The sequence below is a fragment of the Amblyraja radiata genome, chromosome X (genome assembly GCF_010909765.2).
Source record: "Amblyraja radiata isolate CabotCenter1 chromosome X, sAmbRad1.1.pri, whole genome shotgun sequence".
Classification (NCBI taxonomy): domain Eukaryota; kingdom Metazoa; phylum Chordata; class Chondrichthyes; order Rajiformes; family Rajidae; genus Amblyraja; species Amblyraja radiata.
Genome location: NC_045999.1, coordinates 10746232 through 10890410, shown reverse-complemented (window position 1 = coordinate 10890410; position 144179 = coordinate 10746232). Strand labels below are relative to the sequence as shown.

At 41.1% G+C, this 144179-nt stretch overlaps 2 protein-coding genes and 2 long non-coding RNA genes across 6 annotated transcripts in view; 1 reads left to right on the top strand and 3 right to left on the bottom strand.

Annotated features, from left to right (window-relative positions):
* The window catches only part of LOC116968157, a 16036-nt gene extending 4919 nt beyond the window's left edge, over positions 1 to 11117 (bottom strand). Inside the window, exon 1 of the long non-coding RNA XR_004410419.1 lies at positions 10585 to 11117. This is a non-coding gene — a long non-coding RNA (uncharacterized LOC116968157). The remainder of the gene's footprint in view (positions 1 to 10584) is intronic.
* Positions 11118 to 11707: 590 nt separating this feature from the next.
* Positions 11708 to 55412, bottom strand: dut (deoxyuridine triphosphatase). The gene is made up of 7 exons (XM_033014727.1): positions 55078 to 55412; positions 46618 to 46798; positions 38876 to 38967; positions 35532 to 35576; positions 13473 to 13547; positions 12087 to 12157; positions 11708 to 12002 (listed from the first exon to the last, which is right to left on the bottom strand). The coding sequence occupies exons 1-7, from the start codon at positions 55184 to 55186 to the stop codon at positions 11946 to 11948; spliced, it is 630 nt and encodes a 209-aa protein (XP_032870618.1). The 5' UTR covers positions 55187 to 55412; the 3' UTR covers positions 11708 to 11945.
* A 4070-nt stretch (positions 55413 to 59482) lies between these two features.
* Positions 59483 to 132112, bottom strand: slc12a1 (solute carrier family 12 member 1). Of its 3 annotated transcripts, none has more exons than XM_033014869.1 (26): positions 131717 to 132112; positions 119068 to 119193; positions 117853 to 117928; positions 114161 to 114256; positions 109096 to 109235; positions 108852 to 108962; positions 108582 to 108693; positions 108353 to 108480; positions 108172 to 108256; positions 105328 to 105479; positions 98332 to 98439; positions 97302 to 97425; positions 94555 to 94656; positions 94181 to 94336; positions 92676 to 92775; positions 90130 to 90241; positions 82372 to 82512; positions 79850 to 79956; positions 78599 to 78681; positions 73633 to 73788; positions 70916 to 71038; positions 69656 to 69767; positions 63494 to 63580; positions 60937 to 61072; positions 60746 to 60813; positions 59483 to 60450 (listed from the first exon to the last, which is right to left on the bottom strand). In XM_033014869.1, the coding sequence occupies exons 1-26, from the start codon at positions 132110 to 132112 to the stop codon at positions 60315 to 60317; spliced, it is 3273 nt and encodes a 1090-aa protein (XP_032870760.1). In that variant the 3' UTR covers positions 59483 to 60314. The 3 variants fall into 3 exon arrangements, with proteins under 3 accessions (XP_032870760.1, XP_032870761.1, XP_032870762.1); XM_033014870.1 differs by having other exon boundaries at positions 70916 to 71084; positions 73667 to 73788; positions 131717 to 131863; XM_033014871.1 differs by lacking the exon at positions 114161 to 114256 and adding an exon at positions 113578 to 113673 and having other exon boundaries at positions 70916 to 71084; positions 73667 to 73788; positions 131717 to 131863.
* On the top strand, positions 109075 to 128813 carry LOC116968208. The gene is made up of 3 exons (XR_004410423.1): positions 109075 to 109085; positions 123021 to 123024; positions 128719 to 128813. It is a non-coding gene; the product is annotated as an uncharacterized LOC116968208 (long non-coding RNA).
* Positions 132113 to 144179: the final 12067 nt, after the last annotated feature.

The following is a 144179-nucleotide window of genomic DNA, read 5'->3' as shown; positions in this document are numbered from 1 at the left end:
TGGTCATCCTTTTCTGTCAATTTACCAGCCTTCTGCTCATGTCAATGTGTTATCTTCAATCCCATGAGTTCATCACATGTGCAGTAACCTTTCACATGGCACCTTACAATTGCCTTTCAAAAATCCAAACATACTATCTTCATTTCTTTCCCTTACCTTATCTCCCTTACCTTTCTTACCACTGACCCCACAAGAGACCTCTAGTAAATTTACTACACAAGAGACCTCTAGTAAATTTACTACACAAGATCCATTTTCATAAAATCATGTTGACTCTGGCTAATCATTTTATGTTTGTCTTAGTTCTTTGTTATCACTTCTTTAAAAAGACCTCCGGCCTTTTCCAGACAAATGACATTAGGTTAACTGGCCTGTGGTTTCTCTCTCACTCCTTTCTTGAAGACGGGTGATAAATTTGTTCTTGATCCACTGGAACATTTCCAGAATCTAGTGAAATTGTTGTCTACAAATTGGCGGCTGTGTTTCATACAACAATAAATAAACTTTCAAATAACATTCGCTATAAAATGCTTTCATATTTTGCAAGATCATCAAAAAGCTTATAAGAGAGTTCCATAAAAGATTTGGCCCAAACCCCTCTTATCCAAATATATCTGCCCAAAAAATAACACAAAGTGCTGGAATAACTCAGCAGGTCAGGCAGCATTTCTGGAGGATATGGATAGGTGACATTTCGGGTCAGGACCCATCTATCCGTTCCAAATGGCTTTTAAAAGCCTTTGTTATATCTGCTTCTATAGCTCTGACGCTTCAAATGCTTTATCCTGGAACAAGATTGAGTGTTGCATTTAACAGATCTGAGCTACTGCTACATCTACCCTGACCTCAGGATTTTGAAGTTGGTATTGTAGATCCAGTATAGAGGACATGGTCAAAAGAGGAAAGAGACCAATTCTAAGGACATAGTATAGTGTTGACCTCAGCTGCATGCATTTTGTTTCAATAATTCATTTACTCCACACGGAAATAAAAAGCCAATTTCAAGCCATAGCCATGTTGCTGCTTCGTTTCAATTGTCAATCGCACCAAACGAAACTTGATAGACCCATCTATGTGGTCACCTGAGATTAATTCAGCAGACGAGAATCTAATTTTTCTGTCTTTTCACTTTTGTGAGTGAATTTCCAAGGAAATCTAAGCTTTCAAATAAACTGCTACTGACTTGGTTTCCATGAACTCTGACCCTGTGATATTACTTATCCAACCTACTAATCTTCTGAGAACCTACTTTCATTCAGTTGAGAAAATGTTGCTGAATCAACTGCTTTAAAAACATCTTCTCGATCCTCCAGAAAATATTTTGTGGTGGCAGAATCTGGAGTAGGTGTGCCAGCTTCAAGACCCTGAAGTTGAGGATTGAAAATGGCTGCATGCAGTGCAGGGAAAGGGGATTCACTCATGCTGACAGTAAACCAGTATTTAGTAGGAGCCAACAAACTGATCTAATTCTGAAACATTAACTCTATTTCTCTCTCTGATTTATCTGATGAACATCTCAGCAGTTCCTGCTCTTCTTTTAGATGGTGCAATTTGGAGGATTTTTTTAGAGACATCATTTGTGGTACCTTTTATTAGTAGCACATATCTCCAAAGGATATAGGGAGGTCGGGAACACTGCTGCTCAGTAGACCAAGAATTTTGTGCTGGATTTGAGGTCTTGATCTTCAAACCCTTCTGTTCCTCAAAGACTATTGATGATAGGGAAGGCAATGCAAGCAAGTTCATTAGACAGGTTAGGCAGGTAGCAAGAGGACTGTTGGATTAAATTGCTTTTATTTCAATGCAGGAGGCCTGACAGGTAAGGCGGATGAACTCAGGGCATGGGTTGGCATGTGCAACTGGAATGTTATCGCCTTTCCAGAAACCTGGCTAAAGGAGGACAGGACATTCCTGGATATAGGTGCTCCAGGCGAATAGGAGGTGGGGGTAAAAGTGATGAGAATGTTGCTTTACTGTCCAAAGAGAACGGCACAGCAGTAGTGTAGATGACATTACTGATGGTTCATCCAGTGAAGCTACAAGGGAGCTGAGAAATAAAAAGTGGATAATCAGGTTGGGAGTGTAGTATAGGCCCACACACAGTCAACAAGAATTAGAACAGATATGCTAGGGGGAAAAAAAAGACACAAAGTGCTGGAGTAACAGCAGGTCAGGCAGCATCTCTGGAGAGATACTCCAAAGATTTTTCCTAATATACTGCGTGGCCCACTGAGTTATTCCAGCAGTTTATGTCTTTTTTGCAAACCAACATCTGCAGTTCCTTGTTTCTAAATATGTCAGGAGATTGCAGGCAGCTGCAAGACTAATAGGATTATCATAGTATGAGATATTAACGTTCCCAATATAGACTGGGACTGCCATGGTGCCAAGAGCTTAGACGAGGTGAAATTTGTCAAATGTGTTCAGGAAAGTTTTCTAAGGCAATATGTGGAGGGGCCCTACAAGGGAAAGGCAAATTCTGACCTCCTCTTAGGTAATTGGTGTAGATTAATCGTTATTAATTCATGCCAGCTAAACAATTGGGAAGGGCAAGTGATGAAGCATAGTGGGTGAACCTTTTGGGACCAGTGACCACAGTTCTATAGCTTTACAATAGTTATGTATAAGGACAGGGCGGGCCCACAAGTTAAATTTCTGAATTTGGGCAAGGGGAACTTGATGCTATCATACAGGAACTTGCTAAAGTAGATTGGAGCAGATAGTTCGCGGGCAAAGGGGCAACTGGAAAGTGGGATGCTTTTAAGTGATGTTGACAGTTCAAAGCATGCTTGTACCTGTTAGAGTGAAAAGCAAGGCAGCTATACGGAGGTTTAGATGACAAGAGAAATTGAGGCTCTGAAAAAGGAGGCATGAGCCAGGTAAAGGCAGCTGGGATCAAGTGCATCCCTGGAGGAGTTTATGTGACTGAAAACCATACTGAAGAAATAAATGATGAGAACAAAAAAGGGGCAGGAGATAACTGGTTAAATGAAAATCCAAAGATATTTGTACTGATCCCTTAAGTACATTAAGGGAAAGAAGGTAAATAGAGAGAGAATCTGAAACTAAAACTGTCGTCGACGTGTGGTCACAGTGGATGTGGAGGTCTTCAATGAGTATCTCTCTTATGTTTTAGCTGCGGAAAAAGACATGAACTTGAGGGAATTTAGGACTGATAATGGCGATGTCTTGAGGACAGTCCACATTACTGTCGAAGAGGTGCTGGATGTCCAAAGGCGTATGATGATACATAAATCTCCTGGGACTGATCAGATATATAGGATGCTGTGGGAAGCTTGTGAATAAATTGCAGGAGCCTGGCTGAGATCTATGGATCATTATTAGACACAGGTGAGGGGCCGGAAGACTGGAGGGTGGATGATGTTGTGCCTATATTTAAAAAGGGCGGCAAGGAAAAGCCTGTAAATTATAGATCCGTGAGCCTAATATCTGTGGTAGGTAAATGGAAATGATTCTGGGGGATAAGATATATATGCAGTTGGATAGACAGGCTCATAAGGGATAGTCAGCATGGTAATGTACATAGATCATGTCTTATGAAGTTGAGTAAGTTTTTTGAAGAAGTAATGAAGGTTGATGAAGACGTAAACATCCATATGGGTTTCTATTGGGACTGTACACTAGCAGGTCGATTGCAGTTAATCAATAAAATGTGATTATTGCATGTTCAAGATGGCGGCACCTCGCGGCAGCGGCCTCTGCAGCCCGTCTGTCTTTTTTAAATTTTTGTCCTGTTGAGTGGTTTGGTTGTAGTTTATATATTGTTTTTAGTTGTGTATATGTGGGGGGCACTGGGGGTGGGGGAAACTTTTGAATCTCTTCCCTGTACGGGGGACCCGACCGTTTCCCTGTCGGGTCTCCGTTGTTGTTGTTGTTGGGGCCTAGCACCGTGGAGCACCCTCCAACCGGAACGATCTGGGGGCTAAGTCACGGAGCCTACGGACTCACCATCGTGGAGCTGGCCGGCTTCGGAGCATGGAGCTGTGGTGGCGCGCAGCTGCAACCCAACTTTGGAGTTTCGGCGGCTCCAGCCGCAGGCCCGGTGACATCGGGAGCTTGCGGGTCCCTGGTGGGAGACCGCTTTTCAGAGCTCCTGCAACGGTAACTTCTCCCGCCCGAATTGCGTGGTTGAGACCGACCCGGAGCAGGGCCTTACATCGCAAGGCACGGCTTTAACAGCCACAGGACTTGCCATCGCCCTGTGGGAGCTCCATAATCGCCCGGCGCAGCCTTAACTGCTGCGGGACTTGCCATCACCCGCCGGGGGCTTTAACATCGGGAGAAGAATGGAAAACAGGGGAGAGACAATTGTCTTCCATCACAGCGAGGAGATTCACTGTGATGGATGTTTGTGTTGATTGTGTGTCTTGTTTTTTTTTCTTGTTGTATGACTGCAGAAACCAAATTTTGTTTGAACTTCATTTGAGGTTCAAATGACAATAAACGGTATTGTGTTGTATGACAAAAGGGGGAGTAGATGGACCTGGGTCTTTGTACAGCTGCTAGTATTTACTTTAATGTCATTTTAACCGAGTACTTACATACACAGATGAAACGAAAAAATACTTTCTCAATCAGTTCCCATCAGTGCGGTTAATAAAAACAGAATAAATACACATAGCTTTAAAAATTAAAATTACCATATCTAAAATAGGCCCAAAAATTGAAATAAAAACAGACATTCAGACCGAACAGTGGCTTTGCTTTGACAGGTGCCTAGCTGTCAAAGTATGGGCGAGGTTAGATGTGTTGGTGTATGATATATGGGGAGGGGACACAGTCCGTTAACCAGTCTTATTGCCTGTGCAAAGAAGCTGTGTAGCATCCTGCTGGTTTTGCAGCTGATGCTCCTATACCTCTTCCCAGATGGCAGAATGGAGAAGATGTGGTGTGATGGATGATAGGGGTCCTTGATAATGGAGATGGCTCTGCTGATGCTCCGCTTCTTATAGATCTCCAACAGGAAAGGGAGTGGGGCACCAATGATCCTGCTGGCTGTCTTCACTATCCTGTTGAGTTGGTTTTGCTCATAAGACTTGCAGCTCCCAAACCAGGAAGTGATGCCGTAGGTCAATATACTCTCGATGGTGCCCCTGTAGAAGGTCCTTAGATGAACAGTAGGGAGACCTGTTTTCCTTAGTCTCCGGAGAGGATGGAGCCGCTGCTGAGCTCTTTTGATCTCTGCTGTGGTGTTGGTCGTAGAGGTCAGGTCATCCGCCAGGTGAAGTCCCAAGAACTTCACACTGCTGACCCTCTCCACAGCAGTTCCATCAATATGCAGCGGAATGTGATGTTGTTTTCCAGCCCTCCTGAAATCGATCACCATTTCCTTAGTCTTTTCCACATTGAGGGTGAGATTGTGAGATCTGCACCACTCCATAAGCAGCTCCACCTCCATCCTGTATGCCAACTCATTGTTGTCGCTGATGAGACCCACCACTGTTGTGTCATCAGCGAACCTATTGATATAATTCTTGCTGAGTCTGGCAGTACAGTCATGAGTAAGCAGACTGAACAGCAGGGGGCTTAGGACACAGCCTTGGGGCGAGCCAGTGCTCACAGCGATGGTTCTTGATGTCCGACTGCCCACCCTGACTGTCTGCTGCCGTTGTGTCAAAAAGTTAAGGACCCAGTTGCAAGTGCTAGTGTCCACCTAGTTATCAGTGACCCAGAAATTAATTGGTGCAAAAAGAATAATTCTATTAAGGTTGTATTTGGTGGCAAACAATTTAAACATAACTAAATTAATATTACATTTCTTGGCTGCTTTTCCAAAGATTTCTTAACACTAAGTTGCTCAGGAGACTTTAGGGTACCAGTAATATAGAAGATCAGAATTAATTGGGCAATGGAAGAACCACACAGCTGTAATTCTAGTCAGGATATCACAGAAAGACGTGCGCTCACCAAATAGTACTTACATTTATTTTTACCTGGACTATTCAGGAAGCATCATTTTGGGTCAAGACCCTTCTTCAGACTGATGGGAGAAAGCTGGTGGAGGAATGTGAGGGAAGGGGTGGGCAAGTAATAGCAAGTGATAGATGGATTCAGGTGATTGGCAGATGTGTCAGGTGAGGAGAGATGGTTGCAGATAGTAACCAAGGCTGTAGCTGATGTGGAATAAACAAAGTTGCAGATGTGAAATCTGAAGATGAACGAAAATGGGAGTGAAATATAGAACCAGAGAGAGAGATAGCAAATGGAAGGCAGAGTATGAGGTGCTTTGCTTCCATTTTGTGTGTGGACTCACTCTAGCAGTGGGGAAGGCTAGTACAAAAAGGTCTGTATGGGAATGGAAATTCAAATGGTTAATAACCGAGACCCGAGCCAGGCCTTGGCGAACAGAGCACAAGTATTCAATTAAACTATCACTTGGTCTTGCTGATGTAGAGGCCACATTGAGACCTGAATGAAATAGGCAAGGTTGAAGCAGGTGCCAGTAAATTACTCTCACCTGGAAAATGAATCCTCAATGTGGCACTACTTCATTACTTAGCCAGACTTGGTTTCCTGTGTCTCTAATTGTTTTGCCATTTTACCCAAAGAGCCTTCACAAAGCTGCGGGTGTATATATTAGAAAATATTAGAAATCTGTGTAATAGCAACCAATATATTTATCACCACAAGGAACTACCTAAAAGCATCTGTAACCTTTTAATCAAATCTTGCACTCCCAATATATAACTGCATACACTACAATCCCAACCTCAAGAGTCTGGGGACCTGCAAGATAGGTGAAGCTAACCAAGGAGGTGCTAATAAAGCTTCACTCAATTAATGTCCAGTTGGGAAATACAGAGGTGTCTCTGCTGTGGCCACAATAAACATTACCAAGTTTCATAAGGTGGGGGAAATTCCATTTGATTTTAAGGTCTTTCCTATCCACGATTTTTTGCTCAAGTATTCAGAGCCTCATTCCCAAGATTATAAAGAACAGCAGTGAAGACACAAAGTGGGGCAGGCAGCATTTCTGGAAACCAATGATAGGTAACATTTTGGGTCGAGACCATTTTACAGACTCTTATAAAGTATGCACCCAATGTAGTCATCAAATCAGAATGTGCCACGTTTCTGTTCCCTGAATCTAGTTTCAGTTACACTACACCATAACTAATTGATGAGTTTTGGATGTTTATCAGGCATGTACAATGTGTAACTCAGTGTCATTGTACAGTACAAGTACTAAATCAGTGTTTGAGTATTGCTAATTATCATGCACTAAAATCCATCGCTATTCTGAGCTTCTTCCTTCTGAATTTTGTAGTCGGCAGGGTAGTACTCTGCATATCGCCAACTTGGACAATTTTTACATTTACCAAGCCAATTAACTTTGGAGTGTGGGATGAAACCGAAGATCTTGGAGAAAACCCACGCAGGTCACGGGGAGAACGTACAAAACTCCGTACAGACAGCACCCGTAGTCGGGATCGAACCCGGGACTCTGACACTGCATTTTGCTGTAAGGCAGCAACTCTACCGCTGTGCCACCGTGACTGCCCTTCATTTTGTACTAATCAGACATTAGGCTTGTGGACTGTTTGGAGTTTCTGCTGCAAGCCGTTTGTTTTTACTTTGAAGACTCCTGCATCAATATTCACTTTTTGCCTTGAGGATATTCTAGAAATACTTTATCTGCCCAACTCCTGGGCTTGTGATGTGACCAAACTCAGAGAAGACATGGCTGGGTAGTGAAGCTTATGCTGGTCCTTCATTGCTTCGAGGCTTGTTGTTTGAGGCAAACAGATTGGCTAAAGACTGCTGCAAGGTTCCCAGAACTTGAAACCATAAAATTGTGAAAGTTAATGGAAAAACAGAACTGGCAGAGAGAAGTTACTGAAAACAACACAAGATCAACAATCCAGACTCATCTATCCCTCTCCGAAATGTATGTTCTAACAACTTTCTACATTCTTTGCCAAATAGTCTGATCAATGTCAAAGACAGAGTCTTACTATTTATTCTGTCTAATATAATTCCTGTCTGATAACGCAGAACTCTTTATTTGTGGATATACCCCATGTTATCTAAATATTCCCAGCTGCAAAAAAAAGCATCCAACATTACTTCCCGATTTGTTCCAATCCACATTATTAACAAGTGTGTGTGTGTGTTTAAGCCCAATTGATTCAGTATTTCCACTTTTGATCTACAGGTGCCTCTAGCTGTTCATCATGATATGACTGTTCACACAGCAGCACCTACATACCAAATCCAGGGGTAGATATTATCTGCTTAGTGACAGGCAGAATAGGGGCGGGTTTTCAGATTGTTGAGCAATTTTTTTGATTACGCTAGAATGACTGACAATGAGCAGGTTTTTAAATCACAAGCATCATGCTGCACAGCTTCCAGGTCATTTTTTTTACCTTGTGAACAGGGTAAACGAAAGGAAGAATGAGTTTGGTTCTGCATTAAAACGTATGCTGCAATTATTTATGTATCAATGGTTCCTCAGAAAGGAGCAAATCACAAGAACATCTGACAATACTGGACATAATGGCTGATCTTTCTCAACATAATCTTCCTGCACTTTCCCTTATTTCTCAATTCCCTTCATATCCAAAACATTGGCAAACATTTTTGAATGAACCCAACAACTGAGGCTTCACAGCCTTTCAAGTTCTGATTTTCCTGTGAATAACTCAAGCGATAACCCATTATACTCCGCTAATCAGTTTTTTGTGCATTACACAATTCTTCATGTGCTCTGATCCCATTAACCAAAGTGCTGGGAGAGACCTTATCAAAGGGCTTCAGAACATCTAAATACAGCACATTTAATGTCTCCCCATTATCTGATCTTCAGGACAGATCCTGTAAGAACTCCCAATAGTTTACTCAAACACTACTTGCCTGTCATAAATCAACAGACAGAATCATTACTTGTCATTACCTCAAGAACTGGAGAATGCCAAACATTGTTCACTAGTTCTTTAGCGAGATGGTCCAAAATTTAACGCCCATGCTGCATACAGCTGCTGAATCTTGGAATAGGGAAGATCAGACCATGGCACACAAGTAAGGCCATCTGTGCAATATGGACCCAGTCAATGCAAATTTACTAAACTGTCATCAGCGCCACACCTTGCTCAAACACTTTGACTGGTATTCTAGTGACAGCTTTAAAGTTGCCCATACAAATCACTCGGTCGTTGCTTGTAACAAACTAATCACATTTTGATCATAGCTCCTTTACTGAATTTAAAAAAAAAAAATTTAAATGTTATTGCAGCACATGGTAGAGTCGTGCATGGGAGATATATTACGGACTGGTCGGGCTGTGACATTAGAATGCAAGAACACTCAGCTTTTTCCTATACTCCCTATATCTGCATGACTGCTTTTTTTCCCCTTCAATTTACAACTTTGTAGATGACACAACCAATGTCAAACAATGAAACCGAGTAGAGGAGGAAGAGAGATCCGAATGGCACCTTGTCAAGACAACCTCAATCTTAGCAAAACAAAGAAGCTGGTCACCAACTTCAGGAAACAGGGTGGATAGAGTACATTCCCGGTCAGCCTCACTGGTTGAAATAGCACCAACAGTCTGTCCTACTCAACCTTAGATACTACAGCAAGAAAGCATATTAATGCCTCTACTTCAGCAGAAGGATAAGGAAATTCAACACATCTCCCGCACTCCAAAGACACACAGGTTTGTAGGATAACTAGCTTGGTAAAATTGTAAATTGTCCCTAGTGGGTGTTAGTGTGCGGGGATTGCTGGTCAATGTGTGGGCCGAAGGGCCTGTTACAGTGCTGTATCTCTAAACTACACACTTGCTAGCATTGTCAGTGGAAAGGTAGTGTTCACTTAAGATGCTTCTATCTAGATTGGATTGTCAACATGAAAATTTACCTCTTCTCTTTGGAGCAAATATTCAGAATAGGTACAAGCAGTTTAGTGAAAAGTTGATAACAATAACAATGAAAAATCACAATAGCCACACAAAAGGTCATTGTTTTCTGGAAACGGGTCATATATGGAATAAACATTTCTAAAACCCTGCATTTCCTTTTGGATTTTGTTTGGTGGAAGAGACAACAAGCCTTTATTGTCAATTTACAAAATGCCATCGTGTGTTTCCAGTGGATCCAACAGGAACTCTTCTCTCGGGATTATAGTAAGCAGGCTTCAGAGTACACCATCAATAAAATCAAGTATTTTTAAGTAAGCCTAGGAGCACAAAGTTTAACTTCATCAGAGACTCTTTGGTATGGGTCCAGTTGAAAATATTTGGAAGTGGTCTGAATATTTATTTTGCCGTCCCCCCCACCCCATGCCCCTCTATGTTTAAACCAATTTGGATACAGTTGGTCATTATTTGATTTTGAATCAAACTTGTAGAAATATTATGTTAATATTACCCCAGATTGGGGCCGAGTATATTTTACCACAGTGCTTGCACTGTAGTAATCAATGAACTATTCTGTAATGACATCCACCATAGAAAACACTCACGTAGATTGATGTTTGAAAGTATCAGCTGAAAAGCTGCAAGATTGCACGTGCGGTGTGGTGGCATACTTTGAGTACTAAGAAAACTTCAGACAACACAGGATTAATCTGAAATCCTGACCATTTCAACATTATTACTGCAGAGACCAGATAGAGCTCTTAGCTTGAAGGTAGAAACAATGAGCACTGCTGCATTAAAATATCTATGCATCTTCCTCAACTTGTGAGCATCTCTCCTGCTGTGGCAGATTCAGATTAACTGGTTAGCACTTGAAGAGAATGTCTGATTGCAAGATGAAGGATTGCGTGCAAAGATCATCTGGCCCATCTTCTCAGGATTCCTGACATCAGATGAGGATCAGCTATATTCAACTTGAAAACATACTATTACAGTGTTCAATGATAAAATCCTGAAATGCTTTACCTAACATCTCTGTAGGAATATCTTCAATGCCTACATTCTAGCAGTTTCATAAAGAGATTTGGTGCCACTGTTCAAGGCCAATTATATGAATCCTCTAGAATAAAGACCAATCCCATTGATTCTTATAAAATTGTTAAAAGTGCTTTAGACTTTAGAGATACAGCAAGGAAACAGGTACTTCAGCCCACCGAGTCCTCACTAACCGGCGATCACCACTGTACAATAACACTATCCTACACACTAGGGACAATTAATAATTTTTACCAAAGCCAATCAGTACCCATAGTTAGGATTGAACCTGGATCTCTGGCGCCATAGGGCAGCAACTACCGCTGTGTCACTGTGCCTCAGCAATTTAGAACCAGGTCAGTCTCTGAATGAGGGGTAGGCAGCTTCGAACTGAGATACAAGGACATTTCTGCAGAGGGAGATGATATGTTGGAATTGTCTAGTCCAGAGAAATATGCAGGTTCAGAGTTAATTCAAGAGTTTGAAAGATTCCTAGATAAAGACAACCAAGGGACATGGAGATAGTGCAGGTAAAAGCTCAGCAATATGATGAAAGATAGAACACATTAATAGGATCAAATGGCCAACTCCTGCTCATATCTATTTTTGCCAAAATAAACTTTAAGAATAGTAGTAAACATTCTATTTTCAGAAACTATGGATTGTTCCCCACCATTTGCCTTTAATGGCAAAGTAGCAAGTAGAATTCCATGCTTTACTGCCATATAAATTTTTCCACCAAGATGAACACATGAAAAAATTCCGTATATAGATTGACAAAGGCACTAGTCCATAAAAAAGTTTACATTTATTCCCGAAATAACCCAAAATGTCCCCAATTGTTCCGGCTATGATTTACATGGTCACCATAGAGACCACTATCTCTTAACCAGCCTGAAATACATACATGATGTCAGCTCATTTTTGCACTTTGGAAACATCCTGACAACTGGACCATCGATCACAGCTTTAAACATCTTTGAAGAGAATTAGGCAATGTCTGACATGCTTTGGCAGAACATCACGTTCAATTTGTACCAGAGGAGCCAAAGCCACCTGCACCTCGCTCTGTCTCATCCAGGCTCTGCAGAGAAATACAATGGGTAAGTAAAATGAAAGGGTTCTTTATCAGAGAATAAAATCAAAGTAGCATTTTAAAATTACTCACCTTTAACTCCTCAAGCTCTGGATAGCAGATGCGTTCACATATCAATTGAGCTATTCGATCACCCTTTTTAACTGTCAAAATATAAAAATGCTTTCTTCAAACCATTTAATACAGATATTTACCTCTCCTCTATTAGATCATGGACGACTGAACTCTATCTACAGCTCAAAAATAAACATATATCAAAGTTCAGGAAAACTTAAGCTACTCGAGTTCTCAATAATGTTAACATCGCTTTTGCAACTAAACCTAAACATTTTGCCACAAGTGAAAAAAGATGACCACCATTTCAAAACGTTAATGCAATTAAATTAAGCAGAAGACCAGTCACAAAACTATCTAATAGTCTTTTTCCCCTTTTGATTAAACTTAAATGCTTGACAATGGTCTCAGTGTATAATGAAAATTATTCTATGCTTTATTATTTTATCTTGTCTGGTAACCATAACAACAAATAAATGGAGCCTAATCTGACACGTTTCTGGTAATCATCAAAGCAATTGGACAAATCTGCTCTCGTTCCATTTGGTAAGACATTGAACATCAATCTCCTCTCCTGTTACAATGTGGCAGTTTATACTATCATCAGTTTCAGATGCAGCAGTTGCTTTGGTACCAGGTGGCCATTTGTCATGTGTCAGCCTAGATCTCTTCACATTTGGCAGGCAATTCAACCATGAAGCAAAGCCCAATTCTTTCTCTAACACCATTCTAACAGCTGTCACGAAAGATTCCAATAACGATTCCACTCCCCCTCCACCCTAAACAGGATGATTGCGGCCAAATCATAGAAAGATCTACAACTTAACCCAGAATATCAAATTAGCTGGTGTCGCTGGGCCCTCTTGCAAAATAATTTTTTTGAAAAGCAGGTAGTGTCACATGTTACCATCAAATACAAAATCATAGTATCCTTCAACAATAAATACTAGCTCTTCCACTAGTTTAATTACACGATAACTCACAGAAACTTACCAAATAGTGATTGACAGATTCTTGATTAGTATGGGTGTCAGGGGTTATGGGGAGAAGGCAGGAGAATGGGGTTAAGATCAGCCATGATTGAAGTGCGGAGTAGACTTGATGGGCCGAATGGCCTAATTTTGCTCCTTTCACATAAAAATAAAACATTGAAGCATGTGCCATACATATATTGGTAGGGTTTTCAATAGGTCATTTTGCCTGCCTATCAAATTTTATTCTGTAAAATAGGCATTTTGTGACAAGAATATGAACCCAAATTGGCAATTTTATGGATTTTCTTAAATTCAAAATATCTTCTATGCCAGATCTAAATAATTGATTCACATCATAGTTAACTCCCACCCCAACATTCTTTCAGTTTTTGCACCAACAGTGGATATTTACTGCCAATTCATCCCTTACCTTCAAAACTTTCTTTTCCAAAATTGAACAGAACTACACCAACATTTCCTCTGTAATCCTCATCAATAACCCCAGCTAAGACAAAATAAGAAAAGACAAATTATTTTGGAGAAACTTAAAAAGCTCAAATACAACATTCATTATCGAGTCCCTTAGAAAATACAAGCAGAGTGATATCATTCACATCCACACCCGGCAATTCTTTGCTGTTCGTCTTTTGGAAAGTTTAATGAATGGCTGTACTTTAGACAAACAAAGCTGATCAAGAATTTGAAAAGCATGAACAACATTTATTTGTCTCTTTCAGAAGTAACCACAGGGACAGATACTCTAGTCTCTGATGGATTCCATAGACTGCCAAATGGCATTCCATTCTGTTTCACACAAGAAACTGAAAAATAAGAACCCGTGGGACTGTATTTGTTACTATTTTGCGGTAGGATGTAGAAATGGGATAATGGGATGTGACTATGTCTCAGTGCCACATTTAGAAGTGATCTGGGCAAGGAAATAGAAAGTCATGAAGTTGTTGACAACTCTAAGCAGATGATGCAGAGGGTAGAGGTTACAAAGGGACAATCAGCATGCAATATACAAGGACAACCATGTCAATATTTTGTCAAGAGCAAGATCTGAGAAATTGAGGATGTGCGCAGCAATTTTGGACCCAAATGCCAAAAACCCTACAGATTTGTTTTTAAAACCCTTAAAGATTCAGGCTTATCTGGCAAGAATGTGTTGTTCAATAACAGAGGCCGAATTAAACTTCTAAACTTCTGAACTGAAAGCACAGATGGAAGCTCAAGGTCGCAAGCTCGTCAACAAACCCCTCAGCACGGAGAACTATGAGACCGTCTCCTTTTGAAATGGCCATTATGAGGCATCTGTTCCACACTATATGATATATGACCTATTATTTATATATATAATTAACTAACTAACTAACCACTTAGCGCAATAAACTCAACTAACGTTAAAGGCGCAATGTACTATACTAACACGACTAACTATATAGCAGGAAGGATGGGGGAGGTTAGACATATATTTTAAATACTAAATACTAATTATGAATTACTTAACATACAGGTAAATGAAAAGTTTTACTTTAATTTTAATCCAAATCTTCTACCTTCCCTTTTATTTTATTCTATTTTAAGCTGTTCAGCTGTTGACCTGATATGATAATTTTGGTAACAATTAGAGGGAACCGACTAACGTTGGGTCAAATTCTAATAGGGGGACAAGGCCCAGTGCATAATTTCATCGACGGAGGTCAATTTAAAAATAAATCTAGCTACCTTAGGTGGCTTTTTTGTAATTTATCGCTTTTTTGATAAATTACATTCACTTTTTTTGTTTATTCACAATTATTTGTTGTGTGACTTAACAATTTTTATGTACACTTTATTTTATGTTTTTCTTTTTCCCTTATTTATATTTAAAAGTGTCAGGAGATGTAGAACTACTGTAGAAATTATGAAGGACAACTCTGGATTCGGGATTCCGAGGTACTTGGCTGCATCACATGAATCATACAGTCTGGTAATAATAGCCAATGCAAGATAATAGTCGAATAAATATCGGAGGTCTCACCTTCTGTAGTTGGAACATCAGAGGTGCGAATGAGCCAATTAAGAGGGGTAAAATTCTGGCACAATTAAAATCATTAAATATGGATATTGCTTTCCTACAAGAGACACATCTGAAACAACAAACTCAGATCAGATTAAGGGCAAATTGGATAGGTCAAACCTATTACTCCTCATTCACCTCTAAAGCAAGAGGCACGGCTATTATAATTCGGAAGGGTATACCTTTTAAATTAAAGAAATCTATATCTGATAAAGAGGGAAGATATGTTATAGTCACGGGAGAAATTTACAATTCCCCATTAACTATGATAAATATTTACGCGCCTAATTTTGATAACCCACAATTTTTTAGGAAAATAATAGATTTAATCGCAGAGCATAATTATCAAAATATAATAATGGGGGGAGATTTCAACTGTGTTATAGATCCATACTTAGATAAATCAATAAAGCTAGGGAAGCGTCTTGTTAAAACTAAGACCTGTGAATTTTTAAATACTTATATAAAAAATAATAACATAGCTGATATTTGGAGAATAGCAAATCCAAGCGGTAGGGAATACTCATTTTATTCATCAGTTCACAAAACTTATTCGCGAATTGATTATTTTTAATTGGACACAAAATTATTCCCGTATACGAATAAACCATCATATCATAATAGTATTATTTCTGATCATTCACCATTGACTTTTATACTTAAAATTGAGGGAATGCCGAGTATAAAACCTTTTTGGAGATTCAATGTACATATATTAAATAACCCGCAGGGTTATGAGTATATAAAAGAACAAATAAAACTTTTTTTCGAAATAAATGACACGCCAGGTATTTCTGCACCGCTATTATGGGAAACCTTTAAGGCATATATTCGCGGCGTCATAATTTCTTACCAAAGTTTTCAAAATAAGGAAAATAAAAGAGAACTTCAGCGGATAGAACAGAAAATAAAACTACTAGAACTGGACAATGCAACTGACCCAACCATAAATAAACATAATAAGATAACTTTATTGAAATATAAAGTCAATAGAATACTATCGGCTAGAGTAATAAAATTATTCCAAATTACAAAACAAGCACACTTCGAATTTGGGGATAAGCCACATAAACTACTTGCGAGGCAACTGAAGCAACGAGAAAAGGAAAAAACTATTACTAAAATTAAATCGGATAAGGGTGAGTTTTTAACACTGCCTAAGGATATTAACAAGAGGTTTGCCCAATTTTATCACAATTTATATACATCTAAAATAAATACAGATGTAAGTAAAATCACAAATTTTTTAGATAATTGCAAGCTCCCAAAATTGGATAGTTTAGAACAAGAGCAATTAGGAGCACGGATTACTAGTGAAGAAATAAAACAAATAATAAACTCACTGAAAAATGGGAAGACCCCAGGACCAGACGGTTTTAGTAATGAATTTTATAAAAGATTTCAGGAGTCAATTATACCAAGATTATTCAATTTATACATGCAGGCTTATACCGAAAATAAACTACCAGAAACCCTAGCAGAAGCAACAATAACACTTATACCAAAAAAAGATAAAGATTTAGATGAACCGGGTTCTTATAGAGCTATTTCACTACTAAATACGGATCAGAAAATTTTAGCAAAGATTCTAGCTAGAAGGCTAAATATTTATATTAACAATTTAATAAATACGGATCAAACGGGATTTATACCCAAAAGACAATCATTTAATAATTTGAGAAGGCTTTTCAATATAATGTACTCTCATAATGAGGACAATGAAGATATTTCAGTTATCACGCTGGATGCAGAGAAGGCATTTGATCAAGTAGAATGGCAGTATTTATACAAGGTACTCCAAAAATTCAATATGGGAGAGAATTTTATTAGATGGGTTAAACTACTTTACGATAGACCTACGGCAAGAATATTAACTAACAATACGCTATCTCCAAAATTTTACTTATCAAGGAGTAATAGGCAAGGGTGTGCCTTATCACCATTGCTATTTGCCCTTATGATAGAACCGTTGGCCGAAAGGATTAGAAATCACCCGAATATTCACGGATATAACACTAAGGATTCAAAGAATAAAATTTCACTATATGCTGATGATATTCTTTATATATTACTAATACACAAACGAGTATACCCACCTTATTAACACTAATTGAGGAATTCGGCTCTTTTTCAGGATATAGAATAAATTGGGATAAAAGCGAAATTATGTCTTTAAAACCACAGGATTCGAGACACTTACTAAAATTCCCCTTCAAAATTGCAACAGAAAAATTCAAGTATCTGGGTATTCAAATTACAAGAAGACACAAATCATTATTTAGTGCCAATTTTATACCACTATTAAATAAACTGAATGATATGATTAAATTTTGGAAAACACTTCCGCTCTCATTGATAGGTAGAATCAACGCTATAAAAATGACTTTCTTACCACAATTAATATATTTGTTCCAAGCGATCCCAATATATATTCCAAAATATTTTTTCAAAAAACTAGATTCCACTGTTACTAATTTTATATGGGATTACAGAACACATAGAATTCAACGAAAGCATTTGTGCAAATCTAAAGAAGTTGGGGGTTTATCATTACCTAACTTTATGTATTACTACTGGGCAGTGCATATTAAGAACATAATGTACTGGCTGGATAGTTCCACTCAGCAGTTGGAGTGGATAAGAATGGAGAAAGAGGAGTGCTATCCGCACGATATAGGAACGATCCTGCTCTCACCGATAAAATTGAATAGTATAATATACAAGAAGAACCCAATTATTCACAATATAATAAGAATTTGGAAACAAATAAAAGTATCCTTGAAATTAAATAATTTATCAGTACTAACCCCACTATTGAACAACCCCGCATTCAAACCTTCTCTCATCGACAACACATATCAACAATGGGATAGACTGGGGATTAGGAAAGTAGGGGATATGTATGAATTGGGTAAACTGTTATCATTTCAACAATTAAAATTAAAATTTAAATTGAAGGATAATCAATATTTTAAATATATACAGGTATGTGACTTTATGAAGAAATATATACATAGATTTCAAACTATATTTTTAGACCCTTTAGAAGAAGCAATGAATATTAAGGCTGATTCACAAAAATTAATTTCATACTTTTATAATAATATATTAGATAGAGAATCACCCTCAACAGAAGCACTAAGGGAAGATTGGGAACATGAGCTAATGATAAAGATCTCGAAGGATAGATGGGAAAAGTATTTGATGAATACACATAACTGTTCTATTAATACAAGACATAATTTAATTCAATTCAAATTATTACATAGACTATATTATTCAAAAACGAGGTTGAATAAATTTTATCCAAACGTCTCTCCCAGATGCGATAAATGTTTGTTTCAAAACGCTAATTTAACACATTCATTTGTAGGATGTACAAAGTTGAATAAATTTTGGTGTGATATATTTGATATATTTACAAAGCTCTTCAAGTCAAGAATAGAACCCAAAATGGAATGGATTATATTTGGAATAATAGGAGAAGATACCAATTTAAATAAAGACCAAAATGTTTTTTTTAATTATGGGTTAATAATTGGAAAGAAATTGATAATTAAATTTTGGAAAAATACAACCATACCAACTGTTAAAATGTGGATTAGGAATATGATGGACATAGCACGCCTTGAGGAAATGAGACTCCGACTAATAGATAAATATGACCAATTTTTAAGGAGTTGGTCTCCTTTCATCGACTTTTTGGAATCATGTGATGCAGCGGTACCATAAGGATTGCTGATTTCAGTTCATGACGTGGATAGATCTACATCTCCGAATATAGATTTGAAAAATTCTCTTTTAAGGGGCCTTTTCTTCTATTTCTACTTTCCACCTTTTCTTTTTTATTTTATTTTTTTATTTTTATTTTTTATATCCACACTTCACATTTTTCTACTCTCTACCATCTATTTTTCCACTCTTTCCCCTTTCTATTGTTTTCTTTTTCTTGTCTTGCCTACTCATAACATAAAACTAGAGGTTGTACATAGAATGGATTACGGTATGACATAGTTGGCACCTAAAATTAGGTGCCACTGTATTGTTTTGTATTGTATTAACTTCTAATAAAATAAACAAAAACAAAAACAAAAAAAAAAATTCAGTCATTCTGCTCCTAGTCAAGGAGCTAAACAGTGAGTGCTCCTCCTCCTCTCCCCCCCCCCCCCCCCCCCCCCCCATATCTGTAAATGGTGGTGAGAATTGTTGGGGACATGCCAAACTTCCTAAGCCTTCTAAGGTAGTAGAGGCGTTTCTAGCTCCTCATCCCCTTCATGGTCTGAATAAAGGACCCACCAGAAACATCACCTACACATTTTTTCCAGGAATGATGCTGACCCACTGAGTTACTCCAGCAATTTGTCTCCTTTTTTGGGGGTGAACCAGCATCTACAGTTCCTTGATTCTACATTCTTCCTTAGTGAAATATTGAATTCAAACTGCAAGAATAAGAACTATGAGAAAAGGCGACTGACATTACACCAAACTGTTCTCTCGAGAAGTTGCAGTGAGATGCCACCGGATACTTTTGCAGCAAACATTCCATTAAACTCAGCACTTTTTTTCTGCAGCAGCCTGCTGGTCTCTCTTACAGAACCACCTCAGCACTTGTTATCAATGAAAACAGAAAACCACTGACCTTGACATTCACGTGCATTTAAAACAATCTGCACATCTGGCTAAACATGAAGCTCAACGCAAGCATCGTGTTTTAATTTCAACAAAAAGATTTAATCACATTATTTTTTTAACGCAGTGTTACCAGGATTCATGCATGAAATTTGAAAATATTGGGCTTTAACCTGGTAGAAGAGTGATCAGAGAAGGTTGAAAACCCTTTGTCACGGGCAACTCACCTATGTTTATGCATCCACTGCTGATGCCCAACAGCTTTATCAGTTTGGAATAAGAATTCTGATTAAATCAACCCAAAAATCTTCAATTTTATTCCTCACTAAGTAGATGGCCTGCTAAATAATTCAGCGGTTTGTTTTTGTTTGCAAGTTTAGTTTATTGAGTGTCCGATTTCCCTCGCTTCCCATGTCTTTTTTTTCCCCAACTCTGAATGGAGCCCTGTGGGATCTGCAACACAGCAGCCAACACTTGGCGAGGAGCTTGTTGTAGGGCCAGGATAACTGGGAAATTTACACCAAATTAAGATGTGGATGTATGGCAGAGAAGAGTTAGGAGGGTTAAGGTTCTCCCGACCTCACTTCTTGGTCACCAATGAGCATGTTCTGCAGATGTTGTATGGGAAATGGGTGAAGCGATTTCAACAACTCCTTAGTGGATGACAGGAGCAAAGCTACTAGAGGAGCAAGATAGACCACTCCTCCGAAATCCAATGGACTGACGTGTAGTACGTAACGAAACATCACGGCCACCATTTTTTAATGCAAAACGCGATTACGTATGTAATCCTCCCACTGTGCACTCCGCTCTATCATCCTTGGTGTAATCAGTGTTGTAGGGAACAGTGTTTGATATAGCATCTATCACATCACATATTTTAGTTAATTTTATTGTAAATGTTTTCCCCCGTTCCCCCATTTCCCTCCCCAGCCTCCACCTTTGCAGTTTCCCTTCTATTACTTTAACACACACTGTGCACAAAATTAAATTTAACATATATATATATATTTATATGTTTGTGTGTGCCTGTGTGTGAGAGGCAAGTTAGGGATAAATACATTTCCTTCTAATGGATCAGAAGCAACTTTTGATTTAAAGCATCACTATTACTCTCTATCTTATTTGTCAGATGATGTACATAAACCATAAAGGCAATTAAATATATAATTATACACATATAAATATATGCGCGTATATGTATATATATATGTATATATATATGTATATATATGTATATATATGTATATATATGTATATGTATATATATGTATATATATGTATATATATGTATATGTATATATATGTATATATATGTATATATATATATATATATGTATATATATGTATGTATGTATGTATGTATATATCTCTCTGTATATTGTATATCTAATATATATCTCTCTATGTGTCTGTGTCTGTGTATATATCTCTATATCTCTCTCTATCTCTCTATATCTCTATCTATCTATCTCTCTATCTATCTCTGTTTGTTCTCTCTATCTCTCTATCTATCTCTCTCTCTATGTGTATCTCTCTCTCTCTGTGTCTCTCTCTCTCTCTATCTCTCTATTATCTATATCTCTATCTATCTCTATATATATATCATGACTACATAGTATCAACAACAAATATAAGAAAAGATAGCACATTGATGACAAGTTTCCGAAAATGGCATCAGAATACACAAATACATTTTGTGTAACGGTTGTCACATGGTGTCTACCAGAGACCTGGCTGGCACAGTAAGTGCACGTATTTCTTATTCTTTTCTATGATGATGAATACCACATGGAACAATAAAATTGCAAACACCATTTCGACTTCATTCACCTGATCATGTAGTAGAATACTGCATCCATCTGAGCGGACGCCGCATGTGATCTAAATGGTACATTACCTTGTGGATCTGAGTGACATAGATGGCCGATGAGACAGTGTGTTGCCAAATTGAAGATTGGCTCAGTTTTAGTTTTGATAACCAATTCATGTAAAAAAATGTGTGATATAGATGTATACACATATATGTGAATGTGTATACTTTATGTCTACAAAGTCCTTTATGTCGGCAAAGCTCTCAATGGGCTTGCCCCCACCTACATTAAATGTCTGCTCACCCACACCACCTCCAGGTCCCTCAGATCGGCCGACTTGGGGTTGCTGAATATCCCGCGGTCTAGGCATAAGCTCAGGGGTGACCGCGCCTTTGCGGTTGCAGCTCCTAGACTGTGGAACAGCATCCCTCTTCCCATCAGGACTGCCCCCTCCATCGACTCCTTTAAGTCGAGACTAAAACCTCATCTCTACTCCCAAGCCTTTCTTGACGTCTTCAGAGCGAGGGCTATATGTATGTAGTGATGTTTGTATTTAATCTATGAACCGCTGTTGTTTGTTATACTATTCTTATACCAAGCAATTTGGCCAACAAGAATTGTTTTTTAAATGTGCTATATAAATAAAAGTGACTTGGCTTGACATATTTCTCTAGTTTCTTTCTTCTGATTTCCTCTAATTTGTTTAGCAACCTTTTTCTTTCAATCTCTGTATATTGAATATATATATATATTACAACATGTGTATATACATATATATACACACACATACATATTTGTATGTATACATAGATATACACACACACATATATATATATACTAGACTAAGTGGGACCCGTTGGGTCCCATGTTCACATGGGAGGGCCGGTCCCCTGACGCAATATTCCACCTCTCCACCAATTCCAATATTGGTGGCTAGTGGGGGGGGGGGGGGGGGGGCTTTCTGGAGCGCTGGTGTGGGTGTTGTTGGCTGCAGGGACTACTGGTTTCCAGAGGGCTAGTATGGTCATTGTGGGCCAAATGGATTTTTGGGGTGGCAAATCAGTCTCTCAAGCCTGATGTGCTGGCAGCTCACTCACGGCTGGTGGGCTGGCAGTTGACTCACGGTTGGCAGTTGATTCCTTGAAATTCCATTTCAAGCAGAGTGCAAGGCCACCAAATTCAAATCCATTTTCCTACCATTTCAAGCAGGGTGCAAGACCACCAAATTCAAGTGCAGTTTCTTACCTCTTCGAGCAGGGTGCAAGGTCACAAAATTCAGGTTGAGTTTCCTAGCACTTTAAGCAGGGTGCAAGGCCACCAAATTCAAGTGCCGTTTCCAACCACTTCAAGCAGGGTACAAGGCCACCAAATTCAAGTGCAGTTTCATATCACTTCAAGCAGGGTGCAAGGCCACCACATTCAAATACAGTTTCATACCATTTCAAGCAGGGTGAAACCACAATACAGTAGACATTCAGTGTGTTCAGTTGATTCACAGCTCAGAGTCGTGACCTCTCCCTCCCCCATCATGCAGAGACTTGAGCCACACCCACACTTCCGGGTTTTATAATTCCTCCCCTTCCCACCGGAAAAGGTATGGCCTTCATGGCGTGATTGACAGGTGTAAAGCCATCATTTGCAGTAAGTAGTGCCTTTCAACTTCAAGCCAAAGCACCCAAGCCACCATTTGCAGTAAGTAGTGCCTTTCAACTTCAAGCAAAGCACCCAAGCCACCATTTGCAGTAAGTAGTGCCTTTCAACTTCAAGCCAAAGTACCCAAGCCACCATTTGCAGTAAGTAGTGCCTTTCAACTTCATGCCAAAGCAACCAAGCCACCATTTGCAGTAAGTAGTGCCTTTCAACTTCAAGCCAAAGCTCTCAAGCCACCATTTGCAGTAAGTAGTGCCTTTCAACTTTAAACCAAAGCTCCCAAGCCACCATTTGCAGTAAGTAGTGCCTTTCAACTTCAAGCCAAAGCACCCAAACAACCATTTGTAGGCATTGCCTTTTTACTTCAAACAAACCATATTTTCATTTTCAAACCACATTAAGGGTACTCAGTTGTGTAGACATTTGTTCAGTGTTATTCAGAGCTCAGAGAGACGTGACCCATGGCTTCATCCATCTTGCAGATACTGAGTGAGGCACACCACTTCCTGGTTTTATAGTCCCTCCAGCAGGTGCAGCAGAGAGAATGGTGATTTTTTATAACTTCAAGCCAAAGCTCCCAAGTCACCATTTGCAGTAAGTAGTGCCTTTCAACCTCATGCCACCATTTGCAGTAAGTAGTGCCTTTCAACTTCAAGCCAAAGCACCCAAGCCACCATTTGCAGTAAAAAGTGCCTTTCAACTTCAAGCCAAATCACCCGCCACCATTTGCAGTAAGTAGTGCCTTTCAACTTGAAGCCAAAGCACCCAAGCCACCATTTGCAGTAAGTAGTGACTTTCAACTTCAAGCCAAAGCACCCAAGCCACCATTTGCAGTAAGTAGTGCCTTTCAACTTCAAGCCAAAGCACCCAAGCCACCATTTGCAGTAAGTAGTGCCTTTCAACTTCAAGCCAAAGCACCCAAGCCACCATCTGCAGTAAATAGTGCCTTTCAACTTCAAGCAAAACACCCAAGCCACCATTTGCAGTAAGTAGTGCCTTTCAACTTCCAGCCAAAGCACCAAAGCCACAATTAGCAGTAAGTAGTGACTTTCAACTTCAAGCCAAAGCACCCAAGCCACCATTTGCAGTAAGTAGTGCCTTTCAACTTCATGCTACCATTTGCAGTAAGTAGTGCCTTTCAACTTCAAGCCAAAGCATCCAAGCCATAATTTGCAGTAAAAAGTGCCTTTCAACTTCAAGCCAAAGCACCCGCCACCATTTGCAGTAAGTAGTGCCTTTCAACCTCAAGCCAAAGCACCCAAGCCACCATTTGCAGTAAATAGTGTGTTTCAACTTCAAGCCAAAGCACCCAAGCCACCATTTGCAGTAAGTAGTGCCTTTCAACTTCAAGCCAAAGCACCCAAACAACCATTTGCAGGCAATGCCTTTTTACTTCAAACAAACCATATTTTCATTTTCAAACCACATTAAGGGTACTCACAGTTGTTCAGTGTTATTCAGAGCTCAGAGAGACGTGACCCTTGGCTTCATCCATTTTGCAGAGACTGAGGCACACCACTTCCTGGTTTTATAGTCCCTCCCCCTCCCTCCAGCAGGTGCAGCAGAGAGAATGGTGATTTTTTTAAACTTCAAGCCAAAGCTCCCAAGCCACCATTTGCAGTAAGTAGTGCCTTTCAACCTCAAGCCAAAGCACCCAAGCCACCATTTGCAGTAAGTAGTGCCTTTCAACTTCAATCAAAGCACCCAAGCCACCATTTGCAGTAAGCAGTGACTTTCAACTTTAAACCAAAGCTCCCAAGCCACCATTTGCAGTAAGTTGTGCCTTTCAACCTCAAGCCAAAGCACCCAAGCCACCATTTGCAGTAAGTAGTGCCTTTCAACTTCAATCAAAGCACCCAAGCCACCATTTGCAGTAAGTAGTGACTTTCAACTTTAAGCCAAAGCACCCAAGCCACCATTTGCAGTACGTAGTGCCTTTCAACTTCAAGCCAAAGCACCCAAGCCACCAGTTGCAGTAAATAGTGCCTTTCAACTTCAAGCAAAACACCCAAGCCACCATTTGCAGTAAGTAGTGCCTTTCAACTTCAAGCCAAAGCACCAAAGCCACAATTAGCAGTAAGTAGTGACTTTCAACCTCAAGCCAAAGCACCCAAGCCACCATTTGCAGTAAGTAGTGCCTTTCAACTTCAAGCCAAAGCACCCAAACAACCATTTGGAGGCAGTGCCTTTTTACTTCAAACAACCCATATTTTCATTTTCAAACCACATTAAAGGTACTCAGTTGTGTAGACATTTGTTCAGTGTTATTCAGAGCTCAGAGAGATGTGACCCTTGGCTTCATCCATCTTGCAGAGACTGAGTGAGGCACACCACTTCCTGGTTTTATAGTCCCTCCCCCTCCCTCCAGCAGGTGCAGCAGAGAGAATGGTGATATTTTTTAACTTCAAGCCAAATCTCCCAAGTCAGCATTTGCAGAAAGTAGTGCCTTTTAAATTTAAATCAAAGCTCCCAAGCTACCATTTGCAGTAAATAGTGCATTTCAACTTCAAGCCAAAGCAGCCAAGTTACCATTTGCAGTAAGTAGTGCCTTTCAACTACATGCCACCATTTGCAGTAAGTAGTGCTTTACAACTTCAAGCCAAAGCACCCAAGCCACCATTTGCAGTAAAAAGTGCCTTTCAACTTCAAGCCCAATCATCCGTCACCATTTGCAGTAAGTAGTGCCTTTCAACTTCAAGCCAAAGCACCCAAGCCACCATTTGCAGTAAGTAGTGCCTTTCAACCTCAAGCCAAAGCACCCAAGCCACCATTTGCAGTAAGTAGTGCCTATCAACTTCAAGCCAAAGCACTCAAGCCGCCATTTGCAGTAAGTAGTGCCTTTCAACTTTAAACCAAAGCTCCCAAGCCACCATTTGCAGTAAATCGTGCATTTCAACTTCAAGCCAAAGCAGCCAAGCCACCATTTGCAGTAAGTAGTGCCTTTCAACTCCATGCCACCATTTGCAATAAGTAGTGCTTTACAACTTCAAGCCAAAGCATCCAAGCCACCATTTGCAGTAAAAAGTGCCTTTCAACTTCAAGCCAAAACACCCGCCACCATTTGCAGTAAGTAGTGCTTTACAACTTCAAGCCAAAGCACCCAAGCCACCATTTGCAGTAAAAAGTGCCTTTCAACTTCAAGCCAAAGCACCCAAGCCACCATTTGCAGTATGTAGTGCCTTTCAACCTCAAGCCAAAGCACCCAAGCCACCATTTGCAGTAAGTAGTGCCTTTCAACTTCAAGCCAAAGCTCCCAAGCCACCATTTGCAGGAAGTAGTGCCTTTCAACTTCAAGTCAAAGCTCCCAAGCCACCATTTACAGTAAGTAGTGCCTTTCAACTTCAAGCCAAAGCTCCCAAGCCACCATTTGCACTAAGTAGTGCCTTTCAACTTTAAACCAAAGCTCCCAAGCCATCATTTGCAGTAAGTAGTGCCTTTCAACATCAAGCCAAAGCACCCAAACAACCATTTGCATGCAGTGCCTTTTTACTTCAAACAAACCATATTTTCATTTTCAAACCACATTAAGGGTACTCACGTGACCCTTGGCTTCATCCATCTTGCAGAGACTGGGTGAGGCACACCACTTCATGCTTTTATAGTCCCTCTTCCTCCCTCCAGCAGGTACAGCAGAGAGAATGGTGATGTTTTTAAAACTTCAAGCCAAAGCTCCCAAGCCACCATTTGCAGTAAGTAGTGCCTTTCAACATTAAACCAAAGCTCCCAATCCACCATTTGCAGTAAATAGTGCCTTTCAACTTCATGCCACCATTTGCAGTAAGTAGTGCTTTACAACTTCAAGCCAAAGCACCCAAGCCACCATTTGCAGTAAAAAGTGCCTTGCAACTTCAAGCCAAATCACCCGCCACCATTTGCAGTAAGTAGTGCTTTACAACTTCATGCCAAAGCACCCAAGCCACCATTTGCAGTAAAAAGTGCCTTTCAACTTCAAGCCAAATCACCCGCCACCATTTGCAGTAAGTAGTGCCTTTCAACTTCTAGCCAAAGCACCCAACCACTATTTGCAGTAAGTAGTGCCTTTCAACTTCAAGCCAAAGAACCCAAGCCACAATTAGCAGTAAGTAGTGACTTTCAACTTCAAGCCAAAGCACCAAAGCCACAATTAGCAGTAAGTAGTGCCTTTCAACTTCAAGCCAAAGCACCCAACCACTATTTGCAGTAAGTAGTGCCTTTCAACTTCAAGCCAAAGAACCCAAGCCACAATTAGCAGTAAGTAGTGACTTTCAACTTCAAGCCAAAGCACCCAAGCCACCATTTGCAGTAAGTAGTGCCTTTCAACTTCAAGGCAAAGCACCCAAGCCACAATTTGCAGTAAGTAGTGCCTTTCAACTTCAAGCCAAAGCACCCAAGCCACCATTTGCAGTAAGTAGTGCCTTTCAACTTCAAGCCAAAGATCCCAAGCCACCTTTTGCAGTAAGTAGTGCCTTTCAACTTAATGCCACCATTTGCAGTAAGTAGTGCCTTTCAACTTCAAGCCAAAGCACCCAAGCCACCATTTGCAGTAAGTAGTGCCTTTCAACTTCAAGCCAAAGCACCCAAGCCACCATGTGCAGTGAGTAGTGCCTTTCAACTTCAAGCAAAACACCCAAGGCACCATTTGCAGTAAGTAGTGCCTTTCAACTTCAAGCCAAAGCTCCCAAGCCACCACTTTCCATAAGATGGAGGAAGCGAGAGGGTCAAGTCTCTGAGCTCTGAATAACACTGAACACTGAGTGCCCTTAATGTGGTTTGAAAATGAAAATATGGATGGTTTGAAGTAAAATGGCACTGCAAATGGTTGTTTGAGGGGGGTGTTGGGTTGAAGTGAAAAGGCACTGCAAATGGTTGTTTGGGGGGGGGGGGTTTGGGTTGAAGTTCAAAGGCACTGCAAATGGTTGGGTTTTGGGTTGAAGTGAAAAGGCACTGCAAATGGTTGTTTGGGGGGTTTCGGGTTGAAGTGAAATGGTACTGCAAATGGTTGTTTGGAGGGTTTTGGGTTGAAGTGAAAGGGCACTGCAAATGGTTGTTTGTCTAAAATTGACAACTTCCTGTTTGCACTATATTGATTTTAGGTAAAACGCTACCACTTACGGCTGTGATGTTTGGCCATCTTACTCAGTCCCCCTCCGCTCATCAGGTGCAGAGGATTCTTCCCATCAATGAAAAATAAAAGTGTTATTAGTGTTTAAAAAATGTTGAGAATCTCTCTCCTGTCAATCACGCCATGAAGGCCATACCTTTTCCGGTGGGAAGGGGAGGAATTATAAAACCCGGAAGTGTGGGTGTGGCTCAAGTCTCTGCATGATGGGGGAGGGAGAGGTCACGACTCTGAGCTGTGAATCAACTGAACACACTGAATGTCTACTGTATTGTGGTTTCACCCTGCTTGAAATGGTATGAAACTGTATTTGAATGTGGTGGCCTTGCACCCTGCTTGAAGTGATATGAAACTGCACTTGAATTTGGTGGCCTTGTACCCTGCTTGAAGTGGTTGGAAACGGCACTTGAATTTGGTGGCCTTGCACCCTGCTTGAAATGGTAGGAAAATGGATTTGAATTTGGTGGCCTTGCACTCTGCTTGAAATGGAATTTCAAGGAATCAACTGCCAACCGTGAGTCAACTGCCAGCCCACCAGCCGTGAGTGAGCTGCCAGCACATCAGGCTTGAGAGACTGATCTGCCACCCCAAAAATCCATTTGGCCCACAATTACCATACTAGCCCTTTGGAAACCAGTAGTCCCTGCAGCCAACAATACCCACACCAGCGCTCCAGAAAGCCCCCCCCCCCCCCCACTAGCCACCAATATTGGAATTGGTGGAGGTGGAATATTGCGTCAGGGGACCGGCCCTCCCATGTGAACATGGGACCCAACGGGTCCCACTTAGTCTAGTATATATATATATGTGTGTGTGTATATCTGTGTATACATACAAATATGTATGTGTGTGTATATATATGTATATACACATGTTGTAATATATATATATATATATATATATATAGTGATTTATGTGTGTGTGGGGAGAGAGAGATATATATATATTGTGATATATATATATATATATATATTGTGATATACATACACACACAAATATATATACAGAGATTGAAAGAAAAAGGTTGCTAAACAAATTAGAGGAAATCAGAAGAAAGAAACTAGAGAAATATGTCAAGTCAAGTCACTTTTATTTATATAGCACATTTAAAAAACAATTCTTGTTGGCCAAATTGCTTGGTATAAGAATAGTATAACAAACAACAGCGGTTCATAGATTAAATACAAACATCACTACATACATATAGCCCTCGCTCAGAAGACGTCAAGAAAGGCTTGGGAGTAGAGATGAGGTTTTAGTCTCGACTTAAAGGAGTCGATGAAGGGGGCAATCCTGATGGGAAGAGGGATGCTGTTCCACAGTCTAGGAGCTGCAACCGCAAAGGCGCGGTCGCCCCTGAGCTTATGCCTAGACCGCGGGATTCTTCCCATCAATGAAAAATAAGTGTTATTAGTGTTTTAAAAATGTTGAGAATCTCTCTCCTGTCAATCACACCCTGAAAGCCACACCTTTTCCGATGGGAGTGGTTATAAAACCCAGAAGTGTGGGTGTGGCTCAGTCTCTGCATGATGGGGAGGGAGAGGTCATGACTGTCTGAGCTGTGAATCAACTGAACACACTGAATGTCTACTGAACTGTGGGTTTGGTGTTTTGTGTGGTTTTATGGTGGTTTCACCCTACATGAAATGGTATGAAACTGCACTTGAATTTGGTGGCCTTGCACCCTGCTTGAAGTGGAATGAAACTGCACTTGAATTTGGCGGCCTTGCATCCTGCTTGAAGTGGTATGAAACTGCACTGGATTTGGCCTTGCACCCTGCTGAAAGTGGTATGAAACTGCACTTGAATTTGGTGGCCTTGGATCCAGCATGAAGTGGTATGAAACTGCACTTGAATTTGGTGGCCTTGCACCCTGCTTGAAGTGGTTGGAAACTGCACTTGAATTCGGTGGCCTTGCACCCTGCTCATAGTGGTGAGAAACTGCACTTGAATTTGGTGGCCTTGCACCCTGCTTAAAATGGTAGGAACATGGAATTGAATTTGGTGGCCTTGCATCCTGCTTGAAATGGAATTTCAAGGAATAGTCATGAGTCAACTGCCAGCACACCAGCCGTGAGTGAGCTGCCAGCAGATCAGGCTTGAGGGACTGAGCTGCCACCCCAAGAACCCATACCAGCACTCCAGAAAGCCCCTCCACTGGCCACCAATATTGGAATTGGTGGAGAGGTGGAATATTGCGTCGGGGGACCAGCCCTCCCGTGTGAACATGGGACCCAACGGGTCCCACTTAATCTAGTATACATGTATATATGAAATCCTAATATTGTGAATAAAATATCCATAAACACAACGTTGAAATATTTTTCCATTCTTTCATTCTATATTAGCGTAACACAATGTAGTGCATACATACCTACATATATAAATTCAGTCGAGAAGTTGGTCAAATAATATGGGGACCTTCTTGCTTTTTTTTTGGGACATGGATTTTTTAAATGTGAATGTCTCATAACGACACATTTGTGGGTCAGCCGTATATTGGACCAACCCCCACAATTTCAAATAACTCTAAATTGAACTTTATAAACAAGAAAAACTTTTTATTTCCGTCATTTATGGTAATATTTACATAATTCACATCATTTTGTGCACATCATTTTGCAGTGTTTTGAAAGTGATGTAAAATTCAACATATTTCAGACAATGATAGCCCCACCCCTTGCTTACCCCAAAGAACAAAATTTCCAATTTATATACAATAATAAATCGTCATTTGCACGATTTTGTGTGGGTAACGGGAGGTTCTCTTTGTAACCTGCGTTGGGAAAACACACGTTTCGGCGTGTTCGGGATGTCAAATAGCGTTGGAACTGCATTGCAATATACCCTGTTGGAAAACTGGTCAAGTTCAGTGTTCAGAACAAAGACAGCAGGTGGTTAACAAGTACACCAGAGTTTGGTGGAGGAGATCTTGTCGACAAGTATTCTGGACCCGCTGTCGACATCTGAAATTACAGAAAATCTCATATAGGATTTAACTAAGAAGGAAAAAAATGTAGTTATAATCACATATCTGTAGAATGGATGATATATCATTTAAGTACAATTGTTCAGTTGTGGGGAGAGACCTGTATATTGAAGATGCATTTTGCCACTAATATGTCAATTGACCTTCAATGTAGAAGAGCTTATTTAAAACTTCTTACGTAGGCCATTTAAAGTATTTTCTTTCTATCCTCTTTTGGACCTAAGACACTAGCAGGGCTGCCAACTCTCAGGCAGGAGGGAGGGGGAGAGAGGGGGAGAGAGAGGGAGGGGGAGGGGCTGGAGCGGGAGAGAGGGAGGGGGGAGAGAGGGAGGGGGAGAGGGAGATGGGGAGAGAGGGGGAGGGGAGGGGGAGAGGGAGAGGGGGAGCGGGAGAGAGGGAGGGGGAGAGGGAGAGGGAGGAGGGAGTGAGGGAGGGTGAGAGAGGGAGGGGGAGTGAGGGAGGGGGAGTGAGGGAGAGAGGGAGGGGGAGAGAGGGGGAAGGGGGAGGAGAGATAAGAGAGGGGGAGAGAGAGAGAGAGAGGGGCAGAGAGAGATAGAGAGGCAGAGAGAGACAGAGGCATAGAGAGGCAGAGAGAGATAGAGAGGCAGAGAGGCAGAGAGGCGGAGAGGGAGAGGGAGAGGGAGAGGGAGAGGGAGAGGGAGAGGCAGAGGCAGAGGCAGAGGGAGAGGGAGAGGGAGAGGGAGAGGGAGAGGGAGAGGGAGAGGGCGTGGGAGAGGGAGAGGGAGAGGGAGAGGGAGAGGGAGAGGGAGAGGGAGAGAGAGAGAGACAGAGAAGAGAGATAGAGAGGCAAAGAGAGAGAGGCGGAGAGAGAGAGACGGCGAGAGAGGGAGAGGCGGTGAGAGAGAGGCGGCGAGAGAGATGGGGCAGAGAGAGACAGGGAGAGAGAAAGAAGGGGCAGAGAGATGAGGAGAGAGAGGAACTATGGCACGTTATAACGCACAGCCGTCCCATTCTGACCGCCGCCGAACCCCGCACCGCACCATTCTTCACGGCAGCCCAGTGATATCTCGGCTCTGACAATTCGAGGGATCTAATCGGTAACAACACTGAGAGCAGTCTCGGGCCGCTGCGCTCCCCGACTCGAATCTGAGCTTAAAATCTCGTGATGGGCCTGATGTGTCCTACGGACCATATTTTGGAGACTCCTGCCTTACAGGAACAAAAACCAAAATGTACAGAAGAACAAAAATTGCTGACTTTATTATTGTGGTAAGTATAGATCTATTAAAAAAAATCTAGTAACTTTCTAATGTACCAACAAACCTAGCTTCCCAATGAGTGTTGATAGGGGAACATTTGTTGTTGAGGAACCTGAAGAGACAGGTTGAGTCGTCCACATCGGTGATTAGAACAATAGTAGCATCTGCAGCAGTGAGCTGTAGATGTGGACGCCATGACAGTGTGGGGGCGGCCCGATAAAATGGCGCACACACGTCATACTACGCTTTTTTCGCTGAGTGGTGCATCTTGCTCTGCTCTATAATCTTTGGACAGGAGGGAGATTTGGATAATTTGGTTGCAGACACATCTGAAGAGTTATGATATTACGATCAAACAGCATTTGATCAATTCCTTCTACATACATGCTTATTCAATTCAATTCAACTCAACTTTAATGTCATTGCACAAATACTAAGTATGGGTACAACGAAATGCAGTTTTGCGTCAGTCCGTAGTAGTGCATATAGAAATTTTAAAAAAAAGATACAGAATAATCAAAAATACAGAATAATTGAACAATGGGGACGGAGGGACCGGAGAAATCTATCGACGGGACTCCGAGTTCAGCAATGTGATGGTATAATTGTAGAAGCTGTTCCTCATCCTACTGGTGCGAGACCTGAGGCTCCTGTACCGCCTCCCTGATGGGAGGAGGGCAAACAGTCCATGGTTGGGGTGGGAGGGGTCTTTAATGATCTTCCCAGCCCGTCTCAGACACCGTTTTCGGTGGAGGGCATCCATGGCAGGGAGCGGGGCACCGATGATGTGCTGCGCGGTTTTCACCACCCGTTGTAGTGCCTTCCTGTCCGCAACAGTGCAGCTGCTGTACCATACCGTGAAGCAGGTGGTCAGGATGCTCTCGATGGTACAGCGGTAGAAGTTGGTCAGGATCTGGGGGGCCAGGTGGGCTTTCTTGAGCCTCCTCAGGAAGTAAAGGCGCTGCTGTGCCTTTTTGATCAGCTTGGAGGTGTTGAGGGACCAGGACAAATCCTCCGAGATATGTACCCCGAGGAATTTGTAGCTGGAGACGCGCTCCACCTCAGTCCCGTTTATATGGATGGGGGTATGACTGCCTCCTCTGACCTTCCTGAAGACGACAATAATTTCCTTCGTCTTCTTGGAGTTGAGGACGAGGTTATTGTTGGCACACCAGGTTGTCAGGTGCTGGACCTCCTCTCTGTAGGCTGACTCATCGTTGTCACTGATCAGTCCTACCACCGTGGTGTCGTCAGCAAACATAATGATGGCGTTGGATCCGTACTTAGGGATGCAGTCGTGGGCGAAGAGGGAGTAGAGGAGAGGGCTGAGCACACAGCCCTGTGGCACGCGCAGTGTTATAGTGGAGGAGGTGTGGTTGTTGACCCTGACAGACTGTGGTCTGTTGGTGAGGAAATCCAGTGTCCAGTTGCAGAGGGAGGTGGAGGTGGAGATGCCAAGTCCACTGAGTTTGGTGATCAAGCTGGTAATTCATACTATGGGATTCTGCAGTTGACAATTTTTATTTGTGGATTATAATTTGTGTGAGAGAAGTTACAAAAACACAAGAAGCCACGCAAGACCAGACAAAAAACATTTGCTGTTTGACATCCTTCATCCCTGCATTTCGACTCCCTTGAATCATCATTCCAAAGTCTTCTCCCTTGTTACCAGCATCCATCTGCCTGAAGAAGAGTCTTGACACGAAAAGTCACCCATTCCTTTTCTCCAGAGATGCTGCCTGTCCCGCTGAGTACCTTCAGCTTTTTGTGTCTATCTCGGTTTAAACCAGCATTTGCAGTTCCTTCCTTCACACACCATCTGCCCACTGTTTTCACCATGGTAATTCCACAACACTAGGTTCCCTATTCCACCCCGTAACCAAATTTTTAAGCAGTAAGATCCAATTTTAGGGACTGAACTTTTCACCCAGCATTTAAATCCTTGCAGGTTACCCAGTTCATAGCTTATTGGTTTCCTTTTACTACGATGCACATCACATAGGATGACCACTTACACTGATGTGGCACAATGCATTGAAGTACACAAAAGTTAACAAGGCTATTATGAAACCAAGCAATTGATTCCAAGGTACACCAAGGGAAAAGGTCAGACAACAAAATGCTATATTTTACCACAATGGTGAAGCAAGAGCGATGCTTAGGCAAAGATTTCAAGAGCATAGTATAATCAATATGATTAGGAATGATCAAAATCAGTAATGTGCAAGTCAGACTTGGAAGAGCATATTTTAGGCTTCTGAAGCTAGAGAAGGCTGCAAATATTGGATGGGATATGCAGATAGGAAAGGATGATAGTGTCAAGGGACAGAAAAATTAGGATCTTAAAATTGAGTTAGGTTAGAAAACCAACATTTGGAGTAAATTATGAAGTGGGAAGCACCCTTAGCTTAGAAGGCAGGAAACTGGCTGAAAGAATATTGGAAAAGGTAATCTATAGGAAATAAATGCAAAATGGCAATTTTAACCAAGCAGACTTAGTGATGGATCAAATATTTAGCCGAAACCTTAGCTATCAAATTGATCACATTCAAAGGAGAGAATCAATCTTTGCGCAAAATTAAAAATGACAGATCGTGGCGCCGAAGCCACCTTTGTATTACTGAATAAAATTAGAGACAAATCACTTTAGGAGAGAGGAACAGAATCACATTTAAAGTGATCAAGCTCAATCTGGGAACATCAACCAGTGCTCATTTGTCAGGTTTCACTGTATTTCAGTTTCGATCCATGCTCTGTCAGGTAATATATTTAATTATGAACATGATACATAAAGTTATCTATTTGTTTTAACTTCATGATTAGCCTCCCTCCAAATCTTTCTTGTTGGTCACTTCAGATATTTGTTCAGCAAGACTGCATGTAAACCCATGTGATAACCATCAATGCCACCTTGTTCATTCCTCTGGCCACAACAGTACTTATAACAACAAATTCAAAATAAATCTTAGCATAAAGTTGATGTTCACAGGTATATCTTGTTTCAATACTTCAGAGCAAATACATCACCTCCAACATCAATGAAGTGTTTCGCTGCCAGTCCAGATCTCGGAGCTAGGAAAAATTGTTGAAATGGAGAAGTTATTTACATTCCCATTTGTATTGTTTGTTATATTATTCTTATACCAATGTAAAGCACTTTGGCCAACGAGAGTTGTTTTTTTTTTTTTAAAGTGCTATATAAATAAAAGTGACTTGAGTGACTTGTATTGTACAATCATAGATATAAATTGTGTACTAATTCTATTTTTCCAACCTAAAATATTACATGTAGAGTTTAGGATTCTTAGTTTCTGATGGTGTGGCAAACATTTAAGGGGCTCTTTCAGAATAAGAGAAAGAAAATTTGGAGTAAATTATGAAATGGGGAAGACTCACCATCCATGATAGCTAAAAAAGTTAAATATCAAACAAAGCGCTAGTGAAACTCAATGGGTCAAGCCGCATTTGTTAAGGGAATTGACAGATGAGGTTTTGGGTTGGGATAGGTGGATACAGGTGAAATGGTTTATGATTGGCAAATAGGCGGAAAAAGTGACAAACATTAGAGGTATTAAAAAAAACAACAAATTGTGTCACATAAGGAGGGGGGGGGGGGTGAACTGTAAAGCTGGAGGAAGCTATGTGGGTGGAAGGGGACAATGGAAAGGGGAATAATGGGGAAATGGGTGACTGAGGGATGGGAGGAAAATGTGCCAAGGAGGGGATAGGAGCATGATGTTTGGGGAATGATGGAGTTGGGAGACTGGGAGCACACCAGATTGGGGGGTGGGTTAGGTTTAATTTGATTTGAATTTGATTTGATTCCTTTATTGTCATTCAGACCTTTCGGTCTGAACGAAATTACGTTGCCTGACTATGACTATACACAGTAACGATAAATAACAAAACATACAATAAACACAAATTAACATCCACCACAGTGTGTTCACCAAGCACCTCCTCACTGTGATGGAGGCAAAAGTCTTAGTCTCTGTCTCTTCCCTCCTTGTTCTCCCTCTGTGCTGAGGCGATCGATCCAGGCCGAAGATGCCGGTCTCCAGTCCAGCGGACCTCCGTGGTGATGTCGCCGCTGCCGAAAGCCTGAACGCCTTCTCCGCTCCGAGTCGGCCCGCCACAGCCTCAGCTCCGAGTCCCGCTGCATCAGCTCCGAGTCCAGCAGCCTCAGCTCCAAGTCCCGCTGCATCAGCTCCGAGTCCCGCAGCCCCAGCCCCGGGCCGCTGCATCAGCTCCGAGTCCCGCTGTAACAGCTCCGGGCCGCTGCCTCAGCTCCAAGTCCCGCAGCCCCAGCCCCGAGCCGCTGCATCAGCTCCGAGTCCCGTTGCAACAGCTCCGGGCCGCTGCCTCAGCTCCAAGTCCCGTTGCATCAGCTCCAAGTCCCGCAGCCCCAGCCCCGGGCCGCTGCATCAGCTCCGAGTCCCGCAGTCTCAGCTCCGGGCCGCTGCCGAAAGCTGGAACGCCGCATCAGCAAGTCGGGCCACCGCTGCCTCGGCCCCGAAGACGGCCAGCCTCGCGTTGGTAAGTCCTGGCTGGCTCTGCCTCCGGAGCCTCGAGGTCGGTCGCAGATTGGAAACCGCAAGCTCCGCCATTAGGCCTCAGTGCAGACGGAGGCAGAGAAGGGGGATACGACAAGAAAAAGGTCGCATTCTCCTGAAGAGACAAAAAAACATGTTTCACCCCCCCCCCCATAACACAACCCAACAAACTAAAACGTAGCCAAAACAAGACAAAAAAAACAACAACAAAAAGTAGACAGACGGACTGCAGGCGAGCCGCAGCTGTTAACAGCGCCGCCACTTCCGGAATGTGAACTGTAAAGCTGGAGGAAGCTATGTGGGTGGAAGGGGACAATGGAAAGGGGAATAATGGGGAAATGGGTGACTGAGGGATGGGAGGAAAATGTGCCAAGGAGGGGATAGGAGCATGATGTTTGGGGAATGATGGAGTTGGGAGACTGGGAGCACACCAGATTGGGGGGTGGGTTAGGTTTAATGAAGGGGAAGGTGAGATATTACTTGAAGTTGGATGACGAAACATTCATAGCACCTGGTTGTAAGCTAACCAAGCAGAATACGAAGTATTGTTCCTCCAGTTTGCCTGTGGCTTCACTCTGACAATACAGGAAGCCAAGGACAGAAAGGTTGGTATGGGAATGAAAGTTAAAATGGTTAGCAACCAGGAGATCCTGCAGGCCCAAGTCAGACTGAGCTCAAGTCAATGTAAATGAGGGCACATTGCAAGCACCAAATGGAGTAGATGAGGTTTGAAGAAGAGTATGTGAACTTCTCTCTCACCTGGAAGTCCCTGGATGGAAATGAAAGAGGAGGAGTAGGTACACGTGTTGACATATCTTGTGTTTGCAGGGGTAAGTAACTTGTGGGGGGGGGAAGAAAAGGTGTGTTTAAACCAAGGAATTACAGAGGAAGTGGTCTCTACAGAAAGGCAAAAGCGACCAGGATGGGAACAAGCGGTATAGTTCACCACCGATTTTCCAGCAACTGGTGGTCCGTCGCCTCTTTAAATTATGAGTGCATTTGAGATCTCCTTCAGAAGTCCCCCCCAAAAATGTGACACCTCGGCCGGTCGATCTCAACCTAATTGAGACTTCCTCGCCAATCGGCAGGTCAAATTCGTCTCCCACTGCTGGGGCTCTGGAATACTGGCCCAGCCGACAGATCCGTTCCCGTAGCCGACCTGCGGCAAATCGAGTTTAGACAATAGATGCAGGAGTAGACCATTCGGCTCTTCGAGCCAGCACCGCCATTCAATGTGATCATGGCTGAATTTGTCGGCTGCAGCGACTTAGGAAGTCTAATTAATGGAATCATTCATGCCACCTGTACACAATGGAGCACAGTTGGCCTGGAGGAGTAATTCTGAACACTGTTAGGTCAATTTAGCTTAATTTAGTTTAGACATGCAACATGGAAACAGGCCCTTTGGCCCACCAAGTCCACACTGACCATCGATCACCTATTCACACTAGCTCTATGTCATCCTACTTTCTCACCCACTCCCTACACACTGTGGGGCAATTTAGAGGTCAATTAACTGCACATCTGCACATCTTTGGGAAGTGGTTGGACACTGCAGCACCAGGAGGAAAACCCTGCAGTCACAGGGAGACATAAAAATCCATGCAGAAAGCAACCATGGTGAGAATCGAACCCGGGTCTGTGGCACTGTGAGGCAGTAGTTCTATCAGCTGCGCAATTGAGCTGACCTTTTCAACAATATAAAAGTAAACCTTTGCACAATCTCAGTTTTGGATTAATGAATACATTGGAGGACTCAAGAGTTAAAAGGTCAGAAAAACTTGAGAAAAAAAATAGCAGTTTATTCAAAACACTTACCCACTCTGCCATAGAATCCAGAAGGAAGTGCAATTTGAATATCAGTCTTCGCAATAACTTTATCCTGAGGAAGGATCACGTAATCATAGGCACTGCAAAACATCAATAGAACTAAACAGAATCTCAAAGGTGTGCATTAATAGGTCACAGGGAAATGGGATAACCAGTTTGTTTTATGGGCCAGCATAGAATGAATGGGCAGAATGGTCTCCTATATTGTGTAATGACTAAACTACAATTATAACAGTATGATAAACTGCTATCACAACGTGTACAAAACATTTGAACAGGTACATGGATAGGACAGGTTTAGAGAGTTTAAGATGGAACTGCAGATGCTGGAAAATCGAAGGTACACAAAAATGCTGGAGATACTCAGCGGGTGCAGCAGCATCTATGGAGCGAAGGAGATAGGCAACGTTTCGGGCCGAAACCCTTCTTCAGTCTGAAGAAGGGTTTCGGCCTGAAACTTTGCCCATCTCCATCGCTCCATAGATGCTGCTGCACCCGGTGAGTTTCTCCAGCATTTTTGTGTACCTCAGGTTTAGTAGGCTGTGGGCCGAGGAGCTTTATTCTACAGTTTTGTGACCCAAGTCACCAAACTACATGCAATTTTCACATATTGTGTAAAAAAATTATATAAATCACCCCTGAAACTCGTCATGATCAAGACTTGCACATTTTAAAATTAAATTAGAGAAAAAACCGGAAACATTTCGGGTAATTTTTAGTCCAATCAAAGCACGTTTAACATTGAGTTGTCTGCCAGTGGGCCAATCACGCGCTGTGCTTCAGGCTAGCACACAAAATGGCTGAGGGTGCCTCTACAGATGCCTGTTTTACTGGAGATTCCGATTTGTTGTTCTGTGGAATACATGTCGTGGAAACTTGCAGCAGGGTAATTGAATTTAGTGAGAAAAGCATTAAAAAGGCTGAAGAATGTGCTGCTAAGTGGAAGAAAGCCTTGAAAGCAAAGTCGCTGCTGAGGTGCTGGAACACAAATAAGACAGCCAGGAATCAACTCTAACTGAAAGGTAAGATCTAAAGTATGAATTTATGAAAATCTATCTGTATGGACTTTAATTAATTTAATTGCACCCTTTTATAATGTGAATAAATTAATTAACTAATTCATTCACTCATTCATTCATAAAGTTGAGGGCCTAAACTATATGTATCCATAACACAGTCACTAATGCCATCTTTAACAGCTAATCTCGGAGCTGCCTGCGATAACTTACCGGGAAAAAGTGCTCCGACAGCGGGGCCTAGGTACCCGCGGTATAGTGAAGCCGCGGTCTCAATTAAGAAGCGGCCGATTCGCGAACGCGGAGCAGCGGATCATCTCCGCGGGCGGGCAGGGGGTCTGTACATAGTGCCATCTGTAGCGGCCTTTTTCAGGCCCCGACCACGGGAGAAAAACGGAGGGATATCGATCGCAATTTATAGGCTTCCATTGCAGTGAGAAATGGTCAGAAATGGTTGATGTTTCTGTAGAAATGAATTGGTGATATGTGAACTTGAACTAGTTTTTCTATGGTAGTAACCTATTGTTATTCTCATTAACAGATTACTTAGATCCTTTATTTGGCATTCAGACCTTTCGGTCTGAATGAAATGTCATTGCCTGTAGCCAAACATGTAATAATAAACAACAAAACACACAATAAACAAAAATTACATCCACCACAGTGAGATCACCAGGCACCTCCTCACTGTGATGGAGGCAAAAATCTTAGGGTTGCTGTCTCTTACAATACAATACAATACCTTTTATTTGTCATTTGAACCTCACATGAGGTTCAAACGAAATTTGGTTTCTGCAGCCATACAAAAAAAGAACCAAGACACACACCAACACAATTCAATTCACATAAACATCCATCACAGTGAGTCTCCTCCTCACTGTGATGGAAGGCAAAGACTTGTCTCTCCCCTGCTCTCCATTCCTCTCCCGAAGTCGAGGTCAAAGCCCCCAGCGGGCGCTAGCAAGTCCGCGGCCACTCAAAGCCACGCCGGGCGATGTAAGGCCCTGCCCCGGGTCTTGATGTTGGAGCCCCCGGCGGGCTCTAGTAAGTCCGCGGCAATTTACAGCCGCGCCGGACGTTGTAAGGCCCCCCTCCAGGTCACTCTCAACCCCGCAATTCGGGCGGGAGAAGTCGCTGTTGCCGGTGCCCCGCAAAGCTGTCTCCCACCGAGGTCCCGCGATCTCCCGGTGTCACCATCCACCGGAGTCGGGTCGCAGCAGCTCGCCCCCGCAGCTCTCCACACTCCGAAGCTGGCTAGCTCCACGGAGGTAGGTCCGTAGGTCCACAGGCTCCACAGCTCCACGGAGGTAGGTCCACAGCTCCACAGGCTCCGTGACTTGAGCCCCCAGGTCGCTCCGGTTGGAGGCCACTCCACGGCGCTAGGCCCCAACGGCAACGGAGACCCGACAGGGAAAAGGTCGGGTCTCCATGCAGGGAAGGGATTTAAAAGTTTCCCCCACCCACCGCCCACATTTAAAAACCCATTACAAACTAAACCCTCAACAGGACAAAAAAATAAAAAATACACAGACAGACTGCAGAGGCCGCTGTGACATCGGTCGCGCCGCCCACCATCTTGCTAAGATTACTCTTCCCTCCTCTTCTCCCTCTGCGCTGAGGCGATACCCCACCGAGTGATGGTAATCAGTCCCGCGGCTCACCGAGCTCCGCGAACGGGCCGGTTCAAGCTCCGCGGCCCGGGGTGGTCGAAGCTGCCGCCCTCCAGTCCAGCGGACGGAGCTGTTGCCGCGGGAGCTCCGGAAAACAGGCACCAGCCTGTGACCTGCAAGCTCCCGACGATGTCGTCCACTGGCCCGCGGCACGAGCCCCGGATTCAGGTCGCCACCGCCAGAACGCCACCTCAGCCACTGGAGCACCGTCTCAGCACCGCGCCGGGCCGCCCTCACGGGAGCGCCGAGTCGTGCCGCTGCCACCGGAGCATCCCAGCCCCGTGCCGGGCCGCCCTCATCGGAGTGCCAAGTCGTGACGCTGCCACCGGAGCGTCTCAGCCAGCACCGTCCCAGCCCCGCGCCGGGCCGCCCTCACGGGAGCGCCGTCCCAGCCCCTAGTCGTGCCGCTGCCACCGGAGCGTCTCAGCCCCGCGCCGGGCCGCCCTCACCGGAGCGCCGAGTCGTGCCGCTGCCACTGGAGCGCTCGAACGCCGCCACAGCTCGAAGACGGCCAGCCTCGCGTTGGTGAGTCCTGGCTGGCTCTGCCTCCGGAGCCTCGAGGTCGGTTAGAGGCCGCCAGCTCCGCCATTAGGCCTCAGCGCAGACGGAGGCAGAGAAGGGGAATACGACAAGAAAAAGTCGCATTCCCCCGAAAGGATAGACAGAAAGCCCTGTTTCAGCCCCCCCCCCCCACACATAACACAGCCTAATAACTAAAAATTTAACTAAACAAGACAAAAAAAAAAACACAACAAAAAGTAAAAACAGACGGACTGCAGGCGAGCTGCAGCCGTTCAACAGCACCGCCACTTCCGGAATCTTAGGAAATTTTATGAATTGAAGTCCATGCAGACTTAATGACTAAGAGATTTTTTTTTTCTGTAGCCTCTACTTAAACTTGAAATAACTTATCAATTGTAGTAAATTACAGTGTAAGTCTCATTGACATTAAATAGAGGTTGACACTTTATGAATGGAAGTCCATGCAGTCCTAGGTACTATGAGATGTTTCTTTCTCTAACTATTCTGCACCCTCTGCTCCTGCACTTGAACTTGAAGTCTTATATATGGCAGTAAATTACAGTGCAAGTCTCATTGACATTAAGAAGAGATTGACATTTTATGAATTGAAATCCATGCAGACCTAAGTAATATGAGATTTTTTTTTCTGCAGCTTCTGCCCCTCCACTCTTCAGAGCCTGTCCACACAAAAGTGTTTTGTGTGGACATGCACTGTGCTTAATGAACACTAATTTGATAATTTGCAGACTTGCCATCCCATCTACCTGGACATGCATACATGTTTAATTTCCTCATTGATATGTCGATATTGTCTTACATAATATAAAACATGAAAAGATGTAAAATACACCCTGACGCTTATTATCTAATATTATTAGGAGGCAGCAGTGTATCCCGGGTTATCATGCAGAGTGCTTCTGCAACATAACAACAATAAATCGAGCGATAGCAAAGTCTAGAAGGAAGAAAGGTAATGATAGGACTCAAACAACAAATCTTTTTACTTATGGTCATATGATGTTACTTTGAAAAATGAAAAGATATATTTGAGGATGTTGATTTCTTTTACTTTTCTTTCCTTTTCTGTTTTCATTTGCCTCGTTCAATTGAGTTCAAGATGCTGAAAAGCCTGAAGCAGGTGAATCACCTCAAGAGGCAGTTCCTGATGGTGAAGCTCATGAGCCGGCCCCAAAGAGACTGCTTCGATCCATGACAAGTCATAGTCAACAAACAGCAACTGTCGAGCACACTGACCGCAGGCATGTCCTACCAGCGCATTGCATCATTTGTAAATGTTCAAAGTACACAAAAGAAATAAATTGTGGAAAAAAATGGTTATATAAAGTTTTATTTTAATGTGGATCGTTTCACTGTTTATTTGGTCAAATTATTTAAACAATGAGTGAATTACTTATGATAATGGCGTGCTGGTGAATGACTGCGACAATCCACCCACCGATCCACACATACATATATACGCACATCCACACACACACACTTCCATGCATGCAAACACACACATACATGCACACATAAATCCGCACACACACACATCCATTCACACGCAGACATACATGTACACATCCAAACATACATGCACACATCCATCCACACGTACATACACACTTGCATCCACAGATACACGTTTGAAAGGCATACACAGACACACACACAAACTAGAGATAAACAATGCAACACTTTTAGGGTTCTTTTAGGTCAAAGGTAATAGCCCTCATTTGCAAAGGCACCATCGGGGGGGAGGGGGCTATAACATAAATATAAGCTCATTGTAGCTTAAAATGAATATTCATCGAGTAGGCATCAGAGCATTCGATTCTTGGCCAGGATGTGACATTTACATCAGAAATAAGACAGGTCTCTTACAGGTCTGGCACTGCCCCAGTCCCACTATGGCCGTTAGCCCCACTCTCCCCACTTTGGCAGTCAGTGGGGTTCAGTAAAGGGAAGAACCCACAAGAACTGCCCTAACCCATTAATTAGGCTGGTTCAGGAGCAGGACCTCTGCGAAAGTGTCATTAAAAAAACCTCACAATTATATTCATCATATTATTTTTATATAATATAATTATACATAATTATATATGATAACATTCATAATAACAGGTTATATATATATATATTGGTATAATAATATAGTTTAAATGGACTGCAACACGGAAATAGGCTGCTCATGCGGGCATTGGCCACTAGATGGCGCTTGTTTTCCCGATCTCATTTTCTAATTAGTTTAATTAATTAATGTGCAACTTTTGGCAATGACGAGTTATGACATCCTTCTCAATTATATTTCATCTAAATCTGCGGAAATTTTCATGTAGTTTGGTGACTTGGGTCACAAAAAACTATTTCTAGACACATTTTTGATGCTCGGCCCACAGCATATATAGGACTAGTGTAGCTGGGACATGTTGGTCAAGAGTGTTTTATTGTCATATATAGAACAATGAAATTCTTATTTGCAGCAGCACAACAGAATATGTAAACATAGTACACTGTGAACAATAGAATAAACGAGGAAAAAAAAAGTTCAGTGTGTATAAATAACACGCACAGGATCTATCATGCAGATAGGACCTGTTTCCACGACATTGTGATTCTAATTGATCAATGATGGGCAGGGGTTAGTCTGTTCCTCCGGCGCCAGGGGACATGAGGATACGCTCCTCAGACCGGGCACCAAGGGTTGGACCATGGACTGGACATCAGGGTGAGCTGAGCCCAAGCAAGAACTTTTGATGGTAAAAATGAATGGAAAGTAAAACAGCGTCTGAAGGCCCCGTAAATCCTGTAAATTGTCTTGCCTTCAGTAGCGATGTTACAAAAGTTACCTTCAGCGGCGCTGCAGTTCTGCCACTGGCCGTGTGCGCGACTTTAGCGCCTTTGAAGGGGGGGGGGGGGGGAGGGCGGGATTAAAATGCCGTTTTCCCTGCCTGTCTGAGGCGGACTTCCTCGGGCTGCTAGCTGATGAAGAAAAATCGATCCGGCCTCCGTTCACAATTTTTTTTTTGTTAATCGCGAGACAATTTAATGATTTGATTAATATAAAAATGCGACTTCTAACGCCCTCAACGCCTACAACATGACAGATCGCATGAACGGGACAAAACAACGGGTAAGTCGTTTATTTTACATATAAACTTGCTTCTTGGGATGGCAAATCAAATTTTATGTTGTGAAAATGTGATTTGGGCCCCATACGAACCGGCAGTGTTTTTCCTGCCGATATGGGGTTCAAGTTCACCTCAAAAGATGTCATAAGAGCATCTAAATCGTCCATATTTTGTGTCATTGTCTACCCATAGTCAATATTTTTATACTAAATATCAGTTTTAGTTCCATGTATTGTGCAAAAAATTTTTTTTTTAATTATATTGAGTGGATGTTTCTAGATTAATTTATGGGAATTAAACATCAAATTCCTTCCATCTGGCATATGAATTCATGACAGTGAGATTTTAAAATCATGTTATATTGTGAATTCTTGTGTGAATGGGATTAGTTTGTTATTTGGATACTTAGGCTACTTAAAAAAAAACATTTTCCTAAGAAATGGAATCTACAGGACATTCTCAATGGGGAAGTAGTGGGCAGAAAGACATGTCATGCGTGGTTTGAGGAGCAAAAACTTGTAGTTTACAATGCCAAAATTGAAAAGTTGAGGAAAAACAAGGTGTACAGAGTTGCTTATTGGTTACAATCTGAGGAGTATAATGATGCTACTGATTATTATATGCCAATGTACCAGCTAGCAACTAATCTTCCCCATAAAGATTTGGTCTATTGTTAGAAATGTAATTCATGTACCTATCTGTTACGGACTTACAGCATATAATACAATAATATTAAAGTTCTGATATCATTTTTTAATTTTCAAGGCAGTCTGAGTGTTTATTACTATTTCCATCACAACGGTCAATTTTGTAATTAACTACAATTAGGTAATTAACTAATTATATGCTTTAATTTCAGATCATCCAAGTAAGATGGTTTATATTTGTTTCAGAATACTTCAATCTATAATAACTGAAAATTTCATTCAGCTCTTAATTTTTAAGAAAGTTAAACTGTCCTCGATCACAGCTTTTGTGTTAAGTCAATGCAAAAGCCTTGAATAGGGAACAAGATGCTAATTTCCGAGTATGAAAATGGCCATAACTGTTTTAATACTGAAGATATGAAAGTGAATTAGGTGTCAAGTTAAACTTCTTTTTATGCTTTATCTGATGGGATAAATTGCTTTTTAAAATCTCAACATTTTATAGCATTACTACCTTCAGTATACGTCTATTTTTTTTTAAAGAGTGGGGTAAAAAAGGTTAATGCGGTAAAATGGGAACAATTGAGGCAAAAAACTGAAGTAAGAGCATGAAGAGGAAATAGAAGAAAACATAAATACACCAAGACAAACCCCCGGGGAGAGGGTCAGCAGCGTGACTGGAGGGGAGTGTGTGGGGGATCGGGGCCTTCCTTCCCTCCCGCCCGCCCGCAGCCCCGGCCTCACCTGTACAGGTCGTAACCCGCCGCCCGCTCCGAGCCCCGGGTCGGCCGCTGCGCGTTCTCGCTGAGTTTGGCGAACTTGAGCACGTCCGCCTTCAGCGGGGACGCGGCGCTCTTCACCGAGGACGCGGCGCTCTTCACCGGGGAGGTGGTGGTGGTGGCGGCGGTTTCCGAGGTCGGCATGGCTGCGGGAGAGACTCAGTCAGTCACGGGGAAAACGCGCGCAAACTGCCCGCCAAAACCCAGGCGCGCCAATCAGCGCCCGAGGGTCCTGTGAAGCCGCTTCCTCTCCCTCAATTCAATCTTCCCCCCAAAGATCCTATAGCTTCCCCCCTCCCCCTCTTCCCCTCCCTCCTCCTCCCCTCCCTCTCCCTCTCCCTCTCCCTTCCCCTTCCCCTTCCCTCTTCCCCCCCCCCTCTTCCCCTTTCCCCCTCTCTCCCACTCTCCCTCCCCTCCTCCTCCCCCTCCCTCTCTCCTCCTCCTCTCCCCCTCCCTCTCTTCTCCCCCTCCCTCTCTTCTACCCCTCCTCTCCCCTCTCCCTTCTGTCCCTCTCCTCCCCCCTCCCTCTCCTCCTCCCCCTCCCCTCCTCTTCCCCTCCCCCTCCCCCTCCCCCCTCCTCCTCCCCCCTCCTCCTCCTCCCCCCTCCTCCTCCCTCCTCCTCCCTCCTCCTCCCCCCTCCTTTCATAGAAACATAGAAATTAGGTGCAGGAGTAGGCCATTCGGCCCTTCGAGCCTGCACCGCCATTCAATGTGATCATGGCTGATCATCCAACTCAGTATCCCGTACCTGCCTTCTCTCCATACCCTCTGATCCCCCTTAGCCACAAGGGCCACATCTAACTCCCTCTTAAATATAGCCAATGAACTGGCCTCAACTACCCTCTGTGGCAGGGAGTTCCAGAGATTCACCACTCTCTGTGTGAAAAAAGTTCTTCTCATCTCGGTTTTAAAGGATTTCCCCCTTATCCTTAAGCTGTGACCCCTTGTCCTGGACTTCCCCAACATCGGGAGCAATCTTCTTGCATCTAGCCTGTCCAACCCCTTAAGAATTTTGTAAGTTTCTATAAGATCCCCTCTCAATCTCCTAAATTCTAGAGAGCATAAACCAAGTCTATCCAGTCTTTCTTCATAAGACAGTCCTGACATCCCAGGAATTAGTCTGGTGAACCTTCTCTGCACTCCCTCTATGGCAATAATGTCCTTCCTCAGATTTCCTCCTCTCTCCCCTCACCCTCTTCCTCCTGTCCCTCCTCTCCCCCCTCCTCCTCTCCCCCCTCCTTCTCGCCCCCTCTCTCTACCCCCGCCCCCCCTCTCTTGCTCTCTCTCTCTCTCTCTCTCTCATGCCCCCCAACAGGTGCCAATTATGATGGTCTTCAGGATGGCCATGTGTGCCGGGACCTCTGCAGCTCCTGTAGGCTGTGATATGAGAGGTCACCACTGAGGTGCTGTCTGAGAGGAGCAAATATGGAGTATTTGACAGCTTTAACAGATCTACTTGCGGCAGTGATTCTGGCGAGGCTGTTGTTTTGGGGTCAAGTTGATGGAGGTAATAGTGCAAACTAGGAGTGGTCTGTTTAGGTGCCTGTTACAGCACAGATCATGCACACATTTTTGTGCTCAGAATTACTCTAGGTGGTGGAAGTAGGGGGATCTAAGAATGCAGGTACATAGTTGTCTAAAGTGGCATCACAGGTAGATAGGGTGGTCAAGAAGTATTTTGGCAAGTAGATAGGTCAAGAAAGCTTTGTCAGTCAGAGTACATTGGTGAGGCCACATTTGGAGTATTGTGTTCAGTTTTGGTTCTAAAGATGCTGTTAAGCTGGAGATATATGAGGATGTTGCCAGGACTCGGGCCTGAGCTATAGGGAGATGCTGAGCTGGCTAGGACTTTATTCCTGGATTGCAGGATGATGAGGGGTGATCTTATAGAGGTATATAAGATCATGAGGGGAATAGGTAGGGTGGATGCACAGAGTCGTTTAACCAGAGTAAGGGAATCAAGAATCAGAGGACATAGGTTTAAGGTGAGATGGAAAAGATTTAATAGAAACCAGGGGGGAAACCACACAAAGGGTGGTGGGTATATGGACGAGCTGCCAGAGGAGATAGTTGAGGCAGGTACTATTGCAATATAAAAAATATATTTGGTCAAGTACATGGATAGCACAAGTTTAGAAGGATATGGGCCAAATGCAGGAATATAGGACTAGTGTAAATAGCGCAGCTTGGTCAGCATTGGCAAGCTGTGCTGAAGGGCCCGTTTCCATTACATTCTCCAAGAAGTTACATCTAACAAGTGCCTGCCCTTGAGCTTCAAGTTGCCTGTAGCCTCAACACTTCCGTTCAGTCTGACCCATCTGTCTGTGGCCTCCTAAAGTTATAGTGAAGCCCAATGCGAGCACCTTATCTTCCACCTCAGTATTGACTCTGGAAGGCTGCAACATGCTGCGTTCAACAGTTTTCACTTTTCCTATTTGATTAAAGGCCCTATGATCCACCAGGTCCAAGCCGACCATCGATCACCTGCTCATACTAATTCTTTGTTGTCCCATTTTCTCACCAACTCTCTACACACAATTTACAGAGGCCAAGTAACCGCCAAACCTGTACATCTTTGGGATGTGGGAGGAATCCGGAGCACCTGGAGGATGCCCACGCAGTCACAGGGAGAACGTGCAAACTCAACACAGACAGGTCCCGAAGTCTAAATCAAATCTGAGTCTCTGGCGCTGTGGGTCAGCGGCTCCAAGTGTGCCTTGGCACTGAACTCTGCTCTAAGATTATCCATCGGTAATTCTGTAGTATAATTGCGTAGGCCAAAGCAGACTATGCATAGGTGGTCAACGAAACGATCGCCCAGATTGAGCTTGGTCTCGCCGATATATAGGAGTCCACACCGAGAGCAACGGATGAGGTTGGAGGAGGTGCAAGAGAACCTTTGTCTCACCTGAAAGGATTGTCAGGGTTCCTGGATGGAGTCGTGGGAGCCTCCTCTCGGGACCGGTGTTGCATATCCTGTGGTGCAGGGGAAAGTACCTGGGGAGGGGGTGGTTTGGGTGGGAAGGGATGAGTGAATCAGGGAGTTGTGGAGGGATCGGTTTCTGTGGAAAGCTGAAAGGGGTGAAAATGGGAAAATGTGACTAGTGGTGGGATTCCATTGGAGGTGGCGAAAATGCCGGAGGATTATGTGCTGTATGCGACGGCTGATGGAGTGAAAGGTTTCCATTTGTCACGTGTTGATGAAACGTGGGGCTGGTGCTGAGTGGCCTGTGTTACACAGAGGTGGGGCTGGTACAGGGTTGTCTGAGCTCCGGGAGGAATTGATGCTGTTTACTGAGCGGTGGGGGAGGGAGGTGCTTTGGACTACGTGAAACAGCTCCTCAAGGCCTGCAGTTTATATTTATTGATTGTCTATTCCCATCCCTACCACCCCTATAGCCTCTTATGCTTTTCCAATCATCCTTGAGCCTGGATCCATTCCAATATTTGAACCCACCCACTGTCCCTCAATCCTGGGCTCTGATTCTTTCTCCATCCTCCCCACCTCTGACCTGTTCTCAAAGCACACTTTCAGCAATTTTACCTGAACTTCCAAAATGATCTTTCAATTTTAATTGTTAAGTCTGTTTCTCGTTTCACATATGGTACCTGACCCACTGTGTGTTTACAGCAATCTCTGTTTCTATTTAATATATTTGGAAATCATATATAACCATATAACCATATAACAATTACAGCACGGAAACAGGCCATCTCGACCCCTCTAGTCCGTGCCGAACACATAATCTCCCCTAGTCCCATATACCTGCGCTCAGACCATAACCCTCCATTCCTTTCCCATCCATATAACTATCCAATTTATTTTTAAATGATAAAAACGAACCTGCCTCCACCACCTTCACTGGAAGCTCATTCCACACAGCCACCACTCTCTGAGTAAAGAAGTTCCCCCTCATGTTACCCCTAAACTTCAGTCCCTTAATTCTCAAGTCATGTCCCCTTGTTTGAATCTTCCCTACTCTCAGTGGGAAAAGCTTTTCCACGTCAACTCTGTCTATCCCTCTCATCATTTTAAAAACCTCTATCAAGTCCCCCCTTAACCTTCTGCGCTCCAAAGAATAAAGCCCTAACTTGTTCAACCTTTCTCTGTAACTTAGTTGCTGAAACCCAGGCAACATTCTAGTAAATCTCCTCTGTACTCTCTCTATTTTGTTGACATCCTTCCTATAATTAGGCGACCAAAATTGTACACCATACTCCAGAATTGGCCTCACCAATGCCTTGTACAATTTTAACATTACATCCCAACTTCTATACTCAATGCTCTGATTTATAAAGGCCAGCACACCAAAAGCTTTCTTTACCACCCTATCTACATGAGATTCCACTTTCATGGAACTGTGCACAGTTATTCCCAGATCCCTCTGTTCACCTACATTCTTCAATTCCCTACCATTTACCATGTACGTCCTATTTTGATTTGTCCTGCCAAGATTTAGCACCTCACACTTATCAGCATTAAACTCCATCTGCCATCTTTCAGCTCACTCTTCCAACTGGCATAAATCTCTCTGTAGACTTTGAAACTCTACTTCATTACCCGCAACCCCACCTATCTTAGTATCATCTGCATACTTACTAATCCAATTTACCACACCATCGTCCAGATCATTGATGTACATGACAAACAACAGTGGACCCAACACAGATCCCTGTGGCACCCCACTCGTCACTGGCCTCCAACCTGACAAACAACCATCCACCATTACTCTCTGGCATCTCCCATTCAGCCACTGTTGAATCCATCTTGCTACTCCACCATTTATACCCAACCATTGAACCTTCTTAACCAACCTTCCATGAGGAACCTTGTCAAAGGCCTTACTGAAGTCCATATACACAACATCCACTGCTTTACCCTCATCAATTTCCCGAGTAACATCTTCAAAAAATTCAAGAAGATTAGTTAAACATGACCTTCCAGGCAAAAATCCATGTTGACTGTTCCTAATCAGACCCTGTTTATCCAGATGCTTATATATATTATCTCTAAGTATTCTTTCCATTAATTTGCCCACCACTGACGTCAAACTAACAGGTCTATAATTGCTAGGTTTACTCTTAGACCCCTTTTTAAACAATGGAACAACATGCGCAGTACGCCAATCCTCCGGCACTATTCCCGTTTCTAATGACATTTGAAATATTTCTGCCATAGCCCCTGCTATTTCTACACTAACTTCCCTCAATGTCCTAGGGAATATCCTGTCCGGACCTGGAGACTTATCCACTTTTATATTTCTCAAAAGTGTCAGTACTTCCTCTTCTTTGATCCTCATAGTTTCCATAGCTACTCTACTTGTTTCCCTTACCTCACATAATTCAATATCCTTCTCCTTGGTGAATACCGAAGAAAAGAAACTGTTCAATATCTCCCCCATCTCTTTTGGCTCTGCAGATAGTTGGCCACTCTGACTCTCTAATGGACCAATTTTATCCCTCGTTATCCTTTTGCTATTAATATAGCGGTAGAAACCCTTCGGATTTACTTTTACCTTACTTGCCAAAGCAACCTCATATCTTCTTTTAGCTTTTCTAATTTCTTTCTTAAGATTCTTTTTACATTCTTTATACTCCTCAAGCACCTCATTTACTCCATGCTGCCTATAACTATTGTAGATCTCCCTCTTTTTCCGAACCAAGTGTCCAATTTCCCTTGAAAACCATGGCGCTTTACAATTTTTACGATTTCCTTTCAACCGAACAGGGACATAAAGATTCTGTACTCTTAAAATTTCACCTTTAAATGTACTCCATTTCTCTTCCACATCTTTCCCATAAACAAACTGTCCCAATTTACTCCTTTTAAATCCTTTCGCATCTCCTCAAAGTTAGCCTTTCTCCAATCAAAAATCTCAACCCTAGGTCCAGTTTTGTCCCTCTCCATAATTATATTGAAACTAATGGTATTGTGATCACTGGACCCGAACTGTTCCCCAACGCATACCTCTGCCACCTGACCCATCTCATTTCCTAACAGGAGGTCCAGTACCACCCCTTCTCTAGTAGGTACTTCTATGTATTGTTGCAAAAAACTATCCTGCACACATTTTACAAACTCCAACCCATCCAGCCCATTTACAGAATGTGTTTCCCAGTCTATGTGTGGGAAATTGAAATCTCCCACAATCACTACCGTGTGCTTACTACTAATATCTGCAATATCCTTACATATTTGCTCTTCCAATTCTCGCTCCCCATTTGGCGGTCTATAATACACCCCTATAAGTGTTGCTACCCCTTTCCCATTTCTCAGTTCCACCCAAATAGCCTCCCTAGACGAGCCCTCTAATCTATCCTGCCAAAGCACTGCTGTAATATCTTCCCTGATAAGCAATGCAACACCTCCACCTCTTGCCCCTCCAATTCTATCACACCTGAAGCAACGAAATCCTGGAATATTCAATTTCCAATCACAGCCCTCCTGCAACCACGTTTCACTGATCGCCACAACATCATACTTCCAGGTGTCATTCCAGGCTCTAAGTTCATCCACTTTTCTTACAATGGTCCTAGCATTAAAATATACACATTTAAGAAACCCACCCTCTCTTATTCTCTGATTATTTTCTTTTTCTTCTCTCTCCCCTACATTTTGGGTCAGAGTGCTACCATTCTCTGCCCCCTGCTTCACACACTGACTGCTAGCTTTCCCAATTTGAGTCCCTCCCCCCAACCATACTAGTTTAAAGTCTCCCCAGTAGCCTTTGCAAATCTCCCCGCCAAGATATTGGTCCCCCTTGAGTTCAAGTGCAACCCGTCCTTTCTGTACGGGTCGCACCTTCCCCAAAAGAGGTCCCAATGATCCAGAAACTTGAATCCATACCCACTGCACCAGTCTCTCATCCACGCATTTATCCTCCACCTCGCTCCATTCCTACTCTCACTGTCGCGTGGCACAGGCAGTAATCACCACAACACTCCCATTTTTCCTACACTATGGAAATCAGAATTCCCAGTGGCTCTCCATCTGCGGTCCAAGATGCACAACCTCACTGGTCTTACGTTCAGGTAGCTCCTAACCTATTTCCTCACCTTCAACCACACATTAATCATGGTCTCTGCATTTGCTGTGGTTCTAGGTGATGGCCACCATATTCACATGGCACTCAGGGATGGGCAATAAATACTGGCCTTTGCTAGTGATGCCAAGCAAAAGGCATGTGGCAGGAGAATAGAGCTTATTAAAATACCCCAGGCACTCTCTCTCCTGGGTCTGGGCTGTTTTAGTGACTATGGGGTTGGTCAGGCTGCTAACAAACTGCCTGGACCTCTGAACTGAGCCACCTTGAATGAATGAATAAATACTTTATTATCACATGTGACAAGTTACAGTGGAATTATTTGCTTGTTTTCTTTGAAAATAATCACCTATAAAGGGTGCTTACAAAGTTACAAAATATCATGCCAGGTCCCCCTTCACCAGGTCCTTCTGATTTTTAATGCAATGTTTAAGACAGGTACATGGATAGGACAGATGTAGAGGGATATGGGCCAAATGCAGGTAAGTGGGACTAATGTAGATGGGACACGTTGGTCGATGTGGGCAAGTTGGGCTGAAGGGCCTGTTTCCACTTTTTGACTATGACTTTATACCCTTGCCAGTGGACCAAGCTGTAATGGGTCACAGCATACAATACAGAAACAGGCCTTTCCGCCCCGAGTCAGTGCCAACCATCAACCGCCCACCCACCTGTCCCATTTCATCCTTCACTTATTCCCATTAATTTCCAGACAGGAAGATCTAGAAACATATTAAATTCTTAAGGGATTGGACATGCTAGATGCAGGAAACATGTTCCCGATGTTGGGGGAGTCCAGAACCAGGGGCCACCGTTTAAGAATAAGGGATAGGTCATTTAGAACTGAGATGAGGAAAATCTTTTTCAGCCAAAGAGTTTTGTATTTGTGGAATTCTCTGCCTCAGAAGGCCGTGGAGGCCGATTCACTGGGTGCATTCAAGAGAGTTAGATAGAGCTCTTAGGGCTGATTGGGGATGATCAGCCATGATCACATTGAATGGTGGTACTGGCTCGAAGGGCCGGATGGCCTACTCCTGCTGCACCTATTGTCTATGTATCTATCAAGGAATGGAAAACAGCTGGAAATGGAGCTGGAACTGTCTAAAGGCCTGTAATCTATTGGGTTCGACGTATGTGTTAAACATGTCTGTCTGCAGGCCACATCCACCTGACGACACACTCACTTGTCACATTCTCCAGCCGCTGACATGAATAAAGTAAATAAATTAGATATTGTCACTGCACGGCGTAAGTCAGGATCCGCTGCAGCCTAAAGATGGAGACACTGTTGGCTAAAATAAATGCAACGGGAACGCCGCACTGTCACTGTCGCCCAGGCTGATGTGAGAAAAGTGTAGCGAGCGGCTGCTGCTCCGGGGTACCTGAGTCGGAGATAGTCCGCATCGCTGCGGAACTGCAGAGCGCCCTTGCAAGAGCACGGATCCCGGCGGCCGAGCCGGCGCGGCGGAGCAGCCCTGCAGACGGAACCATGGGCGATCGATGCAATCAGCCAACGTTCGAGCCGCCGCAGCTGCGAGTCAGATGAGGCGTCGGGGGCGGAGTAGGAAGCCGACTGGGTCCTTCCTGCACTCGCCTGTGGGACAGCGGCGACCTGCCCGGGTGCATTCATGGAGCAAGGTCCCGGCAACGAGGCATCTATTCACCAAACACATTTAACTTCGGGGAAACCCAATCTCAGGGAAATGTGAACGATGCGCCGCTTCAATAGTCAAGAGCAAAGATCCTATAGCGAGAAAGATAGTCCACCCCTGCTAAATGCAATGGGCTGACGTGTAGTACATAACGGAGCAAAACGTGGGCCATTTCTTCGTCCATTTCCGTAACCCGACCCGACTTTGTGTATCCCTCTCGCAGTGTAATCAGCGTTGCGGGGGAACAGTTTGTGTGTGTGATATAGGGTTAGATTCATAATTCTGTTAAATGTTATTAAAGATTAATATGTTAACAAATTATGGTTCTGTTAATTGTCTTTTTTAATACTTTTCTTTTTAAATGGCTCATGTGCTGTGTTTGAGGTGTTTTGTTTTTTGTATGCTGTTTCACACTTGCTTTTTATTCTTTTATTCTGTTCGAAATAAAGAATTAATACATTAAATAAATAAATAAATGGATTTTTTGTCAAGAGCGTTTAATTGTCATATGAGCCAAGCGGAACGATGAAATTGTGAATTGGGTCTGTAAACAGAGTACACAAAAGATAATATAATAAACGCGAAAAAAGTACAATCAATAAAGAAATATCAAGAATGAAACTTGGATAATCCGTTATCCTACACTCAGTGGTTTGGCAAAGATAGGCATAAAATGCTGGAGTAACTCAGCGGGTCAGGACTTTTCCCCCTTACAATCAGTCTGAAGAAGAGTCCCGACGCGAAACGTCACCTATCCATTCTCTCCAGAGATACTGCCCGACCAGCTGTTGCTCCAGCATGTTGTGTCTTTGATATAAACTAGCAGTGTTTTGGAGGTTGGGGAAGTGGTGCATGAAAAGTGTTGTGAATCAGTGCGCCGGGGGAGAGGCCAGATTAAGGGAATATTGAGTGAGTTATACAAACAAAATGCAAATATGTATGTCAATTCTGTTTCCTTTTTATTAATTACATTGAGTTTTACATTATGGAAACTACCTCTTCAGCCCAACCTGTCCATGCTAACCAATTTGCCTAACTATGCTGATCCTATTTGCCTGCATTTGGGTCATATCTTTTTAAACCACTCCTGTCCCATATGGTAAATCTGATTTGTTTGGATAGGATGCAAACTACCCATGTACAATTTTTAATATATTTTAAACATTGCAATTGTATCTGTCTCTGCCACTTCCTCAGGCAGCTGTTCCAAAATACCCGCAATTCTGTGTGAAAGACATCCCTGACTTCCTTTAAATATTTTCACCCTCACCTAAAATCTATGCCCTCTCGTTTTGTACTCCATTCCCTGGGGCAATGACTGTCACTATCTACCCTATTCAAGCCCATCAATTTCTAGACACCTTTACAAGGTCACCCCAGCCTCCATCGCTCCAGGGCAAGCAGCCCCAGACTATCTAATCCCACCTCATTAACTCAAGCTCTCCAGTACAGGCAACATCCTCCATCTAGCGTGGCAACTTGAACTGCACACAATATAAAGTGTTTTTGTACAACTGGAAAATGATGTTCCAACTCTTCCCCTTGAAGAAAAACGTGCCACAGTCTTCAGAGCCTGTCTGTCTATGTATACACTTTCAGGGAACTATGTACTTATACTCTGAAGAAGAGTCCCTAAACGTATCTATCCACGTCTCCCAGAGATGCTGCCTCATCCAGAGTTACTCCAGCTTTTTCAAACCAACATCTGGAGTTCCTTGTGTCTACTGTGTTCTTGTGTCGCTAAATTTCTCTCTGCTCAATAATAATCCACAGGGCTCCGCCATCCACTTTATGTCCAGGCCTAATTTAAAAGTGAATCCTCAAATCGACTTTGCATTTGCCAGGGTCAAACTCCATCTCCCATTCTTTTGCCCATTTTCCCAGGTGATCTATCTCCTGTTAAAATCGTAAACAATTTTCTTCACTATTTTCAATCCCAGCAATATTGGGATTATCTGCACGCTTAATCATGTCATTCTCATTCATTTCAAGAGATCCAACAATCAAGTATTGTTTCACTGATGTTTTCATAGCAAGACGATTGTGTGGGTTCAGCACTGCAGCAAACCCAGCAAAATTCCATAACAGGAACCTTTTAAATGACTGAAAGCCAGAAAAAAAAAATATTTGTGCAGCCCTTTTAATATCCTTGAGATAAATGCTTCACACCTCACGAATTTTGGCAAATCAGAGTAGTATTTTAGACAAGCTTGGCTATCATTTCACACAACATGTTTCCAGAAAGAACAATGAAAAAATAGTCAATTAACTTCCTTGGTCAATGGTGACTAAACAATAAACGTTGGCATAACTATATGCAGGACTCCGCTTCAAGTAAAAATTAGATTTCATCTAGCCATCTGAGCAGACAGGATAAGCTTGCACTTTCAATAATCCAGTTGTGTGCCATTCTGTCAATTATTAAAGATGTTATAGCAGCGCATTTGGAAAGCAGTGATAGGATCGATCGAACTTAGAGTGGAATTATGAGGGGGAAAATCATGCTTGACTAATCTTCTGGAATTTTTCGATATAACATGTAGAATGGATAAGGTAGAGCCAGTGGATGTGGTGGATCTGGACTTTCAAAAAAGCCTTTGACAAGGTCCCACACAAGAGATTAGTGTGCAACATTAGAGCACATAGTATTAGGGGTAGGGTATTGACATGGTAGAGAACTGGTTGGCTGACAGGAAGCAGAGTATGAATTAATGGGTCCTTTTCAGAATAGCAGGCAGTGACAAGTGGGGTGCCGCAAGACTCGGTGCTGGGCCCCCAGTTATTTACAATATAACGATTTAGACAAGGGAATTAAATGTCACATCTTTAAGTTTGTTGATGACACAAAGCTGGGTGGCAGTGTGAGCTGCGATGAGGATGCTATGAAGCTGCAGGGTGACTTTGATAGGTTGCGTGAGTGTGCAGATGCATGGCAGATGCAGAATAATGTGGATAAATGTGAGGTTATCCACATTGGTGGCAAGAACAGGTAGGCAGATTATTATTTGAATGGTGTCAGGTTAGGAAAAGGGGGAGTGCAATGAGACCTGGTTGTGCTTGTACATCAGTCACTGAAAGTAAGCATGCAGTGAAATAAGCTAATGGCATGTTGGCCTTCATTGCAAGAGGATTTGAGTTTAGGAGTAAGGAGGTCCTACTGCAGTTGTGCAGAGCTCTGGTGAGACTGCACCAGGAGTATTGTATGCAATTTTGGTCTCCTAATTTGAGGAAGGATATTATTGCTATTGAGGGAGTGCAGCGTAGGTTCACCAGGTTAATTCCCAGGATGGTGGGACTGACTGAAGAATGGGTCGATTGGGCTTGCATTCACTGGAATTTAGGATGTGAGGGGATCTTATAGAAACATATAAAATGTTTAAAGGATTGGACAGGCTAGATGCAGGAAAATGTTTCCCAATGTTGGGGAGTCCAGAACCAGGGGTCACAGTTTAAGAATAAGGGGTAGGTCATTTCGGACTGAGATGAGGAAAAACATTTTCACCCAGAGTTGTGAATCTATGGAATTCTCTGCCACAGAAGGCAGTGGAGGCCAATTCACTGGATGGTTTCACAAGAGTGATAGATTTAGCTCTTTGGGTTAATGGAATCAAGGGATATGGGGAAAAAGTAGGAATGGGTTACTGATTTTAGATGATCAATCATGATCATATTGAATGGTTCAAAGGGCCGATCGGTCTACTCCTGCACCTATTTTTCTATGTACCTGTACCAGAATGTTCATTTCAATTTGTGATCTGTCTCCAAAGCCTCAAAACCTCAGTATTTCAGCGTTAAAAGAGCGGCAATACAAAGTGTGCATTATCTGTATATTCCAATATTACTCTTCTATAGTCACTTTTTAAACTTGAATAGAAAATGGAATTGAAACTTTGTGTCATCTAGAAAGATATAAAACCCATATTTTTGTAACAGGTGAAATGTTACCCAAGTTTGGATGCTAAAATATCAATTTAATGTAAATTTTGGTAATTGAATAACTTTTTTTAAACCCAAGTCATTTTTAAAAACTACGCCATAATGAATTCAAACAAGAAATAAATTAGAGCGGCATTTTGTGAAAATAGTAGAAAATGCATATTATATTCTACTATTTAGAATAAGGAAAAGGATAACATTAAATTCTAGTGCAATTTATTTCAACAATTATTTGACACTAGGTTACAACAAAGTTCCCATTGTTTTACAGATTACATAGTTATTTAAATTGAACTCATGGAACAATACATTCTGAATGTCAACAAAATATTTGTATCGCATTGCAAGAAATCCCTCCAAAATATAACTGGCAACATGATAAAAGGTGTTTTGCTTTTCATGAAATTTAACATATTTTTCTCATTTTACCATTTCTGTCCACTTTGGTCAGAAACATTTCTATTTTGTTTGATATGACAAGTTCTCATCTTCCTTTAACATCCTGTTTCTGGAAGTCATCTTGTCGGACAACTCAACTCAGCAGACTTTTCTTATGTTTAAGCTCACTGTTGAATAATGCACTGAACATAATCATAATCAAGTCAAAATGCCTGATAAAGTCTTGTTTTAATCTGAGATGAAGGAATATGGGGCCTTAACAATGGACTAGAAACTCTGAAGATCTTAGCTGATGAATAATTATGGAACTACATAATCGCTACATGATGAGTATATCTCTTTGGTACAATGACTGTACAAGTTGGAATAATCTTTTATCATTGCAAAATTAAAACAAAAACATTCAAATTGCACTTAAAAATTAACTTTATAATTACGTTTGATGACCAAACATGAAAACCCAATTTCAGAAGAGGAATAACCATCGACATTATTTGTGAAAGGTATCAAAGAATTTTAGAAACTAGAATTAAGCCTGTTTGCTACTTAAATCAAGAGATGCCCTTTAAACAATTCAAATATACTGGATGATAAGTGCGGCATTTGCTGCAGCCATGACATTCAATTTTCTGTTAGGAGTAAAAGGTCAGCACATTCTTTTGATTTCCTCTAATCATAATGACAGGAGGCAGATTTCTAGAAAGAATCTCCAACCAAGCCAAATACAGGTAGCTTGATACAGCTTCTTTTCTTGCAATTGGCAAACTCCTAGAGTGTGAAAGAAAACCAAAAGTTAACATCTTAAGAAAAACAAATATGAATATTTATTAGCATTAGAATTTATAAGCACATTCACATACATTGAACTAAAAAAAATCTGAAGATTGAGCCAATATTTTCACTATTTTGTTCTCAAATCTACACTTCAGGTAATGTGTAATGATAGCCACTTTGTCCACTAAAAATACAGATAAATGTATTCTTGGACCTGTTATGTTACATTATCTATATAGTCAACAGTCCCACTGCTTCATTGTGAATAGTATTCATGGAGTTTACGTACACAACAATGATATTGGCAGCTCGAGAGTTCTCCTGTAGAAGTTCGTTGAGTCTGACTTGCCGGTATGTCTAATTTAAACAAAGTCACAGAGTACATTACTATTTATGAGAACAAAATCATTCATGAATGAATGAGTGACATACATACATGTAATAAATATGAACACAATAGTTTACAGCGTGTTTGTCTACCTTGTCTTTAAATCTCTCTAACTCAGCATCAGTAATTTTCCATGGATACTCCTTCTGCAATAATTCAGCGGTTACAGGATCCTTGGAACTTTCATGCAGTTGATATGGTTCAATCAAATCTTCAAATGCTTTCCAGCTGAAATTAGTTACAATGACCAAATCAAAGCACAATTAGTGGATCTTTAATAATAATTATGTAAAAACTAATGAATTATACACTTGATGTCGTACCAAAGCCTCACAATTTACTAACTGCATCATTTTGCACTTACACTGCAGATGTTCTGGATCTATCTCCTATCTCCTTGATCCTGCACTTGACACCAGTATTCCTGTGGTCTCCCTCCACAAGATGTGTTGTGCCTTTGATCAAGAGTGGGAGCGGCCTGATTTCCTAAAAGCCCCATGTATGACTGGTAACAGCAGTATAGTCGAGGTCCAGAGATTATGGATTAAGAACACTACGGCTTAGTACAAATTCATCCTGCATCAAGTTGAGTCACTAAATGTAGCAATCAATGATGTTGCATTCCATTTAATCTCACTGAATGAACTGCTCCTCACTAAGCCAATGTTGGAGCTTAAATTATCTTAAATAATGCTGTGGATTTGTCGGTCAGCCTGAGTAGTGGCCAGATTACTCCTGTGTGGTCCTCATTACCCGTTTATTGGGTCATATTTCCGAAGGGATCAACAGCTTGAAATTAATGCCAAGCAGTTCATTTGTTCACTTCTGCAACTTCGTACTGTCATTGTCGATTCAAGGAAACTGGTGTACAAGGCTGAAGGGTATCAGTAAATCCAGACCGTGTTTGCAGGAGTAAATATTTGCTGAAAGATCATCACCCAACTTCCCCCTCCACTGAAGCTGCCTGACTTGCTGAATAGTTCCAACATTTATGTATTATTCCATCAATGAGTGAGATAAACTTGACTGAGAAGCTCCTGTGGCCATGTTAGTTATTTTAATTTTCTAAGTAACACTTCACAATAATTGTCAGTCATGACTGCTCTGAAACACCTTAGTTTGGGGAGCAGCAAGCTTGTTTTTCTGGGTCTACTGCCTCATATCGGGGACATCTGTGGGATTTGGTCCAATGAACCATCAAAAATAAATATTAATAGATTAGCTATAAGATGATCAGCCGAATAGGTAAACCATTAGGACAAGTGGAGAAGGCATTAATTGATCAAATATCTGAAATTTAGCCTGCATTTGTGAAGTACAAATATTATTCAATAAACTTAGTTTCATGAAGAGCAGTGTGGTTGGAATAGTGAAGATGGATTTTCAAAAGGAGTTTAACAAAATGGACCAGATGGCACCATTAAATCTCTGGTGTGCAGATACAAAAATGTCCAAGGAACACGATAAAGGAGCAGTAAACATTGCCTCATAGTCAAGACAATTAGGCGATTGGCATCACTCAAGTTGCTGCTGAAATCACTGCTCCTTTTTGATGTGCCAACCATTTGTATGTCAGAGGAAATATTGTAATTCTAGACTTGCTAATCACACGAAATTCAGAAATACCCATGAAAATTCATCCTTCAGGTGTATGTCCAATACATTAGTTGAAAGTTATTATTGGATCTGGTTTTTCCACCTTTTCAGATAAAACATTCCAGATGTTAATAATACTTAAAACATTTTTTCTCATGTCCATCCTTCTTGTTTGTTTGAGGTATTTGTCTATTATCTCGATACTGATCCTAGGAAACAATTGTTCTCTATTATAATTTTTCAGACACAATATTGAGTATTTTTTGGACCAGATATTGCTGACTCTTGGGGAGTAGCATGATTAGACCTGCTGGTGATCAGCCATTGAAACTTGAGCAAGTCCAAGACCATCACGCATGTACTTTGGAAAGTGGAAGTGGAATGTTTAAGCAATAGTTTTAGAATATTTCCGAATATAAAATATTCAGAAGCAATCAGCCCTGGATGGGTAAGTTTGTTGACAGAGGTCTCAGAGTTTATTCTCAGTTGTTTCACGAGCTGATGCCATGTTGAGCAGAGCTTTGATATTTAGGATGAAGATGGCATTGGGCAGAAAGCTGATAAATTTGTTCACTGTTATCATGTAGATTATTGGGAAGTCATTGACTTACTGCTGGCAGGAAGTTCTAGTCCATTGAATTAGGACCAAAATGGTGGCTAAAGAGATAGAATTTAAAAACTGCCATAAGGGAGTACGAAAACAAAGAGATTTACAGGCACAGTCCTAATGGAGTGATTCAATTTAGGAATAATAAAAAGATCAGAATACATGCATAAACACATGAGGGTTGCCAAAGTGATTGTAGAGATAGAGTGGTTAGCCATCATGGAAGTTTGAAAATTTAAGTGCTGTTTAACTGGGAATTCCGGGAGGAAAGGGGTGGGCCGAGTCGTGAATTGAGGTGAAGCAGCCAGTGCAACTTAAAATAGCAGCAGTGCAGTTTATGGAGGTAGAAGGAGGGATGTCCATCCAGTAGTGTGCAGGAATTATTGAATCTGTCAGCAAGGTAAAGATCTACTTTAATTAGAGGTCCCAGGAGCAACCATTCATACCTCTCCTTGCTTGGTTTCACGTTAATATCTCCAATGACTTTGATGTCAGCACACTGAATCCTAAATTTTCCCAGGAGTGCAGCCATTCTGTAAAAAAGTCAGAGGAATGAAATGTGAAAAGAGCATTTAAAAGGAAACGTACACCAGGCTCTGTAAATCTGAATTAGAAACAAAGCATTACAAAAACCTAGCAAAGTAAAGTGCAGTGGTAAGGAGCATAGGTGGATGCTTCGCAACCTGATGTGAATGCTACTGATCTTAAACAATGTCATATTTATCTTGCTGTTCAATTCAATCATTCAAATGCTGGGGTTGGTCCTTTTTTGATCACTACTACCATCCTGTTAAGAGCTTTTTATTGAATCTCCACTTTCTATAATTTGGGCTCAGAACAGCAGTTATTTGCCATTATATTCTTTTTTTTTAATCCTATAGCCTTGAAATTGCAGTGCCAGGTTAAGTGCAAAATAAGGATGTTGACTGGTGTGCAAATGAGCTTTTAGTTTTAAATCTGCCCACAAAAACTGTAGAGACTCGACTTGTGAAGACAAGGCTAATATGGTTTCGGAGCCAACGATTGGATGAAAGACTTGGGGAAGATTTTGTAGTGCTTAGAGCCTCAGGGTTTTGTAAAATTGTACTTGGCTCCAGAAACAAACAATGCTATGCAAGATCAAATCTGTAGGCATATATTTTTGGATTCATTAGCATTTCATAGCACAAAAATATTCTTGTGGTACCTGTACTTTGTATCTTGTGAAACCAAAACAATTCTTCCACATCATATGAAGTATAATTAATACTTTTGCTTAGCCAGGTTCTATCTTCCACATTGCAACCAATTCTGCCATCTTACTAAAATCTCCTTTTGGCACACTTTAGTCCTCAGTGCACACTGTGTATATTCAACCTAGAAACTTTAAGATATCTCGAAGAACACATTAATTCAACGGTGGGTGCAAACTCTCAAATGTTTTGTTTGAAGGCCACCATGTCAAAGTTCTATGGCACTTAATGTTCATGGGTTTTGTGCATAGATTAGGCTTTGTACATTTTCTGCTTTGAACAGTTTTGCAGAATGCAGACAAGTCAATAAATCTCAAATCTAGGCCAGGGAGAACCCTTCTGTAATCATTTAATTTTAGTTACCCTAGACTGATTCCCAGCGGTCAGCTCTGCATTTTAAAGTTTCCCTTTCAATATTGACTAAACTGACCTCACAAAAACTCAAGAGGTCTGCTGTTGCATACCACCAATGGGCCACGAGTGCCATGGACTAGTATCAAGTATGTCACTGTGCATGTTAAGATATTTATTTGCATTTACAGTTCTGATGCATGAAGGTCCATGAATGTAAGGTGAGGAGTGTGTGGACGTCAATGTTAATTTATTTTCCCCCTATTTTACTGATTTTTACGTTATTGATATTGTAATACAGATGTTGTAATAATAGGCGATACATTTTCTAAGTCTATATATATATTTAAGCATTATTTTCAAACACTAATATTACTCCATTTTACTGTATATTCAAATTATGTACACAGGAATGAAACATATGGAGTACTATTAGAATTACCAGTGTCCACTTTTAAGAAACTTTTCTCGACTATTATTTCTCTTCTTCTAACCAATTTTATAACCTTACTTGGTGTCTTCTTCATTCTGCACTGAACATTCAACATAGCTATGAAATATAATTACTCCAGTCTTCTGATATTTCCTTCAAAATCCTTCCTCTGTGTAACCATACAAGAAAATTCCCCATGGCCAAACCTTCATTTATTTAAATTGTCCAAACAGTAATATAAAGTGAATCAAGTGTATGAAAGCAGTGTGGTTATAGGAGTTCATAAAAACTAATATTTTTACACAGCCATTGGTTGGGGTCTGGAATGTCCAATAGGGGTAGAAGCGGTGGCATATTCATTTTTTACATTCAAAAGGGAGCTGATTAATATCTAGAAAGAACAAAATTGCAGATAGAAGGCAGGAGAGGAAGAATAGCTGGATTGCTCTTGCATACAGATAGCACATACTCAAAGGACTGAATGTCCCAGTGTTACAATCATTGAGATTCTGAACTGCTGGCATGACAGAAAACCATTACTTTAAAATAGCCGAGGAGTACAGCAAAGGTCACAAACTACTTACACACCATTGATCCATGAAAAGGTTATTGAAACCATTCACTGCACATTTTAAATAAAATTATTAGTGGGGATTTCAAAGAAATTGCATAATGGTATAAACTTGCAGAGATACAAATGTTATCCATAGACATTAATGTGAAATTTGCAATTTTTAAACTTGTATAGGGCTGCTTATTAATGGAAAATTAAACAATGAAACTTTTACTAGACTTGCTTGTGCTGAAAATAGTTTGGTTATTTAATAATGATTTAATATGCCTTGATCCCTCATCCACATAAAAACCAATAAGCACTATCCACACATTTTTTTTCTCCAGCTCTATTTCATATGGGCAAATTCTAAGCATGCAACAGCACTTCAATCCATTTCAATCAGTAGCAAACTGCCTCTTCCACCCCATTCCCTCATATCCAATTCTCAATAAGCAACATCCCAGTTCTTAAAAATATCAGTTTCAAATATATAATTAAACTCCCATCAGAGTATTTTTACCCTTTTCCTTTCTTAACCTTACCCACAGGGTTTCTACTGTATATCTTCTGATCTAATGTCGTTTCTTGCCAAGATCAGGACCTTACACAACCTCTGCTCTTTCTTATACTTAATCCTCCTTATCTGCCTTAAATAGAGCTGAACTTTGATTGAATTACTGATAATGCCCAGCACCCCCCCCCCATCATCCATTTCCCTCGAGTTTAGGACTACCTCTATGCCGGCAGGATAGCTGATAAAGTTATGGATATGACATAATTTCCTACAATTCCATTGTTTTTTTTTTTTAAAACAGGGACAATTTATGGACTGTCCACCAAGGCTCTGCCACTTACAGTACTTAACCCACAACCTACTTCAAACTCACAACTCACAAACTCTGGGGCACTTTATTCTAACTGTTAGAATAAAGCACTCTTTTAACCCTGTTAATGTCAAAACCTTTGTCTACTCGTCCATCATTTCTGAACTTCAGAATTTCCAATAGTGCTGCCATTTTCTCCAACTTCCCAATTATTAATCAAATAAAAATCTTCCTGTTTCATCCTGTTCTAGTCAGTCAAATACAAATTCCTATGAGGCTTTGTCCCATCTTACATTTAAAAAATCCGCCTTAAATTCCCTCTTAGGACAAGAGGGAATTTAAGGCGGATTTTTTGAATGTAAGACTCCACCCGCTCACACATTCTCCCCTCATGCATCATTCCCTTAGCTAGTAGAAGGGGCATTTAATACAGCAGCCTTCCCTTGAGAACTCCTTCCCAAAACATTTGTATCACTCTGCCCCCTTCACTTCATTCAGAAGGCCTTCTCAAAAATCGATGTACATTAAAAGGGAGTTAGATGTGGCCCTTGTGGCTAAAGGGATCAGGGGGTATGGAGTTGATGGCAGGTACAGGATACTGAGTTGGATGATCAGCCATGATCATATTGAATGGTGGTGCAGGCTCGAAGGGCCGAATGGCCTACTCCTGCACCTATTTTCTATGTTTCTATGTAAAACTCTGATAATCTGTAAATCACAATGGTTCCACATCTAGTTCACTAGATGTGCTCCATTACATCTCATTGGGCCCTAGTTCCCACACTTCCTTCAACACCCTGGGGCCTCCGTTCTTCCATTCACTTAAAACTCACCATACTCACTGGAAAATGTGTTAAGAAACAAAATCCGACCGTGCTCCCCTCCCTCTCACTGGCCATCTTCCTTCTACACTCTGTCCTGTTGCTGGTTCTTGACCTGAAAAATGCTGAGCAACCCTTTGCCTCCACAGATGCTGCCTAACTCACTGATTTCTTCCAGCAGTTTATCTTTTGCTTGAGTCTGGAAAAATCTGCCAGAGATCTTAAGTGTACTAGATTAACTGTTCAATTATTTAAGAGTAATTCAAATTTATTCCAATCTGTTGAAGGTCCTTTGGGGAATTGAAATTTGTCTGATGAGTGATGAAACAGGGGCTCTCAGCTACATATCATGTATTTGCACAGTCTCTTCAACCTCCAAATTAAAATGATTCAGTTTTTAAATAAAACTCTAGTATCCAGGTGGTAAACTGTTGCAATTTTATTTTACTGTTGGATATAATTTGAATTAAAAATAAATAGGTTTCTTTACACCCCAATATTTGTTGATAAATGCCACGTACCTTGACAACTTAGCGTTAGATATTAGTTATATTTGAAGGTCAGTACATATAAGCCTAACCTATTCATGAAGGTTGCAGCTAATTTGGCACTTGACCTTTTACAGTCAACACAAAAACAACAGGGCTCTTTCACATGCAACATAGAAGGTCTGTACTTCATCCAAACAAAGTAAGGTTTAACAGTAAAGTTCCAAACCCTCCTTGGCTTGCTGCATTTTCCAGCTAACCAACATTAAGCAAATGCATGAGAGAAAGTTACTATAAAAGGCATCCAAGAGGTACATATGCAACTCTTGCTTCCACTTCCAGGAAAGCAGTTTAAAAAAAAAATGCTTTCTGCTTGAAACATCCATATCCAATTGTCATTTCATGACTGTTGCCTGGACTATATTTAAATATTGCCAAAAAGCAGTATTGTAGAGTAATGGGCTCTGTTATCAGTTTCAAACATGTGAACAAAAAACAAATGGTGAAAGCTGCAAATCAGACTCAGAATATCTGTAAAGTTGAAAGTCATATAACCACGGTATTTTCTCAATACTTGTGACTTAAAATTAATAACTTTACCAGCACAGAAACGCAAATTACTGGGACTGAAAAATAATCTACTTCTTACTGATCAAAATCTCAATTTCATGCAACTCACAGGAAACTCTTTTCAATCATGTCAAAAAGCAACCATTGATGTAAAAGGAGTGAACACAACCAGCCCGTGAATATCCATGAGATCGCAATCCCCACCCATTTTAAGTCATTCCAACTGAACCAATACAGTGTTTGCTGCCAGGTTAAAAATGATCCTAATGCAAGACACCTGGTGCAAAAGATGAGAAATTATACCAAGCATTTATAAATCAATGAGTTATAAATCAGTCAAAGTACAATATTTAATTATAAACACTGTATTCAGAAAGGATAACAATTATTAGGATAAGGTGCTAAGATGGCGATTTTCTCAAATATGCCCAGGAATATAGGGAAATAGCAAAAAACTTTCATTTACGCAGTGCCTTTAACACAGTAAACATGGCCAGAATTAGGCTTTAGGGACATTTTGGATGATAAACACTACCCAGAAAGTTTAGGGTGTAAATTTAAAAAAATTAGAGCACTAATCCAACAGGCTGTAACCAAAGGTGTACATAGATCTGGAACGTTCAATGTAATATAGGAAGTTAGAAAAATAAGGAGCACTTAGTAAACTGTATTGATGTCGGATTAGCAATATGGTAATCAAAGGTGGACACTCGCAAGACACTTTAGCAATTATGGTCAATGACCACAAAACTGCATTAAACAATCATTCTTCAGCAATCAAATAATGTTTTGCTTGTGTGCACCCACCACTAGGAAATGTGGCCGTGTACAAGGCTTGGTCAGGCCTTACCTTCACATAGAATGCCAGAGCAGTTTGTGTGAGGTCAGGGAGGTTGATATGTTTAAGTACAGGGGCCACTAGAGTCAATGGTTAAAGAATGAAATTAGATATTAGTTCACAGTTGGGATGTACAATAGTGCACTGGGATGGGTGGGTTGCAAGTTAGGAGCTTGGGTGGGGAAGATTACTATTGACAAAGTTGAGGTGTTGGAAGAAAGTCTAAAGGAATGCTGGATAAGTAAATAACTTAAGGGGCCTAGTTTTTACGGTGCTGCCATGTCACCAACCTCTTTTGTTGCACAGGTGTCAGCTTCAAAGGAGCAATGAAAGCATGTATTTGGCATCCTCACTTAGAATGTCACATGCAAAGCATCCAGAATCACAATCACAAACTTCATGATACAAAGTTGATTTTCAGTGAAAGTGTCTCACTGTGATGGTAAATATTCAAATAATTTAAACACCAAGTTCATCATTTCAAACTAAACTTACGCCCGTTTCTCCTCATTAATGCTATCCAACTTCCCGCCAATAAAGATACGCAATTTGCAACCAGACCACTTTTTCCGTGTCGTTAACAGATACGGAATGAGAATCGTTAAACCTATTAAAGCAAAGATATTGGGATTGAAAATTAAGTGAGACTGGCTATATATTCATTTAACATTCAAAGATTTTTTTACATAAAGATCAAAATCTTACATTGGTATAAGTATTACATATGGTATCCAATAGTCAAGAGTTTTTAATTGTCACATGCATCGGGATAAGAACAATTAAATTCTTACTTGCTGCAGCTTTATAGTAGGTACATTAAATGCACCAACACAACTAAATATACAATAGATCAGTTATTCTAGGTAACAGATGAGAGCTAACATTCACACCATCAATACATCAGATATGCTTTTAACATTTTCAATCAAAATATTTTTTGCTCTATTATTGTTCCTCATAGATTTTTCAGCTGGGAAAAAGATACTGTACAGGTTTCATAATTGTTTTCAATACCAGCATACTTAGCCATGTTACGATATTCCTTCAAACCCCACCCCAGAAAAGGGTGCATAATCTAGGGTAGTACTTCAGCGCATGACTGGGTTTGTGTTATAGAGGTTTCAGATGTATTAAACCATTACCGTCTGCCCTTTTTAAGATGGATGTAAATTATCCAACAGCACGATCCGAATAGTACAAGTTGAATTATTCCAGGAAGAATATTTCTCCCTTATTCAACATGATCATTTTACCCCTGGATGTAGGAGTTTGCTATGTGTAAATTGGATGCCATGTTTTAAAATATAAAAGTGACTATGGTGTCACGGACACAGGCCAATCAGCCCAACTCAACAACGCCATCCAGTGGACACCCTCCATATTATTCCCAATCCCAGCAGTTGGTCCATTGCCTCCTCTGCCAAGATCATCTAGATCATTAAATGCTGTTTGGAATTATTTCAATTATTATAAAATGCTTTCATGATCTTAATGCAAGCCTGTCCTACTTTCATAACCAAAGATATTTTTAATTCAAATGAACACAGCCACAAAATCTTATGATTTTGATCCATGCATTAAAATTAGATGTGTAGGAAGGAACTGCCGATGCTGGTTTAAATCATAGACACAAAATGCTGGAGTAACCCAGCGGGACAGGCAGCATATCTGGAGAGAAGAAATAGGTGACATTTTGGCTTATGACCCTTCTTCAGTGCATTAAATATAGATGTTTTGGACAATAATATTTCATACCTCCATCATCAAACAGCCACCAAACATCTATTGTGCCTTTCCCTTGATTCATTTGGAATTGAGCACTAGCTTCCAATTGGCGTTGATTGAAATTAGCAGCATAGCCAGTAGCGATTTTAAAGCCTGAATATGAAAAAGAAATCATTGTATTTTGTGTAGTTAATATTAACTGCCAAGGAACAGTGTACAAATTCACCACGTCCTATTTATTCAATTTCGATAAATAAATCTAGTTTGTTAATTTGGGATTTGAGCCCATCTCAAATGTGGTCTGTTAATATTGGTTTCAGTGGTTTGAACCAAAATTAAGCGAATAGGGCTCTAACATTTGACAGTTACATGGATCCTACAGGCTAAATGCCTCTGGAGAGGCAGAAATGTGCTGGACTGCAACTTTTGGCTTAAAAGTCCACTGCTGGGAAAAGTGACAAGTCTCGTAAAAGGGAATAGCTCAAAGTATAAAATTACATCATCTTAGTGGCAAATATCCGTAAAAAGACAAAGAGTTCTTTGTGATGAATAAGGTTCCCACTACCAGAATGGATGTGACATCTCACACAGCATTCATTTTCATGATCTTAAACACTATACAATTGCAGCACCGAATCTTTAATAAATACATATTTGAAGGTCAGCCAGAAAGTGCCATGAAATTATTCCACTTGCATTGCTACTAGCTCTGCCCAAGGTGACCATTCCCTTAAAATTGAGGATTGCATATTCTCAATCTTCATTTAATCTTATAACTCCCAGGTTGGGGGCAGGCAAGGCTGTGTAAAATGTTGGGGGTTTAATGAACTCATTCTCACTGTAATGCTGCATTAAGAGCAGCACGGTGGCACAGCGGAAGAGGTGCTACCTTACAGTGAATGTAGCGCCGGAGATCCAGGTTCGATCCCGACTGTGAGTGCTGTCTGTACGGAGTTTATACATTCTCCCCTGCGTTTGTTTTCAACGAGATCTTCGGTTTCCTCCCACATTCCAAAAACATACAGGTATGCAGGTTAATTGGCTTGGTAAATGTAAAAATTGTGTTTAGTGGGTGTAGGATAGTGTTAATATGTGGGGATCGCTGGTCGGCACGATCCCGGTGGGCCGAAGGGCCTGTTTCCGCGCCGTATATCTAAAATAACCAAAGCCTCCTGCCGCCATGGAGCTAATCAGCAGGATAAATGAAAAGGTGATCAATCTCTGTTGCTTCCATTCCAGAACCAAGGTACTCCAATTTAATTTAGTATGTACAAGTTGGAGCTCATAGACAATGTTCATAAGGCTAAACTCTGAGCTCAGTGAAGTGTACAAAAAAATTGACCTAATGCTTAAAATGTGCAAAAAACATCTTCCACCACTGCATATTACCATGCCCCCTCCCCCCAAACAATGAAGATCCATGATAAAACCCTGGAAACTGAGGACCACTGCCCACATTTCAGGAGCCATTTCCCAATGAAGAGACACATCGATGAAGAAATTCTTAATTGCTTTCATTATGCCAGAACAACACTTAATTATCTGGGGGAATTGGTTTTAAAATTAAGACTTCAAACATAGCATAAACTCATGGTCCATTATGCACCAATCATCCCAGTGTGCTTCCAAGACATGGTTCAGCCACAGAGGGCAACTGAAAGAACTAGAGAGGAATCACCAATTGGAGGGAATAGAAAGGGAGCTATTTGCAAAAGGAACAAAAAAAAGCGATGAGGAAAAAAACTTACAAGTGGATATAAGAAATTGCAGATGCACGGGCCTAGAAAAAAAATTACAGGTGAGGTGCTAAAAGACTGGAGAGTGGCAAACGATGTTCGTTCGAGGTTGTAAAATTAAGGTTCAAGCAATTTTCTTGGTCAGTTTGTCAGGACTACCTAAACAGAAGAAACCTCTCACAAATAAAAGCCTAAACTCTCAACTTGGTATTGCAAGGATACTTTTGACATGGGGTCTGAATGTTTACCCTATATTCCCTTATCTGGAGTGTGTCGCTGATTCATTTGGTAGGCTTGAGGCTCCTTCATGCATGGCCCAGCCAGCTTGCCAAATTGCAAGCCACGCCACAAATTGCCATGTCACAATGATTAAGTCTCACCAGTTACTATCACATACCCTGGCAATTATGCATTCTCTAATTGACTGTTACAATATTATTTCCAACGTCCAGATATTTTACTTTTGATCTTTACTTACCCATTGCTGGCTTCAAGTTACTTGTATTGCACCAATTCTTATCTTGAATGTGAGATTATATTTCTTCAACCATATGGCATAATGCCTTGCCAGTTTAAACGTATTTGTTAAGATTCATAACCATACCACAGATCTTACTTGGGATTACCTAATTGATCTTGGACACTATATTTCATACATTATCAAAAACAAATCTCAATCGTGGGACTGTCAAAAGCTGTGAAGATAATTTTCCCCATTTTATTCTGTGGAGAATTGCTTCCTGACTTTATTGCATCCTCCTTCTGGATTCCTGCTTCAGAAAAACAATGCTTTTATCTATCGTACATATTCTCATTTACCATTTTATTTCTCAGAGCCTCGCACAGCAATTCCAGCAAGTGACTAATGAAATCCTCAGAATAACAGATACCCAGATTCACCTATTTTGCCAGGAAACTAATCTTCACTTGCCAAAATCAGGCAATCTCACTTAGTTCATTACCTAGCCATTTCCACATATTAGCATTTTAGTGTTGGTGGACATGCTTTACCTTGCTGAGCATTTACTGCTAGTGAAGTATTTGCATTATATTTCACAGCTTTGTTCAAGAATTTCAGTGAACGGATACCACGCTTTCCATCCTCTTGTTCATCTTTCTTAGCAGATTCCAGTGCTAGTCTTTCTAGTTCTTGCCTTTGCATTTCTTCTAAAAACAAATGAAAATAATTATTGATACTAGCCGTCCACAAAAATGATTTAATATCAGAAGCAATTAACCTGCAGAATATAACCAAACATTATAACTGTTGCATGTATTTTCTCTACATTAAATATTTAAGGAAAAAACTAATTGTTTTTCACAATAACTCGTAGAGTTAATTTTTTCCCCTAGACAGGAAGCTGTTCAGACAACAGACTAGAATGACAAAATGTACGCCAGCTATTTTACTAATGGTCTAGTAACTAAGTTCTACCCCTCTCGCTGTTTATGCCAGGAAGTTCACAAGAACAGTTCTGAACAAATTCAGTGCTTTGTCCCTCACCACAGCTGGCTACCATATGGATGTTGCTTAATGATGACATGGAACTTTGCCTCAGACTCAGAAATTGAGCTCCACTTCCTATAGTCATCATACTAGAGCACCAGCACACTGAAGCATTGTACTATAATTCTCCTTTCCCAATTATTCCCTGCACCTTCTTGTAACTTTGTAAATGCTCAGCTAAACATTTGCCAATATAGTTATGATATATTAAAGTTGTATTCATCGACTCACAGGGGAAGTCTCGTACAGGAAAGGAATGGCAACATTTGAAGCCGTGTAATATGTTGGAATCAGTTGCGCCTGACTGTATTTGGCAGAAAAGTTAAATTTTTATTGGCTGATGGGCTTATTTTTTTTCTTAAGGTGGACAGAGAATCCTTACTGCTAGGAACAGCAATTAAATTCGCACAAGGTTTTAGATTTTTATTTCTGTCACCCGCTCTTTATAATTCCTCCTTACATAAAACAGGGGATTTCGATGTACTAAATGTTAGTAATTCAAAGAAAGAGGGCACGCTTACTTTAAGCACAGGGAACCTAGACACTGGCCTGAAATTGATTTCTGAACTTCACTGGCCAACTTGTGGGTATTGTTTTGGCTTCCAGTTAAAGCACACCAAAAAAGGGCGAATGTCTTTTTGGTTGCTTCACTGGCAGTGATGGAGGGCTGGAGTGGTGACTGATGAAAATAAGTTTCCACGCTTTTGTTTTCGGTAAATAGTCATCACTAAAATGACATTTTTGCAACATAAATGTGTAAAGTCGAGAGATTGCTGCATTGAAGACACTACTGTACAATTCTACAATAGGGCAGTAGCAATTTTGATTCAATTAGTATGACAATAGTATTTACGATACAACTTTATTCATCCCAGGAGGGAAATTGATCTGCCAACAGTTATAGAAACACAAAATATATGAAACTTTAAATTAAAGTGACGAGTGGAAAGGATTGGGGATGTGCAAAGATTGGGGAGTGGGGAGACAGTCTCAGTCTACCCCACGACAGAAGGGGGAGGAGTTGTACAGTTTGATTTCCACCAAGATGCAGGATCACCTGTGACATTCTGTCCTGCAACTTGGTGGATCCAGTCTGTGCTGAAGGTACCTCTATTGTCAATCTTCCAGTTATCATACTGTTTAAATAATTTCCGAGACAACAGTTTATTCTCAAACTGATATAATCAATAAGGCTTGAGGGACTGGATAGGTAAGAATGTGGAAGCTGTAATTATATGAATGCTGTTGACCCAGGTAATCTACCTTCATTAGTATTCTCCATACACAACTAGAGACTGACAAGCTGCGGCATTATGAAATGATCGCCTGAAGACGGATGGATTTAAGAAAGAAAATGATATTTAGCTCCACAGATAACTAATATCAATTTATGTCACGGGTTGACATTCAAATGTTGTGATTTGCCTTGAAGTACATTTTTGCCAGAAGAAATGAAAATGACAATGTGGGGAGGGAGAGACAGAGAATGGCATTATATGATCTCTTCCCTCCATTTACAATTGGGGTTATCGCTCCTATTATATTGGTCTAGTCCCATTATTCACAGGCAATCCGACAGTAATGTGGTGGGGCACCAAAGTAGTGCAGGGTGCCACACATACAGAATATATACTGTATGCATGTAGAAGGCATGAAAAGCAATCAGTGGTGTTGGGTCAAAATTATCAGAGTTAGGCGACTGGGAGATAATCTTGCCAAATTGCATGACGAAACAATAAAATTCACCTCCCCAAATGAATAACTTTTGTATTCAATAATATATTTTTATATAAATTTGTAATTTATTGAATTTAGCTAATGTACCTATTAATACTTTTCCTATTGAATCACCTCCATGAAATTCCACCAAGTCCTATCTCCAAATTTATTCTACTTGATTCTCACTATCCACTGCATTTACAATTCTCAGGAATATGTACTCATGCAGTGGAGGATTTTTGTCAAGTATCTACATATGTACACACTATGGAATCTATCATTGTCTGTACAAATAGTGATCAGTTTCCACACAATTTGTGAAAAGGCCTTTCCTGCTTTTCACCATTCTCACTGAGAGTAGTATTTGTTTGCATTGGTTCAGTGATTTCAAAACTGTTCATTGCTTGTATTAATACGTAGAATTAAAGTAATTTGTTAAGCTAATAAATATTTTCTTTTGAGGTATTTCCTTTGATGTGTTTGATACATATTAATTTGTTATTGTTAAAACATTACAGGGAATATTTCTATTTAGTTGAACGTACTGGGTGCAAAGGAGAGGACAGTAGTATCTGTCGTGTTTTATTATCGATGGGAAGTTGTTCCTAACCCTTATGAATAATGAGAGCTTACTATATGCATTCATCATTATAGGCTTTCAAACAAAACATTGATGGCTTCTATTAAATCACATCTTTATTCCAATACATAAATGCTAGGGTTTAAACTTTAACTATAAATCTTTAACAAAAAATGGATCTTAAATAAAAGAACAGAAAATGTTGGAAACATTCAGCAGGTCAGGCTGCTTCTATAGAAAGACAAATTGAATTACTGTTTCAGCTCAAAAGCCTTCATCAGAACCAAACATATTCATGCTGAATAGCCCTAACATATTTTATAATAACTGTTCTCAAAACAGCATATTGTTCTTTTATTGAGAAAAATGGGCTGTTAATGTTTCAGGTAATTATAACTTTAAGGAGCGAGGAAGAAATTTAAAGGAAACATGGGGTGCAAAGTTTTCCACATAGAATTGCCAGAGGAGTATGTAAAGATGGATACAATGACATCATTGAAGGAGCATTAGGCCAGGATATGAACCTATTACAGTTAGCATGGAAGAGCTGGGCTAAAGGGTTATTTTCTGTGCTGTGCAGCTGTCATTATCCCCTTTAAAGACTTGCTCCTCACTGTATACCCATGCCCACTAATTCTAGATATCAATGCTTATGGGGAAAAAGATTGCTACCTTATCCAGACCCCTCAAATTTGGATACTTCTTTGGTCATGCCACAACTTCCTTCCCTCCAAGGAAAATAAACACAGCCCGTCCATTTTCTTCTCATAATCAAAACGCTCCATGCCAGGCAACATCCTGGTGAATCTTGGGCAGCACAGTGGCGCAGCGGCAGAGCTGCTGACTTACAGCACCAGAGACACTGGTTCAATCCTGACTGCAGGTGCTGTCTATATGGAATTTGTATGTTCTCCCTGTGAACATGTGCGTTTTCTCCTGGTGCTCCGGTTTACTCCCACATTCCAAAGACATGCAGGTTTGTAGGTTAATTGCCACCTGTAAATTGTCCCCATTGTGTAGGATGGAACTAGGATGATCATCGATCGGCGTAAACTAACATCTCCTCTACACCATTCCAGCGCATCCATCACCTTCCTACAATGTGGTGAACATTCCCTGAATTGCCCCCAATAATTGTCTATCTTTCCTGAAATAGTTCTACCTCAATTCCTAACCACTTACTCAATTTCTTTCACTCTCCATCCGTGCCTATGACTTGCCATCATAGAAACATAGAAAATAGGTGCAGGAGTAGGCCATTCGGCCCTTCGAGCCTGCACCGCCATTCAATATGATCATGGCTGATCATCCAACTCAGTATGCTGTACCTGCCTTCTCTCCATACCCCCTGATCCCTTTAGCCACAAGGGCCACATCTAACTCCCTCTTAAATATAGCCAATGAACTGGCCTCAACTACCTTCTGCGGGAGAGAATTCCACAGATTCACCACTCTCTGTGTGAAAAAAGTTTTCCTCATCTCGGTCCTAAAAGATTTCCCCTTTATCCTTAAACTGTGACCCCTTGTTCTGGACTTCCCCAACATCGGGAACAATCTTCCTGCATCTAGCCTGTCCAACCCCTTAAGAATTTTGTACGTTTCTATAAGATCCCCCCTCAATCTTCTAAATTCTAGCGAGTACAAACCGAGTCTATCCAGTCTTTCTTCATATGAAAGTCCTGACATCCCAGGAATCAGTCTGGTGAACCTTCTCTGTACTCCATCTATGGCAAGAATGTCTTTCCTCAGATTAGGAGACCAAAACTGTACGCAATACTCCAGGTGTGGTATCATGTACTTTCACAACTACCTTTCAATAGAGTGATGTCAACCCAGTGACCAAACTCTTATATATAGTATGTAATACCTTAATGAACATACGCAAGATTGTATAACTTCCAAAATCTGGTGGATAAAAAATATTTTTTATTACCACACAAAATCAAACTACTCCTTTTCAAAGGATTTCTTGGAAAAGAAAAATCTTTTAATATTTGCATGTTCAGTTTTGAAGTTGGTTCTGATAATGGATTTATAACTGAAACCTCAACCGCCTTTAGATGGCACCCAATCCAATGTTTGTTTCGACCAGGGAGGTTTTAAACTTGCATTTCAGGTTTCCAGAATTTGCAGTTTATTACTTTTGTTTTATTGTGGCTACGTTGCCCTACCTTGAATCTGAAGTATACGAGAGATATCAAGTCCTTGGCTAATCCTCAGAATTATCAAACCATACTCAAAATCAAAGGCATCACTGCAACAAAAGTAGTACATTTCAAAATGGTAAATGTATTCTCATATTTAGCTCCTTTGCTGAAAATAAGTTAAAAATATTTATAAACATGTCAAACAGTTTCATGTTCGGTGTTCATGCCAATGGTGTGAATGCTGTTAAGATTTTCCATTTACTCGTTTATTAAAATGAAAGGATAGAAAATTCTGCAGGACTTGACTAGCCTCAGTGTCAGGATTTCGCAAAGCCTCATGCTGTGAATGCAAACTGGCTAAATAAAATAGTGTATTTAAGTTTCTCGATTAAAATAACAAGAACAGTTAGAATAAACATGTTAAACATGGTTTGGCATTATAGAATAAACACATTCAACACTATTCGGTCACATAAATATTTCTATCATCCACAATAAAACCCAAAAGAAACTATCAAAAAATGCAGTTCTAACAGAATTCTCTATCCAAAGTACTAAAGCTAATAGTCACTTTGTAGTCAAACTCACTCTTGAACAAAAAAAAATTAGAGAAACCAGTAACGTATTTGTTGTATTGGTCATTAAGATAAGACTGACCTTCATTTTTCCTGAGATACAGCATGGATACAGGCTATTCAGCCACTGAGTCCACACCGACCTCGATCACCCGCAGACTAACTCTGTTGTCCCACTTTCTCATCCACTCCCTCCACATTAGGGGCAATTCTTTTTGTTGCAGAAGTTAATTAACCTATAAACCTGACCATCTTGGATGGGGAGGAAACTGGAGCACCCGGAGGGAACCCACAGTCACAGGGAGAACATGTAAACTCCACAGCACCCGAGGTCAGGATCAAGGATAATCAAGATTATTTTATAACAATCCAACCCTAGCATTTATTTATTTTATTCCTATCAGAAAATCTGATGCAGAGATACACTAGGTCAGCAGTAATATAGTGCACAAAATGTATTCTGTAACATGAAAAAATATTTTGAGGAAGAAAGTTGCAACAATATAAATTTTCATTAGTATAAACACCAGAACAAAAAATGGAAATCGAAGAAAACAGAATTTAACAAATCAAAAAATATCTTGTTGCACAATATTTTTTCTTGGGTCACATTATACTGAAGCATTACTGACAATGTATAAAGTCATTAGTTAGAAATTACAGTATACCGGCTTTAATCAAAATATCAAAAATTACTTACTGCAAAATGCCAACATAATTGTCAACATCCCGAAAATTAATACAATGCCAATCTGTCTTGTATCCAATCACAAGCGTATTTGGCTTCATTCGACCCAGTCCGGAGGCCTGGTGAATACACATTAAGCGATCTCTTAAACATTATTGTCAGAGTAAATTTTCCCACTTCATCCGATTGGTCTTATTTCCTAGTTTCTCTGAATATCTCTCTATTACTTTTCACAAGAAAACTAATATCTCATTAAAAATGTTAGATAATACAAACACAGATGATAAATTATATTGTGCATCATGAGAAGAGTTTCGGCAAAATGTTTTCCTTGTGCCTTCATTTCAATTCATGATTAATACTTAATATTTAAATAATTATTTGCAGATAAAGTTTATTTCTTGGTACACTGACAATGTTTAGTTATTTGCTTTTAAACTTGTACATTATCATGTATACTTTTTGAAAGTTACTTTATCTTTAGCTCATCTTATTCTACCAGTAGAGTTGCTGCCTTACAGCGAATGCAGCGCCGGAGACCCGGCTTCGATCCCGACTTCGAGTGCTGTCTGTACCGAGTTTGTACGTTGTCCTCGTGACCTGCGTGGGTTTTCTCTGAGATCTTTGGTTTCCTCCCGCACCTGGAAAGACTGTTTGGGTCCGTGGATGGAGTCGAGGGGGGGGGGGGAGGTAAAGGAGCAGGTGTCGCATCTCCTGCGGTTGCAAGGGAAAATACCTGGGGAGGGGGTGGTTTTGGTGTGAAGGGGCAAGTTGACCAGGGAGTTTCAGAGGGAATGGTCTCTGTGAATAGCAGAAAGTGGTGGAGATGGGAAGATGTGGCCAGTTGTGGGATCCTTTGAAGGTGGCGAAAATGTTGGAGGATTATATGCTGTTTGCGATGGCTGATGGGGTGGAAGGCGAGGTAGGGAGGCAGTGAGAGCTGGGGGTGGCGTTGGCAGATCAATCTTTAACCAAAATCTGTTATAAAAGGGTCTCTCTGTTAAAGAGGGTTTACTTTCAATGATCATGTATTAAGAGGAGCTGAAGGGTCATGCAGATAAGAATATCGCCCCTCAACAACCCCATGTAGAAGTGACAAAGCAGCCTCCGCTGACAATTTCCACAATAGAAATCCCATGTTTAGTTAATTTACAACTGATATTGGTTCAAGTTCAAGTGAGTTTATTGTCATGTGTCCCTGTATAGGACAATGAAATTCTTGCTTTGCTTCAGCACACAGAACATAGTAGGCATTTACTACAAAACAGATAAGTGTGTCCATATACCATGATATAAATATATACACACATGAATAAATAAACTGATAAAGTGCAAATAACAGAAAATGGGTTATTAATAATCAGAGTTTTGTCCGTGCCAGGTTTAATAGCCTGATGGCTGTGGGGAAGTAGCTATTCCTGAAGGTAAATAGCTATTCCTATTGGAATCAGTCTTTTGTATTTATAAATCATAGAATTATTAGAAACATTAGTTTTATGGAAAGGAGGCAAATCACCTGATCCTTTTGATCCAATTGATCCTTTTTAAGATATTCTGTAAATCTGGGAAATTCTGGGAAACCATTGTTTCAATAATAATTGATTTGAGGTTTAAAGATCAGAATCTCTGGCTACATAATAATTCATGCATTTTATACATGGTTCTAATATGAATAGTGATAGACTTTGGAATCTTAGAGCACAAGCAAACAAAATGTTAAAAGACAATGCCAAGACAAATTAGAGGCAGTCACAATTAACAAGGAATTTAACATACCAGCACAATATCTTATTGTAATTACAATTTGTGAGATTGGGGTTCTCCATAAATTATGAGTTTCTTAACCAAGGATAAATATATTTGCCTGAAAATGATTCAACAAAAGTCTAGTAGATTCATTCCTGAAGTGTGTGTTGTCCTCCAATGAAAGATTAAGTAGGATGTGGCTACATCCTCTGGAATTAAGAGTAACAGCAGTCTCATTGAAACAAAATTTAAGCTGCCTTTCAAGTTGATGTGGAGAGTCTATTTATCCTGGACTGAAGCCAATGAAGACAGAAAATGTGCATTTTAAATTTCTAAAGTCTAGTGGATGCTCAGGCTTTGAGAATTCAGAACTGATCAATAGGTTTTCGAACACAGGAAATTATGAATGAAAAGAATCAGTTTTGAGGTAGAAGATCAGTCTTGACATTACTGAATGGAGGAGCAGCCAAAAGAACGAAATTATCCCAATTGCTGTGCCGTTACTAACAAAAGGTAAAATGTTGTGGATTGGCAAAAAGTAAAACAATCATACAAATTGATAGGCTGTGGAACATGCTATTGCATGAAGTGATTATAGCAAATTATTCTGGTTCATTCAAATACAGATTCTTGAAACTATTGCTCCTGATTACTTGATAGAAATCTACTCAATTTAAAAGGGGCACATTTTCAGAAGCAAATATGCTGTTACAAGATTTGGTCAGTTTATTTTGTACCTCTGCACTACTTTTCTACTGGATTTGCTAATATAGGTTTAGAGTAATCACCTGAAGTAAGCACTTTACTCCTTCTCGTAAATTGTCTCCAGCCACTGCTGCATAGAAGGCTTTTTTCTTGTTCTTTGTTAGCCACTGCTGATATTTATCGATATTCATATTAATTTCACTGACTGTTTGCTTCCGTGGACCCTAGGCACAGTATTACATGGATAAGTTCAGTTGTATTATTTCGAGTGCATTTCTTAATCATTTCAAACATCTAATAACTTCATAAAGAATGCTGAAGATTTCTGACAACTATTGAGTATGTGCAAACAAATTTCAGGAAAGTAAAAAATTACAATTTTCCTTCATTTCATCTTTCCACTACCCACCCACCACTGCATAAGAAGTGAAATGCTCCATCTAGCGTTTTAATGAAATGCTCTTGACCTAAAACGTCAACTCCACTCCTGCCAAAACTCATGCTGCATGACCTGTTGAATGCTCCCAACAATTTCTGCTTTTGCTCCATCTAGTGGAGAAACAAATTAAGCCACATGCATCAGAATTCAAGAAAAGATCATTAGTTCACCACATGAATTTCAAAAACAGTCTCACTGTTGATATCCTTCTGGAAAAGTATTTTAACCAATTTTACACTATACCAATGCATGAATGTTAATATAAAAGCTTTACAGCCCAATTACATAAAATTAAAAAAATGTGCTACATCATACACTTGTCTTACTTATGTCAGCTGTAACCATTCACATATCCTTCTCTTGCATAGATATTTCAATATTTGGCAAACTTGTTGGAAATGCAGTAGCTGGACCCCTGACATTACCTTACCCAAAGGAAATATCAATAATTCTGGACATACATAATCATACAACAATAATCACGCACTAAATTTGGCCAAATATTCAATCCTGAACATTGTTTAATCTTTGTATAGTTAATCAAATAAAACTTGTAGAAAGAGGGGAAGGGTAATCACAACACAGAACGTGACAAACAGAAAATATGGATTTGCTCAATACATCTATCTTCTTTCGTGTCCATCATCTATGTTTCAAATGTTCGGCAGACTCTTGCACAGTGGACGCCTTCTCGTTTGTCACCGCTAGTTCTTCCAGGCAGCATTGTTCACCAAGATGTGGACATCTTAGTACGTGTGGCAAGGATTGTACAGATGTTCCACATTCATATTCTGTGTCTGCTGCATCTGCATAGCCCCATTTGCTCATATTGGTCTTGCATCGGTCCATCCCTTTACAAAGCCTATTGAGGAACTTTCCTGTGACCAGGTGGTAGCTGTTCCTTGGTTGAGATTGGCATATTTGCGTGGTGGTTGTTTTCACCGCGTTTCTTTTCCCACAAGGCTAGTCTGGTTGCTTGAGGCGACTGACAGTGGCTGGACAGTGTGAAGGAAGCTCTTCCTCGACTTCAGCCGTTTTGGGGCTGGGTGATGGGAGTAACAGGAATGGCGGGTGTCCCAAACTTGACTACTACGTTCATGTCTACCGGCATCTGATCTGCGGATTCCTGGCCAAGACATGCAAGCTATCCACATCCGTTGGTTTTAGGCAGCCAGTGATGCAACTGCAGCTGTCATTAAGAGCAGCATCAACTTTCTTCACATGAGATGATCTCTCCCAAACAGGACAAGCAAACTCTGCAGCAGAATAGCACAACGCAAGAGCAATTGACCGCAGTGTGGATGCATACTGTGTGCTTGCGTAGGAGGCTGTTCCTCCTAAACAGATATAGATGCATACAGATCTACTGTATACATCTATACTACACTGTATATCTATATAGATGCATACAGATTAACTGTATCTGTATACATCTATGCTACATCTAGACTTCTATGCAAAGAGAAACAGAGTTAACATTGCATGTCCAAGATCAATTAAATCAGGGGTCGGCAACCTACGGCCCCCGGGCCGAATGCAGCCCGTAACCCAGAATCATCCAGCCCGCCGAGCTCTGGCTGTACCCTGCGCAAAGCTGCCGGCACGGGCGCGCACCTTCTGTGAACATGTTTAAGAAAGAACTGCAGGTGCTGGAAAAATCGAAGGTAGATAAAAATGCTGGAGGAACTCAGCGGGTGAGACATGCAAGGATTGCATGAGGTTGCCTCACCCGCTGAGTTTCTCCAGCATTTTTGTCTACCTTCTGTGAACATGTGATTTGATGCCTGCCATCCGAGGCAGGATAGGGGCGGGATCCATGTCTACACGTGATAGATGTGGCCCGCCATCCGCTCAGACATGCGTCCTGGCCCCTATGCAGAACAGAGTTGCCGACCCTTGTTTAAATGAACAATCCGAGTAGTTACAGGTGAAGGGAAATGATTTTTAAACTAGGTTATATAGAAGTAGAATTTTAATAAATGCAAGGTGTTGACATGGTTAAATCATCTTATTTCTTTCAAACTCAAAATCTTTAGCCACTTAATCTATTTTAAGAAATTTGCAAATAACTTAACCTCTACCAATGTCAACAAAACTTCTAAAAACAAACTTTTAGTCAGTCCTCAATCCTCACATCCAGACTAAACATTAATTTGGTGACACACATCCGATCACCACAGTAGAGCAAATATGTGACTGTACTAGAGTGCAGTGGAGATTTATGAGGAAGTTGCTGGGAACTGTAAATTGTGACATGCAAGGAGATTTGAGGATGCATTAAACTAAATGGACTTGATATAGTAAAGCAGAGGGATAAAAAAGAGGTTCAAAGCTATTTGGGAAGAGATTCAAAGAGACAAGCAAGCTGGAACTCCATAACCAAAAGGGTGGCAGAAACACCCATCACATTTTAAACAGTACTTGGATATGAAGAACTAGAGTCCGAAGGAAAATGAAGCTAGATTTTACTGATTGAAAGACAGAAACATCGAAAATATGTGCAGGAGTGAGGCCATTCAGCCCATTTGAGATAGCACCGCCATTCAATATGATCATGACTGATCATCCAAAATCAGTATCCCGCTTCTGCTTTCTCCCCATATCCCTTGACTCCATTAGCCCTTAGAGCTATATCAAACTCTCTCTTGAATATATCCACTGCCTTCTGTGGCAGAAAATGCCTCCACTGCCTTCTGTGGCAGAAAATTCCACAGATTCACAATTCTGGCTGAAAAAGTTTTTCCTCATCTCAGTCCTAAATGGCCTAACCCTCATTCTTAAACTGTGACCACTGGCTCTGGCCTGCCCCAACATGGGGACTATATTTCCTGCATCCAGCCTGACCAATCCCTTAAGAATGTTATATGTTTCTATAAGATCCCCTCTCATCCTACTAAATTCCAGTGAATATTAGCCCAGTCAATCCATTCTTTCATCATATATGTCAGTCCCGCCATCCCAGGAATTAACCTGGTGAACCTACGCTGCACTCCCTCAATAGCAAAAATGCCCTTCCTCAAATTAGAATAAAACTGCACTCCAGGTACGGTCTCACCAGGTACAACTGCAGTAGGACCTTCTTGCTCCTATACTCAAATCCTCTTGCTATGAAGGCCAACATGCCATTAGCTTTCTTCTGTCATTAGCCTGCTGTACCTGTATGCTTTCTTTCAGTGACTGATGTACAAGGACATTTGGTGCACTGTAAGTTGTCTCGTTGCACCTCCCCTTCTCCTAATCTGACACTATTCAGATAAAAATCTGCCTTCTTGTTACCAAAGTGGATAACCTCACATTTATCCACATTATTTTGCATTTGCTATGCATCTACAAAGTCACTCAACCTATCCTAGTCACCCTGCAGCCTCTTAGCATCCTCCTCGCACTCACACTGCCTCCCAGCTTTGTGTCATCCGCTAACTTGGAGATGTTACATTTAATTCCGTTGTTTGAATCATTAATATATATATTGTAAATAACTGGGGTCCCAGCGCTGAGCCGTGTGACGCCCCACTTGTCACTGCCAGCATTCTGAAAAGGACCCATTAATTCCTACTCCTTGCTCCCTATCTGCCAACCAGTTCTCTATCCCTGTCAATACCCTACCCCCAATACCATTTTGCACACTAATCTCTTGTGTGGGACCTAGTCAACGCTTTTTTGAAAGTCCAGATACCACATCCACCTGCTCTCCCTTATCCAATCTACTTGTTACATCCTCAAAAAATTCCAGAAGATCATGATTTCCCCTTCATAAATCCATGCTGACTGACAAATCCTGTCTCTGCTTTCCAAATGCGCTGCTATTACATCTTTAATAATCAACGCAAGCATCTTCCCCTCCACTGATGCCAGACTAACTGGTCTATAATTCCCCGGTTTCTCTCTCCCTCCTTTCTTAAAAAGTGTAGTTACATTAGCTACCCTCCAGTTCACAGGAACTAATCCAGAGTCTATAGAACATTGCAAAATGATCACCAATGCATCCACAATTACCAGGACCACTTCCTGAATACTCTGGGATGCAGACCATCAGGCCCTGGGGATTTATCTGCCTTCAGTCCCAACAGTTTACCCAACACCATTTCATGACTAACGTGAATTTCCTTCAGTTCCTCCATCATACTAGATCCTTAGTATTTCTGGGAGATTGGTTCGGTCTTCACTAAGGAAGACATAAACAAGTATTTTAAACAAACTTATTTAACTAGTCTGCCATTTACTTGTTTCCCCATTATAAATTCACCCGTTTCTGACAGTAAGGGACCTATATCTAAAGAAGCTTTTACAGTCAGTTTTTATATTCCGCAATCTTTCTCTCATGCTCTATTTTCCCCCTCTTAATTAACCCCTCTGTCCTCTGTTGAATTCTAATTTTCTCCCAGTCCTCCTGTTTGCTGTTTCCTCAGTGCATTCAGAAAGTATTCAGACCACTTTTTCCACATTTTGTTACGTTACAGCCTTATTCTAAAATGGATTAAATTATTATTGTTTTATCATCAATCTACACACAATACCCCATAATAAAAAAAACAGAAAGGCGTTTAGAATTTTTTGCAAAGTAATAAAAAAAACACTGGAATATCACATTTACACGTATTCAGACTCTTTACTCAGTACTTCGTTGAGGCACCTTTGGCAGCAATTACAGCATCAAGTCTTCTTGGGTATGACGCTACAAGCTTGGCACACCTGTATTTGGGTAATTTTTCCCATTCTTCTTTGCAGATCCTCTCAAGCTCTGTCAGGTTGGATGGGGAGCATCGATAAACAGCTATTTTCAGGTCCCTCCAGAGATGTTCAATAGGGTTCAAGTCACACAAGGACATTCATAGACTCGTCACAAAGCCACTCCTGCGTTGTCTTGGCTGTGTGCTTAGGGTCGTTGCCCTGTTGGAAGGTGAACTTCTGCCCCAGTCTGAGGTCCAGAACGCTCTGGAGTAGGTTTTCATCAAGGATCTCTCTGTACTTTGCTCCGTTCATCTTTCCCTCGATCCTGACTAGTCTCCCAGTTCCTGCCCCATAGCATGATGCTGCCACCACCATGCTTCACCGTAGGTATGGTATTTGCCAGGTGAAGAGCGGTGCCTGGTTTCCTCCAGATGTGATGCTTGGCATTCAGGCCAGAGTTCAATCTTGGCTTCATCAGATCAGAGAATCTTGTTTCTCATGCCTTTTGGCAAATTCCAGATGGGCTTTACTGAGGAGTGGCTTCAGTCTGGCCATTCTACCATAAAGGCCTGATTGGTGGAGTGCTGCAGATATAGTTGTCCTTCTGAAAGGTTCTCCCATCTCCACAGAGAAACTCTGGAGCTCTGTCAGAGTGACCATCAGATTCTTGGTCACCTCCCTGACCAAGGCCATTCTCCCCCGATTGCTCAGTTTGGCCAGGCGGCCAGCTCTATGAAGAGTCCTGGTGGATCCAAAGTACTTCCATTTAACAATGACGGAGGTCACTGTGCTCTTTGGGACCTGCAATGCCGCAGAAATTGTTCTATACCCTTCCCCAGATTTGTGTCTCAATACAATCCTGTCTCGGAGGTCTACAGACAATTCCTTCGTCTTCGTGGCTTGATTTTTGCTCTGACATGCTGTCAACTGTGGGATCTTATATAGACAGGTGTGTGTCTTTCCAAATCATGTCCAATCAATTTAATTTACCACTGGTGGACTCGATTAGAAACATCAAGGATAATCAATGGAAACAGGATGAACCTAAGCTCAATTTTGAGTTTCATAGCAAAGGGTCTGAATACTTATGTAAATGTGATATTTCAGTTATTACTTTTTAATTATTTTTTAACACCTGTTTTCGCTTCTTCATTCTGGGGTATTGTGTGTAGATTGATAGATATACAAAATAAATGTAATCCATTTGAAAATAAGGCTGTAACGTAACAAAATATGGAAAAAGTGAAGGGGTCCGAATACTTCCTGAATGCACTGTATATGCCTCTTTCTTGGATTTAACTTATAATACCGGGAGACAATATTTCTATGATTATTAGCATTCACCTTATTAGTTGTAAGATGTGTAGGAAGGAGCTGCAGATGCTGGTATACATTGAAGATGGACAAAATGGAGTAACTCAGCAAGACAGGCAGCATATCTGGATAGAAGGAATGGGTAACGTTTCAGGTCGAGACCTTTCTTCAGACTGAACTCAGTGAGTCTTCAGTCTGAACAAGGGTCTCGACCAGAAATGGGACCCATTCCTTCTATCAAGAGATGCTGCCTGTCCCACCAAGTTACTCCAGCATTTTGTGTCTAACTTCATTTGTAAGGAGATATTGAACAACTTAGATTGTTTTCTGTGGAGCTTCAGAGAATAACGAGAGACCTTATAGAAATATTTTAAATAGGAATAGATGGGGTAGATAGTCAAGAATGTTATTCTCACAGTGGAAATATCAAATACTAGGTGGCTTACCTTTAAGGTGAGAGAGTGAAAGTTAAAAGGGGATGTGTGAGGCAATTAAAAAAAGTGGTAGGCACATGGCATGTGCTGCCATGAGAGATGGTAGAAGCAATCACAATAGCAATATTTAAGAGGCATTTACACAGGCACAAAACATTCTGGGAAAGGATCGTGAGCATGCAGATGGGGTCAATGTCATGGTCAGTACAGACATTATGGTGCCAAGGGACATGTTCCATTGCTGTGCTTTCTACATTCTATTTAAGAGAATGATGGTCAATAACCTTAGTAATTTTAGACAGGTATTGCAAGCATCTTAACACAGATTTCAAAATGAATCATCTTTCACACAGGAAGAACAATTAGTGAGAGACAATAGTTCACTGTTCTTCCTGTGCTTCATCAGCAGTATCCACTGTAGCAAGCCTTTAAATCTACGAACTTGGTACTTAAGGATCAATTCTATTTGTATTAATCTTCATCCTCCTCCTCTTGAACTCCGGGAACAGTTAAAAAAAAGTACAGAAGTCCTCATCACTTCTAATAGAGTTCTAATAGTCATGATTCTAGTGGAGTCAGTTTGAAAGTTGGCCTGGGTTACACTCTCAGGAGCCACATCTTTGGAGAATTACTGGATGAATCCTGTTGGTGGTACTTTTATGAGTGACCACAAACTCCATTGAAATCAGACATCACCTCATTCTATATTCTTGTTTGGTGCCATAATGAGAAGTCAACTTACAGTATAATCTCTAGCACCCCGGTCTAAAGCACTAATGCATATTTTGGATGAGAGTTTTAGAAGTTATTGTCTAGTTTCACTCCCAAGAGCTTTGGATCATGACACACAGCACTTGAACAAAACTATGAATTCACAAGGGGAAAAGAAAAAAGACATTTCTTAAAAACTGCTGTCTGATGTTGACATTTATCACATTTTAACGATCAAATGTATGGCAAGAGAAATCAGTAAGAGTCATTACCATAAATATTTGACTGCAAATGCACAGGCTGAAATTCTTTGTGAACGATAGTGTTAAATCCAACAGAGCTGGCCTAGACATCGGCGATCCTGTCAATACAATGCACTGTGGCCTGGAGAAAAAGAAAGCAAATTTTTTTTTTGAAAAGTTTAATAAAAAATATCCACTGAAATTTAAAGATTATTTGTTATAGAACAAATCATCGACAGAACATTATAGATGTAAAAATGGCAGGTTGATTTTTAAGCTCTTGGATGCATTAATCAAGAGGAATATCTTTATCCATTGTTTTGTGATCGTTTATGGTAAAAAAAATTGGAGCGTATACAAATCAGAGAGATTAGAGTTGAGATACAGCTTGGAGATATGCCCTTCGGCTCACCAAGTCCTGGCCGATCAACTATCACCCGTGCACTAGTCCTATGCTACACACTAGGGACAATTACGGAAGCCAATTAAACTACAAACCTGCACATCTTTGGAATGTGGGAGGAAACCCGAGCACGTGGAGAAAACCCATGCGATCACAGAGAGAACGTATAAACTCCATTCAGACAGTACCTGTTGCCAGGATCTAACCTGGGTCTCTGACACTAAGGCAGCCACTCCACCACTGGGCTACCCGATAAATCTGGCAATCAAGATGGATTCAGATGGATCTAGCTTATTATACTGACAATGTGATGCATTACAAAGTGCATTCTAATCAGAATTTGCAAGATGCAGATGGTCATTAGATTCCCTAAGAAATTGGTAACATTATGGATTAATTACCATATGTCCTGTGAGAAAGTTTTTTTTTGCAAGCAAAACCTTTTTAGTAAAATAGTATTAGGACTTGCAACTTGATCTGTTTATCAGCGCACACAAGAGCTCAATTCTAACACACCCCAAATATCAACAATTCCATTGTCAATTTTAAGGATCACATTTACATCATGTAATAACATCTCCTTAGATGTAGAAAGGGCAATACATCAATAAATGCTTCAATTTTACAATAGATTGAGTTTGGATGGATTTTCGATGCCCAATTACTTAAAACACTCTTCAATTTGTCTCAAATCTATTTTGGACAAAATGAAAAGCTTTGTAACCAAGAGTGACACTGTTGAACAACAGCATGCACAAGCGAGACATCTATCAAACAATTCTGGAAATATAGTAAGATATCACGGTAAGAAATTAATCATCTCATTAAGCAAACAAGTGAATCACTCAGAGATATTAATGTCTGCTTCACATGTCACTAATGCAGGCTGGTTCTAGCGTTTATACAATGTTGTTACTTCATTAGGTTCTCAGCTTTGTAAGCTTCATTTATTCCCCAACAAGGTTTACACTTTTGGCAACAACTTACACATCATCAATAAATCATTATTAAGCAATAGTTGCAGTCGCAGAAAATCTAGGAGTGATGTTTCAAAACTTAAAATTATAGCAAAACTTTGATAATCTGCTATCCGAAATCTGCTATCCGAACATTCAGAAATCCCAGCAGAGCATTTGGCTCTCTAGGTGACGTTTGCAGTATCCACCCACTGAGAACCCAGTATAAACAGTGACTGCAAGCATCACAGTCCCCCACTCCCTTCCAATGTATTCCCAGTTCCTGCATGCACCAAGGTCGTGTACCCATGCTTTAAGATGATTCCCCAGTTCCTGACAACTCACTGGGCTCAGAGTCTGACATTCCTTGACTGCTTGCTGGGGCCTCGAGTGCAGGACGTGATTCCTACTCACCCTTCCATTCTCCGGGACCCTAGTTCCTGCTCTCCCTCTGAAATTTACCAGGCTCACTGTAATACTACTATGGAAAAATTAATATACTGAAGTAATAATAAAATACAATTTATAATCCAGAGCATCTTCTACACTGGTACCAAGGACCAGTTGATACATCAACATTATTGCACGTGACAAGTCACTGTGAAATTCTTTGCTTGCAAATAGTCGCCCATAAAGAGTGCTTACAAAAGTTACAAATCTCCCCCCCCCATGCCAGTTCCCCCTTTGTTCTTCGCTCTCTCTCTCCCCCCCCCCCCTCCCCTCACGGCGGTCTCCCCATGCCGGGTCGTCCTTTGTTCCTTTCCTCGGCAGCGACGTCCTCACTTCCGTATGTCTGTCCTCGTCCATCGGTTGGCGCCATCATCGACCACCGCACCGACCTCTCCACTAACACAGCCGGGTCCTCTCTATAAATCTATAAATTCACTATAGATTTAACCAGCACATAACCTGATCAAATTATCCCTCACTAATTTCTTAAAATTGGTTTAAAAATTCATCAAGACAATCAAACCCAGGTTGTGGTCAAATTTCAATTAAAAAAACATTCCCCAGTAGCATTGATTTTAAGAAACCAAGGGGGCAACAATTGGCAGAATTTAACCTCAAAATCTCCCCCAATCTTTCCATTACCTCAGCTATCTTCCTAGGAATGCAACTAGACTTCAACAAGATTCAGAAAAGGAACCAGAGTAAATCTCTGCAAAATTCAATGATCTAATATCTAGATATTGATCATCATTTTGTTCCTACCATACCTGAAATTCTTAATGTGATCGTTCACCCCAGTCAGTGAAAGGGCATCTTGTAGTGCAGTGACATAAGACATGGCTTGTGCTGAAGAACCCCAATTCACCTCTGTTAAGAATAATACTTTTGTTTAAACCAGCATAACAAACAAAATCATAATTTAAAACCATCACTGATTACATTTTATTGACTATGAATCTCCAAAGATAGTAATTCACATCTAGACAAATCAAGACTGGTTGTACAAGGTGAGGTTATCAAGCTGCTCAAATCAAATTTATTTGCATGAACTAATTTTCATTGTGCCTTTATTTTAAATCCCAGGCAAAAAATACCTTAATTATCTTAAGAAGTTCAGTTTTACACTGAAGTGATAATCAGGAGCTACATATGTAGGTATGGACCAAAGTACTTGGTTCAGTCAAGAGCTTGACAGAATGTCACTCCATTGTGGAAACTAAAGCAGTTTCTAGTTGCAGTGACTTCTCGCTAATGTTGGCTTCTCTGAACAGGGCCATTATCTTACTTTGACCATCTCAACAAAAAAAACTTCTGTCAATTTTATTTTCTCCCTTGGAAGTGGTATTAGAGTACCAAAGTTCTATGGACACACAAATTGATATTTTCCAGCTTGCTCTAAAATGTGGGATGCTCTGCAGGTTATCTATACAAAATATACATTGAGAATGGTCACTGCTCCCTTTTAGAAATAGGAGCTAATAAATGTTCACATAACATCTACTAGAGGCAGCACACAAACAGTGTTATGAGCCTGAAGTCTGCAATTTCCTTCAGTTCCTTTAAATCTAATACACCATTGTAGGTCGGTGCCCCACATGTGCTGAATGATAGCAAAATGTTGCAAACCGTTGACCAAGTCACTAAACGTGGTACTGTAGTCATATTCCAAGAGGTAAAGTTACATCAGTGATAGTAGAAAACCTCACCGGAACAAGTCTTGCAAAATTCTGTGGTGCGCCTACCTTTTTCCTCCCAAAGGCCTTGACTGAGCAAAATGGACAGTCAACCATGGGGAAGGAAGTGTAATGGATTGGAGCCTGCTTCAATAAAACTTACTCAGTCCAGGATTTTGAATGCTTTAGGTATAAAATGTTTTACACCCCCCCCCCCCCTCACAGTCACTTTTGACTTCTCTACCAGCTGCTCTATCCACTAGGCCATATTCATCGTGTTTTCTAGACATTTGACAATGCTACAGAATACTCCAAAATATTTAATTTGCTGTGACTGATTGCAACTTTGTCCCTTGGAACATGACCGCAATAGTTATGATATGAATAAACTCCCATCAACTCATCCTTTTGCATGTAATCACTATACTTGCCTTAAATATGTTCTCAGCATGCAACTGGCATTGCTGACCAGTTCAAATTTTGCTGGAAAATCACCAGTGGGATCAGAAAACTTCAGTTATATTTTTAACACTTTTGTAAAAGTACACTCAAGTAAACATGCCTTTCATATTCATCAGAAGCAGACCAAAATTTCTCACCTGGTTTGTTGTATATAACATAAATATTGAGGAATAACACAATCGCAACTGTGATTACAGCTGCCCACCAATTAATGACAAACATGACCGCACAGCACAAAATAGTTCCAAGCAACGATAGCCACATGTTGTAAAATCTGAATGAAGGACGCCACCCTGTTAAAACAATCAATAATGAATTCACACTTGCAATAGGACTGTAAAACATCTTAATTAACAATGTAAAAGTGTTTCAACTTATGCTGAATTGAAAAATGGGTATTTCATGTCAGGATACAGCGCTGAATGCTAAAATTATGCTGGACATTAAATAACGGGAGGGTTTGAAGTTCCGTAATTTATATGCAGTTGCAGTCTACATTTAAAACACTGACCTGGAGTTTTTGAATATGAAGCATGAAAACATGAAAAGTTGATAAGTGCATACGAGGCCAAGAAAAAGTTTGAGATAACTGGCGCAATAGTATTCAGTTCAGCTAAAAGATGAAAGTTGACAATATTAATATTTTCGATTTCATCAAAATACACCTTACAATTCAAGTATTTTTCTAACAACACGCTTATTTTTTCAATGTGATTTGGAGCTTTTACTGGCAGGTCTTGCCTCTACACAATCTCTGCACTTTTGGTGCCCTTCCATATGCAAACGCAAAACACACTTAAAACAAAATCAGATTCTCCACTTGGTGGTTGATATTTTTTTGTTAATCAATAGTCAAAGGAATTGTGGATTTTATTGGGGAGGACAGATGAGGATCTTGAGACAAGTTTTCCAACAATGAGGATGGTCCCTAATTTGTGAGCATAATCTTGTACTTGAGATTTCTCAGAAGTCAAAATGAGAGCGTAGACTCGCTTGTAGAAAGGCAGCCTGTATAAACCTCGATCAAGCAGAAAGTGTTGATTGCAGAGTGCCTTTATCTGAAATCAGCATTGAGGTTTTTGATGGCAATCAGATGTTTTAAGTTCATGTTCTAGGAGCAGAAATAGGCTATTTGGCCCATCAAGTCTACTCTGCCATTCAATCATGTCAGATCTCCCTTTCCCTCCCAACCCCATCCTTCTCCCCATAACCACTGACACAAGTACTAATCAAGAATCTATAAATCTTCCCTTTAAAAATATACGGACTTGGCCGCCATAGTCTTCTGTGGCAATTAATTCCAGATTCACCATCCTCTGACTAAAGAAAATCCTCATCTCCTTCCTAAAAGTATGTCCGTTTATTCTGACTCTATGGCCTCTGGTCCTAGACTCTATGGGTGGAAACATCCTCTCCACATCCACTCTATACAGCCTTTCACCAATTGGTAAGTTTATTCCTGATAATTTTCCCACTCATTTATCATCTGATGAATGTGGAACCAGTTTGATTTTTGCAAGATTTCTTATGTAATTCTGGCCATTCTGCAAATCCAAAAGGCAATTTGCCAAAATCACACAAATGTGATAAAATTTGTTTTGTGGACCATCTTGCAGCATTGTGGCTATGGATGCAAGAAAAATGTGCGGACATTTAAATATGTGCACTCAACATTGTTAAAATCCAGTTCTATTAGGATAGAGGTACACCAGTCATTCTTTAGGACAACAGTGCATAATCTTGCCAGAATCAAACTTTAGGTACCACACTACTCAAAAACATTGGACAAATCAGATGCCATAAAAAACAGTACTTGGGTATTCAGAAATCCAAATTCCTTACACATAAATTGGCATTAACGCACATAAAAATTTGTGTGAAAATGAATAATAATACATTACAATTAGTGTACTGTTGGGAAAATTGTCTAGCATTCAGTTGATTTTAAAATTCTTTAGAGACTAATATTTCCAAGGGATAAAAGCTCAGCAAACATTAGTGACAACTACAATTATATTTCAATGGAGGCCCTGGTCCAGTCTTTCTTTCCCTCACTCACCCTCTCCCCCACTAGCCCTCTACGGCAATGGTGGTCCCGTCTACCCGTCCCCCACGGGTGAATGGCTTCGACCGTCCATATCCCCCTCCGCCGCGGTAACTCACCCACATGATCCTCTCGAAGGAGATCTTCTCCACTAGCTCACCGAAACTAGTGGTGCCCACCGTGACAAACACCAACTCCATCTCCCCCCCCCCCACCCCCCCACGGCCCAGCCTGTCGGCGGCAGTGATCAGGCAGGCCGGGCGGGAACGGGCTGAGCAGCAGCAGTGGGCAGGGATGGGCCGAGCGGCAGTTAAGCTGGAGTGGGCAGAGGGAGGGAGTCTGGTTGCAGGGTGGCCGAGCAGTTTGCGCGGATCTTGATTAACTCACACACACACACACAAACACACGAGGCAAACTGGTCCAATAGTCAAGTCAACAGGATCTAAACCACAGTTAACAATGAATGACCTGTGGAGGAAGGAACTGCACATGCTGCTTTTTATGGAGGGAGGGATGGAGTGACTGAGGGTAAGGGAAATGAGAGGTGAGGGAGAGGTGAGGGAATGAAGGGAAAGATCCCGGGGAGGTGTGGAGGGAGAGTGGGGGGGGGGATTGAGGGAGGAGGAGGGGGTAGGGAGGGAGAGGGAGAAAGTGAGGGAGGTGAGGAGGGAGTATGGAGGAGGAGGGGAAATAGAGGGAGAGGAGGGCAGGGGGGAGGTAGGGAGTAGGGAATATAGGGAGGAGGGCAGTTATGTAGAGAGGGAGTGAATGCCTGAGTGTAGGGGAAAGGAGAGGGAGGGATTGGGATGGGGAGGAGGAGAGGGAAAGAAGAGGGAGGGTGAAGTGGAGGGAGAGGGAGTGCTGGGGATGAGGGGAAATGAGCCGTGCCTGCGCAGTTGGGGGCTATGCATGAGTGGTGGAATATTGAGTTGGGGGAGCAGACCCAACTTAGTCTAGTTTTATATTAAAGCCAATACTGCAGTAATACAAATTCAACTTGGTAAATAAGATTTTCATGTTCAAGGCATAGTAAAAGAAAGTTAACTCTCATTCCATACATGCTGAGCATTTACAAAATTTTACGTTTAACCCACGAAGTTGAATGTTTCCTGTAAGCCATGAATTGTTTAAAGCTTAATACGCTGCACAGATAAGCAATTGCCAACCTACTTTTAAATACAATTTAAATAATTTACCAATTAAACCTCACTTACCAATCAGAATGAAAGCAACAGCAATAAAGAATGTTAAAATGTAGCTTCTAATTGGTTCGCCATTCTTCCCATAACCCTTCCCAAAGAAATATAGCCCTTTATAAATATTATCCTTGCAGAGGGCCTGTAGGAATAAAAGTCAGCTATATATATATACTGCATTGATGAACAAATTTCATTAAAAAATCTATACCTTGCTATTTAATACATTTTAATGAATAATTGGCCAACACATCCCAAACAAGCCACATAATTTCATCTTATTACAAAGCATATATTTTCCAAAAGAACATGACAAAAACTTTTAATATTTAAGGCAAGGGAATATTTAAATTTTAAAAATGTAATGACCATCCTTGTTTTCTATGCTCCACCAAGGAATAAAGTCCTACTGCCCAACCCCTCCCTATAACTCAATCGCTCGAGTCTTGGTAACATTCTAGTCATCTTTTCTGCATTCTATCCAGCTTAATGCCATATTTCCTATAGCAGGAAGACTGAAACAGAACAGAGTACTCCATGTGTGGCCCCACTAATGTCTTTACAACTGCAACGTAATGCCTCAACTAATGACATCAAGCACAAAAATAGGACATTTTACTGAGTCCAATTCAGTCAATGGATAAATGTAAATATCCTCCACCTTACGGACAAGATTGCAACATTTGACTCCCCTGGCAGCATCAGTGTCATCCAAGGACAAATGGAAGAACGTCTTCTTGACAACCCTACACTGTTCAAAGCCTATATTTAGATCCCCACTTCAGAAACAGAAGTCTACAAAACAACTTATTTTTTAGCTGGGCAGCTATTTTCTTACATTTTACAAATGGGAAATAACAAACCTCTCAATTTATATTTTGGAACAAGATCACTAGTGTCCAATAACTCAATGTACTGTATATTCTCTTCTTGGCGAAAATTACATTTGCTCAAACTGCTACTTGCTACAAATTCCTTTTTTGGATGATAAATTCACGTTCAAAAATGATTTTGCTTGTAAAACTGCATAAAAACTAATTTATCTTACCTGAAAAATCTTTGGTGCACTGACTAAAGAGGCCAGGGCAGAAGAAAGAGTAGCTGAAAAGATTCCTGCTGTGATGAGGGGTCCAAAACCAGACACCATGCTCATAACCTGTTAAAACATATACATGTTATCTGTTCTTCAAAGTCATTTTCTGGTATCTCAATTGTTTCCAAGCCTGTGCTTTCATGGAAACATTTTGGCTTTCTTCCCAACCAATTGTTCAAGCGCTTTTGATTGCAACATGCGCCTTAATTTAGTTCAACAAAGAAACTCACAAGTTACTAAAGGACCTTGATGACAGAGGGCATTAGACATCTTACAGCACTGGTACCAGTAAATAACATATCACTCTGGGCATTAATCTCCCTTAATTCATTCTACTGTTGCTTCATTTTGGCACCAGAGAGCGATCCTCTGAGACCCATTTTGATCGTGAAATTTTACAACAAATTGTAAGGAGCACAACACTGGCCCTGCACCTGAAACTGCACTTTACTTTCCTGATAGGGCTGGTGAACATTTTTAAGTATACACGTGAAAGAGAATGTATGTTTTGGGGGATGTCAGTTTTTTACCCATTATTTTCATACACCAACTGAAATCAATTTCTCATTGAAGCCTGCAATTGAGAATTTCTGATGTGGATTAAACACTATCCATACATTTTTCATACTCTGTTCACAGAATGTCTTATGAAAGCTGCTAATTACCTTGTAATAAATTTGCAACTCTAATCTTAATATTATTCATTAGCCAATCAATTTCTGAATTTTCTTGCAACCTTTTACTGACATTTGATTCCTTCAATTGAAATATGGAAATGTGCTTAAAGTAGCGGTATGCTAAATATCAATTTCAAACTTGTTTATCACTTGGCAAGGAATCAAATTGGCAAGGGTGCTGAGGAAGAGGATTTCTTGGAAAGTATGCGCGATAGTTTTCTAAACCAACATGTAGTGGAACCAACGAGAGAGCAGGCTATTCTAGACTAGGTATTGAGTAATGAGGAAGGGTTAGTTAGCAGTCTTGTTGTGCGTGGCCCCTTGGGCAAGAGTGACTATAATATGGTTGAGTTCTTCATTAGGATGGAGAGTGACATTATTAATTCAGAAACAAGGGTCCTGAACTTAAAGAAAGGTAACTTTGAGGGTATGAGACGTGAATTGGCCAAGATAGACTGGCAATTGATTCTTAAAGGGTTGACGGTGGATATGCAATGGAAGGCATTTAAAGACTGCATGGATGAACTACAATTGTTCATCCCAGTTTGGCAAAAGAATAAATCATGGAAGGTAGTGCATTCGTGGATAACAAGGGAAATCAGGGATAGTATCAAAACAAAAGATGAAGCATACAAATTAGCCAGAAAAAGCAGCCTACCAGAGGACTGGGTGAAATTCAGAGTCCTGCAGAGGAGGACAAAGGGCTTAATTAGGAAAGGGAAAATAGATTATGAAAGAAAACCGGCAGGGAACATAAAAACTGACTGCAAATTTTTTAATAGATATGTGAAGAGAAAAAGACGAGTTAAAACAAATATCGGTCCCTTGCAGTCAGAAACAGGTGAATTGATCATGGGGAACAAGGACATGGCAGACCAATTGAATAACTACTTTGGTTCTGTCTTCACTAAGGAAGACATAAATAATCTGCCGGAAATAGCAGGAGACCGGGGTTCAAATGAGATGGAGGAACTGAGTGAAATCCGGGTTAGCCGGGAAATGGTGTTAGGTAAATTGAATGGATTAAAGGCTGATAAATCCCCAGGGCCAGATAGGCTGCATCCCAGAGTACTTAAGGAAGTAGCCCCAAAAATAGTGGATGCATTAGTGATAATTTTTCAAAACTCTTTAGATTCTGGAGTAGTTCCTGAGGATTGGAGGGTAGTTAATGTAACCCCACTTTTTAAAAAGGGAGGGAGAGAAAATGGGGAATTACAGACCAGTTAGTCTAACATCGGTAGTGGGGAAACTGTTAGAATCAGTTATTAAAGATGGGATAGCAGCACATTTGCAAAGTGGTGAAATCATTGGACAAAGTCAGCATGGATTTATGAAAGGTAAATCATGTCTGATGAATCTTATAGAATTTTTCGAGGATGTAACTAGTAGAGTGGATAAGGGAGAACCAGTGGATGTGTTATAACTGGACTTTCAGAAGGCTTTCGACAAGGTCCCACATAAGAGATTAGTATACAAACTTAAAGCACACGGTATTGGGGGTTCAGTATTGATGTGGGTAGAGAACTGGCTGGCAGACAGGAAGCAAAGTAGGAGTAAACGGGTCCTTTTCACAATGGCAGGCAGTGACTAGTGGGGTACCGCAAGGCTCAGTGCTGGGACCCCAGCTATTTACAATATATATTAATGATTTGGACGAGGGAATTGAATGCAACATCTCCAAGTTTGCGGATGACACGAAGCTGGGGGGCAGTGTTAGCTGTGAGGAGGATGCTAGGAGGCTGCAAGGTGACTTGGATAGGCTGGGAGAGTGGGCAAATGCATGGCAGATTCTGTATAATGTGGATAAATGTGAGGTTATCCAGTTTGGTGGCAAAAACAGGAAAGTAGACTATTATCTGAATGGTGGCCGATTAGGAAAAGGGGAGATGCAACGAGACCTGGGTGTCATGGTACACCAGTCATTAAAAGTAGGCATGCAGGTGTGGCAGGCAGTGAAGAAAGCGAATGGTATGTTAGCATTCATAGCAAAAGGATTTGAGTATAGGAGCAGGGAGGTTCTACTGCAGTTGTACAGGGTCTTGGTGAGACCACACCTAGAGTATTGCGTACAGTTTTGGTCTCCTAATCTGAGGAAATACATTCTTGCCATAGAGGGAGTACAGAGAAGGTTCACCAGACTGATTCCTGCGATGTCAGGACTTTCATATGAAGACTGGATAGACTTGGCTTGTACTCGCTAGAATTTAGAAGATTGAGAGGGGATCTTATAGAAACTTACAAAATTCTTAAGGGGTTGGACAGGCTAGATGCAGGAAGATTGTTCCCGATGCTGGGGAAGTCCAAAACAAGGGGTCACAGTTTAAGGATAAAGGGGAAATCTTTTAGGACCGAGATGAGGAAAACATTTTTCACACAGAGAGTGGTGAATCTCTGGAATTCTCTGCCACAGAAGGTAGTTGAGGCCAGTTGATTGGCTATATTTAAGAGGGAGATAGATATGGCCCTTGTGGCTAAAGGGATCAGGGGGTATGGAGAGAAGGCAGGTACAGGATACTGAGTTGGATGATCAGCCATGACCATATTGAATGGCGGTGCAGGCTCGACTGGCCGAATGGCCTACTCCTGCACCTATTTTCTATGTTTCTATGTTTCCGTAACAAGCCTCTTATCCTAGAGGAGTTGAATGAGCTAAAGTTGTATGTCAGTTAGAAATTAAAAGTACATTTTTATTTCAGAAATGAAAGAGCATCACAAGTTGTCAAGATATGGAAGAATATTTAAATGGATTGAATTTCAGAAATACATAGCAAAGATGGAGATCATTTAGCCAATCATATTACGCACCAAATCTCACATAGCATGCAGGTAGATTGGATCACTATCCACATTACACTGCAAGTCACACAACATTCTAGAATTGGAAATGCCTTGCCTTCAAAGTCAAATTCTTGTCATCAAAATAGTAAGATTAAACGAGAACTTACCAGTTTGAAGTTTGATCTTGATTTTATGAGGAGTTACGATGAGCGATTACGTGAAGAAGGGCCGTCCGTCTGCGTGCGCGTCAATCTTCAAAGCAGCGGTGTTAAATCACAGATAAAAAGAAGACCTGAGAATAGTAAGATTGAAGAAACTAGAACTTCCATGTGACCTTGATAGTATGAGGGTGGGAGCGGTGGGCACGTAATCGCTCATCGTAACTCCTCATAAAATCAAAATCAAACTTCAAACTGGTAAGTTCTCGTTTAATCTTACTATTTTACTTCAGAGTCACGTGAGTGACTACGTGAAGATTTCAAAGCTCTGTGATTTTACGCCGGTTACGAATCCAGGCGTCACACACTGAATGGATTGACCATGGATGCGTGTAATCATTAAAGCATTCAGACATTACGTAGTTAAGTAAGGACACTGATGCTTTAAATGAAAGAAAAGTTTTTAAAAAACTAGTTTCCCCTCCCAACCTTCCGGGTAAACTAAGGGACAGAACTTAAAATGGTACGTGCAAACACCCCCAGTCCGGTAATAGGTTTGTTATAAAACCGGTGGACCGTTATTTCATTCGTCCATCCTGCAGCCACTAGGATGTTGTCAAGAGGCACGTCCATTGCTCTTGCTGCCGACGTAGATGCAGCCCTGGTGGAGTGAGATTTAACCATATGAACATTCACTCTGTTACCGCCATTACCCCCTTTGACCATCTGGAGATGGTTTGTGTTGACACCTTCTGGTCTGTTCTGAGCCTCTGTGGTTCTCCGTAACTCTCAGATAGTGGTGTTAGTATGTTACTACACACACAACCATAGGTCCTCTGGATATGCCAAGAACTGGATCTCCGTCCCTGGCATTCCTGGCCTGCTATGTTTATATCAGGTTCATGATTACGAATGTTATGTTGTTCATATTGGTGGTCATGTGGTCTAACCGTAGCTTTTGCAGTGTCTGGACTCTTTGTCAGCATACCACCTTCAGGGTTAGTTATAGGCGGTCCCCACTGTCAAAGTAGGGTTAGTACCACGCTCACATCCCATGTGTCCGTGTACCTTGGTCTTAGAGGTATTAGATTGTAAATTCTCTTCATGAATTTTGTTGTAAAGGGGTGCGTTCCTATCGACCCGTGCCCTGCTTGCAGCATCAGATAGGAGGAAAGTGCGCCTCTGGCACTATTGATTGCACTATAACTTTGTTTATAGTTATAGTACAGAGTTGATAGGAAACTCCAAGACATCTGTCATCCGAACTGTGTTGTATTTGTTCGGACAGTCCTATGCCTTGAAAAGGCCTCTTCAGAATCTGCAGACCAACAAGTTAATACGTTCGTGTAGTGGATGATTACTCCCTGTAACTGGGATCACTAGGAGGTCCCTGCTCTTGGGTACAGCCATAACTGGCTGGACTATAGTTCCCAAAATCTTTGGGGACCAGGCTTGAGTAGGCCTATCTGGCACTAGCAATATGCCTGTGGCTTAGTCTTGCTTGATTTTAGTCAAGCATCGGTTTGTGAGACAAATTTGCGGAAAGCATGCATAAACAATCCTCCCCAATTGAGGGAGAAAGCATCCACTGCCTTTGCTCCTGGATCCTGCATGCAGGACACATATCTGGGTAACTGATGGTTTTGTCTAGATGCAAATAGATCAAAATCTGGTATGCCAAATCGTGTAGTTATTTCGTTAAATACTGCCTGATTCAACATCCATTCTGTGTTGTTATTAAACATCCGTGATCCAGCATCTGTCACCGTGTTATATCTACCTCGTAGATTTCCCAAATATTCCTCTTGATACACCAGTGCCAAATGAGGTTCGACAATCTATCGTAAGATACAGATTTTACACCACCCTTGTTAGTGGATATGTGCCACCGCAGTGGTGTTATCAATCTGAATTTGAACAAGCACCGGTTGCATATTGCTACAGAACCCCTTGAGTCCAAATTGTGCCCCCAACAATTCTGGGTAATTGATTCCATGTGTTGGGGAATTACAGACTCCTGCTCATTCCATCTGCCCCCACAGCTCTAGACTGTGTTTGTGGCTCCCCATCCTTAGCCGCTAGCATAGGTCTGAAGAACCCTCGATGGCTTTCAAGCAAATTTACTTTGAGCTTTCTCACGTTCGTTATCCACCGTTGTTATTCAACAATGACCTCTGCTGGCAATCCATAGTTTTGCCAATTTTGCCTGCATGGAATCTGAGTGTTCGTTCCTTTGCTCGTTGTAATTCTGGTAATGCAAAGGCCCGTACGTACTGCTGGAATGCGGCTACTATTTGCCAATTACACTCGCTGTTTGCCTGATAGATGGCTAGTATTTGACTATCAGGTCATAGCAGGCTTGATTAATATTTACTGTTTTTGATAGTAAATTATAGGTAATCAATTACCCTTGTAGGTGTCAATTTTGATTTAACTGGATGGATGAGGTACCTTTGGAGCAGATTATTGTTGGAGCAACTTCTCCATAAGTTGCTCCATGTGGGAGAAGTCGTCCTCAGACGCTCTCCGTTGAGGGAGGGTATCCCTCTTCCCCGGACTCATCTGAGTCAACGGTTTCGTTTAGACTTGCGGCTGGCATTACGTCCTGCAAGGCAACCATGGAGCTCCTGCTCCCGCGCAAAGTCTCCTGCCGATTCTGCTGTCGGCGCTAATGTCGGGAAGCAAGGCTCCCGCTGATGCTGCTCCATCCTTTGGAGCAGATCATTGTTGGAGCAACTTCTCCATGAGTTGCTCCATGTGGGAGAAGTCGTCCTCAGACGCTCTCCGTTGAGGGAGGGTATCCCTTTTCCCCGGACTCATCTGAGTCAACAGGTTAGTTTAGACTTGCGGGTGGCATTACGTCCCGCAGGACAACCATGGAGCTCCTGCTCCCGCGCAAAGTCTGCTAATGTCGGGAACAAGACCGTCGCCCGCTATTTGGAAAGCTGCGGTCTTCGGCAGCCGACATCCCCGCGGGCCGTCTCCTCAACATCTGGGCTCTGAAAAAAAAAACTTCAAGCCCGAAAGAACGCAGGTAAGTGATTTCAACTTTCCTTACCTGCTCATCCCGACGGCCTGGGAGGCTCAATGCCTGCCAGTCCGTCGTGCGTGTTGCGTTCAGACGTAATGACGCGCACGCAGGCGGACGGCCCTTCTTCACGTAGTCACTCACGTGACTCCGAAGTAAAATCCTGAAATTCCTTGCTTAACACCAATATTGCTGATTCTGCATCAGGTTCATGCAAGGTGGTTCATTAACACCTTCAAATGATGAGGATGGGGAACAAATGCTAATCCATCAGCAAAACCCACATTCTGCAAGCAGAAAAAAAAATTACCTGGAAGTTATTCATTAAACCAAATTTGCATGTCTGTTTGTCACAGGTGGAAAAATCGTATCCCAGTTTACAGGCTGCTGAACCATTGCAGTTTATGGAAAGACTTATGGTATCATTCATACTTCCAGTGGCATCACGCACAACTGTGGCACCTGAAGGGGGTAGGTGGGGAAAGAGAAAAATAGCATGTAACATTTTACTGTTTAAATTATACAAATTAATTTTCAAATAACTAGACTTGCAAGTTCTTTGGTGCAAAAAATGTGGTGTGTATAATAATAATAATAATAATAAATTTTATTTATGGGCGCCTTTCAAGAGTCTCAAGGACACCTTACAAAAATTTAGCAGGTAGAGGAAAAACATGCAAGGGGAATGAAATAAATAGTAGAGACATGACTAGTACACAAAGTAAAGACAGAATTCAATACAAAACACAATATGAGGCAATTAATGCACAGATGAAAAGGGAGGGGGACGTGGGGCTAAGGATAGGCAGAGGTGAAGAGATGGGTCTTGAGGCGGGACTGGATGATGGTGAGGGACACGGAATTGCGGATCAGTTGGGGGAGGGAGTTCCAGAGCCTGGGAGCTGCCCTGGAGAAGGCTCTGTCCCCAAAACTGCAGAGGTTGGACTTGTGGATGGAGAGGAGAGCGGCTGATGTGGATCTGAGGGACCGTGAGGGTTGGTAGGGGGAGAGGAGGTCAGTGAGATATGGGGGGGCCAGATGGTGGAGGGCTTTGTAGGTGAGGATCAGGATTTTGTAGGTGATCCGGTGGGAGATGGGAAGCCAGTGAAGTTGTTTGAGGACTGGAGTGATGTGATGCCAGGATTTGGTGTGGGTGATGAGTCGGGCGGCTGCGTTCTGGACCAGTTGGAGTCGGTTGATGTAGGTGGAGCTGATGCCAAGGAGAAGTGAGTTGCAATAGTCCAGTCGGGAGGAGATGAAGGCATGGATGAGTCTTTCAACAGCGGGAGGTGTGAGAGAGGGTCTGAGTTTGGCGATGTTGCGGAGATGAAAGAAGGAGGTTTTAATGACATGGCGGATGTGAGGCTCAAGGGAGAGGGTGGAATCAAAGATCACGCCGAGGTTGCGGGCCTGGGGAGATGGGGAGACAGTGATGCCGTCGATGGTGAGAGTGGGGTTATTGATTTTGCTGAGTGTGGCTTTGGAGCCTATGAGGAGGAATTCTGTCTTATCGCTGTTGAGTTTGAGGAAGTTATGGCATGGCAGGTGAATGTTTATTTTGAAAACCTACCATTGAACCTACATTACACAAGGCCAAATTATCATGCACAATAGGCCCTCAAACTGATAATTTTCAGGTCTTTCTCCCCACAGCCCTGTCTTTCTCAAGATCCAATCAGCAGGTGATTGAGGGGATGTGGTGGATGGGGGAGGTAACGTTAAGTAATGTGTAGGAAGGAACTGCAGATGCTGGTTTAAATCGAAGATAGACACAAAATGATGCAGTAACTCAGCGGGACATTTCGGGTCGAGAAAGAAGGGGCTCAACCCGAAACATCACGCATTCCTTCTCTCCAGAAATGCTGCCTGTTTCGCCGAGTTACTGCAGCTTTGTGTCTATCTAATGTTAAGTAATGTTAGGCAACATTGAAAGCCCTTTGGATGGGATGGAGTATTTTACTTAAGTGCACCTCCCAAAAGCCAGGTCCTTCAAAATTTGTTCAAAGCAAGCTTCTTCACTTCCATGATTTCCCTCATTTAATATGTAAAATATTCATCTGGACTGTTTTAAATGTGGCTCGAGTCCATAAAGCTTAACGTTTTGTAAAACTAAATCATAGCTGACAGCAAATAAGAAGTTCACAATAAATAAAAAATAATCACACATGTCATATAGAACTTTGCACATAACTGATAGCCCCCAAACTGCTAAATCATAACCCTTACGTAGAATCAAGCAAACTAAATGCTTATCTACACGACATAGTACAAATTTAAAATTTTAGCCATACATGCAGGATCATAGAAATCATACATGCAGGATCATCGGGGATATACCAGTTTGAGACAACCGCAGGTGACAATGAACATGCAGATCCCCTCTAGTCTATTACATGCTCTGGCCAGTCCAGGCATCTAATTTTCTGAAGACATCAATGATTGTAACCATAGTCTTCCTAATGGGTCTATAACTTATTTTAGGACTATAGAGCAGAAGATATAGAAAAATCTAAACCACACAAGCCTGCTCTGGTATTTAAGGAGATTTTGGCTGATCTGATCCTGGTCTTGATTTACTGTCCTTTAATGTCATTGTTTTTTCATGTTCATAAGACGTACGACCATTTCACTCATTGGGTCTCCTCCACCATTCAATCATTCTTTCTCTCTCAATCATTCTCCTGCCTTCTTCCCGTAACCTTTGACACACTTACCAATCAAGAACTCATCAATGTCTGCTTTAAAAATACCCAACTTGGCCTCCACAGCCGTCTGTGGCAATGAATTATACAGATTCACCACCCTCTGGCCAAAGAAGTTCCTCATCATCTCCTTTCTAAAGGTACATTATTTTATTCTAAGGTTGCACTTTCTGCTCCTAGACTCTCCCGCTAGCGGATACATCCTCTCCAGGCCCAATATTTCTTCACATCCCAGGAATTAACTTTGAAACTTCTCCAAACTCCCTCAAATACAAGTAGATCCTTCCTTAAAATGAGACTAACATTATATGCAGCATTGTAGATGTGGCCTCAAATTTCAATTTAAGGTAGACACAAAATGCTGGAGTAACTCAGCGGGTGAGGCAGCATCACAGGAGAGAAGGAATAGGCGACGTTGCGGGTCGAGAGGAGTCAAAAGTAATTGATCTTACCTACACAGATGGCAACAATAATATAAGTTATCGTTGTTATGAAGATAGCCAGCATTGTTCCTTTAGGGATGGCTCTCTGCGGATCCTAAAGTGCAGTATTTTGAGTCAAAACTTGCTTAATAAATTAAGTAATCATCAATTTAAGAAGTTATTTATATTTTATTACTTATTCGGAACACACCTTTAGATCACCTGAGATGTTGGCACCAGCAAGAATACCAGTAGCAGCTGGGAAAAAGATGGAAAAGACAGAAAAGAAGCCTTCTCCATCCCTAAAAGATGGTCCAAAATTCTCTGCAAATATGTTAGCTGTATAGGTTTAAGAAAAATTAGGAAACAGGTAAATCCAGTGCTCAAAATTCTCATCCTTCCCACCAAAATGCGTTCTTCATAATAGAACAAAGGCTTGCCTTGATAGTTAAAGAAACCTTTGCCTTTTTTCCCATTGTTACTAGGGATAACTGACCCAATAAAGAAGTTACAAATTCCAATCAGAAGAATGAACAGAAGTATAACTTGAGCCTTAAAAAGACACAAAAAAAAACAGATTAATCATCCATCAATGCCATACTTTCTATCATGGAAAAACGGTATAAAATATCACTTAAATATTAAGGCACAATATAAAAATTAAATTCTATATTAATCTGAAATATGTGAAAATTGCAATTAACACATACCTTGGTCTCCCATTCCATCCCAGCTACAGTGACGCCAAGTAGTACTACGACCGTAATGCAACCTATTATTCGGATATCACTGATTGGATCTACCATGAGTGCATTATTTTCCTACAAAAAAACTCATGGTTGGCAAATGGTTGGACAGAACCTCCCAATACGAACAAATACGGCACCAATTTTTAAAAAGAAATTAGCAGCTAAAAATGAAGCCCCCCCCCCCCCCCCCATCCTGTGACATTACCTTCAGAATATCCACCATAGTTTCTGCAAATCCAACAACATACATGGCCACAGCAACTGCGTTAGCAAAGGAAAAGATTAAGCCTATAGATCCACCGAATTCTGGTCCCAAACTTCTGGAAATGAGATAGTAGGCACCACCTATTTAGATTATAATAGTTAGATTAGAAAAATGCCAATAGAAGATAGTGTTCAAATTATAATAACAAACAATTCCAGTTTCAGTATACCCATGTCTAAAGTAACAACAATGCTTCCCTGGGGCAAAAGGTGGCTTTTTAAAAAACTTTTCTAGGCCACTGGACGTTTAAAATTGCTTTGCATAACTTTCTGCTTGGATAATATCAAAACATAAATTTTCATGCGATTCAATGATCATAAAGAATCTGAAAAAAATTGTAGCAATAGATATTTTCACCACAAACCAATTACAGAATTATTCTAGAGCAAAGCTCCAGGTGTGCTTGGAGGTAATTTTGATCTCTGATAGGATAGTGTGAATATTATTCACAAGGCAAATTTGCAAAGGTGGTCTACTGTGTTGTCTACATTTAGAAAAGGGATCATACTTCACATAATCAGAGTGTGTCAATTTTACTTCCAGGCTAAACATAGAAACATAGAAACATAGAAATTAGGTGCAGGAGTAGGCCATTCGGCCCTTCGAGCCTGCACCGCCATTCAATATGATCATGGCTGATCATCCAACTCAGTATCCCGTACCTGCCTTCTCTCCATACCCTCTGATCCCCTTAGCCACAAGGGCCACATCTAACTCCCTCTTAAATATAGCCAATGAACTGGCCTCGACTACCATCTGTGGCAGGGAGTTCCAGAGATTCACCACTCTCTGTGTGAAAAAAGTTCTTCTCATCTCGGTTTTAAAGGATTTCCCCTTATCCTTAAGCTGTGACCCCTTGTCCTGGACTTCCCCAACATCGGGAGCAATCTTCCTGCATCTAGCCTGTCCAACCCCTTAAGAATTTTGTAAGTTTCTATAAGATCCCCTCTCAATCTCCTAAATTCTAGAGAGTATAAACCAAGTCTATCCAGTCTTTCTTCATAAGACAGTCCTGACATCCCAGGAATCAGTCTGGTGAACCTTCTCTGCACTCCCTCTATGGCAATAATGTCCTTCCTCAGATTTGGAGACCAAAACTGTACGCAATACTCCAGGTGTGGTCTCACCAAGACCCTGTACAACTGCAGTAGAACCTCCCTGCTCCTATACTCAAATCCTTTTGCTATGAAAGCTAACATAACAAACAAAAGTTAAGTCTATCAGAAATTGCAGGAAGAAACTATAAATTCAAACAAACAAAAAAAACATAGAAAGTGGCCTCAAGAGGACTGCAGCAGCTTCACGAGAACCCAAGGGCTCTGCTGTTCAGTTATGAGATTACATACTTCTCATATTTCTTTGCCAGTTCAGTCCCATTGGCCCAGTCTTCCATTAACTACCTTGCCCCCAAAACTCCAATGGGACTAAGTACAGTAACTAAGTAACCTGCTCATCAGGGTTGGGATGTACGAGAAAACAGCACGCAGATACAATTACAAGGAGATCCATGCCAACGCCACACTGACAGCCCAGAAGTCAGGATTGAACCTAGGTTGTTGAAGTTGTGTGGTGGCAGCAATAACTGCTATGCTATTGTAGAGGCAAAATGCTGGAGCAACTCAGCAGGACAGGCAGCAATACTATTGCACTGCACGAGATTTATAATTTTTCCAATACAAATGATTAGCGGGTTGATTGGGGCTCTCAGATTCTTGAAAGGAATGTTTTGGATTGATGAGGTTTATCGATCCAATCAATTTATCCAAGATATAAATGTTATCCAAGATATAGAATGGAAGGTAGTTAATCAGAACTAGGCTATTCAAGAGTGTTGTACAATATTTCATGAAGTCTGGATCTGCACACCTTCGCCAATGACACCTTCCCCAAACAAAAACAATCTAAATCTAGCTCGTTTAATAACTCAATAGTCAATAATTCAAATTGATAGATTTTTGTTAGACAAGAATGTGGGGCAAAGACAAGAAGATAAACTAGAATTCATATCAGCCACCTTCTCTCTGAGTACACAAAATATAGGGTTATGGGGAGAAGGCAGGAGAATGGGGATAGGAGGGAGAGATAGATCAGCCATGATTGAATGGCGGAGTAGACTAGATAGGCCGAATGGCCTAATTCTGCTCCTATCACTGATGACCGTATAAAGCAATTTACAGTGTGGCAACAACTTCTACAGCTATTCAGTAGATACTTGTTCTGGAGAAGAAAGCCGAAAATGTTTCATTATGGAGCCTCCGACTAAATAGATTTTGGATCTTGCACTAAAATTGCCAGCCCTGAATGAAATATGTTCAAGGCTGTAGGAGGGAGAGAGAGGAGAAACATCGACCATTAACATTTCTGTTGCAATTTGAGATGGAAACTCATTTAAGCCATTAGCATTCATTGGATCACCATATCTTATTAAAAAAAATCAATAGTGCACAGAATCAACCATTCATGGTTAATGCCCCAAAGGCCTTTCCACTGTATGGTCCATCACTACAGCATTAATAGCATGAAGCTGTATTCTTGAGGGAGAGAGGGATGAAGGCTTAGGGAAGCTTGAAGGAAAAACCACCATAAGGGATTTTAAAGTGAAAATGAGACACGAGACTGCAGATGCTAGCATCTTGAACAAAATACAAATTCAGCAGATCAGGTGGCATCTGTAGAGGGAAATAGACAGATGATGTTTTGGATCCTTCTTCAGACTAATCTACCTAAAATTAGTTCAGAATACTCTAGCCAGATGGGGCTAGACATTAATCTCCACACATCAGTGGGGGATTACCCCCAAACAATTGCTCCATCTTATTTTCCTCAGTTCCTGCCAAAGACTGTTGTAATCAGCCTTCCTCCAATTTACGCACTTTTACCCAAGGACAAGTCTTATCCCTAACTGCCTTACAATTTAGATTGATAATCCTGTTTCCAAAATGTTTCCCCACCAAAACTTTGATGATCAGGACAGACTCATTCCCTTCTATGGATCTAATATGCCACTTCCCTTGGTGATTATCCACATATTGTTTTATGAAATCCTCCTGGAATCAATGATGCATTATAAGAACAGTTTCTGGGATAAGGAGATGGTTCCAAGTTAGGTGGAAGTTAGGTGGGTTAAGAAAACTCTTAAAGAGCAGATTAATCCAGCAATTGACCAGTCACTCATATTTGCACGTCCATAACAAGAAATCGCAGTCTCTGAATGGGATATGGGGGACGGGCGCAAGTCACATCAAGAATGAGATTAAATATTTTCAATCAGTACACAAAATGTTTGGCATTCTCTTTCCTGATGACTGCAAATGTCCTGATGTTGAGTGCATTAAACAAGACAATTTTGTGGAGTCGGGAAATCAAGGAAAATTGCCAACATGTTGGAAGACACAGTAAAGAAATAATCTTATTGAATAGTACAGGAGGAAGAAGATATATGATCTAATTCTGCTTCTATATCTTGCTGTCTTAAAGGAATATGTTTACATCCAGATGTGTGGAAATGAGTGCAATTTGAGCATTACAATTCGCAATACATTCAACCACTAGATGCCTTGCCAACACGTGGGAGAGGCATGACTGCTTTAGACAATGGGGAAAGCAATAGAAGTAGATCTACTTAGGTCCTTGTCATAAAATCCATTCCCTAACTGGTTCCATCAAATTCTCCAGCAACTGTCGAATATCAATTCAAACTGGATAGCCACAGCGCCATTGATGATTTAGTGAACTTTGAACCATTCCCAAGGTTACAGATTTCCACCTTTCGGGTCTAGAGAAATTTCCCTGCATAAAATACATTTTTCACTGTAGACAGGACATAAAGCAGAACACCAAATATAATTGGTTTTCTTAAAAAATATATCAATGCCTTTGCTGATTTTTTGCAGTGGCAAAGATTTAATGTTAAAATTACTTCAACTTCCCTTTAAAATACTGAACTTAAAAATAAGATGACCGCAACTTCTACTTTATACAAAACACTGCAATCAAGTTTCTAGGTCGAATCCAGTAGTCCATTTACACAAACGTTTTCTATACTATTTAGATGGAGCATATTAATATAGTTGGAATGGTTAAAATTTAACACTTTGAGAAAGTTCTATACATTTACATTAAACTAACATTTATATTCAGCTGGTCAGCGTTTGTCAATTAATGTAAAGGGAAAAGTAGCCATGGCTTCGTTTCTTCATATGAAACAATGACATATCAAATTCAGAATGACATCATAAATTTAGAAAATGCAAGTAAATTTTAAATTCCATCAATGAATAATTTTCATAGGCATTAGCTATGAAGGAAGTCATTATTCACAGAATAGAAATAGAGGTAAAATAAGAACATCCAATTTTCCCTTTACACCCATTTTGTTTGACACAAGTTTGCCATAATAGTGCAAAAAAAGTTTTTAATTACCTCCTCGAACAATTCCATTGGTACAAATGGCAGACATAGAAATACCTGTTAAGACAGTTACCACTGTACTTAGGCAAATAACGATCACACCAAGACCTGTAAAGAATCCCAGATAGATATTAAGCATCTCTCATACCTAGTGATCTACGCAGCGATTCATTCCTTTAGTTGTTGTTGGTAGCTGAACCGGAAATGGATTAAAAATTAGAAAAATAATCCATGTTATTCTCATCCTTGAATACCTGAAATGTACCAAAGAATAAAGGAAATCCATGTTCTTCTCATTTATGAATGCCTGAAATGTACTAAAAACAGATAGAAATCCTTGAATGGAGTACCTGGAATGTAGCAATCAGGGTAACATGGGCACTGGTTGCATCCTTGGAAAATTCCTTTCTCAGACTAGAGGTATGACTTTTAAAACAATTGACATCTTGGCAACATTGCTCACACCCATCATAATTTTGTTTTTAGACCTTTATTTTCAAGATTATTTGGATGTGGTGACATGCTGCCAAGAGACAATGTACCTACCATAGTCAGTGTCGTATTCTGGGGACCCATGTATAGCCAAAATTATTACCTCCACGAACACATCCATTTGTTGATATCGCGGAAGTTGATAACCCAGTAATTGATGTAACTACAGTTGCCAGCAGGATAATAACAACTGCAAGACCTGTCGGCAACGAATTTAAAAATAGTTACACTTTACTCAGAAAGCAATTGACGTATCTTGTGTTGTTGACCTTAATCTTAATTACAAACAATTAGTGCAAATTGAAAATGTTATGCATTTGCTGGACATACAAGATGTTAAATGTCTGTTGAATCTCATGATCAGAGCCCATGAGATCTAGAGCAATTTTGTAAACTGGATACAAAATTGTCTAGGTAATAGGACACGGCAGGCAATGGTTGATGATTGCCTTTGCAATGGGAGCTCTTGTTATTAGTTATATACATTAAGTTCAATGTGAATGCAGAAGGTACAAGAAGGAAGTTCATGCAAGAAGACTACTGATGTTGATAGTGAGGAGTGAGGTCTTCAGCTGCAAAACAATATTGATCACTTGATAAAATGGGCAGGTATTTGCAGATAGAATTTAATACATAAAAATGTGAAGTGATAGGCCTTGTGCAGACTAATAAGGCTAAAAAATGTAAAATGCCAAAATCCAAGGAAGGTACAGAAGGACCCAACTCACCCCACTGAGTTTCTGCTGACTATCAAACACCCATTTACATTTACACTAATCCCATTTTTGCTCCCCACTTGTTCCCCCATCATACACATAATGGGGCAATTTAGTCTACAATTATCCAACCAACCTGCACTTCATAGCACTGTGCAAAGTATCCAGAACACCCAGGCAATGCACGCAGTTTCACGTTGAACTTGCAAGCACCACACAGAGCATCAGAGGTCAGGATTGCTAGAGCTGTAACATAGCAGCTCAGCATTACTTTCATTACTTACCTAGGCATTAGACAATGCATAGAATATAAAATCAAGGCGGTTATGGTACAACTAAATGATTTCAACTGTGACCTAACTAATGATTAGTGCAGTTCCATTTGCCACAATATAGGAAAGCTGTTATTACACTGGAGGTGCAGAGGAGATTCTCCAGGATGTTTTCTGGGGTGGAATGTCTCAGCTATGAAGATATGCTCATTAGACTGGATATGCTAGGTCTATTTTCTTTGAACTGAGAGCGCTGAAGAGAAGACCCAATTGAGATATACAAATTTATGAATAGCATAAATAAGGTAGAAGGTGAGAAAACCTTTGCACTTACCAGCGAGGTCTCTGACCAAGGAGCATAGTTTTAAAGGGGATTTAAAGTTATTTTTTCCCCACTCAGAGGGTGAATGAAATTTGGAATTTTTTTTGTCCAAGGACTAGTGAAAGCAGAGATTCTAACATAATTTTGGTATTTAGATGAGCACTTGCAACTCTATAGCATAGATGAATCAGTGTGTAAACGTAGATGGCTTGGTGAATAAATTTATCGACAACATCAAAATTGGAGTTGTTGCCGATAGTGAGGAAGGCTGTCAGGAGATACAATGGATATAAATCAGCTACAGAAATGGTAACTGAAGTTTATTCTGAGCAAGTGTGAGGTGTTGCGCTTCGGGAGGTTGAATGTAAGAGGAAAACATCGTTAATGACAAAACCCGTAACAGCATTGATGCAGCTCCATAGGACTTTGGTTAGGTCACATTTGGAGTATTGCGTGCAACTATGTTGAAGACTAGCTACGACTAACTTCGGGAAAATTGTACACCGAATAGTGGAGAGTGAAGCCGACCTCCTTCGATCTCCTTCGACTATGATGAAGACTTTCTACGACTACCTTTGACTACCCTCGATTACCTATGACAAACATGCCGACCTACTACGACTAAACCTACGAGTAAAAAAAGTATTGATTTTTTCCATGGCAACCTTTCTTTACTCGCGGGCATTTTTTAACATATTGAAAAAAACGCCGCAACCTAGCTAAGGCCTCGAATACGCGGAGACCACTCTCGAGCATGAAGGAGAGTTACGAAGACCTCCTACGACCTCGTGTCGACCATGCTGCGAGTATGAGTCGAGGGCAAACTCGCCAGAACTTGCGGATTAGGTCGCCCAAGTGGGACAGGCCTTTTAAATGTATGTTTTTAATGTTCTTTAGCTTGTTTTATGTGTGTGGGGGAGGGGGAGGTGGAGGGGGGGGAAGTTGTGGGAATCTTTTTCTAATCTCGTACCTCGATGGGGATGAGATTTCTTTCCGCATCGTATCTCCGTCCACACTGTGGCCCAAGATCGAGGAGTTGGTGGCCTTTGCTGGAGACCGACTTTTGAGAACACCACCCCCGGGAGCCTACAGGACTTTAACATCGCAGAGCCCGCAATCCCTTTGCCAGGGATCGACTTCGGAACTCCAACTGTGGGTGCCTGCAGACTTAACATCACGGAGCTCACGGTCTCTGGTCAGAGACCGAGTTCGGGAACTCCAAGCCGCGGGAGTTTCAATAGCCCCGACGCGGGGGCTTCGACTGCCGGCTGCGGGAGCTTCGATCGCCCGACAGATGGTTTGACTGCTGGAGAATAAAGAGGAAGAAGATTGGACTTTTTTGCCTTCCATAACAGTGAGGAATGTGGGGAATCTGCTGCGGTGGATGTTTATGTTATCTTTTATGTAGTCGTATGTCCTGTTTCTTTCTTTTTTTCGTATGACTGCATGGTAAGTCGCATATCACTGTAGCTTAATTGGTACACGTGACAATAAAAGAAATTTGAAACTTTTGAGTTCTGGTTGCTCCATCACAGGAAACACGTGGAGGCTTTGAAGAGGGCATGGTGCAGATGTTTACCAGAATACTGTCTGGATTAGAGCGTTTTAGCTACAGGAAGAGGTTGGATAGACTCTGATGATTTTCTCTAGAACTAGATTAGTTTATAGCGTGGAAACAGCCCTTTGGCCTACACAATTTGTACCAACCAACAATTACCCATACACTAGTTCTATCCTACACACCCGGAACAACTTAGAGGGCCAATTAAACTACAAACACGCATGTCTTTGCAATGTGGGAGGAAACCCAGAGCACCTGGAGAAAACTCATGCAGTCACAGGAAGAATGTGCAAACTCCGTAGGGACTCCTAGTCAGGATCGAATGTGGGTCGCTGGCGCTGTAAGGCAGCAACTCTACCGCTGCCTGGATCATGTACGGATGGATGAGATCAGTATAACTTGACATCATGTTTGGCACAAACATTGGGCCGAGGGACATGTTCTAGTGCTGTACTGTTCTATGGTCCATGTGTTGGTAAATGGGATCAGTATAGGGCCTGTCCCATGGCCATCATTTGCGCGTCACGCAGATAGCGCGCAAAGATTTTGTACATCACTGCCTATGTCATCACACACCATGTGCACGTGATGCGCACCTTGCGCGCATCACATACGTGTCACGATGCGCGCGTCATGACACATAAATTATGTCGCGTAAATTACGGCCAAGTGGGACAGGCCCTTATAGATAGATTCTTCGTGGCTGGCAGACAGTGGGCTGAAGAGCCCATTTTCATGCTGTATGACTATTGCTCCAAACTTTAATACATTAATTGAGACCAAAGAATCATTATAGTCACTCTTGGGAAAGAAAATCTGTACAAATAATTAATTTATACTTTGTTTTCCAAAAGTATGAAATATAAATTAATGGCAGTTATCACTGTTCTGGAAACATTACAGCAACAAAATATGCAAACATACCTATTCCAGCCTGACCAACTATCCATGATAATCGAATAAAAAGCATCACACCCCATATATTCAACATACACCGTACCTACAATACAAGACATATTAATTAGCTGCAATTATCAAATGTGATATCCGTACATATGCATCTAAGTTGAAACAGCTGCATTTTCAAACCATAGAACTTTCATCTACATTAGCAGCTGTTATTTTTAAATATTAACAAACAATCTTAACAAATCATCCCCCCCCCCCTCCTCCCCCTCCAAGTGATTGCCATTTTTCATCTCTGCTTGCATTTAGAATTGAAGCAATGTATCATATTTAAAGACACACAAGGAGAAGCTTGACAAAAGTGCTGGAGAAACTCAGCGGGTGCAGCACATCTATGGTGCGAAGGAAATGGGCAACGTTTCGGGCCGAAACCCTTCTTCAGACTGATGTAGGGTGGGGGGGGTGGGAAGAAGAAAGGAAGAGGAGGAGCCAGAGGGCTGAGGGAGAGCTGAGAAGGGGAGGAGACAATTAGGGCTACCGGAAATTGGAGAAGTCAATGTTCATGCCGCTGGGTAATAGCTTAATCACCCCAACTCGCTGGAAAGTTCTGTTACCTCCAAATTTAACATCTGATAAACCAGATTAAAAATGTTACATCTGCAAATTCAAATTAATAAACAAAAACAATCCAAACTCCGCACCAGATCGTATCTAGAAAAAGAGTGATACTGGAGAGAATAGCATAAAATCTGTTTAAATTTTACCTGAAAAGCAAATCTCATGACACTATTCCAACTTTCAGAACAGGTAACCCCTGTGCTGCAGCAGTTCAGCTTATGGAAATACACACTTACAGAATTCAGAAATCGCTTCACAAGAATTTGTGATACAAAAAAATGTTCCTACATAATTCGTGAAAAATGCAGATTCTATTTTTCACATCTCACATTTCTTAGCACTTGCGCATGCAGATAACATGGCTTCGCATTACAGAAAATTATGATAGACCATTTTATTTAAACACATTGTAACACAACATAGAACAAATGCATCCTTGAGCCTGCATCATTTTCCAGAAAAGGACTACATCATTTATTTCCATTATTTAAAATAGTACAGTTTAGTTACAAATTCTACTTAGCTATACCCAATTTTTAAAAACGCAAAGTCAGTTAAACTTTACAGTTATATTTCAATCAAAATACATATGTTGCAATATCAGAATTTCCTTACCAGCACACCTTTGATCCATCCAAACCTCACCAATTCATTTTCTGGAGGCTTTCTTCCTGCTTCATCACTTATTGTACCATCACCATTGACAACACCTTCCACTGTACCATGAACTGATACAATATCCTGCAAGCACATTAATAGAATAGCTTATTTATTAAACAGGATATTGGAAAAGATAATGATGATCAACTCTTAAAAGAGCATTTCCTCAAGGAGCTGGTCCAATATTGTTAATTTCAAAAACATCATTTCAATAAATCTGTTATTACAATATTGTGGCCCTGACCTCTGCATATCACCCAATTCATTCATATAAACCAACTATTGGCAAATCTTTCAAATTTAGTTTAGCGATACAGCGCGGAAACAGGCCCTTTGGCCCACCGAGACCAACCAGCGATCCCCGCACCTTAACAATATCCTACACGATCCCAAGTATGGGTGTTGGCTGTACGGAGTTTCTACATTCTCCGTGTACCATGTGAGTTTTCTCCAGGTTTCCTCTCACATTCCAAAGACAAGCAGGTTTGTAGGTTAATTGGCTTCCTTGAATTGTTCCCTAGTGTGAAGAATGGAATTAGTGTACGTTGGGTAGCGCAGACTCTGTGAGCCAATGGGCTTGTTTCCGGCTCTCCCTTCTCTTCCCCCCCCCCCCCCCCCACCCACTACAATCAGTCTGATAGACACAAAAAGCTGGAGTAACTCAGCGGGTCAAACAGCATCGCTGGAGAAAAGGAATAGGCGACGTTTCAGATCAAGAATTGGGTCTGAAGAAGGGTCTCGACCCAAAATGTCACCTATTCCTTTTCTCCAGAGATGCAGTCCGACCCGCTAAGTTACTCCAGCTTTTCATGTCTATCCACCAGAAATTCTACTTGACCTGCCGAGTTACTTCGGCTTATTATGTCTATTTTTGGCACATCTGCAGTTCAGGCTTCTGCTTTGTATCCAAATTATTTGTCTTATTCCAAAATCCCTACCAGGCCTCACATTTCCACATTTTGTAAACTCCAGTGATACCTGCATTCATTCACTCACTCAATCCCAGCTCCCCATCACTTCAGCATGGAAGCAGTTTAGGTCACCAAGACATTAAACTCTGGATTTTTTTCCCTAAATCGTCCAGCTACTATTTAAATACTCAAAATAAAAAACAGCTCCAATTGAAGTCTTGATATCTGGCCCAACCCTCTTTGTATTTTAGTGTTAAATTATGCTTGAAAATACCTCTACACCTTGAACATTAAAGATTGTTATCTTGCACAGCTCTCATATGCTTCCTTCCACAAACAGAGGAAGTTTTAGATAACGAATCCACTCCAAACTTTAATGAAAATGCAGTGCATTTGTTCTTTGATTTTGGTATGTCAGTTTGTTTTTTCCACACCATATTCCCTCCCTCCAGCTTTACAGTGCCCTCCATGATGTTTGGGACAAAGACCCATCATTTATTTATTTGCCTCTGTATTCCACAATTTGAGGTTTGTAATAGACAAAAAAAAATCACATGTGGTTAAAGTGCACATTGCCAGATTTTATTAAATTTTTAGATTAATAGATTTTTATAAATGTTGGTTTCACTATGTGGAAATTACAGCTGTGTTTATACATAGTCCCCCATTTCAGGGCACCATAATGTTTGGGACACATGGCTTCACAGGTGTCTGTAATTTTTCAGGTGTGTTTAATTGCCTCCTTAATGCAGGTATAAGAGAGTTCTCAGCACCTAGTCTTTCCTCCAGGGGGTGTGTAATATTTATAAAGCAAGGAATACAGAATAGATTGTTGGTGAAAGGAACAGAATTAGAATATTTAGTGGTGGAAATTTGGATAAGAGAAGGTAAGGTTAAAATTGTTAATTTTTATAATCCGTGTAAAAGGCTTTCATTGGAGTTGATGGATGAACTTGCTGGGTATTTAGGGGGGAAAGTTATATGTTGTGGTGATTTTAATGCTCATAGCACGTTGTGGGATGATTCTAATGATGAAAATGGGATGGTGATTGAGGAGTTAATGGAGAAGAATAACCTTGTGTGTCTTAATGATGGAAGTGGGACACGAATCAACATCAGAACAGGGTCAGAATCAGCCATAGACCTCACACTAGTGTCAGACTCATTGGCGGGTGTTTGTTCATGGGAAGTAATTCGAAGAACAACGGTAGGAAGTGACCACTACCCGATAGAAATAGTAGTAGGAGTGAGTTTAGAGGAGTATAATACAGAGAGAATACAAAAGTGGTCTTTTAGTGGTGCGGATTGGGAAAGGTTTAAGACTATTAGTGATCAAGAAATGGAAAAAATTGATATTTATGAAGATGTGGATAATTTAAATATTTCTGTTTGCGAAGCCATTTTAGAGGCAGCAACAAAGTCCATTAAGAGGAAAGGAGGTAAGCACAACAAAAAGAGCGTACCATGGTGGACTAAGGAATGTGACAAAGCAATTAAGTGTCGAAATAAAGCTTTTAAAATTTTGAAAAGAAATCATAATTTTCAGAATCTTATTGAATACAAAAGGTTGCAAGCAAGTGTAAGAAGAGTAATAAAAAATGCAAAGAGGGAATTTTGGAGGACATTTTGTAACTCAGTGGGAAGGGAGACAAAAGTAGGTCAAGTTTGGGGAATGATAAGGAGAATGAAAGGAATTAAAAGAGAATACAAATATCCAATCCTAACTGACGGTGAAATTACAGCAGTGAAAGACGAAGAGAAAGCAGAGATGTTGGCAAAATCTTTTGCTAAAATTCACAGTTCAGACAATGTTAGTGAAGAAGGAATAAAAGGAAAAGAAAATACCATAGCAGAGAATAGACAGTTAATACGACATGAGGAAGACACTAACGATGTTCTAAACAAACCATTCACAAAGACAGAATTCAACCGAGCTCTTAGAAAAACCAAGATGTCAGCACCAGGTAAAGATCAGATTTGTTACACCATGTTAAACCATCTCAGTGAAACATCCAAGGATTTTTTGTTAGAATTTTATAATAAAGTGTGGGAGGGTGGGAAATTACCGCAAAGGTGGAAGGAGGCAGTAGTAATCCCAATAGGAAAGCCAGGTAAAGATCTGACAAACCCAGGGAATTATAGGCCTATTGCATTAACATCCAACATATGTAAAGTAATGGAAAAAATGGTAAATGAAAGGTTAACATATTATGTAGAAAATAAAGGATATTTATCCAATTACCAGAGTGGTTTTAGGAAGGGGAGAAACACCATGGATCCAGCTATATGTTTAGAACATGAAATTAGGAGAGCACAAATTAATAGAGAAAGTGTAGTAGCTGTATTTTTTGATATTGAGAAAGCATATGATATGATGTGGGGAGAAGGGTTATTAGTGAAACTAGGTAAATTGGGGATTAAAGGTCGTATATTTAAATGGATTAAGGATTTTTTATTTGGGAGGTCAATACAAGTACGAGTTGGAAATCAATACTCAGGAACATTAGATATTGTAAATGGAACACCTCAAGGGAGCATAATAAGTCCTTTACTATTTTTAGTAATGATAAATGATGTGTATGATGAAATTGTAAATGAAATGGGAGTTTCACTGTTTGCGGATGATGGGGCAATCTGGAAAAGGGGGAGAAATGTGAAGTTTATTGTGCAGAAACTACAGAGGGCTATAATAAAGGTACAAGAGTGGTCTTATAAATGGGGATTCAAATTTTCTGTGGAAAAGACAAAGATAATGTTTTTTACTAGGAAGGAAATTGGTAGTGAGGTTAAACTAAAATTATATAACCAGGAATTGGAGAGAGTAAAATACTATAAATTTTTAGGTTTATGGTTTGATGAGAGGATTACATGGATAGTTCATATTCAGAAAGTAGTGGACAGATGTAAAAAGATACTTAATGTAATGAGATGTTTAGTTGGATGTGATTGGGGGGCAGATAGGAAAGCTTTGAAGGCTATATACAATGGGTTAATTAGATCTGTGTTAGATTATGGTTGTGTGGTGTATGGGTCCGCATCAAGTACTTCTCTTAAGAAAATAGACAACATTCAATATCAGGCATTGAGAATATGTACAGGTGCAATAAAAACAACTCCAACAGCAGCATTACAGGTTGAAATGGGGGAGATGCCTCTAGAGATGAGAAGGATACAGCTTTCATTAAATTACTGGATTAACCTACAGGGCCAGAGTCAAGAACACCCAGCACAAGTTACTATCAAACCATGCTGGGAAAAGGAGAGAAGGGAAACAAAAAGTTTTGGATGGACAGTGACCCAGAGAGCAGTACAAATCGGCATAGCACAATTAAATGTGGTTCCAACAGTTCCATTACCTTCAATTCCACCTTGGATACTTCCAGATGCAACAGTAGACTTTACAACATTAGAACAGGAAAACAAGGATAAACAACATAGGTATAATTCAGTCATCATACAGGAATACATTGACAGATACTACAGTTTTGTCCAAATTTATACAGATGCATCAAAAGATTCAGTAGATAAAGTAGGAGTAGCATTTATTGTACCAGAATTTCACATCAAAGTAGGGAAGAGGATCAATAATGAGGTCTCAGTATACACAGGTGAAATGATTGCAATATTGTTAGCGGTACAGTGGGTCGAGGATACTAGGCCTTTAAGGACAGTTATTTGCTCAGATTCAGGTTTAGCAATAAAGAGTTTACAGCACAGCCATTCAGACAGTAGACCAGACATTTTGATTGAAATACAACAAACACTATTCAGAATTCAAATGATGGGGCTTACAGTCATATTTTTATGGGTACCAGCACACATTGGCATTAGAGGAAACGAAATGGCAGATAAGGTAGCAAAAGAGGTAGCAAAAAGAAGCAAAATTGATTTAAGTATTAACATAGGTAAAACTGAAATCAAAGACATTATTAAGCAAAGACTGAAGGAAAGATGGCAAAAGCAATGGGATGAAGAGCGGAAAGGACGGTGGTTCTACAGAGTCCAGAGGAAAGTGGGAGAAATTAGATGTGCAGGAAAAAACAGAAAAGAGGAGACGGTAATCTCAAGAATTAGATTTGGACACACTGGTCTGAACAGTACACTTTTTATAATAGGCAAGCATAATACAGGTAGATGTGAATACTGTGGGCAAGAAGAGACAATAGAGCATGTCATTGTACATTGTGAGAGGTATGAGGAGGAGAGAGAACGGATGAGTGAGCAGTTCAGAAAAGAAAGAATACAATTTGATTTGGTAGATATTTTGCAAGGAAGTTCATATAAGTGCTATCAAATCCTGTTGCATTTTCTTAGGGTAACCAATTTGTTCGGAAGGATATAGGTTATTAGTATATGTAATGGTGTTGTTTGATCCACACTCCATGCCAGTTGGTGGCGGTAATGCACCAAAAAGTTGTTTGCCAACCGCCAAAAAACACCACATAGAAGAAGGAGTCTTTCCTCCAGTCTTTCCATCACCTTTGGAAACTTTTATTGCTGTTTATCTGTATGAGAACCAAAGTTGTGCCAATGAAAGTCAAAATAAGCCATTATGAGACTGAGAAACATGAATAAAACTGTTAAGAGACATAAGCCAAACCTTAGGCTTACTGTTTTGCCAAGAAGTACCTAATAGAGCAACCACAGTTCTGGAAAAAAGTCTTGTGGACAGATGAGACAAAGATTAACTTATATCAGTGATGGCAAGAGCAAAGTATGGAGGAGAGAAGGAACTGCCCAAGATCCAAAAATACCACCTCATCTGTGCATGTATGGCTACTGAAGGTACTGTCTCACTTAACTTCATTGATGATACAACTGCTGATGGTAGTAGCATAATGAATTCTGAAGTGTATAGACAAATCCTATCGGCTCAAGTAGGCTGTGTGCCGAGGAACTTTTTTGTGCAAGTTCGTGACCCAGCTCACGGAACTACATGAAATTTTCACATATTGTGTAAAAATATTATATAAATCATCCCTGAAACTCGTCAAGAACAAAACTTGCATTTTTAATAAATTAGAGAAAAACCTGAAATTTTTCGGGTAGCTTTAGTCCAGTCAAAGCACGTTTAACATTGAGTCTGATGCCAATTGGCCAATCACATGCTTTGTTTCAGGCTAGCTAGGCAGGGAGCACACATCATGGCTGAGAGTACTTCTACTGATTGAAACATTGTGAATCAACTGGGACTGAAAAGGAAGATCTAAAATCTGAATTTATGAAAATTAATCTGTATGGACTTTAATTTAATTGCACCCTTTTATAATTTGAAAAAATGAGATTTGGAGGCTCATTCATTCATTCATTAAGTTGAGGGCCTAAACTATGTGTATCCATAACAAAGTAAAATAAAATTGTTCACTAATGTCAGCTTGTTATAGTCTAATAAGTCTTTAACATCTAATCTCGGAGCTGCCTGCGATAACTTACCAAGAAAAAGTCCTCCGACCGCGGGGCCTGTGTACTTAACATAGTGAAGCCGCCCGCGGTCTCAATTAAGAAGCGGCCGATTCGCGAACGCGGAGTGTGTTTGGATCATCTCCGGGGGGGGGGAGAGGCTGTACATAGTGTCGTCCGTATCCAGGCACCGACCACGGGAGAACTACGGAGGAATATTGACTGCACTTTATAGGCTTTCATCCGAGTGATAAATGGTCAGAAATGGTTGATGTTTATGTAGAAATGAATTGGTGTATATGAACTTGAACTAATTTATCTATGGTAGTAACTTAGTGTTAGTCTCATTAACATTAAGAGGTTGAAATGTTATGAATTGAAGTCCATGCAGACTTAATGACTATGAGATGTTTTTTTCTGTAGCCTCCGCCCCTCCACTTGAACTTGAACTGACTTATCTATGGCAGTAAATTACAGTGTAAGTTTCATTGACAGTAAGAAGAGATTGACATTTTATGAATTGAAGTCCATGCAGACCCAAGTACTATGAGATTGTTTTCTGCAGTTTCTGCCCCTCCACTCTTCAGAGCCTGTCCACACAAAAATGTTTAGTGCCATAATGAACACTAATTTGATCATTTGCAGACTTGCCATCCCATCTACCTGGACATGCATACATGTATAATTTCCCCATTGATATCTTGATATTGTCTTACATAATATAAAACATGAAAAGATGTAAATTACTCCCCGACACATTTTATCTTCTATTATTAGGAGGCAGCAGTGTATCCCGGGTTATCATGCAGAGTGCTATTGTTACTTCTGCAACATAACAATAAATCCAGCTATAGCAAGGTCTAGAAGGAAGAAAGGTAATGATAGGACTCAAACAACAATTTTTTATTTACGGTCATATAATGTTACTTTGAAAAATGAAAAGATGTATTTGAGGATGTTGATTTATTTTACTTTTAATTCCTTTTCTGTTTTCTTTTACCTCTTACAATTGAGTTCAAGACGCTGAAAAGCCTGAAGAAGGTGAATCACCTCAAGAGGCAGTTCCAGATGGTGAAGCAGATGAGCCAGCCCCAAAGAGACTGCTTAAATCCATGACCAGTGATGGTCAACATGGACATGGGTGGAAGATTGCAGGTGGTGAATTGGACATTGACTGGGGTGATCTGCCTCCAGCCTCAAGCACTTTGCTAGAATTAACATACTGTTCATGCAAGAAAACAAACTGTGAGAAATCAAGTGCAGGGAAAGGAAGATGCTCATGTCAATAGCATGGTGTGCCATGTACAGATTTATGTAAGTGTGTTGACTGCAGAAACTCTATTACTGCAAAAGACTTGGAATCTGATGAAGAATATTCAGATGAAGATCAGATGTAATGTAAACAAATAAATTGGGGAAATAAATGATTATATAAAGTTTTATTTTAATGTCGATCGTTTCACTGTTTATTTCGTCAAATTATTTAAACAATTAGTGAATTACTTATGATAATGGCGTGCTGGTGAATGACAGTGCGACAGTCCACCCATCCACACATACTTACACACATCCATCCGTACGCACACTTCCATGCATGCACACACATACATGCACACATACATCCATGCATCCGCACACACACACATCCGCATGCAGACATCCATCCACACATATACATCCACACACACACACACATCCACATGCAAACATCCATCCATTCACACTCACATACATCCACACATTTACAGATACATGTTTGACAGGTATACACAGACACACACACAAACTGCAGGTACTCAAACAATGCAACACTTTTAAGGTTCTTTTAGGTTAAAGTTAATAGCCCTCATTTACAAAGGCACCATGTGGGGGTCTCTAACATAAATATAGGCTCATTGTAGCTTAAAATGAATACTCATCGAGTAAACATCAGAGCATTCAATTCATGGTCAGGATGTGACATTTACACCAGAAATAAGACTTTACTCTTACAGGTCTGTCCCCCAACCTGGCACTGCCCCAGTTCCACTATGGCCGTTACCCCCACTCTCCCCACTATGGCAGTGAGTGGGGTTCAGTAAACGGGGAACCCAGAGGATCTGCCCTGACCCTTTAATTAGGCAGGTTCATGAGCCCTTAAAATCTGGGACCTCTACGGCAGTCTCATTCATTTTCCTATTAAAGCGACTGGAAGATGCCTTGCAGGTCTGTCCTCCAGCCTGGCACTGCCCCAGTCCCACTATGGCCGTGACCCCCAACTCTGCACACTGGCAGTCAGTGGGGTTCAGTAAAGGGAGGAACCCACAAGAACAGCCCTCACCCATTAATTAGGCTGGTTCAGTAGCCAGACCTCTGCAGCATGCAGCAAATGAATGAATTATCGGTGCTCCATTGAGAGCATCCTAACATACTGTGTATGCGTATGGTACACCAGCTGCACAGCGGCTCAGAGGAAAGCGCTCCAGAGGGCCATTGACAACGCCCAGAGGATTGTCGGCTGCCCTCGCCTTACCTTGGAGGACTTACACAGTTCCCGCTGCATCAAAAAATCCCAGAGTATTATAAAGGACATTTCCCACCCCGGACACTCCCTGTTTGAACTGTTACCGTCAGGCAGACGGTACAGATCTACAAGGACAAGGACAAACAGACTTAAAAACAGTTTTTACCCCACTGCTATAAAGGCACTAAATGTAGCCGCCAAGGAACGCAGGGGCGATGCATACTAAGAGACTGTGAAATCGACAGAAGGATGTAGGGCTGGGTGTTTATGCGTGCTATTTTTATGATATTTATTTTAGTTGTTTATCTTTTTTTTTAAATATTTTACCTTGTATGTATCGTTAGCTTTTAGAAATGTTTGAATGGTGCACTGACTGGCTGACATTTTACAATTTCGTTGTACATGGTTCATGTTACAATGACAATAAAGAAACTATTCTATTCAGTCTCATTCAAAAAAACACACTCACAATTATATTCATATTATTTGTATATAATATAATTATATACGATTACAGTCATATTTACAAGATATATATATATATATAAAAAATAGTTTAAATGGACAGCAACACGGAAATAGGCTCCCCATGGAGTAATATGTGTATTGGCCACTAGATGGCGCTTACTTTCCCAATCTCATTTTCTAATCAGTTTAATAATTTGATGTGCAACTTTTGGCACTGACGAGTTATGATATCCTTCTCAATTATATTTCATCTAAATCTGTGGAAATTTTCATGTAGGTCACGAAAATTGATTTCTAGACACATTTTTGATGCTCGGCTCACAGCCTAAAGTTCAAACAAATGACTCAAAACTCATTGGCCGGCGGTTCATTCTACAGCAAGACAGTGATTCCAAACATACTGCTAAAGCAACAAAGGAGTTTTTCAAAGCTAAAAAATGGTAAAGTCAATCACACGATCTGAACCCAATTGAGCATGCCTTTTATATGCTGAAGAGAAAACTGAAGGGGACTAGCCCCTAAAACAAGCATAAGCTAAAGATGGCTTCAATGCAGGCCTGGCAGAGCATCACCAGAGAAGACACCCAGCAACTGGTGATGTCCATGAATTGCAGACTTCAAGCAGTCATTGCATGCAAAGTATATGCAACAAAATACTAAACGTGACTACTTTCATTTACATTACATTGCTGTGTCCCAAACATTATAGTGCCCTGAAATGGGGGAACCACGTATAAACACTGCTGTAATTTCTACATGGTGAAACCAAAATGTATAAAAATGGCCTTTATTAAAATCTGACAATGTGCACTTTAACCACATGTGATTTTTTTTTTCTATTAGAAATCTCAAATACAGAGGCAAATAAATAAATGGGTCTTTGTCCCAAATATTCTTAGAATAAAGGGGATGCCATTTAAGACTGAGGTGAGAAAAAACTTTTTCACCCAGAGAGTTGTGAATTTGTGGAATTCCCTGCCACAGAGGGCAGTGGAGGTCAAATCACTGGATGGATTTAAGAGTTAGATAGAGCTCTAGGGGCTAGTGGAATCAAGGGATATGGGGAGAAGGCAGGCACGGGTTATTGATTTGGGACGATCAGCCATGATCACAATGAATGCTGGCTCAAAGGGTCGAATGGCCTTTTTCTGCACCTATTTTATGTGTTTCTATTATGGAGGGCACTGTATATTTCACTCTTCATTTCCTCTAGTTATCTCACACCCTTTTGTCTTTTATCTCCAACCTTTCTCATTTGCTCCATGCATCTGTCAATCAACCCTTCCCCTCACCTTATCATTGACCAGGCTTTGATCCACCCACATCTCTTTACTAGTTCTTCACTCCCCCCCCCCCCAATCAGTCCAAAGAGTGCAGACTCCAAATATCACCTGTTAATTTCCCCCATGGGTTCTTTGGGACCCAAATTTTAATGACTTTGTTTGGTAAGTTAATTGACCTCTGTAAATTACCGCAAGTGTACGTAAAGGGTAGAAACTATGAGGAGGTGACAAGAATGTGGGGAGAATAATACAGGATAAATGTTGGATTACTGTAAGTGTTCAAAGGTTGGTCAGTGAGGCCTATTTCCATTCTGTATCCCTCCGGGTCTCTACAACATTGATTCAAACACACCCAACCCAGTCATTACACCAAATAGACCCGATGCCTTGCTGCAAGGGTTTTACAGGGCTATAGGGTGATCCAAAATATCGGGAATTATCGCGTTTGCTCGCTGCATTTCATCAAAAGTAAGGCATTATTGACTTTTTATCTTTATTCATTTGTTATATGAAAAGTTTTAAAAGTGAAAAATCTGTCATTAAAATTGCAAAATCGAGGAGAATTCCCTGCTATTGATTTGCACTAATTATGCTGATATCTCGGTTTGGTGGCGTGTCTGATTGAAAGTCAAGGAACCTGAGTTTGGAGTTGCCTGGCCGCCTGTTACCGAGCCCTGGGGCGGTGTCATCTCCCTCTCATCTCTACACCTCTAATGTGTGTGTGACCAGCCTTGCTCGCCCGACTCCCCCGCTGGGAATTCTGCGTGTGTGGAATAAACCCTAGACTGTGTCAGTGAGGGGTTGTTAACATTGGCATTGGGGACGGGGGGGGGGGGGGGGGGGGGGGGAAGATGCCAGACAGACAGTCCCACTGCAGAGTACATACAGCCCTGTAGTCTGAGTCCGGCCACCGCTGCGGCTCTCACTCAACTCACGCTGAAAGATCTCGCCAGCCCTTTGGCTCGCTTCCACCGCCCTCGCTGCAACAACCAACTCACTCTGGGCGTTTTTGTCCAGTGCTCTGGTATCACCCGCCCGGCAGCCTCACATACAGAGCGACAACTGACATTCTTCACCATCCCTCAGGTTCCTTGACTTTCAATCAGACACGCCACCCAACCGAGATATCAGCATAATTAGTGCAAATCAATAGCAGGGAATTCTCCTCGATTTTGCAATTTTAATGACAGATTTTTCACTTTTAAAACTTTTCATATAACAAATGAATAAAGATAAAAAGTCAATAATGCCTTACTTTTGATGAAATGCAGCGAGCAAACGCGATAATTCCCGATATTTTGGATCTTTAAATCTCCACGGCAAATGTCTGCTAAGCACTTCCGCTCTTTTTGCACCTTCAACTCCCTCTTGAATTTACCTTACTTTCTATCTTTTTTTTGGACTGAAAATTTAGGTCGCTGTGCTTCACGGTCACCCCGACTAGCACAGAAAATGTCAGCTCAATAATCGGCCGTTTTCCATGTTTTTAATGGGTGTGAAAGTGCGTGTTTTCCCATTCACTAACATGTACCGGAAGTGACACATGTCCTCCAGTTAAATTTTGCGGTCACGTGAGTGGGGATCTACGCTCATTTGACCTTTTGTGAAATCACCCTATATATTGCAAAAAAAGCACCAGAAAGCAAACTGAAGATATTGCCCACAATATATTTTACACAAATGTGTAATTATTTCCATTTACTAACATAGAAATTTGCCCACAAATTACAATGTAACAATGGTCAGTTTCCCTTTCAGTAATTCTATTGCAGGGAAAATGTTGGAGAGATAACCAGCGCAAAGTCCCCCCTTTTAAAACATAAACGAACTATAGTTTCTGTTGCATCAACTCGAGGACTGTAAGTTTGACGTCTCGGCCAAAAGACGGCAACTTCAAACAAAATTATACTTTCCCTCCACTTTCAAGAATATCAGTCTGCATTTAGTGCAGCGAGCAGGGTCTGGAACCTGGACACCTCTACGTTGAGATGTATGAAACATCAACGTTATTACCACGCAACAGGTACACTCGCCCTCACCTTCTTCAGGTCTTCATGAAGGTCTGCCAGCGTCGGTCTGTTGATTTTGACGCCGCTGAAGCTCACGGTGTTGCGGTAGAAATCGATGCGAGGAACCCTGTCCACGGTGTTGTGGCCAAAAGTCTTCATGTTGGAGTTGGTGATGGTGTCGTACGTTTGCAGGAGGGTGTCGGGGCGGAGGGAGTCGCAGGTGGGTCCCCGGTACTCGAACGGCCCCCGGAGGCGGCTCAGCCCTTCCTCGCTGCCGAAGGAAGGCGCGACGTACTCGGGCGGCTCATCGTCCTGCGAGACCCTGGGCGCCGGCCGTTCATCCACCAGCTTCACTTGGAAACGACTACAGGGCAGCCCGGCCGCGTCCTCGACGCCGGCGAAGCTGGGGTTGTATTCGCGCTGCATCGTCGCCTCGCCGCGGGAGGGCAAAATGGCGCCGGCCTCAGGCTTCGATCGTCGACCGCCTCAGAACCGCCGTCTCCCCGCAGCAGCCGCCTCGGCCCTGGCGCCGCTGTCCGCTCCACCCCACGGTGCACAACCTGCTCTCTCTCAGCCCTGACTCCCGCTGCTCTCCCTCAGTCCTGACTCCCACTGCTCTCCCTCAGCCCTGACTCCCGCTCTTCTCCCTCAGTCCTGACTCCCGCTCCGACAACAAACTGGCTCCAAGCTTTCCCGCTTCTTTTATAGCGCCAGCGCCGCTGCTTGCGCGTGCGCGTCACGGTGGGCGCGCCCCACCGTGAATATGCATGCATTGCATTACATCAATGCCACAAACTCTGCCAAAGTAATACAATTACCCTCTAGTACAATAAAACGTTAAATTGCACTATTTTGCAAAATGCATAGCAGCAATCAAATAAACTCCTTCCCGATTCACAGGACCAGCTCTCCTTCCTCAGTTCTGCTTGTATTTCCAACACCCTTAACTTAAGGGAAGCGTGTAGAGAACTAATTGTACATTTTCCTCCAAAGATTCTAATTAATATGTAATTATGTAATATTGCGATTTTCGAAACACACTAAGCACAACCAAAAAAAGATGTTTGCTATTGCATTGTAATGTACCAACTCAGACGTTTCATAGATTAACTTGGAAACAGGGAAAAAGAATAACTTGAAAAAGAATCATCAAACGTTGATCGCTTCTGCTTGGCCCGCTGAGCATTTGCAGGATTTTCTGTTTTCCGTTCATATTTCCAACATTCGCAGCGCTGTATTTATGTTTTTCGAATAAAAAAATAGCAATAAGTTCCAACATCACGGAAAGGTATCAAAGAAAAAAAGTTAGCTGTCTCCTGTCCTTGAATACATCATGGCATATGTATTCAAGGACAGGATATGTTGTTTATTTTACCTTCGCGTAAAATCGATTGACAAGAATGAAATAATGCTCTTGAGTTGCAATGTAATTTCTATTACCTAGTTAATTAAGAAAATATTATTTTGATAATTTCTATATAGTTGTTCAATGCATAGTTTTTGTATGAACGGTTTATTTCTATTTAAAGTGTATTAAGACTATTCACCCAGTGAAAACAATTTGAGTGATCCCGGTGAGTGTTCTTATTTAGGGATTCTGGGCACACGTTTATTAAATTGGACAGGCCGTCTCCATATTATAAATCCTAGGACTACCGGGATTGAGCATATCGAACAGGAGAACAGTTACATTTGTTATCATTTTCTGGGGACGAAGTTTGACTTCTGTACGTAAAATATCACGGAGTTCTTGAACTATTTTTTTTAATCGACTAAATGATTCCAGTCAAGAGTGTAGGAAGGAACTGCAGATGCTGGTTTAAACCGAAGATAGATACAAAAAACTGGAGTAACTCAGCGGGTCAGACAGCACAACGGGTCTGTTACACACAGGTAATACAGGTAATAAACAAAAAAAAACATTAATAACCCAACATTAATGCAAAGCAAAACTCGAAGTCCTTAATGCAACCAATGACAACTCATAGTTCGGCAAAGGACAATGGGTATAAAACAAATATCTAAATCAGCATATTTGTCTGAAATGAAAATTAGAAAGCTGCAAATTCTGGTAATTATATTAAAAAAACATTCTGGAAATTTTAAGCAGGTCAGGCAGCATCCGTGGACAGACAAACAGAGATCCTGCCTTAATTCGGTTTTGCTTTCCATAGATGCTACCTGACCTGCTGAGTGTTCCCAGAATGTTCTGTTTTTGTTTTAAACTTGCAGTATATTCTAAGACGTACAAGTGGAAACCACATACCATTAATTCAGGACATAAATCTTAAATGGGGTTTAATTTCGAATGCCCAATCGAATGAAGCAAGCTTAATAATGCAAGGCTGCTTCGGGTTAAACTCAAATTTGATGTTAGTGCATCAAAATTGCAACAATCACAAGGGGACAAAGATTCGCAACTCATTCATTTACAATAATGTCCCTTCCTGAATACTGGACAATAGAAAATATACGAACCCGTATTTAAACATAGCGGGATAAACACTCAGTTTATTATTAATTTACCGCCAAATAAGTGATTATTTCTTCTAGAATAAATGACATTTAGAAGACATTTAACTCGCACAGGTTCTGAATATTTTGAAATTATGAACCGGGCAGTCGGAATTACAGCAGTGACACATAAATGGGAGGAAAGAAAGAATGAGGCCGATACAGAGGGATGCTATTTCCTATTGTTTTAGTTATTTTGTATTATTTAAATTCATTCAGTTTACAGCTGCAACATTCACCTGACTATTATTAGGAGAACGAGTTGTTTTCTACCTGTGCGTCAAAACATTATAAAATGTAGATATTATGACTATTGGACGTTAAAATCCTTAAAATATACTGAGGACAAAATTATGAAATGAATAACTGCTGTGAGATACTAATATACTCGGGACACAAAGAATTCCAGATGCTGGAATCCTGGGCAAAAACATAAAGTGCTGGAGGAACTGACTGATTCAGGCAGCATATGTGGAGGGAATGGACAGGCGACGTTTGAGGTTAGAACCGTTCAGTCTGAGGAAGGGTCCCGACCCGAAACGTCGTCTGTCCATTCCCTTCACTCATATCACATTCTCGACTTTGACTACCCTAGAGATATAGCGCACTTTCTTATGAACATTTCTCATTGCTAAAGTTTTCTTTTCCGTTGGTCTGTCTATGTGTCTCAAAATATTCACAGACAGAAAGACAAAAGTTGTATTTTTTTATTTTTAGAAAAAAGGTCGACGATTAGATTATTCTGAAATGTGCGACGTCTCTCAACTGCTGTTATTTTACTTCCCTGGAAAGATTTAACTTCGCAATAACCGTTTACTTGCCCACCAGGAAGTGAATTTGAGTGGATGAACACGCTTCTTTTCAATTGCGATTGAATTCTTAGAATTCTTCGGCAGTACTTTGAGGCGGGACCGAGTAAAACACGACTACAGTCACGGGCTCAAAGCTCCTCTGGCGATTTCTCTCGGACAATTAGTAGCATATTAACCTTGCCCATGAATTACATTTCACAAATATATTCCGACCAAGCCTCGCCTCTGTGGGTTTTAAGTGTTCCAGATCAATTATGTATACATTAAATTCCAATAAAGCCAGTTTAGAGAGGTTAAGTTTGAAATGAAATAGAGAACAAATAAACAAAATACCCAAAAGGGCCCATGTGAGTATGACTTCTCCATATCAATGTCTGTACAACTGGGCTGTTGGTATAGGAGCAGCGACTGTGGGGAAGTATCCAGCGATATCACTACTAATAGAGGAGTCATAGAATTATACAGCATGGAAACAGGTCCTTCCACCCAACTGATCCATGCCGACCAAGAAGCCTAACTACCCTAATCCCATTCGCCTATGTTGGTCTCAAATCCCTACAACTCTTTCTTATCCATGTACAGATGTTTTTAAATGCTGTAATTATACCTGCCTCTAACCATCTCCTCTGGCAGCTTGTTCCTTATTCCCACCACCATCTGTACAAAAAAACCTACACCTCTGATTGCCTTTAAATATTTCTCCTCTCACTTTATACTTTTGCCCACAAATTTTTGACTTCCCTACCATGGGGTCGAGACCCTTCTTCAGTCTGAAGAAGTCACCTATTCCTTATCTCCAGCGTTGCTGCCTGACCCGCTGAGTTACTCCAGCTTTTTGTGTCTGTCTATAATATAAAGGTTATATATAGAAAGGCAAGTAGTCAGTAGAGGTAATGGGTTGAATTAAAACATGGAGAGGGTAGTAGGGGTTTCTATTTGGATTCCCTGCTGTGGGTGTGAAATATTAATTATCTACAGATCGACTTACACATGGATTGGTATTAGTATTGAAGCTCATATGAAAATAGTAGGAAATTGCTTGACCACGTCCCTGACTAATGAATGCTATAGTGCTTTTGTATTTATTAGCAAACACATTTTAGTAATTTAATTTTATTTAGCTACTTCAGAAATTGGTGTTTCATCAAATATTCTACCAACAATAATTGGTATCATCCAATTACAGTACCACTGAATTGTACTTCCATATAAGATGCATAAATACATAGAAACAAGGAACTGCAGATGTTGGTTTACAAAAAAAGACACAAAGTGCTGGAGGAACTCAGCAGGTCAGGGAGCATCTCTGGAGAACATGGATATGATAGATGGATATAAACATAAATATATGTTTGTATCCATCATTTAACCTACAAACCTGCACGTCTTTGGAATGTGGAAGGAAACCGGATCACCCAAAGAAAACCCACAGTCAGAGGGAGAATGTGCAAACTCCACACAGATAGCACCTGTAGTCAGGATTGAACCCAGATATCTGGCAGAAAGCCTACCGCTGCTCGGTTGTGCCACCCTCGTCTGTTTTTGCTCCTTACACTAGTGGGAACTGTCTCACTAATCTAGACCTTCAATGACATCTGATTCCATAGTCAGACACCATTGCTAGCTCCCCTGTTCCAAGGATACAACGCAGGTTTCTCCAGGCCAAATAACTAATGTCACTCTTCCCTTGAATCATGTTAGTAAATTTCATCTGTATCCCCTTCACGTCTTTTTCAGAACATAGTGCCACAGAAGTGACTGAACCAATAATTTTATAAAGATTTGTAAACTCCCAAGACATAAGCAAGTGGATTCATCACATTGTTTCTGAAGAAATAAGTGCTGGATCTTGCACTTAATAAATGGTTGATTGTGCGGGCGGCACGGTGGCGCAACGTAGAGTTGCAGCCTTACAGCGCCAGCGACCAGGGTTCAATCCTGACTACAGGAGCTGTCTATGTGAAGTCTGTACCTTCTCCCTGTGACTATGGATTTTCTCTGGGTGCTACGGTTTCCTCCCACACTTCAAAGGCGTACTGGTTTGTAGATTAGTTGATTGTTGATTAGTTTACGGGGTGATCACTGGTCAGCGCTGACTCGGTGGGCCGAAGGGCCAGTTTCCACACTGTATCTCTAAAGTCTAAATATGCCTGTGCAAAGCCTAGCCCCTACAGTGGAGACCTTCATCAGTTGATTCTCTAACAATCTCAGGATTTTCACTGATGTCTCCTGAGTTCTTTTGGGACATCCAGATCAATTCAGCTGATGTTATACGGGATTTCCATAAATGCCCGAGGAGATGTCTAAAGTGATATTGTTCTCTTAAAACAGGAACAATAGAAACTAGAAATCCAGTCCTGGAAAATAGGTCAAAAGACATTTCAACTCATTGCAGTTAATATTTTGAGCGTTAATGTTGAATAGATTTTGATTCTGTGATAGGTGATTCAGGCAATAGTCATTCAAAAGAAATAATATTAGGTAGAGATGTAAAATAATATGGATTGCAAAGTCAGTATAACCCATTTTATATGATTATACATTCAAAATCTAATTGTAAGAATCCATCAAAATATGAATCCATCTTTTCTCTTCATAGACTTAATGAGACTGCTGCACATTTTCAATACTTATTTTAGATTTTAGTTCCTTGATAATCTCATTTTTGAAAGTGCCATTAATTCTATGCACAGTTTGGTTCCTGTTCATTAAATCCTCAATGTGCATTTTATTAGTCACAAGGGAGATATTACATCTCATTTTCAAGATTAGTTGCTACAACGATCTTACTCAGGGTTAGGATAAAGCACAAGCGCAAACACCGGCATACTAAAATTGCCACAATAAAGTGGCAAGGATGCACTACCACCGCACTTAATGTGTCTCTGTGAAAATTGCTTAATTGAAAACTACAGGGAAACAAATAGTGGGAAAACTAGACTGCATTACTGTATTTTGAATACCAGGTTTGTGAAGTATAATGGGTTACAGTGAAGTGTACTAGATTGACATATTAGTAGCACCATGTTGCCACATTCTTGGAGCATCCTTCCATCTGCTGACTATTGTCCAGGGTCAGTCATAATGCAAGGAGTTCAGAGCTTTGGTCTGATCCATTCTTCTTCCTTGTGTCCGGCCATCTCCTATAGCACGTCTTTCCGGTCGGTCAGTGACAGTTGACGGTCGGTGGTTGCAGAATTGGCTACTTCAGTCAGTCACTGTGGTACAGTTTCTGTCGTCAGCATTGCCCGGGAAGCGCCACGTGGAGGCTTCTGCTTGCATCCCAGGTCTGATCCATTCAATCCATTCTATTGATGGAAGCACCCAAGTAGTCCTGCATTGCAGCTTCACTGGACAGGCACCACGTTTCTAGACAGGCCTGGTGCTGCTCCAAGCATAGTATTCTGCATTCCTTACTGAACCAGGCTTGATGTGTGGTAGCAAGTCACCCTGTTTCTCGGGGGTTGGGGTGGGGGGTGGGTTTGATCAGACGACTGGGGCATCAGGGTTATCCTTGCAGATTAACTGGGGATAAATGCCCAAACTCAAAAATCAAAAAAAGACATAAAATGCTGGAGCAACTCAGTGGGTCAGGCAGCATCTCTGGAGCAAAGGAACAGGTGATGCTTCAGGTCAGAACCCTTGTTCAGACTGAAAGTAAAGTGAAATGCGGGGGGGGGGGGGGGCTACTGGAGGTTGGAAATGGTCAGAACCAGGACAGGCAACAGATAACCAAGAAAATGCCCACTTCAAAATTTAATCAGTACTCTACTCACTCCGACCTGCGCGAGTTAACCACTGATGAGGTGTTTGCGCAGTAATCAACCAGAACCAGAAGGGTGGAGCCTTTATGGCCCATTGTTGGCTGGGGAAGAAGAGGTGATAATGATCGGATACAGGGAAATACTTGTAAGACCAATGCAATCAACCAGTCAATTTTGAATCCTACAATGTGATATAAATGCTGGATATCTGGTTATGTTGCAGATTTACAGCTCTCATTCCATATTCCTCTGGTCACTTCCAATAGTTATGCATGTAGACCTCTTCCAAGTCAATCTGTTTCCCCTCAGATAAACACAAAATGCAGGAGTAACCCAGAGGATCAGGCAGCATCTCTGGAGAAAATGGATAGGTGACGTTTTGGGTCGGGGCCCTTCTTCAAACTGTTTCCCCTCAGCTCGTGCTGTCACCCTCCACTGTTACTCCGTTCATCTCCTGTCCTCACCTCCCCTATCCCATCACTCTCACTTTGTTTATCAGCCACTCTCATTCATTTCTTACAAACCATTTAGCACCAACTTTACAGCTCAATGCTTTCCATCAGAACTTGAAAACGTTAGCTGTGTTTCTCTCTCCACAGGCGCTGCCTGACTTGCTGAACAATTCTCATTTTTTTCTGCTTTTATTCAAATATTATATGCATTTAATGAAAAAAAATCCATTGTATACGACACATGCAAGTAGTCTGTTCAATTGGAACGTCAGAGGTTGAGGGGAGACTTGATTGTAGTATATACATTTATGAGAGGCATAGATAGGGTAGACAGCCAGAACATTTTACTCAGAGTGCAAATGTCCAACACTAGAGAGCAAAGCTATAAGGTGAGAGGGGAAAGTTTCATGGAGATGTGCAAGGCAAGTTTTTTATACAGAGAGTGGTGGGAGCCTGAAACATATTTCCAGGGTGGAGGCAGATATGACTGTGATGTTTAAAAGGCTTTTAGATAGGCACATGGAAATGTAGGGAATAGAGGGATATGGTTCATGTACAGGCAGATGAGATCAGTTGAACTTGGCATCATGTTCGACACAAGCGTTATGAGCTTAAGGGCCCGTTCCTGTGTTGTACTGTTCTATGTTCTAATTAGTTGATGAACCTTTCGTATTCTCAAGCCCAGAGAGCTGTAGCGACTCAGTCATTGTGTTCATTCAAAGCAAACATGGGGATGAAGGGATGCAGGGAGTGTGCTGGAAAGTAGCTTTGATACAGAAAATCTGCTTTGGTCATGATGTATGGTGAAACTGGTTTAAAGGGCCAGAGACATCTATTATGCCATTATCTTACTCTTTTCGCTTAGGTTAGAGATACAGTGTGGAAACAGGCCCTTCAGCCCACCGAGATTTTTTCTTAATAACCAGCACAAAATTTGATCATTTTCTCTGGATTATTAATCCAATAAGATTAACTGCTATAGTACCTTGTCCAAAAGTAATAACAATTGTTGATGATAAGCACCAGCACAGCTTGTATTTCGAGGGGAAAAAAGATACAAAATGCTGGAGTAATTCAACAGGTCAGGCAGCATCTCTGGAGAACATGGATAGGTGATGTTTCGGGTCGGGACCACTCTGAGTTACTCCAGTACTTTTTGTTGTCTATTTTTGTAAACCAGCATCTGCAGTTCCTGTATTTCATGGTCTATGGTACACTATTTACATTTAAATCTTCTCCACTCATCTTCTATTAGTAAGTCCTCTGCGTGCATTGAACCATCATTTTTCAGTTCAGTTTGCATACTTTTGCATTTTTAGTTTTTTAGTTTTAGAGATACAGCTTGGAATCAGGCCCTTCATGTGACCAGCGGTTCTCGTACACTAAAGGGCCTGTCCCACTTTCGCGACCTTTACCCGTTATAGGTCGCCAAAATTTTCAACATGTTGGAAATTCAGCAGCGACCAGAAAGACACTACGACTCTTTGGAGACCTCTCATGACCATACAGGCGACCCCTGGCGACATGTCGCGGGTGACCTCTCACGATCATAGGAGACCTCTCACGACCACGGTCTTGAGAGGTCTCCAAAGAGTCGTAGTGTCTTTCTGGTTGCTGCTGAATTTTCAACATGTTGAAAATGTTGGCGACCTTTCATGGGTGCCGGCAGTCGCCTGTAAAGGTCGCGAAAGTGGGACAGGCCTTTAAACTATTCTTCACACTAGGGACAACCTTTACCGAAGCCAAACCTGTACACCTTTGAAGTGTGGGAGGAAACCGGAGCACAGGGAGAAAACCCGCGGGTTCACAGGGAGAATGTACAAACTCCATACAGGTAGGATGTAGTCTAGTCAGGATGGGACCCAGGTCTCTGGCCCTGTAAGGCAGCAACTCTACAACTGCGCCACGGTGCCACCCAGGCATATGTTCTTTACACATTTATTCTGGGGGTGTCACTCAATCCTGCTCAGTTTAAGTTTCTTAGAAAATATCTCTTAGCAAATTATCTGTTCAATTCTTCTACTGGTGTAGGAGACTCGCCATTTTTTTTGTTTTTTTTAATCAAATGTTTTTATTAAATTATTAAAAAATAATATTTACAATACAATAAAACAAAACAGAACCCACCACCATAATACAAGACCAACAAATATACTAAATAAACTACTATACAACTATGTTACAATCCTTATTGAGGATACATTCAACCCCCTGCGGTGCCCAGCGGTCCCGGAACTCCCCCAGGATGCTCGTGGACAGTGCGCAGTCCCTCTCCAACAGCACCTGGGCGCGGACCCTCAGCGCTGAGGGCTGAATCTTTCCGCCAATGACACAGATCGGTAAACACCTTCTCTCCAGCAGTGACTTTATATTCAATCAACTGGATTAAAAATTAAAAACTCCATATTATCGATTAATGTTTGCAATATTCAACTGTTTAAATACATCAATCAAACAATAAAAATGTGGACATCAAATATGTTTGAAACATTACATCTGGAAGAGATGAGATTCCTCTTAGCAGGTAAAGCAGACCAATTCCAAAAGACGTGGTCTACGTTTCTGGACCTATTACAATCATGAGGTGCAATAGTAATTTAAAAAAATAAATAAATGGTATCAGGACCTGGCATTGGGAGATAAAACAACAAAAACAGACTTGGTTGGTAGTCTTTCTGCGGAGTTTAATGTTATAATAGAGCGACTGTCCTTACTTTCTTTTTCTTTCTTTTCTAGGGTCTACTTTCTTACTTTACTTCCTTCTCTAACTTCTTTTCTAAGGGGCTTTCTTTTCCCAACACTCTCTTGCACTTCACAACTCTTGCGCACCTTCTTTACTTTCCTTACTTCTATCTTTTTCTTAAAGCTTTAAAAAAAAAAAAAAAATGAAGCGGTACAAAAAATGTATTAAGATATATGTGTTGTGTGTTATTGTAATTTACCGTACTTCTAATAAAAATTTAAAAAAATAAAAAAGATTTAAAAAAAAAATAAAATAAATACATCAATCTTGAAGTCAAAGACATTTTCATAATTTGAATTCATAGATTGTTTGATTAAAATATTTATTTTCTCTTAAAATCAGTGATGGGCAATATCTGATTTCCCCAATAAATACGAGGAAGCAGCACCATTCATTAGTGCGGTAACATTGTCCTTGAAATACAAAACCAACTTAGTTACCAATTTAATATTTTGGAATTGTTTGCTGCTCCTCCACAGAATAACCTTTAACTGCTCGGTGCCCTTCACGGGTCTAGGGTTTAGCTTGAAGGTGAGAATTAATGTTAAATGAGAGGGTAATTCTACGACTAATTTAACATTAATGGCAATCATTTACTTGCAAAAAAATTCTTACATTGTGTGAAAGTTACATAGTCACAGCGTGGAATAAGGCCCTTTGTCCCAACTTGCCCACGCCGACCCTTCTACACTAGCCCCATCTGCCTGCATTTTGGACCATGTCCTAAACCTGTCCTATTCATGTACCTGTTTAACTGTTTCTTAAATGTTGGGATGTCCCTGCCTCAATTACCTCCACTGGCAGATTGTTCCATATACCCACCACCCTTTGTGTAAAAAAGCTGTCCATCAGGTTCGTATTAAATCTTCTCCCTCTCACCTTAAACCTATGTCCTCTGGTTCCTGATTCCTCTACTCAGAGTGAAAGACTCTGTGCATTTATCCTTTCTATTCCTCTCATGATCTTATACATCACTATAAGATTACCCCACATTCTCCTGTGTTCCAAGGAATATAGTCCAGGCCTGCTCAACCTCTCAGGCCCTAGCAACATCCTTGTAAATCTCTCTGCGCCCTTTCCAGCTTCACATCTTTCCTATAACATTTGACCAAAACTGAACACAATACTCCAAAATGTGGCCTTGTGTACGTGTGTTAAGAAAACTCTCCACGAGGTTGTAAAATGTGGAGATGATGGATTAGGCAGGAGTATTGGGACTGACCAAAGGTTGTCTGGCATTGGATTCGACCCAATGGCCAAGCAGCTGAGGTGCTGAGAAGTTTCCTCCTGTACTTAACATGTTCATGTCAGACAACTCGCTCTCCCCACCACCCTGCACCCACCATTCTCAAACTGGAGACACAAGGGATGTTAGAATCTGGTGAAACAAACAACCTGGTCAAGCAGCATCTGTGGAGATAAATAGACATCAACATTTTGGATTGGGTCCCTTTGTTTGGACATAGGATCTTCTTCTTTCGTGTCCATTTTCCATGTTTCAAATGTTGACATCGCTTCTGGTGACAATCATTGGGAGCCATCACTTGTTGCAATAGATGATGGTGGTAGCAGAATTAGCTCAGTTTCCAGCCCTGCGACGTGGACACTTCTGCTATGGGGCCTCTGAGGAGCTGAGCAGAGGTGAGGTAATCAGTATAAATTGGTTGTGGGGGGGGGGGCAAAATCTGGCAAGTGATAGATGGACTCAGGAGGGGAGGGTTAATGACAGGTGGCATCAGCTGGGAGAAGAAGTCCCCTCAAACTGGATATTTTTGGCACTTTTATTTCATTGTGGATAGAATGGATTCAGGTTTATGTCTCCTAATTTGTGGCCTGTTCACATAGTTATATAGTAATTGGTGCGGATTATTCCTTGAACATGCTGATGGTTTGTTGTAACTGAACCTGCCTTTTTAATTTTGCTCAGCTTATGGGTTGAGCAGTGGGGCAGAGACACAGAGGGGAGCGAACAGCTGTGGGAACTTGGGAGCCAAATTCTGTGTCTTCTTTGAACAGGTTGCTTCTCAGGAGCAAGGATAACGAAGCCAAGTGTGCAGCAGGTCGCTGCTGGGAACTGGGAATAAACAAAAGATTAGATCAGCAGTGGTAGCATGAACACGTCTAAGAACTGGTCCTTGGACCAGCCTCAAAGAACAGCTCAGTGCAAACAGCCTTGTGCTGATTAGGTGGTGACAACACAAGGCAGAT

Excerpts from the sequence above, each read along its gene's own strand:
- slc12a1 (XM_033014869.1), bottom strand. The coding sequence starts at position 132,112 with ATGCAGCGCGAATACAACCCCAGCTTCGCCGGCGTCGAGGACGCGGCC. Across the intron at positions 114,257-117,852 it reads AGTTGGTCAGGCTGGAATAG|GTCTTGCAGTTGTTATTATC; the intron begins GTATGTTTGCAT and ends CGTTGCCGACAG. Across the intron at positions 71,039-73,632 it reads AGCAGTAAATGCTCAGCAAG|GCTTTAAAATCGCTACTGGC; the intron begins GTAAAGCATGTC and ends TTTCATATTCAG.
- dut (XM_033014727.1), bottom strand. The coding sequence starts at position 55,186 with ATGGTTCCGTCTGCAGGGCTGCTCCGCCGCGCCGGCTCGGCCGCCGGG. Across the intron at positions 35,577-38,875 it reads TGGATTCTATGGCAGAGTGG|CTCCGAGATCTGGACTGGCA; the intron begins GTAAGTGTTTTG and ends AATTTTTCCTAG. Across the intron at positions 12,003-12,086 it reads CAGAGCTTGAGGAGTTAAAG|AGCCTGGATGAGACAGAGCG; the intron begins GTGAGTAATTTT and ends ATTTCTCTGCAG.